The 129,054-nt window shown below is 49.1% G+C and overlaps 3 protein-coding genes, 1 long non-coding RNA gene and 1 pseudogene across 5 annotated transcripts; 3 read left to right on the top strand and 2 right to left on the bottom strand.

Annotated features, from left to right (window-relative positions):
• Positions 1–10,313: 10,313 nt before the first annotated feature.
• Positions 10,314–54,175, bottom strand: LOC308526757 (SCO-spondin-like; annotated as a pseudogene). The gene is made up of 31 exons: positions 54,126–54,175; positions 53,761–53,919; positions 53,275–53,357; positions 52,977–53,156; positions 52,502–52,745; positions 52,307–52,406; positions 51,582–51,697; positions 51,415–51,494; positions 50,778–50,930; positions 50,338–50,508; positions 49,435–49,566; positions 46,822–46,949; positions 45,057–45,246; positions 44,847–44,941; positions 44,366–44,619; positions 43,907–44,041; positions 43,106–43,312; positions 42,884–43,007; positions 42,677–42,792; positions 42,293–42,445; positions 42,116–42,162; positions 42,029–42,075; positions 41,778–41,947; positions 41,344–41,577; positions 40,919–41,140; positions 39,386–39,477; positions 39,069–39,301; positions 38,787–38,946; positions 38,556–38,696; positions 38,284–38,470; positions 10,314–10,502 (listed from the first exon to the last, which is right to left on the bottom strand). The product of its transcript is annotated as an SCO-spondin-like (transcript).
• A 2,506-nt stretch (positions 54,176–56,681) lies between these two features.
• On the top strand, positions 56,682–60,733 carry LOC308526842 (zinc finger protein 467-like). The gene is made up of 5 exons (XM_081102080.1): positions 56,682–56,864; positions 58,821–58,894; positions 59,379–59,501; positions 60,315–60,428; positions 60,566–60,733. The coding sequence occupies exons 2-5, from the start codon at positions 58,861–58,863 to the stop codon at positions 60,598–60,600; spliced, it is 306 nt and encodes a 101-aa protein (XP_080958206.1). The 5' UTR covers positions 56,682–56,864; positions 58,821–58,860; the 3' UTR covers positions 60,601–60,733.
• Positions 60,654–67,894, top strand: LOC308526840 (zinc finger protein 467-like). Its single transcript, XM_081102078.1, has 2 exons — positions 60,654–60,741; positions 63,322–67,894. Exon 2 carries the CDS (start codon positions 63,333–63,335, stop codon positions 64,803–64,805), a length of 1,473 nt encoding a protein of 490 aa, XP_080958204.1. The 5' UTR covers positions 60,654–60,741; positions 63,322–63,332; the 3' UTR covers positions 64,806–67,894.
• A 1,911-nt stretch (positions 67,895–69,805) lies between these two features.
• KRBA1 (KRAB-A domain containing 1) lies at positions 69,806–85,721 on the bottom strand (the record flags this gene model as incomplete). Its single annotated transcript, XM_081102079.1, has 17 exons — positions 69,806–72,025; positions 73,341–73,502; positions 74,006–74,107; positions 75,974–76,078; positions 76,159–76,383; positions 77,014–77,187; positions 77,902–78,054; positions 78,434–78,607; positions 79,042–79,218; positions 79,654–79,869; positions 80,734–80,889; positions 81,725–81,898; positions 82,111–82,242; positions 83,335–83,502; positions 84,149–84,286; positions 85,004–85,117; positions 85,553–85,721. 17 exons carry the CDS (start codon positions 85,719–85,721, stop codon positions 71,103–71,105), a joined length of 3,462 nt encoding a protein of 1,153 aa, XP_080958205.1. The 3' UTR covers positions 69,806–71,102.
• Positions 85,722–112,681: 26,960 nt separating this feature from the next.
• On the top strand, positions 112,682–120,729 carry LOC308527237. The gene is made up of 3 exons (XR_013996604.1): positions 112,682–112,786; positions 119,090–119,168; positions 120,520–120,729. It is a non-coding gene; the product is annotated as an uncharacterized lncRNA (long non-coding RNA).
• Positions 120,730–129,054: the final 8,325 nt, after the last annotated feature.

Below are 129,054 nucleotides of genomic sequence, written 5' to 3'. Positions count from 1 at the left end.
AATTTACATTTTCCAGTTTTATTGAGATGCATGTAACTGACACACAGATTGTATAAGTTTAAGGGGTACAGCATAATGATTTGACTTACATATAGTGTGAAATAATCACCACAGTAAATTTAGTTAATCCATTATCTTACATAGATCCAAAATAAAGCAAAAGTTTAGCTTTTTTTCTTGTGATTACAATTCTTAGGATTTACTCTCTTAAAAACTTTCATATATACCATACGACAATGATAACTGTAGTTATTATATGTTATATATCACATCCCTAGTACTTATTTACCTTAGTTTGTTACTTTGACCACCCTCCTCTAATTTCCCCTCCCCTCCTGCCACCACTGGTGACCCAAATCTGATCTCTTTTTCTATGAGTTTTACTTTTTCTTGTCTTTTTTGGATGGAACATTCGGCAAAGAAAGAAGTTATCATCATTGGATGGGATTCTGAATACCGTAAGGAAGGGTTGCTGCAGCACAATGTGGGAACACCGAATATATCTAGCACCATGAGTCCACTGGAGTATCTCTTGGTCTTTTCATGCCTACTGTTGAGTCTCATGGGCAATTGCAATAAACCCTAACTGTCAGCATTAAAGCAACTGAGAGCTCCACATGATCTCACTCATTTATGGATAATAAAGACCATTATAAACTGATGAACAAAAATAGATACAAAGGCAGAGCAGCACTGAACAGACTGTCACACTACAGTGGGAAGCCTGGGGAGGGTTGGGGGAGGGGGCGGGTTAGAGATCAACCGAAGGACTTGTATGCATGTATATAAGAATAATCAATGGACACAAGACACTGGGGGGTAGGGGAGGCCGGGGGAATGTCAAGGGCGGGGGAAAAGGAGGCATGTGTAATACTCTTTGTAATACTTTAAGAAATAAAACAAAATTAAATTTTAAAAAAAAAAAAAAGAGAAATTAACAACCTGTTGCCCAAACAGTGGAGTCCCGCCCCAGCCCGCATTGCCTATTTCCCCATGTAATCTTTGTCCTACCCAATGTAAGCAGCTGGTTTACGGGGGGTTGCAGAGCAGACTTTTGTGGATGAACTACTGCTCTCCCATACTGATAGCATTATTGGAATAAATGCTCCTATATGAATCAACCCTATCTCTACTTATTTGCTTCAAATAGTGACAAGCCACCCAGACCCCTTGGTAGTCCAGTTACACTTTGAGAACACTAGACTGACAAGACAGGGTGAAATTTTGGAGGAAATTGTGAGAAATAAGGCTTGCTAGTAATAAGAAGGCTGGGTTAGGGTGCAGATTGTCAGAGAAGTTTAAATTAGGTTTAGTATGAAATGGGAGGTATGAAGAGGATTTTTATGTTACCAAATAATATGAATTCGGCATCACTTGTTTAACTTGCTTGCTTATAAATACAATCACAGTTCTTATTTCCCAATTAGTTGTTTGAGTTTTCAAGGCTTTCAATTTCCCTTTTAAGATATTCTCTAGCCCCAGTGCCACACTAAATTGTCCCAGAACCAAGATGCTTACTCGGTACAAGGAAATAGCTCTACCTCCAAACACCAGGCAGAAAGAGAGGATGGTAAAGTCAGATTAACCCAGGTCCTCCACTGGTTTGGTCAGGACAATCAGAGAATGTTTGTCCCCCCCTGCCCTGGCTAGTCAGATACCTGCACAGGATGGAGTGGTGACTATCTTTCAGCTTCAAGGCTAGAGATCTTAGGTAAATATTTATTTTCTCAGACATTATGTCCTGAAATAGGACACTCTACCATAGTGGCTGGGTCTGAACTCGTCCTGACTCACAAGGAAGCAAGAGCACAGAGAAGTTCTTAGAGGGTAAACTCAAAATTCAACACCCTCTGCCTCCCAGAAGCTGATTATGGAGTAAACCTTGCTGCCCTGCTGCAAACTGCCTACAAGTTTAACGAAACCAAGTGCTCTTGAGGATGTGAATAAACTGCAAGGTTTGTAAAACGCTGTAGGAGTACAAATAGTTGTGTGGTAGGCAATTAGGCATGAGCAGAGTAAGGACCATAGACCAGGTAGGTCACCAGGGTGGAAAGCCTCGCGGTGCCTAGCAAGAGACCATTGTAAAGTGGGACCTTTCTCCTAGAGTGACCTTTCTTCCCCTGGAGGTCACCAGCCATGCAGTGGAGCCCCTTAGAAGAGGAACAAAGTGCCAGAGAATAGACTCATAAAACTCTCATACAAGCCCTTGCATAACCACTCCCTTAAGCATTAAGCCCAGAGATAACATCTAGGCCTCAGCAGTGTCTCAGCACAGGCAGGGGACTGTGGCCAAGCCCAGAAAAGCAGCAAAGCCCTGAGGGGTGATGCCGTGGCTGACATTAGAACCAGCTGTGTTGTCTAATGACCCGCTGCCCTGGCACTGACCAATCAGTGGAGACCATGACCCCAGAGAGACACAAGATTCCAAAAAAGGCCCAGCCAAGACCACCTTGCAGATATAAACCGATACTAGCTATCAGCAGGGGCCCATTTTCCCCTGTGGGCTCACTTTTCACTTTGCATCAGGTAAACTTGGGTCAGTTTTTCTTAGAATTCCAACCTCCTTGTTTTAAGGTAAGAGGCCCACTTTGGGCTGTTTTGTTTTTCTTTAAAAATTCTTAAGGTGGAGCTAAAGGTTAAGGGTTGAGAGAACCTAGGCTAAAGATTAGAGTCAAGATAACTAAGCACAGGATTAAAAATTGGCTGCTGCCTGGCTGGCATGGCTCAGTGGTTGAGCATCGACCTATGAACAGGTCACGGTTCCATTCACAGTCAAGGCACATGCCTGGGCTGTGGGCTCAGTCCCCACTAGGGGTATGCAGAAGGCAGCCAATCAATGATTCTCTCTCATCATTGATGTTTCTCTCTCTCCCTCTCTGAAACCAATAAAAATATATGTATTTTTAAAATGGGGCCCTAGCCGGTTTGGCTCAGTGGATAGAGTGCTGGCCTATGGACTGAAGGGTCCCAGGTTCGATTCAGACCAAGAGCACATGCCTGGGTTGTGGGCTCGATCCCCCCAATAGGGGGCATGCAGGCGGCAGCCAATCAGTGATTCTTATCATTGATGTTTCTATCTCTCTATTTCTCTCCCATCCTCTCTGAAATCAATAAAAAATATTTTAAAAAATAAAGTAAAATGGGTGCTGCCCTAGCTGGTTTGGCTCCGTGGTTAGAGCATTGGCCCATGGATGACCCAATTCCCCTTAAGGCTCCAATGCCATTCAGGGTGCATGTGGGAGGCAACCAACTGATGTGTCTCTTCCACATGGATGTTTCTCTCTGTCTCTCCCCTTCCTTTCCACTCTGTAAAAATCAATGGAAGAAATTTCCTCAGATGAGGATTAACAACAACATTTTTTTTTAAATGGGTGCTAACTGTTGCACATACCCTGAAAAATAATTTCAGGTCTAGCAAGTTAAAGATGTTAATATGCTTGTACTAAATAATTCCACTTCTTAACTATTTGCTCAAGATGAGCGTGTTCCTGACTGTATTGACAAAAGTGGAAATCATTGAAATGTCCAGCAATAGAAAAGGACTCCATAAATTATGATATGCAATGGATTCAATAGTAAAAATAAGTGAACAAGAACTACATATGTCAACATGGGTAAATCTTACAAACAATGCTCAACAACAAAAGCAAGAACATATAATTTGAGGCCATTAATCATTTCAAAAATATGATAAACTAAACAATGTAGAGCTGAAGGATATGTACATGTGTGATAAATTAACAAACACAAGGGAATGAGGAACACAAACTAAGATCCTGGTCAACTGAAGGGGAGGAGAGCTGTGATGAGAAACATGCTGATGAGGTGTCCCGGAGATATTGTTAACTTGATGCATTACAGAGAACACAAGTGTCTACTATTTTTCTTTAAGCCATCCATACACATTACATATTTTGTGCACACCCATCTATAAACACATACATAATTCATAAATAAAATTACTTTTAAAGAATCATTAAATGGGGTCTGTAGTTATATAAGTGTAAGTCCAGTCAGTAGATGTTCACGGCTCTCTCTTCACTTCCTGGCTTGCAAAACTCTAGGGAAGTGAAGAGTCATTTGCATAACAATCTCAGGGGACTTTAGAGAGTGAAAGGATTGAAATACCAGCTCCTCAGGCAAAACACTTCTTATGGATGAGGACAACCCATCTCTTCTTCCAGCAGTTTGACCTCCAATTCTCTCCTAGTCAGGTGACCATGGCTCCAAAGCACAGCTTCTGCTCTACCCATCTACTTTACGTTTGTTGAACATTCCACTCTTCCAACTTTTCTCCTCTCTTCCTTTCTTCAGCTACTTTTCTAATTTTTTTTAACCTTCATTCTTCACTTGCCAAATTCTTCTAGCTCAAAGTAATAGAGAACATATGGAATGGGATGAAGAGAAAAAGACAAGAAAGCACTTCTAAAAACTGTTTTAAATATACTTATTGTATCCCTGTAGGTAGTTGAGGAGGACAGATCCTTCCGTATTAAATAAGTATAGCAAATGTTGCAAAAAATGTTTTATTTATTTTATTCTTTATTGATTAAGGTATTAAGGTATTACATATGTCTTCTTCCCCTCCCTATTGGCCCCCCCTCCGGCCCCTCCCCCAGCACATGCCCTCATCCCCCGTGTGTCTGTGTCCATTGGTTAGGCTTAGATGCATACAAGGCCTTTGGTTGATCTTTGGCCCCTCCCCCCACCCTCCCCTGCCTTTCCTCTGAGGTTTGACGTTCTGATCAATGTTTCTCTGTCTTTGGATCTGTTTTTGTTCATCAGTTTGTGTTGTTCATTATATTCCACAAATGAGTGAGATCATGTGATATTTAAATTTCTCTGACTGGCTTATTTAGCATAGAACAGCAGTTCTCAACTTGTGGGTCGCAACCCCTTCGGGGGTCGAACGACCCTTTCACAGGGGTCCCCTAAGACCACTGGAAAACACATATATAATTACATATTGTTTTGTGATTAATCACTATGCTTTAATTATGTTCAATTTGTAACAATGAAATTGGGGGTCACCACAATATGAGGAACTGTATTAAAGGGTCGCGGCATTAGGAAGGTTGAGAACCACTGGCTTAGAATAATGCTCTCCAGGTCCATCCATGCTGTTTTATTTTTATTTTTTTGTAGAAAAGCAAGCAAGAATTTATTGACCCCAAAAAAACATACTAGGGCAGTGAAACACGGAAGGACATAGAAGAAGCAACAGGCGAGCCTAGGCTGGGCTGCTTTGGCTCACTGGGAAGTCAGAGAAAAGGGGGAAAAGGGGGACTTGGAGACAGGTTCAGGGGGTTAGCCCAGGACGAGAAGCTGCTGCCCATCGCTCCCTTGGTTGCAAGTCTCATGGGAGTAAGAAATTACAAAATAGTCACAGGGGTGTAAAATATAGCAGAAAGAAATGTAATCAATTATATATATATATATATATATATATATATATATATATATATATATTCTAAGTGACCATTACGACCAGACGACTGGACGACCGGCCGGTAGCTATGATGCGCACTGACCAACAGGGGGCAGACGCTCCAAGCAGGAGCTGCCCCCTGATGGTCAGTACGTTCCTACAGTGGCTGGCCAAACTCCTGCAGTTCTTCCCCCAAGCCGGCAGGGCCTGATTGGGACTGAGTGAGATAGCCCCAATTGGCTCTGATCATCGGACAGGCTGAGGGACCCCAGCCATGCTTGAATTCATGCATTGGGCCTCTAGTAATGTAATAATTATGTATGGTGCCAAGTGGGTACTAGAATGATCAATTTGTATATTATATGCCTAACCACTTCACTATACACTTAAAACAAACAAACAAACAAAAAAACTTGGGAGAAAGTTAGTCATGTCCAAAGTAAAATAGGCCTTATCAAGTTAGAAAGCTTCTATATTACTTTAAAATTATTTTACCTTCACCCTAGCTGGACAGAGCGTTGGCCTGCTGACTGAAGGGTCCCGGGTGCAATTCTGGTCAAGGGCACATGCTTAGATTGAGGTTTCAATCCCCTGGAGGGGGCATGCAGGAGGCAGCCAATCGGTGATTGTCTCTCATCATTGATGTTTCTATCTCTCTCTCCTTCTCCCTTCCTCTCTGAAATCAATAAAAATATATTAAAAAATGATTTTACCTTGGCTTTTTAATCCTCAGACAAGTTAAAGTTCTTTAAGTTACATTAAGTATTATTAATTTAAGTTAATAATACTTAACTCATGTGCAATAGTTAGAATAAGGAGTCCTAGTGCCATTAAAAGAGGGATAAAAATTAAAAATTCTAAATCTTGCCAGTGTCCTGAAGAAGGCTTAGCCTTTGCTTGTGGATTCAAGACCTGGTTAGTTGTCATGCTGGATGCACTTCGGTCCACTGTACTCTGTAGTTCATAGAAGCTGAAAGCATGGTTAGTCTAACCCAAAATGTTAATCCCAAATGGCAGTGAGAGCTATCCAGGAATTTGGGGCCTGATTCCTGATTCTCCAAGTCCCTGGGCCAGATGCAAGACCACAGGGGAGTAGTGACTCAAGAAGATGATGAAGAGTTTGGCAGTATCTCATGTAAGTCAGAAGGCGAACGGGTCCAGGTGGGTGTGCCTGACAGTGAGATGTGCAATGTGTTGAATACACCATGGAAGGGCTGTGTGTGCGTAAAGAGCCAAAGGGTGCCCAGGGACTCCGAGAAGCCAAGCTAGGTCAATTATGTATACAAGAAGAGGACAGTTAGGTCACTAGGAGAATTCAACTGCAGGCTGGAGCAGCTTGGCAATAATAAATAAAAATTTATAACAGACATGACAGCAGTATTTATCACACTTCCAGCATTTGGAAATGGCTTGTTATTAGCATGAATATTATAGCTCTGACCAGAAATTACTACTATTTGCATATGGTGCAGTAATTAAACTTGTGGTCTTCTTGTAATACTTCCCATTTTATTGTCCCCATACTTATTTATCACTTATTATGCACTAGAGGCCTGATGCATGAAATCTGTGCAAGGTAGGCCTTCCTTCCCTCTGGCACCTGGGACCCAGGCTTCCCTCACTGCCCCAGCTTCATCTGGAAGGTTGTCCGGAAGGATGTCCAGAAGGATGTCTGGTCTAATTAGTTTATTATGCTTTTATTATTATAGGTAGTAATATACTATGCACTATACTAAGTTCTATACTAAGTTCTAAAGAACTATACTAAGTTCTTTAAAACATTAACTTATTAAATCTTCCTAACAACCTACTAAGCAAGATTCCAGTAATATCTTCATTTTACAGATGAGGAAAGAGAGGAACAGAAAGGATAACTGATTTGCTCAATGTCACATAGCTAATAAGTCATTCTGATTCAAGATTCCATGCTCTAAATCTCAGTGTTGTAATACTTCTCAAAAGCTATGAAATATATGTTAATTCTAGAGAATTCTTCTTTCCTACTGACCTATGCCAGATCAGAAAAAAATATCTTTTAAAATGTTGTTATTGATTTCAAAGAAAGAAGGGAGAGAGAGAGAGATAGAAACATCAAAGATGAGAGAGAATCACCGATTGGCTGCCTCCTGCACTCCCTCCACTGGGGATCGAGCCCTCAACCCTGGCATGTGCCCTGACTGGGAATCAAACTATGACCTCCTGGTTCATGTGTCAATGCTCAATCACTGAGCCCACCGGCTGGGCCAGAAAAAATTCTTAAATGAGAGAGTGACACTCATACAAGCAAAGCTATATATCTGATTATACAAAGGATCCACCAAAAATCTGAAACTTGGCAAGGAAAGGAGGGGGAGACTCAGAGAGAGAGAAACATCGATATGAAAGAGACTCCTCAATTGTGTTGTCTCCCACATGTGTTCCCACCGGCACTGGGGATCAAGCCTGCAACCAAGGTATGTGCCCTTGACCGGAATGGAACCCGAGATCCTTCAGTCCACAGGACAACACTATCCGGCTGAACCAAACCGGCTATGGCCATAAGAAAACTTTGGCATTGAGGCCTTTAAATAATATAAAGTAGAAAGAGGGAAATTAATAAGTAAATGTGCTGTTGATCCCATAGGAATTCACTTCTGTTTTTCTTAAATAGAACATTGACTAGAAAGTTCTTAAATTGGAATATCTGCATTTTTTATAGTTGCGATATTAATAAATGTATAAATATAAGCAGTTCCTCTTGTGTTCCAGCTGGGTATAACTCATATTCCTAAATCTCAAATGTCCCAACTTTGAAAAAATATTTTAAACATTGTGCTGGTCACTTATTTACATGGGTTATTTCCTGCTGGTTTATATTAAATCTTAAACAAGCCATGTATCTGCTCTACTATTAAATTTCTTTTATGTTTATATCCTATCTCACTAATTACATAATCACTTCCTTGAAGGTTTCCTATAGTTCTGTCATTTCTCCCATAGCAAATAAGATAGTTCCAGACACATAGCAGGTATTTAATAAATATGCTTTGACAAACCGGTTTGGCTCAGTGGATAGAGCATCGGCCTGCGGACTGATGGGTTCCGGGTTCGATTCCGGTCAAGGGCATGTGCCTTGGTTGCGGGCACATCCCCAGTGGGAGGTGTGTGGGAGGCAGCTGGTCGATGTTTCTCTCTCATTGATGTTTCTAACTCTCTATCCCTCTCCCTTCCTCTCTGTAAAAAATCAATAAAATATATCTTAAAAAAAATAAAATAAATAAAATAAAATAAAATAAATATGCTTTGATTGAGTCCATTGGAGCTTTCTTTTGTTTAATGTTTGCAATGTTAATCACCATCTGTGGGCCCACTTAATTATTATAATTATATCAAAACCAAGCATGGTACCTATGGTAATGCTTTCCTCTAAGTTTGTACCTTCTTAAAATTCACCCAGACATGTAAGACACTCTTGCAAGCATACACTCATGCACACACACACACACACACACACACACACACACACATTTATTGGAGATTGAAAATGGAGAATAAAACTGATGTTTTCTGTAGGAGAAATACATTGCCCCTTCCATATCTGGTACCTCTCTACCCCAAGGTACTCCTCAGAGATATCATTTGTGCAAATGTTTATCTTTTCAATAAACTTTATTTTATAACTTCTATATTGTCTGTCTTCAGACACTCTCATAGGGGAAATAGGCAATTATACTCATTTGTGATAAATGACAAAGTAAAGTGAATAAAGGGTTTTGGGGAGCACATAGAAAGAATAGCTACCTTACACCTGGATGGGAGAAATGGGGAAGGATAGTACAGAAAATTCTTCTGTGGAAATAGTGGGCAAAAACCTAAAAGATAAACCAGAGCATCCAGTTTCCTAGTTGTCTGTCACTGTATATCAAATTATCTCTAATAGAGAGGGCATAAAACAGCAATTATTTATTATTATTATCCCTCCTGGTTCTAGTATGGACCAGGTAGGCATTCCAGATCATGATCCCTGTTATGGACTAAATGTTTATGTCCCCTCAAAATTTGTATGATGAAGCCCTACCTCTCATTGTGATGGTAGGTGAAGACGGGGCCTTTAGGAGGTAATTAGCATTAAATGAGGTTAAGAGGGTGGAACTCTCATATTGAGATTAGTGCCCCAACAGAAAGAGATACCAGAGAGTTGCTCTCTCTCCCCACCATGTGAGAACAGAGCAAGAAGGTAGCCAACCCTCTACAAACAAGGAAGAGAGCTCTCACCAGAACCTGACCATGCTAGCACCCTATTCTCAGACTTCCAGCCTCTAGACTGTGGGAAAAGGCATTTCCGTTGTTTAAACCACTCAGTCTGTGCTATTGTGCTATGGTAATCTGTGCTGATTAATATTAACATGAGATTATTTTTTTAATTTAGTACATTAATTTCATATTAATATCAATATGTTAAAAGGTCTCTATTGTAGTTATAGTCAGATGGCATTTGAGGCTGGAGTCATCTCAAAGGCTCCCTCCTTGGAGTGGATTAAGAAAACTCAAACAGCTGGAATCAGAAAGTATTGGGGCTCCACAGGCATTCCTCAAGTTCTATGCATTTTCTCCATCGGGTCTTGCCAGCAGCATGGTTTCAGCATAGTCAGCCTTATTACTTGGTGGCCAAAGGGACATGTCTCAATAGAGAGTCAAAGCCAGGCAGAAGCTTCATTGCCTCTTATGACTCATCCTCAGCCTCCTGGCAGCATCCCTTCGCAAGTCATTAAAGCCAACACATGATCAAGGGGAGACGAACTTGACCCTACCTCCTGACTGAAGAAGTATCGAAGCATGTGTGCAAATGCTTTAAAGCCACCACACCCAGTGAAGAAATAGCCCCGTGCACGTGATGTGTGGATTTTTATGTTTGTGTGCTGGTCAGGAGAGAAGGCAGAACAGGAGGCTGGCTTGGTGAGAAGCAGCACAGCGCCAGAGTGCTCATGGGCTTCTGCGGAATTATACCCAATGCGTTCTCACAGAGTTCTTCATGCCGCCATATCCAGTAGACGGCTTTTAGTCCTTCATGTCTTCGATAGTCCTCGCTGTTCCCCTACGCCCCAGGAAGAGTTCGTTCTTTGTCTCTCATTATGTCCTATCTCTCCTGCCTGTTTTGTTTGCTTCTTCTCCAGCTTCCTTCTCCTTTATTATGCCATATCCTGTAACTCACTTATCCCGATATTCTGTCTCCTACGTGATGCTCCAATCTATCCATCCCTCTCCACCCTGACTACCAGCAGCCTTGGTCCCTATCACTGTGGTCATTTCTCTCATTCATCATATATTTCCTGAGCCAGAATGAAGGAGCGAGGGGCACAATGCACATTTAACTAAATTGATTAAGGAAGACCGCATGAGAAAATGATTTCTTTTTGGGTTTTTTTCTCTTTTTTTAATTAAATCTTTATTGTTCAGGTTATTATAGTCGTTCCTCTTTTTTCCCCCCATAACTCCCTCCACCCGGTTTCCACCCCACCCTCCGCCCTCACCCCCCCCCCCCCACTGTCCTCATCCATAGGTGCACGATTTTTTTTAATATATTTTATTGATTTTTTTTACCGAGAGGAAGGGAGAGGGATAGAAAGTTAGAAACATCGATCAGCTGCCTCCTGCACACCCCCTACTGGGGATGTTCCCACAACCAACGTACATGCTCTTGACCGGAATCGAACCTGGGACCCTTGAGTCCGCAGGTTGACACTCTATCCACTGAGCCAAACCAGTTAGGGCGGGGTGCACGATTTTTGTCCAGACTCTTCCCATATCCCCCACACCCCTTTCCCCCACAAGAATACTCAGTCCACTTCCTTTCTATGCCGCTGATTCTATTATAATCACCAGTTTATTCTGTTCATCAGGTTATTTATTCACTTGATTTTTAGATTCACTTGTTGATAGATGTGTATTTGTTGTTCATAATTTGTATTTTTACCTTTTTCTTCTTCCTCTTCTTAAAGGATACCTTTCAGCATTTCATATAATACTGGTTTGGTGGTGATGAACTCCTTTAGCTTTTCCTTATCTGTGAAGTTCTTTATCTGACCTTCAATTCTGAATGATAGCTTTGCTGGATAAAGTAATCTTGGTTGTAGGTTCTTGGCATTCATCACTTTGAATATTTCTTGCCACTCCCTTCTGGCCTGCAAAGTTTCTTTTGAGAAATCAGCTGACAGTCGTATGGGTACTCCCTTGTAGGTAACTGACTGTCTTTTTCTTGCTGCTTTTAGGATTCTCTCTTTGTCTTTTGCTCTTGTCATTTTAATTATGATGTGTCTTGGTGTGGTCCTCTTTGGATTCCTTTTGTTTGGTGTTCTCTGCGCTTCCTGGACTTGTAAGTCTATTTCTTTCACGAGGCAGGGGAAGTTTTCTGTCATTATTTCTTCCAATAGGTTTTCAATATCTTGCTCTCTCTCTTCTTCTGGCACCCCTATAATTGCGATGTTGGTACGCTTGAAGCTGTCCCAGAGGCTCCTTACACTATCTTCATATTTTTGGATTCTTTTTTCATTTTGCTTTTCCGGTTGGGTGTTTTTTGCTTCTTGATATTTCAAATCTTTGACTTGATTCTTGCGATCCTCTAGTCTGCTGTTGGAACTCTTCATAATATCCTTTATTTCAGTCAGTGTATGCTTAATTTCTAGTTGGCCCTTTTTCATAACCTCAAGGGTCTCACTAGATTTCTTGAGGGTCGCACTACATTTATCAGCGGTCTCACCAGTCTTTTTGAGGGTGTTACTAAATTTATCAGCGGTTTCTAGAAAGTTCTTGAAAAACCGTAAAAGTGTGGTTTTGAACTCTATATCCAGTCATTTGCTTTCCTCCATTTCTGTCATTTGTGACCTGTTTCTTTGTCTCCTCATTTTTTATGCTTCCCTGTGTTGGTAGAGTGGCTTTGTGTGCTAGGTGTCCTATAGGGCCCAGTGGCTCAGCCTCCCAATTACCTGAGGTGGACACTCTTGGTGCACCCCTTTGTGGGCTTTGTGCACAGTCTTGTTGTAGTTAAGCCTTGATTGTTGTAGGTATCACTGGGAGGAATTGACATCCAGGCCAATTGGCTGTGAGAGTCAGCTGTGTCTATGGTGGGAAGACACCCTTATGAGGCAAGACTTGCTTCAGTGGGGCTTTGGTGCTCACTGAGTCTGCCCCCTGAGTGTGTCCCTTATGAATCTGAGGAGCTGTAATTGGATGGTCCCACTCTGACCACTGGGTACACTGGCTCTTGGATCTAAGGAGGAGCTAATTTAGCTTCTGCCTGAGGCTACCCAGCAGGAGCTACGAGGAGATCTGCAGATTCCCCTTCCTTGTTTGGGGTTTGGAGGTGTCCAAATGATGCCCAGCTGTGAAGCAATGCAAGCTGCTGTGGGGCCTTGGGCCTTCTCTTGGAAGTATTGGGTCTGTCTGGCCCAGCTGCAGTTTGTTAGGTAATTTTCAGATTGCAAAGGGCCAGGACATTCATATGCAAAAGCCTCTGCCACAGCTTGGATGGGGCGGGGTCTCAGGGAATCAACAGGGCAGAGCAAGCAGCTATGGCTGATCCTCAGCCCTGCCCTAAGGGGCCCCGGGTCTCAGTGTCCCAGTAATTGCTGCAAGCACCTCTGAGAGAAAGTCACCCTCGAGTTCCGCCCGATGCCAGACAGTCCATTTTCTCCCCATATGAGTCTGGGTCCCCAGAGACTCGCCCGGAACTGGAGTTCAGAGCAGTCGGGAGCTTGAGACTCCCTCCCGATTGAAAAAGACAACCGGGTCCTCAGTTGCCAGCCCTTTCCACATGCGCCTCCGTACCTCTGCACTTTACTTCCGCACCTCCTCTGAGTCTCAGTGTGCTTTTCTCTTTCCTTCTAGTTGTAGAATTTCCACTCAGCCAGCCTTCCTGTGGTTCTGGATGATGTCCATTTTGTCTTTTAGTTGTATTTTTTTTTCTGTTCATCAGATTATTTATTCACTTGATTTTTAGATTCACTTGTTGATAGATGCATATTTGTTGTTCATAATTTGTATCTTTACCTCTTTCTTCCTCTTCCTCTTCTTAAAGGATACCTTTCAGCATTTCATATAATCCTGGTTTGGTGGTGATGAACTCCTTTAGCTTTTCCTTATCTGTGAAGTTCTTTATCTGACCTTCAATTCTGAATGATAGCTTTGCTGGATAAAGTAATCTTGGTTGTAGGTTCTTGGTATTCATCACTTTGAATATTTCTTGCCACTCCCTTCTGGCCTGCAAAGTTTCTGTTGAGAAATCAGCTGACAGTCGTATGGGTATTCCCTTGTAGGTAACTGAGTTTCTTTCTCTTGCTGTTTTTAAGATTCTCTCTTTATCTTTTGCTCTTGGCATTTTAATTATGACGTGTCTTGGTGTGGTCCTCTTTGGATTCCTTTTGTTTGGGGTTCTCCGCGCTTCTTGGACCTGTAAGTCCATTTCTTTCACCAACTGGGGGAAGTTTTCTGTCATTATTTCTTCCAATAGGTTTTCAATATCTTGCTCTCTCTCATCTTCTGGCACCCCTATAATTCTGATGTTGGTACGCTTGAAGCTGTCCCAGAGGCTCCTTACACTATCCTCGCGTTTTTGGATTCTTTTTTCATTTTGCTTTTCTGGTTGGGTGTTTTTTGCTTCCTCGCATTTCAAATCATTGACTTGATTCTTGTGCTCCTCTGGTCTGCTGTCGGGAGTCTGTATAATATTCGTTATTTCAGTCCGTGTATGCTTAATTTCTAGTTGGTTCCCCAATATAAGATCGAGGGTCTCATTAGTTTTCTTGTAGATCTCATTAAGTTTATCGGCGGCTTCTAAACAGTTCTTGAGAGACCTTAAAAGTGTGGTTCTGAACTCTATATCGTCCATTGACAATTTTGTCCTGTTTCTTTGTCTCCGCATTTTGTTATGCTTCCTTGGTGCACCCCCTAGTGGTCTTTGTGCGCAGTCTTGTAGTTAAGCCTTGATTGTTGTAGCTAATGCCAGGGAGGGTTTGACCTCCAGGCCAAGTGGCTATGAGAATCAGCTGTGTCAGCAGTGAGAGAACTTCTGTCGTCTAGGGAGGTGCTAATCTAGCCTTTGCCTGAGGCTATCCAGCAAATGGCTCTGTGCAGGGCTTGGGCGGGGCGGGTCGCACAGGATCAACAGGGTGGGCCGGAGAGAGCAGTTATGGCTGGCGGCTCTCAGTCCTGTCCCCAGGGGCTCTGCCTCTCTGAGTCCCAGCACCCGCTGCAAAGCTCAGAGAGAAAGCTGCACTCGCTCTGACCGAAGCCAGGCAGTCCCGCTTCTCCCGTTTGAGTCTGGGTCCCTAAAGACTCGCCTGTATCTGGAGCTCAGAGTCTGCGACTCCCTCCCGATTGAAAACGCCAACCGCGCCCTCCGCCGCCAGCCCGCTCCGCACACTCCGCACCTCAGAATTTGACTTCAGCACTGCGCCTCCTCTGAATGTCCGTATGGGTTTCTCTTTCCTCCTAGTTGTAGGACTTCCACTCAGCCAGCGTTCCTGTGGTTCTGGGTGATATCCCTTCCGTTTTTTGGTTTCACTTTTGAAGTAGTTGTTCAAAGCAGCAAACTCCAGCGTTAACCTATGCCGCCATCTTGGTTCTCCTAGTTGTATTTTTGAATTTGTTGTGGGAGGCAGCAATTTCCAGTGTTTACCTATGCCGCCATCTTGGTTTCTCTTACGAGAAAATGATTTTTAAGCACAAAATGTTGAATGGGTGAGGGAAAAGCCTGTGAACATTTGGGAACATAGATACCCCCCTCAGTTAAGGGAGCAGCCAATACAAAGACCATGTTGTAGAAGTGTGCGTGGCATATACAGAGATGGACAAGCTGATCAGTGAGTCTAGAACTGAGTGATGTAGGGAGAGAGTAATAGCAGTTAAGGTCACAGTTAAAAGTGGATGGTGGACAGATTACCTGAGATCTTGAAGAAAGTTTCATGAACTTTGCCTTATACTCTGAGTGAGAGTTTTACACCAATGAGTGACATGAATCAGCACTTTAATAGGAATACTGAATACTGGGTTGAGACTACAATGGGGGTAGGAGGTGAGGAGAGTGGCAGGAATGGAAGCCTCCTTTCCTGTGATTAAAGTCAATGGTGGCTTTGACCACTTGCTTAGAATATTGCAATAGCAAAGGGATTGTTATTTGTTTTCATTTACAGATTGGAAATGTTTTAGCATACGTATATACTCAAGTGGAAGAGACAGCTTCTGTGCTGGTATGGAAATAAGAGATTTACATGGAAGTCCATGAAAATAATCATGTTGGTGGGTAAAAAGCAATCTGAAAAACTTCTGACACAGTGGCCTGTTTTCTCTGTGCATGAGCGGGTGAAGTCATGGGCTGTCTAAGCAAGACATGATAGGATGATAGTGGCCCTCACTCTCCATCCAATTCCTTTAAGGGATGTGATCCTAATATATCAAAAGTTATGCCACACTGCTTTAGACTCTGCTATAGGCACTCACTACTATGCCAGAAGTGTTTTTCCGTACTTGAGCCTAAGATTAGCATTGTAATACACAAGGTGATTAATATGTATTTACTACCTTTCCTCCTTCATGTTGCTCAGTCTGTGTAAATAATTCCACTCCTTCTGGAGTTACTCATGTGAAAAGCTGTTTAATAACATATTAATGCCTGTATTTTGGATAATCTGTTCTTGCCACTTACAACTTAGTGGTTTTCAATTTAACAGCACTATGTGTTTTCTTTATATGTAACTAGAGGCCCAGTGCATGAATTCATGCACTGGTGGAGTCTGGCAGGCCCAGCCCTAATCGGGGCGGATCAGGGCTGAGCCTGTCGGGAGGAGGAGATGGCAGGAAATTGGCCAGCCAGCCCTACTCCCTATTGGGGTAGGGGAGGCGATCATGGGTGGGGCTGGCCAGGGGGAGGGGCTGCAGGCCTATTGGGATGGTGGTGGCCCATCAGGGGCAGGGCCAGCCTGGGGGAGGAGCTGCAGGAAGTTGGCAGGCCGGCCCCACCCCCTATTGGGGTAGGGTGGATAATCAGGGGTGGGGCCAGACAGGGGGAGGGGCTGCAGGCCGATTGGGGTGGTAGGGGCTCATTGGGGGTGAGGCTGGCTGGGGGGAGGGGCTGCAGGAGGTTGGCCAGCTGGCCCTGCCTCTTATTGTGGTATAGGGGACGATCAAGGGTGGGGCCGGCCAGGGGGAGGGGCTTTGAGCTGATGGCATGGGAAAGGCCAATCAGAGGCAGGGCAACTGGGGGAAGTGGCTGTGAGAGGTTGGCTGCTGGCCCCACCCCCAGATCTGGTCGGTTTGCTGGCCACAGTGGGCGTCATAGCGACTGGTCGTTCTGGTTGTCACAGCGTTCTGGTCACTGGCTTTTTATATATATAGATGTCCTCATTTGTGTGGGATTCTGTGTTCAGTTGGAAGTCACATGAGCCTGTATTTGTACCCACTTTCCTCTGCTCTGGAGGCTGCCCACTTACATCTTTGAGATGTGCCTCTGAGGTAGGCTAAAGTCTGTTTTACATGTAGTCCATGTCAAGTCAAATTCCAAACAAAATCTTTCAATTTGTTGCAATTCTATCACTTGTCTCTATCTGAAAACAAAGAACAGAAATTGGTGTATTTATATAGACCACTAAAATATGCTAGGAGACCACAGGGGCGCTTTTTGGGGGGCCCTGGAAACTGCTTGAAATCTCAACCAGTCATTCTGCTTTCTTTGAAAGGTGAACAGCTTTGGAAGGAGTATGTAATTCATTCTGAACTTATCAGGTATCTATCATTCAGTGTAAATGCAAGTCTGGGAAGATTTGATGGGGAGGGAAAAGAAGAAAGCTTGAATGTAGGGCACTGCTGGAAACTGAGAGTGGTGCGTTAACAGAGGGAAAGTTCACCTCCTTCACCAATGAGGACAAGCATATCTTGATAATAACTTTAACAGCTGAGGAGTTTTAGTGTGAAAAATTACTAACAAAAAGGACAGAGGAAAAGTTTTTATGATAGAAAACACCTGCCTGAAAGGAGCTGTTAAATGTTTCGTTATTTTGAATTTAGAGTTTATTACTTAGACTATTCACAGAGTGTTCAAAGACTTCCACTATATCTTCATGGGATAGCTAGACACTCTCTGATAAATGCACTTGGGCCACATTCTCCCCTAGTAAGACTTGGCCACAACCTTTGCTGGGGAATATTTTACAACCTATTGCGCTATCCAGCTCCAGATCTGACAAGTCATATTCTATTCCCTTCTCACAGATGGACCAGCACGAGTGTTTTCACAGGCTGCTGCTATAGAGTTTGAGTCATATTGCATGTAACCTCAGACTGTAGTGATTCATTTGAATCTTTAACTAAGCTTTATTGTTGGGATGTGGTCTGCAAATGTGACTCTATACCCTTCTTGGGAATATAGAGGGAGTTGGGGCTATTACTGAGTCTGAATTAGTGGGAGTTTAGACCAAAGGGGAAGCAAAACCTCTACAGAAAGGATGCTAGGAGGGTGGAGGGAAGTGTGAGGGGCCAAGTATGACACTATCTGGCTTCTGTCCTCTAGATTAGAAAATGAAGTGACTCCAGCAATGTGACTCTAAGGAAGTTCCCTGTTTTCCTCTCGTGAGAGCCAAGTGAGGGCTTTAACTCACAGAGGGAGCAAACGTCCTGTGAGACACAGTATTAGAACCAATGGAATGTTTTACCTGGAGTAGAGAAACTTGCAAGTGTCCAAAGGAGTCTGCGAGCCAAACACAGACACCAGCCAGAATCAATGAAAACTGATGCTTCCCGGAGCTAGAGGGCGCTGAGGGTGCTTCCCAGAGTAGGAGACAGACTGCCTGACTTGAGGTCCTCAGCCCCACATCTCAGTCAAAAAAGGAAAGACTGAAGTAATATTAGTGAATCAGCACTGGGTAGTGAGTGCTTCAGAGTTTACTATTTGTTAGCCACAGTTTATGGATAAGAATTTATTGATAAGAATCTTATGAATATGAATCTCTTATTCTTAGATAACTCATTCTACATAATTCCTCTATTTGGTGTCAAAACTATGACTAGGACCCAATTCTCTTTTTATGTTCTTTCCACTATACCAAAATACACAGCCATGCCATTGGTACAATGTGAAGCAAGCTAATGTATAGGAAGTGTTTCATATGAAGTACATCTCTGCATATTAGTGATAGCAGTTCCATTAATAAACTGATTAACATGTCAAAGTCAGAGGTACAGAGAACCAAGACGGCAGTGTAAGGTACAGACCTGTGCATGCTGTCTCCCACAACAACATCGAGACTACCAACTATAAGACAAACAGCTATCATTCAGAACTATGAGAAAGCTGGCCCAGTGGAAGCTCTACAACTGGAAGGAAAGAAAGAAGAGCATTGAGACCGAGTAGGTTGTGCAGAGGCTCCAAGAACAGAGGTACGGAGTCTCGCACCAGGCAGGCTGCCACTGGAGGCACGGTTTTTTTCAATCGGAAGGGGCTGCAGACTCTCGAGTCCACTGAGCTTGTTTGGGGCAGGATTCTGAGGTCCCAGACCCCTACGGGGAGAGGCGGGACAGCCTTGCAACGGGTCGGAGAGCAAGGGTGTCTTGCTGGCGGAGCTGACTGCCAGCGCTCGGGGACGCAGGGACGTGGAGTCGTGAAGAGGTGAGGAGTCGCGGAGACGCCATTGCCCTTTGCCCCACCCTGGTGATTCACCAAGAACAGAGGTGCGGAGCAGCGCGCCAGGCGGGCTGCAACTGGATGCGCGGTTTTTTTCAGTCGGAAAGGGATGCAGACTCTGGTCCCCTGGTGGTTCCCGGGGACCCCACCCTACTCAATTTACATCCCCACCCAAGCTGTGCCAGTGGCACAAAGGGAACCACCCGTGCTTTTGCAGCCCAGCCCAGCAGACTGCAGATTTCAACTCCTCGCATACATAAGGGACACACTCAAGAAGTGGAGTCAGATTCGGAGGAAGCTGGACCCGGCTGGGCCGGTGACATGGAACCGCTGTACCAGCAAACGCACAGGCAGGTCCACCAGATCCAGTCTCACATGGGACGCTGGGAGATGGCAGATGGGCAGTCTGTGCACTTGGTAGAAAACGAAATCCAAGCAAGCATACCAGATATTCAGCCACCAGGAATGCCTGGAGATTTTGTCCAGCGAGGAGCCACCCAACAAAGGACAGAATGCCAAACTTTGTGTTGCTGAGACGGCCCCCGTGAAGCCGAGATGACCTCTGTGAGGCCAAGACAACCCCTGTGAGGCAGAGACGGCCCCGGTGAGGCTGAGACGGCCCCTGTGAGTCTGGGACTGCCCCTGTGAGGCTGAGATGGCCCCTGGGAAGCTGAGAAAAATACCACATGGTCTCACTCATTTATGGATAATAAGGACCATTATAGACTGACAAACAAAAATGGATACAGAGGCAGAGCAGCATTGAGCAGACTGTCAAACTACAGTGGGAAGCTTGGGGAGAGTTGGGGGGGAGGAGTAGGAGATCAACCGAAGGACTTGTATGCATATAAGAATAACCAATGGACACAAGACACTGGGGGGTGGGGGAGGCCGGGGGAATGTCAAGGGGGGGGGGGGAGGAGACATGTGTAATACTCTTTGTAATACTTTAAGAAATAAAACAAAAATTTTTTAAAAAGTCAGAGGTCCAGTTTTTCAATAAAGAAATAGTCACTGCCCTGACCAGTTTGGCTCAGTGGCTAGAGCGTCAGCCTGTGGACTGAGGAGTCCCAGGTTCGATTCTGGTCGGGGGCATGTACCTTGGTTGTGGGCACATCCCCAGTGGGGGGGGGGGGGGGGTGCAGAAGACAGCTGATGGATGTTTCTCCCTCATGGATGTTTCTAACTCTCTATCCCTTTCCCTTCCTCTCTGTAAAAAATCAATAAAATACATTTAAAAGAAAGAAAGAAATAGTCACTTATGTGGGGGTGGAGGGACAAAGAGACCAAAGAACTTACATACTTGCATGCATAGCCCATGGACATGGACAATAGGGTGGTGAAGACCTGGGGCATGGTGGGCAAAGGAGGGGGGGGAGGACGGGAAAAATCTGTAATACTGTCAACAATAAATGTGTATATATATATATATATATATATATATATATATATATATATATTAAAAAGAAATAGTCACAAACATTTTTCTCCCTTCACAGCCACTGTATTTAACATTGGATTTATTCTGCCATCTGGTGGAATATTGACAAACTACAAGTAAAACCTAAGAAATTCCCTGGAGTGGGTAATTCAATCTTTTTTTAAAATTATGCCTCTGAACTGGGTCCTCAGTTAGGTGAGTCTGAGTGTGAAGCCCTTTGAAAGCTGTTTCTCAGTTTGCTATAGTCTTGTAGGTCATATGGACATGAGACCCACTGGCTTTTTTTTAATATATATATATTAGAGGCCCGGTGCACAAAAATTTGTGCACTCGGGGGGGTGGGGTCCCTCAGCCCGGCCTGTGCCCTCTCACAGTCTGGGACCCCTCAGGGGATGACCACTTGCTGGCTTAGGCCTGCTCCCCAGGGGATTGGGCCTAAGATGACAATCAGACATCCCTCTGGCAGCCCGGCAGCCCTCAGGGGATGTCCATTTGCTAGCAGGGAGCAGACCTAAGCTGCAGTCAGACATCCTTAGCGCTGCTGAGGAGGTGGGAGAGGTGGTGGTCCCACCACCACCGCTGTACTGGCAGCCATCAGCCAGGCTTGTGACTGAGCAGAGCTGCCCCCTGTGAGAGCGCACTGACCACCAGAGGGCAGCTCCTGCATTGAGCGTCTGCTCCCTGGTGGTCAGTGTGTGTCATAGTGACCAGTCATTCCCAGTCTTTCTGCTGTTAGGGTCAGTTTGCATATTACCCTTTTACTATATAGGATAGAGGCCTGGTGCACGGGTAGGGGCCGGCTGGTTTGCCCTGAAGGGTGGGGGTCCCGCTTGGGTGCCTAGCCAACCTGGATGACAAGCTGATGGCTGCTTGCAGCTGGTCACACGCCCTTCAGGGTGGGGGTCCCCACTGGGGTGCCTGGCCAGCCTGGATGAGGGGCTGAGGGCTATTTTCAGGCTGGTGGGCGACTGAAGCTCCCAGCCTCTTTTTTTTTTCTTTTTTTTTTATTCTGGGATTTATTTACCTTCTATAGCTGTCACTGGAGCTGAGAGCCCGCTCTAGCTCTGAGGCCATTGCCAGCTGAAAGCAGGTATCTGGGTTTGTTTAGCTTCTATAATTGAAACTCTGTTGCCATCACTGGCCGCTCTAAGCTCTGAGGCCCTGCTGGCTGAAAGCAGGTACTTGGGGATTGGTTAGCTTCTATAATTGCAACATTGTTGCATCCAGAGCTCTGAGCTCAGAGCTGAGCGCGGCAGGTGGGGAACCTTGGCTTCCTCCATCACTGGAGCAAGCAAGCCTCCTGCTCGCTTCAGCTGCCTGGCTGCCGGCCTCCATCTTGGTTGGCAGTTAATTTGCATATCCTGCTGATTAGCCAATGAGAAGGGTAGCGAAGTTACAGTTAATTACCATGTTTCTCTATTATTAGATATGTCTCCTTCCCTCCCCCCCCCCCGCCCCCCCCATTGCCAGGGGAAGGAGACCCACTGGTTTTTAAAGCTAGATGTTTCAGAAGCGCATCTTTCAGGTACATGTCTTAAAAGTTGTGGTGTCTGATATAGGGTTCAAACCTTTCATTCCCCAGGGAGAAGCTCAGGTTTTGAGTCACCTCATGAATGTGTGTTGCCATGCCACGGGTGGGATTTATGGCAAGATTAGGTAACAGCCTCTCCTACCCTCGTCAATGTGCTTTTTGTTTGTTTGCCCAATGAGTAGGAGTTGGTAAGCTAGTTTTTAGTTAGTCTTTGTTTATTTTGGAGAAAGTTGTTCCATATATAGTTATAGATCTAGTGTGTCTGTGGTAGAAGGTGAGTTCAGGGTGCTACCATTTAAAACCAGAACCAGAGCTGAATATCCTATATAATAAAGAGCTAACATGCTAATTAGACCGAACATTGAAATGACTTTCCAGAATGATCAGTGGGCGGGGGGCAGGACCTCAGGGCCTTGAGGCAGCCGGGGCCGTGAGGGCCAAGCCCCTTGCATGAGTTCCATGCATCGGGCCTCCAGTTTCTAAATAACATAGCAAACATAAATAACGCAGCAAAACACATTCAGCAAAAAAATATTTGCAGGAAAAAGTTTAGAATCAAGTAATCCAACTGTCCATTTAGTTGGGTACTCTACTCTGATCCCTGTTTCTACTTGCACGTCTATGAAAACTGCTACATGTGAGCTGGTGGCAGGGATGGGTTGGCATGGGAAAGGGGGGCGGGGGAAGGGAAATGACTACAGTAGTAGCCAATAGAGATAGAGACTTCACAAACTTATAGGACCGTTATTTTTAAATGATTAGTCATAAGTCTCTGGGGGATCCTGTTACACTGCAGATTCTAATTCAGTGGGCATGCATGTGTAACAAGGCTGCAGGTGATGCTGAGGCTGTTGGCTCAGCTGTAGCACAAGTAACGAACTATTGTAAAATCTAAGTTTTTCCTAGCTTTGTCACAGTTTCCCTTCATAAGTGTGTAGAATGGAGCATTTCTGAAATGTGTAGACATAAGCTTACTAGCGTCTGAGAACAGTTGGCAAAGGGAAATAGGAGTAATACGTAAATAGTCCATGAATAGACAATAACAGCTGCTTATAGTAGCAATATTAAACACCATTTCTATAATCAAAAGTTAAAAAGAAAAAGCAAAATTATTTTTCTAATAACAAAAGTATTTACAGGCACACCTCAGAGATATTGGGAGTTCAGTTCCAGACCACTGCAATAAAGCGATAAAGCGAGTGCTACAATGAAAGAGAGTTGTAATCATTTTTTCTGGCAGAGGGGTCTTGCCTTCAATTTATTTTAAAAAAAAATGCAACATCTGTGAAGCTCAATAAAACAAGGTATTTCACAAATACTTAAAAATTCACCTACCTTTGAGCCACAAAAGAAAAAAGCGGTGTTCATGTATGTATTTGATACAAATACAAAACACTCATTTTTAGTTTATTAGCTCAGATCACTCCAAATAACTCAGAAAAACCCATCATCAGTAATTTTGTTGTCATATGCAGAAAAACATAATGAATAGTGTTTTTTTAGGTAGAGTTCAAAATCCACTTAACATGGTAGATAAGCCAGAAGAGGTGGGCATAATGAAAGCAGCCACAGTGTTGCAAACATATTAGACTTTAACTACAAAAAAACTGGATTGTCAGCTCAAACACACCAAAAATGAACTCCAGCTAAAAAGATATTGTGGAGCTCTGACCATTGACAGTATGTTAAAAGATTGACAGACTATTGCATGCATATAAATCCAAACACAAATCTCCTGAATATTCAGAGTAAATTTTCAGAAAAAAAAACCAAACATTTCTTTTCCTGATATGATACTCACTCTACCTCTTTTTTTTCCCTGAACATTAAAAACTATATAGATTGTTCTCTTTCTTCATGCACTTGTCAGCAACAATAAGCATTAATCCATTTTCACAAGCTATAGATCAGTGGTTCTCAACCTTCTGGCCCTTTAAATACAGTTCCTCATGTTGTGACCCAACTATAAAATTATTTTCGTTGCTACTTCATAACTGTAATGTTGCTACTGTTATGAATCATAATGTAAATATCTGATAGGCAGGATGGTCTTAGGCAACCCTTGTGAAAGGATCGTTCGACTGCCAAAGGGGTCGCGACCCAAAGTTGAGAACCGCTGCTATAGATTTTCAAGCTTAAGTTATGAACAGCAATTATAATTTTTGTGATAGTTAAACATAGTTTGAAATGAAAATGTGCCTCTCTACCAAATGGTAGAGTTTTCTATGGGATAAAACATACAAACTCATCCATGTACAGTTATAAGTATTCAAACATCTACCTTCCCTGAACACCATACTATTTCTTTTCTTTTTTTTTTAAATATATTTTATTGATTTTTTACAGAGAGGAAGGGAGAGGGATAGAGAGTTAGAAACATCGATGAGAGAGAAACATCGACCAGCTGCCTCCTGCACACCTCCTACTGGGGATGTGCCCGCAACCAAGGTACATGCCCTTGACTGGAATCGAACCTGGGACCTTTCAGTCCGCAGGCCAACGTTCTATCCACTGAGCCAAACCGGTTTGGCTTTTTTTTTTTTTTTTAATGTATTTTATTGATTTTTTACAGAGAGGAAGGGAGAGAGATAGAGAGTTAGAAATATCGATGGGAGAGAAATATCGATCAGCTGCCTCCTGCACACTCCCCACTGGGGATGTGCCCGCAACCCAGGTACATGCCCTTGACCGGAATCGAACCCGGGACCCTTCAGTCCGCAGGCCGACGCTCAATCCACTAAGCCAAACCGGTTTCGGCACCATACTATTTCTTTAGAGCAAAACAAGAGGTGACATATTTAATACATTCCCTAACGTACTCCACTCTTACCTCAGTGCCTGTGCGTCCCATTCTTTAAGGAGTTGTTTTTCCTACTGGATATTTTTAATATAATCCACTTATATTAGTGTATGGATTGTCTCTCCTCATATTTTATACAACTTAGAGAAAAGATGGTGAGGAAAGATAAACACAAGAATTTACAGGTATTTAGTTAAGTAATATTAAAGATACATCAGTCAAAACTTTTTCCCTCATTACTATGTACTGAGATGCATTTCTGTATGAACATTATAAAATCTGAGTCATTGACTGGATATACAGACCTTACTTGAGGTGGCTATGTATTTCCTCATCCAATTCTTTTTTTAACATATATTTTTATTGATTTCAGAGAGGAAGGGAGAGGAAGAGAGAGATAGAAACATCAATGATGAGAGAGAATCATTGGTCCACTGCCTCCTGCATGCCCCCTACTGGGAAATGAGCAGGAATCGAACCATGACCTCCTCATAGGTCTATGCTCAACCACTGAGCTACGCTGGCTAGGGTCCTCCTCCAATTCTTTAGCACAGTGCCTACTTTACATAATTTAGATCATCTCTGTTCAAGAATTAAAGAAATTTCCTTTATACTTCTCTTAGATCAACATGTCCACAAATATCCTAATGCAAAGAGAGTAAAGTTTTCTCTTAATCCTCAGAAGAGGATTTCTAGAATCTCATCTTAAACTTCATTATCTTAGGGGGATATATTTTCCCCTCCTGGTTACTGTAAATGGAAAGATACTAAGTCAGTATGTTTTGAGTACCTTCAGATTTTTGAAGGATCCCTCTGAACTGGTGGTGTCTTATTTGGGGTATTCATTATTTACCCTGGAAGCTAAAATTAAGACCAAGTAATTCGTAATTTTATTATCCAAACAAACCTGTTTCTATGGTCTGGATTGAACAACTGAGAGAGATCATGGGAGATGGCATAGATGTAGTGTATTTAATTTTATAAACTCATTAAATCATGAGTTTATTTTTGAAAACGTTGAGTTTATTTGTCTATGTTTCAAGAGGCAGTTAAGATCTACACTAATAAAAGAGAAAAATGGTAATTGGCGTACGGCGATACCTTTTTCATTGGCTAATCAGGGCTATATGCAAATTAACTGCCAACTAAGATTGGCAGTTAACTGCCAACAAGATGGCGGCTAATTTACATATGTAGGCACAATGCAGGGAGGCGAAAGGGAAAGCAGGAAGAAGCCCCCTGCCACTGACAGTGATCAGAAACCCAGGGGGGAGCTAAGAGCTGGGGGGCAGGGCAAAGGCGGCCCTGGGGCCGCCTTTGCCCTGCCCCCCAGCCATGATCGGAGAATCAGGCGCCTTTGCCGCCCTGACCAGTGATAGCAGGAAGTAGGGGTGGAGCCAGCGATGGGAGCTGGGCACGGTCGAAGCTGGCAGTCCCAGGAGCTAGGGGTCCCTTGCCTGGGCCTAAAGCGAAGCCCACGATCACGGCGCCCCCCGCTGCCACTGCAGGTCCCTGCTGCCCGGGCCGGACGCCTAGGCCAGAGGTGTCAGGCCTGGGCAGGGGCAGAGCCTGCAACCGCGGGGAGCTGGGGGTCCCCTGCCCAGGCCTGACACCTCTGCCGGAGGCCTCAGGCCTGGTCAAGGGGCCAATCAGGCGATCGGAGGGTGATGGGGGTCAACGCCTGAGGGCTCCCAGTATGTGAGAGGGGGCAGGCTGGGCTGAGGGACACTCTCCCCACCCCCCACCCCCACACTCAGTGCACGAATTTCGTGCACCGGGCCCCTAGTTACATATATAATTGGAGATTAGGAGAATGATCTTGCCTGGGGGGGTGGGGGAGGAGGAAACCATGAAAGTACTTAAGATTTCTGATAGAGAATAGGTAGAGTAATAAGAGAAGATGATCTATAGGAGTATTTTTAGTACAACTAACATTTATGAAATAATCAGAGGAGTTTGGTGAGAAGAAGCCAGAGAGAAAGAAGAAAAATCAGGGAAATATGGCATTATAGAAGCCAAGAAAAAAGAAACTTTCTAGAAGGAATTGGTAAACAATCATTGGTTCATTTGTTCATTAATTCACAAATGTTCATTAGTTTCCTACTTGGCATTAAGTACAACTGTGGAAAGCCCACATATGGACTCTGCACTAAGGGAGCTTACAATAAAGTAAAAAAATAAATGTAAATCAAACAATAACACATGAAAACTTTTTGTAAATTTTAAGTTGGAAAGAGTAGAATTGTTATAGTGAGCTCTAATAGTAGGAAGCAGGTGAACTTCTGTTCTGTGAATTCTGGGACCTCTGTCTCAAGAACTGACTCAGACTTAAGGTTCGAAGAATAAGGAACTCTTAAGGCATGCATTGCAGAGGGCAGTTCTGGCAATGAAACACCACACCAAGGACCTGCTATCTGAGGGACAGGGCCACGTGCCCTGAGCACTAGGAATTATCCTGAAACTTTATTTTAGCAGGAGAATGATCTCAGCTTCCAGAAGTTTTTTAAAAAGTAAAATTAGCCCTGACCAGTTTGGCTCAGTGGCTAGAGCGTCGGCCTGTGGACTGAAGAGTCCCAGGTTCAATTCCGGTCAAGGGCATGTACCTTGGTTGCGGGCACATCCCCAGGAGGGGGTGTGCAGGAGGCAGCTGATGGATGTTTCTCTCTCATGGATGTTTCTAACTCTCTATCCCTCTACCTTCCTCTCTGTAAAAAATCAATTAAAAAAAAAGTAAAATTAAATAATTACTTTTACTTTTAAGCTGCCAACCGTGCAGAGACGGTGGTCCTAGAGAGAGATGGGTATTTGAATCTGGAATATTTGTTTTAGGCTGAGAATAATTATGAGGACTATGCATTGTTTATTAATTTATGAAATATTTATTAATTCTTTTACATATGTGAGATACAAGGGAGAATGAGTGTCAAATTATTCCTTTAAAAATTATCTTTAGTGTTATTATAATGATGATTTAAGAGGCAATTTATACATTCATTTATTTATTTAAATGTTTGGTAAGTTTGCCAAGTTGTCACCAATTTTATTATTCTTTGATAAAATTTTTATACATTAACCAATGAATTATCCCTCCCTTGGATGGCAAGGGATGATCTATGCTCCAGGGTGAACAATGAGTTGTTGTCCTTGCAAAGCCTGTAGGAGGGGCAGTGTTAAATTCTAGATGCTTCTTCCTAGGAACAAATCACACTTAGTAACCCTCAATTTGAAACTGAAAAAAAAAGAAAATCACAATTTTTTAAAAATATATATTTTTATTGATTTTTTACAGAGAGGAAGGGAGAGGGATAGAGTTAGAAACATCCATGAGAGAAAAACATCCATCAGCTGCCTCCTGCACACCCGCTACTGGGGATGTGCCCGCAACCAAGGTACATGCCCTTGACCGGAATCGAACCTGGGACCCTTTAGTCCACAGGCCGATGCTCTAGCCACTGAGCCATACTGGTCAGGGAAGGAAATCACAATGTTTAAACAATGTCACATATTAATGAAAAATCATTTTCCATATATTTTCTCTTCCTGTGTTGTTTTTCTTTTAGTAACTCCTTTAGGGCACACTTAACTCTGGTATCAGTTTTCAAAAGAAACTGCTTACTCAGAAGCTCAGTCTGTGTGGGTCTGGGGCTGAGCTTCTGAGTAAGCAGTGATTGTTCAATCCCTATGTAAGAAAAATAGTCACTGGGGAAAAAAATGAATTGTTCAATGTCCCACGGTGGACCTGTTGATGAGACAAACTTATGTTCACAGGCACAGCCCAAGATTCTCTACAGCGACCAGGTCCCCTGTTCTGGGAACGTAGTTCAGAAAAACATTTTGCCACAGATTCACGGTAAATCACCTGATGAGTAATATGCCGTTGGAATCTGTGAGTTTAGTGAAGTCTTCTCTTCATGGTGGGTTGGAATACAAGTGTCCAGATACTTACACTAATGTCTTATAGCAAAACAGTGTGGCTACTGCTTAGCAGTATTTGATATTTACAAAAGAACGGAATTAAAAGAAAGGAATAAGCATGTCTTTGTGGCTTATATGTTTTTATAATAAAATTCTCTACTCTTTGTTTCAAAAATCAGAGATGATTATGCTGCCCTGCTATGGGTATTGTTGGGGAGCACACTATATATGTGAATAAAAATGTGAAATGATTGTTTCTTGAATATAATAGAAACCGATTAAACATTTGTGGACTCACTATAATGAATAATCTAACTCCAAGGGAAATACAAATGTTTCTTTTGCTGATAAGTTATATATAACTGTGCTATTATAAGTGTATGCTTGTAATCAATATTTTGTGTGTTAAAATAGTCAAATTATCATAGGATAATTGCAGCATATATCAGGCTTTTTTCTTTGGCATTTTGCATTGGGTCCTTTTTATTCTAAACTTCCTGATGTTAACTTTAAGTACAGTCATTTTCTCCAGTGTAAGGCTTTTACTATGATAAGATGGAAACAATCTCCATTGGTTTCAATATTATCATGGCATTGGACCATTTTTTCATTTTCAGAAAAGAAAACTCACAGCAATATACATTGAAAAACAATTTTCAATCATTCAGAATGTGCTAAGTTTTGTTTCAATCTGACCAATTTAGAAAATATGACTGTCTTTTAAATAAAATAATCTCTTTGCTTTGCTTCTGTGTCTCATATATTAGTTTTCATCTGAAAGGTGTAGTAATAAGAGGGCCATCACTGTCCCTGTGAAGTAAATTGAGATTTTTTTTATTTCCTTTTTTGGTCATGTGACTGTATTTCTTAACTAGTGTGACCAATGTGGTTTAAAATAAAAATTATGCTATTACTAATGAAAAGTGTGTTGGCAGCTATGGGCTGGTAATAGCCAAATGTCACAGAGCACTCATTTTCCTCTTGATTTGGTGATTGTGAAAAAGTTTTAATAAAGAAAATAATGGAATGGTTAATGTTACAACAAAGTAAAATTTTACTTTGATTTACTGAAAAGATACACAATAATAAGCAGCCAATTCATTATTAGTCACAAAACATAGCAGTTAGGCATCAAATAATTTTTCTTCTACCTTTGGAAGCTAATCGAGATTTCAGGCACAATACAGGTTACTGGGGGAAAAAAAACACCCACATTTTACAAAATTAATGGTAAATTAGATTTAAGCAACAGTTTCAAAATGGAAAAAAGAAAAAGAGTTTGAGAAGAGATGAGATATCATCATAACACTAAACAAACTGGAAGATGTTTCAATAGCTTTGTTATTCACAAATTTGACTAAAATAGTGCATATTATGATTATCAAGAGATTATCATTTACTACTGAACTAGAAGCACAACATAAACTATGGTTCTTAATAGGGTTTTAATTATATGTTTCATTAAAGTTACTGGTAATCCAAGTTTATTACATCTGCAACATTTGAGGAGAAAAATACATGATGTAAGTGTGCCCCCCTGTGGCTACAGACTAGTTTGTAAGACTGTCAGAAAAGACCTCCATGGAAAGAGAGCCTTAACTGGGTCTATTCTCTAGTAAGCACTTCCTCCATCCCAGGCAGAAGGCTATCTCTCCTGTTTTTAAAGTTAATCAAAAGTAGAAGATTCATAATTTCTCTTACAGCTCCTACAAATATTTTATTTTTAGTAGCCATATATGCTAATCAACATATCCAGCTCTGATCCTGAGGTGGTGTAACATAGTAAAAACACATAAATCAACACAAAGCACTTTTCCTCATATACATATTGTTAGATTAAAAGTCAAGCCTAAGTGATTCTCTGCAAGTACCTTCAAATACATTTTGTGATTAAATAGGATAATGGGTCAAGGAAAACATTGTAGTAGACAGATCCATGGCCTGGAAAAGTAGTTTGTCCATTTGTGTCATGTATGTAAAAATTGATATCTACACTAATAAAAGAAAAGGTGCTAATTGACCGTACCTTCGCCATGCCCAAGCCACGCCCACCAGCCAATCAGAGCGAATGTATGCAAATTAACTCAACCAAGATGGCGGCCAGCAGCCACAGAGCTGGAGCAAGCAGGAGGCTTGGTTGCCCGGGCAATAGAGGAAGCCAAGCTTCCTGCCTGCCCTGAGCCGGCTGTGGCCTCTGCTCATGACAACAAAGCTTCAATTATAGAAGACAAATAAATCCCAGATATCTGCTTCCAGCCAGCCTCCACTGGGAGCTTGGGTGGCTGGGGGCCATGGCCAGCCTGCAAACAGCCATCAGCCCCTCACCCAGGATGGCCACACCCTCATAGGGTGAGGGTCCCCGCTGGGGGGGTTGGCCAGCCTGCAAACAGCCATGCTTTGAGAATTGACTGTTAGTGCATCACAGCTGCCAGTTCCTTGGAAAACTGCCCTCCAACCAAGATTGAGTGCCATAGGGTACAAACTGCTCCCCCTTTGCTTCAAGTATGGACAAACCAGTACAATTTGTGCTCCCGAGAGTCCCCCTGCAGTTTCAAGAAAGTAACACTCCAGTTGAGATCCCATCCTTGCTCAGCCTTTTCCCTTTGTCCTTTTCTGTTTTTCTCACTCCTGTAGCCCAAAGATCACTTTGCAAATAAATCACGTTCACTAAATCCCCATCCCAAGTTCTGTTTCCAAGAACTTTCACTTAAGATACATAGGTATCATTAAAACGTCAAACTGGCTGTTAAATAAAATTGAAGATATGGTATGAAGAAAGAGTGGGAAAATAATTGTATTAGTAAGATTTTTAAATGAAGCTGCAACATTGGGCATAACCTACAACTTCAATTTGCCATTTATTTTCTATGCATTTGAGAATTGTTTATTTTTAAAATGGAGACTATAATTTCACAATCCAGTGCACAGTTGCAATGTTTTATTTATATACTAGAGGCCCGGTGCACAAAAATTTGTGCACTCGGGGGGAAGGGGGGACCCCTCAACCTGGCCTGTGCCCTCTCGCAGTCTGGGACCCCTCGGGAGATAATGCCCTGCTGGCTTAGGCCTGCTCCCGGGTGGCAGAGGGCAGGCCCAATCCTTAGGTGCAGCCCCTGGTCGGGCTCAGAGCAGGGCTGATTGGGGAGTTGGGGCGCCGCCCCCTGTCATGCACAGAGCAGGGCGAATTGGGAGGTTGCGATGCCACCCCCAGTCACGCTCACGGTAGGGCCGATGGGGGGTTGGGGTACCGCCCCCTGTCACACTCAAGGCAGGGTCGATGGGGAGGTTGCGGCGCCATACCCTGTCACGCACAGAGCAGGGCCAATCCGGGGGTTGGGGCACTGCCCCCTGTCACGCACAGAGCAGGGCCCATCAGGGGGTTGAGGAGCTCCCCCCTGTCACTCAGAGAGTAGGGCCGATAGGGGAGTTGGGGTACCGACCCCTGTCACACACAGAGCAGGGCGGATCAGGGGGTTGGGGCGCAGCCCTCTATCATCCACAGAGCAGGGCCGATCAGGGGGTTGGGGCGCCGCTACTCTCACACTCAGGGCAGGGCTGATGGGGAGGTTATGGCTCTACCCTGTCACACACAGAGCAGGGCCCGTGGGGGGGTGGGGGGTTGGGGCTGTCACACACAGAGTCACAGGGCAATCAGGGAGTTTGGGCGCTGTCCCCTGTCACGCTGATCCCGGTGCCGGGAGGCATATTACCCTTTTACTATATAGGATAGAGGCATGGTGCATGGGTGGGGCTGGCTGGTTTGCCCTGAAGGGTGTTCTGGATCAGGGTGGGGGTCCCCACTGGGGTGCCTGGCCAGCCTGGGTGAGGGGCTGAGGGCTGTTTGCAGCTGGTCACACACCCTTCAGGGTTGGGGTCCCCACTGGGGTGCCTGGCCAGCCTGGGTGAGGGGTTGAGGGCTGTTTGCAGCTGGTCACACACCCTTCAGGGTGGGGGTTCGCACTGGGGTGCCTGGCCAGTCTGGGTGAGGGGCTGAGGGCTGTTTTCAGGCTGGCAGGTGACGGAAGCTCCCAACCGCTCCTTTTTTTCTTTTTTTCTTTTTTTAATTCTGGGCCAGCTTTATCTCTGAGGCTCCAGCTCTTAGGCCTCCGCTGCTGAAAGTAGGTAATCGAAACAATGTATAACTCCAGCTCTGACTCCAGCTCTGAGATCCCAGCTCGCTGAAAGCTGGTTTCTGGGGTTTTTTTTAAGCTTCTATATGTTACAATGTTTCTTAAACTGCAGGCTCAGAGGCCGGCAAGGTGGGCGGGGAACGTTGGTTTCCTCCATCACTGAAGCAAGCAAGCCTCATGTTAGTTTCAAGCTGCCTGGCTGCCGGCCGCCATCTTGGCTGACAGTTAATTTGCATATCTCCCTGATTAGCCAATGGGAAGGGTAGCAGTCGTACGCCAATTACCATGTTTCTCTTTTATTAGATTAGATTGGAAAAGTTGGGGGGAGGGAAGGTTATTTCCTAACCCTGTCTTTAACTCTTGAGTTTTTTAACATAAATAAATAAATAAATAAATAAATAAATAAATAAGTAAGTAAGTAAATAAGAAAAAGAAGAAAAAAAAAACATGTTATAAAACAAGTCTATAAATCTGTTGAGTTTTTTCCTTCCATTTTCTTTTTCTTTTTCCTTCCCAGCACTGAAGTCTAGAATGAATTCCTATTTTTAAATGTAAATGAGTCTCAAAAATAATACTCAAAACACTATTTTTGGAGAGCAGGGGCATTCCATGATTGTTTGTATTTAGATCCTCACCAGGGATATGTTTATTGATTTTTTAGAGAGAGAAAAGAAGGGAGAGAGAGAGAGAGAAAGAGAGAGAGAGAGAAACATCCGATCTGTTGCCTCCTGCACGAGCCCTGATCGAGTATCAAACCCGCAACCTTTTGGCACACGGGACAATGCTCCAACCAGTGGAGCCACCTGGCCAGGGCCCTCGGTGCCTTTCTTTATTGGGATCCTGGCCCGTCTGCCTTGAAGGACCCAATGAGCAGAGGAGGGTGCTGGGAACTGCATGGGGCCACAGCAGGAGGAGCAGCAGGGGACTCCCTGGAGGGGTGGAGGTGCCCAGCGGGCTCCGGAGCCCCGCCCTGACGAGGGCCACCAGGCCAAGCAGCAGGTGTGGCCAGACCTTGGTGAAGACTCGCCCCGGCTCTGGTCAGCTGTCTCCCCATGAGATCGACCATGTCCCTTGTGTCCCCTGGGCTTTGCTGGGTTCTGTGCTTGGGGTGAACATGCTCCATCTCAAGAGACTTGCGAACACTGGTTTAAACGCTTTAAAAGTGATGATTTCTATGTTGGTCTTCAAACCTTTTCAGTTGACCTGGACATTCTCTGTCTTTCACAGAGAAATCGTCACCGTAAGCTTCCCGAAGTATACGATAACTTTCAACCGCACTTTTCTTCAAAATAAAGTAATGAATTAAAACTTCCTGCAAATGCTCCTTTTTTGGAATGAAATTTGACATATTTAAGCGTAAAAATACCTATGATGTTAACACCTTCAGAAAATTTGACATATGAAGTTTTGAAGCTTGTTATCAATACAACAAAATAGCATACATATCAAATCGCATATATATCAACATATGTGTAACTCCATCTATTGAATAAAAAATCCTTACTATTGACCGGTACACCCAGTAGGTGTTCAATAAATAACACAAGAGAACAGAGCATTCAATCAGACATGAATCCTAAAGACCTTCTAGGCCTACGACCATTTCACAAATGGAAAAACGTGACTGCCCAGGGAGGCATGAACATGACTGGCCCAAGCCACCTGCTGGTTGCTGGCAAAGCTGGGCCACCACCCCTGAGTTCAGCGCTCCGTCCTCAGTCAGCTGTACCGAAGACCCCCTCAGGGTCTCCCTGTCTCTAGCCCCATACCCTTGGCTCTGTCTCTGCCCAGGCCCCACCTGTCTCCCAGTCCCCAAGGAGCTCTGCACAGGAGGCAGGGCCCTGGGCACAGTCCAGCCACTGCTTGTCGCTGGAACACACACCAGGCATTGGGCCTGAGGACACAGAGATTGACAGCCCAGCCCAGACTCACTCAACTCTCCCCTGGGCTCCCAACCTGGGAGAGGTACTAGTTCCCGGTACAGCCGGGGAGGTCACAGGGCTGCACAGGAGCTCAGGGAGAGGGGTCCCTGGGGTGACAGGGAGGGGTTGACAGGGCCCTGGGTCAGGTGGGGATGAGAACTGAGGGCATGGGTGCAATGGAGAAGTGAGTCCCCAGGGCCCTCACCTGCACAGGGCTGCAGGCCACAGGTGGAGAAGTCTACAGGGCTGTTCGGGCCACTGCCTCACGTGCGGTTCCGGAAGCCACCACCACAGGGCACGGAGCACGGAGACCAGGGGCCCCACTCCCCACTGGGACCTGGAGTCGCCCTTGGTCACTGTGGGCCCTGCCCTCTGACACCCAGCCCACCTTCTCCTCCCACCTACACACCTGGGCACTTTCTCCCCTGGATCCCAGACACCCTAGATCACCCCCTCCCTTCCCTCATCCATCCCTAGGGGACCTCACACCTTCTCTGGAAGCTCTTGGATTTGGCCTGGAGCAAGGCTGGCCTCCAGGGAGGTCCCCTCTCAGGGCTCCCTGGGGACATCTTTGTGACATCTCTTAGGGAGAGCCCTTGGACCTCTCTTGGGGTGCACAGGGAGTGGGGGGATTTGACTGGAAGTGTTCTCATCTCCTCTCTGGAGGGTTCCTGGACCTCAGTCCCAGCACTTACCTTGACATGGCCGCAGGCTACAGAATTCAGCCTCCATATTGGGGCCCTGGCATGCAGCACCCCCAAAGGCTGCCGGGGGCGCAGTGCCTGCCCAGAAACGCCGCCGGATCCCTACGTTGCAGCTGTGGCTGCAGAGACTCTACAGGGTCCAGGGGCTCCAGCCACAGGCCACTGCCAGGGTTGGAGTGGGGGGAGGGGCACAGTAGGTGTGAAAGCAGATCAAGCCATCCCTGGACCCCCAATTCCCTGGGGAATCACTGAGGACCCCCAGAGTTGATCAGCATCCCCTCTGGTCCCTGAGGACCCTGTGGGTACCTGGGCAGGGCTTGGAGGTGCATGCCATCTCGCCAGAGACACAGGTACTGCAGAGAGAGGGCCCATCATGGCCATAGTCAGTCCCTGCCCCTGGAGCTCTGGGTACCTGCCCCAGGGGAGGCAGCTGGGCTACCATGTCCACCGCAGAGGACAGAACTGGGGGGTCTGGGCAGTAGAGCGAGTTGCCCAAGTCCTACATGAATTTCACATGTGACCCAGGATTGTCACTAGGAGCAGCAGCCCACCTTCTGTGAGCTCCCAGACGCCCTGGCACCAGGCAGCCCTTGATCTCGTGTTTTTATCAAGGAGTTACCTTTTCATACTTTATATCCCATTTGTATTTATTAAACAGTGTTTAGAAATAACTTTGAGTGACTATCCAAGGACAGGTAGGAGCAATTTAGAGAGAGTAGGTCCTAACTTGAATCTCCTGGGGAGGAAAATGGTGTACTTTTCTCCAATAAATGTTTTAAAGCCCACTTGTCAAAGAAAAACAGTCTGAGAGAAAAAATCAAAAGGGAAAGGGGCAGGGGGAGGAATGATGAAGGAGAAAATTGAGGGATGAGCCGGATGATAAAAAAAATAAAAAGGAAAATGAAGAAAATGAAATGACATTGAAAGAAAGGAAAATGAGAAAAGAGGGAATGGGGTTAGCTTGCCCTCTGGTGGCAGGGCCTGGTATAAGCTTTGAATACTGGGGGTTTCTAGGTTTTGGATTGGATATCAGTGGAAATTCAGGAAAGAGAAGCAAAAGTAATGGATGAATAGAAGCCCCTACCCAGGCTCTAGTCCAGTGATGGCGAGCTTATGACACGCGTGTCAGAGGTGACACGCGAACTCATTGTTTTAGTTGATTTTTCTTTGTTAAATGAATATATAAAATATATAAAATAAATACCAAAAATATAAATCTTTGTTTTACTATGGTTGCAAATATCAAAAAATTTCTACATGTGACACGGCACCAGAGTTAAGTTAGGGTTTTTCAAAATGCTGACACGCCGAGCTCAAAAGGTTCGCCATCACTGCTCTAGTCCCATCATACATCGCTTCACTTATCTGAGCCTCAATCTTCCCATAAGTCAAATGGGCATGACAATTCCTTACAGACTCTCATTCACTCCGGCACCATGGAGGCATGCTGAACACACTCTCCCCGCCCCATCTCCAGAGCATGTGAATCCACACCTGCTCATCTCTGGAGCCTCCAAGCCCCTGTCCCTCCTCCGCCACCTTTTGCCCTGACTCTGGGGGCTTTTACCAGTTGTTACAGGAGTTGAGGTGAGCCACTGCTCCCAGTTCGTAGACATGCCCGTGCATCTGGCAGGGGCACCGAGTGCGGGGTAGACAGCTGGCGTTGTGCAGGAAGAGGCCACGGGGGCAGGTGCAGCCAAGGGCACAGAAGCAGGTACATTCCACCCCTGGGCCTTGCGCCAGGCACAGCCGAGAGCACGAACCCCCCTCTTGGCGACATTGCTCAGCTGAGCGGAACACCATGTCCCCTGGGCACTGGGCTGGATGGGAAGACAGAGCTGGTCTCAGCAGGAGTGAAGGCAAGGGCTGGGGAGGGAAGGACAGAGGGGACCCTGCATGCAGGTGACTGGTGACGGCCTGTTGACAGGATGGAGAAGCCAGAAGAGGCCCCCTCCCTCGGGCCACAGCTGGTACCTGGTCTCCAGTGGGTAGGAGCTGGAGGAGACACAGGAAATCCAGCAAAGTCTCTCTTAGCTCAAGAGAGGTGTGCGAAGGCGGGGCTAAGTAAGGTCAAATCCCCAGGGACTTGCGGGGAGGGGACTTGGCACCCGTGCGCGGCTGCGTGTTGCAGTCCCTGGTCTGGCTGTGGGGTCCCTGGCACTCGGCGTCCCCAGCAGCCGAGCCAGCTGCCCAGCCAGAGCAGCTGTGCCCATGTATCAGGAGGAGGCAAGTCCACATCAGGACAGGACAGAGACGTGCAGGGGATGAAGCACGGGAGGGGCTGGAGCCGTGTGGTATGCAGGGTCTTTACCAAAGCTCCAGCCCCACAAACACCCACACCTCCAAGGCTGCCCCGAACTCTGTTTCAGGCCAGGCCCACCCTGTTCATCTCACGTGGGGCTTCCTGGGGGGAGGCTGGGGTGGGGGTGGAGCTTTGGGACTGTCCCCTCCCAGGTTTGCTTACACCCTGCCCACAGGGTCATTCTTCTCCTTCCCTCCTCACCCACCCTGACACCCAGGCCACCCCGGGGACAGGACATACCTAGGCACACAGGCCTGGGCACACAGGGCCGGAGAGGTGGGGGCTGCTGGGGCTCCGGAAGGACCACTGAATGCTGTGGCCCCTGCAGGGCCCCAAGCATTCAGCCCAGGGGGACCAGGGGGACCAGCCACAGTTCACTGAGAAAGGACCAAGAGTCAGGGGCCAGAGCAGGGGTGGGTGCCTGGCTGGGTGGGACCCCTCGGTCAGGGCCAAGGGTGAGACCTCATGGGCACAGTCGGGGTTGGGCTGGCAGCTCCGGGGCTGCCCGTCTTGGCAGATGCAGAGCTGGCAGTCGGCCTTGGTGTGCTGCCCAGGCCAGTAGCGGGCACCACCACCAGGCAGGGGCACTGCCAGGCCCACACACACTGCCCCTCACTGCCCAGCACTTGTCCTTTGGGGCACCAGCAGCCTACGAAAGGCCCAGCGTGAGGCACCCCTGCAGAGAGCTAAGCTCTGGGCATGCCCACCGCGCCCAGAGCCTAGAGGCCCCTCACCTGGGCTGCTGCAGAGCCGGTCAACAGGGCACACCGTCTGATCAGAAATGTCATCACAGGTCAGAGGGCAGGGGGCACAGGGCCAGAATACTAGCTCCCCAGAGCAGGTGGCATTGGGGCAGCCATCCTGAGGGCAGGGCCCTGAGAAAAACAAAAACCGGAGGTCAGGGCGGGTGAGTGCTGGCAGCCCCTCCACGTTCCCCGCACCATTCCCTCCGCCCTTCCACTCACGGGTCTGGTTCCACTGGTGGGTGCTGTGAGGGCCCCCAGGCAGCATGACGCAGGCCTGGCCCCCATTCTGGGGTAGGTGGCACTGTCGCTGCCGGGTCATGGTGCCCTGCATGGCTCAGACACAGGGACCAGGGAGACCAAGAGGTCCATTCACCCTCCACTGTGAGGAGGGACCCACAGGCAGGGCACCGTGAGGTCTGGGTAGGAGCTCAGTGGCCTTCCTCACCCAGTCTCTCTGGGCCCCACCAACTGCACTGCCCTTCCAGGTGCCCAGCTCTTCACCTGGGCAGGCAGCGGTGAAGCAGGCCTGAGTCTGGTGCTCGGGGGCCAGGGCAGAGCTGCAGCACCGGGAGCCTGGGCGGGGAACAGTGGGGTCTCCGGCCCTGCACCCCAGGCCCACGCGTGTGGCTGCAGGACCCCCACGGACTCCAGGGTCCCCAGGCCCCACAACCCTGCTCTTCTGGGGAGAGCTCTGCCTCTCCTGCCATTTCACAATCAGGCTTCCCATCGCACACCTGGGGAAGGAACGGGTCAGGGCCCCTTTCTCCTTGGGTGGCACAATGGCTCTGCCCCCTGCATCACTGCTCCCCACCCCTCACCAGCTGGAAACTGATGCAGAGGCTGTCGGGGCAGGAGTGTTCCGGGCAGGGAACTCCTGTCCTGTTGGGGCCTCCCGGGAAGGACAGCCCCTCTGAAGGGAAGAGGAGATAAAACAGTCAGGTAGGGAGAGAGAGCCACCTTCTGCCCCCACACCCACCAGCCTTGGCCTCCATCAGGGAAACCAAGTTCTATGCCACAGGCCAGCTCATCCTGGCCCTGGGGACAGTCAGAGCTGCTCAAGATGCAGGCACAGCTGGGGAGCAGGTCCCTGCATGGGGGCAGCTGGGTGGAGCCTGTGGGCACAGAAAGGGTACTGCTGTGTGCCTACCCCTCCCGTCCTCTCCCTGCAGAGGGGCTGTAGGGGGAGAGGGGTTGGAAAGAGGCAGAGCCAACCTGGGCCCCGCACCTGGCTCAGAGATGCTTTGGGGTGGGGTCCAGAAGGGGCAGCCAGGCCCAGGTGTGAACAGTAGCCTCTCCTACCCAGGGAAGACGCTGGACGTGAAGGGCTGACTTGCAGGGGCACAAAGGGAACCAATAAGTCTGGGGTGGAACTGGGGGTAGCCCTCAAACAGGCCCACTCCCCATGCCCAGAAAACACCCCACCCCCACCCCCTTTTATCATTTCTTGCCCAAATGTAGGCAAAGACAAAAGCCCTTTTCTTCTCTCCCTTGGGCCTGGGCGGAAGGGCAAGAGTTCTCAGAGTTTCATGAAAAAGAATAAAGGAGACTGCTGCCCCAGACCTAAGTCACTCTAGCTGGCAGCCCCCCCAGCCGCAGGGTTCGAGGGTCCACTGGGGTTGGGGTGGGGGTGGACGAGATGGCGGGAGGGGCTGCGCCGGAGGACAGGGGCTCACTCATCGCAGGCGTCTGGGCCCTCGTCCGAGCCCTCGGGGCAGAGGGGCACGCCTTCGCACAGCTGCGCGGGGGCCACGCAGTGTGGGCCGCGGGCACAGGCCACGTGGTGGCGCGCACAGGCCCACCGCAGCCGCGCTCGTAGCTCCTGTTCTCTCGGTCCTCCTCGCGGCCCCGGGGTGCACTCGCCGCTGCCGCACGGGAATTCCACGGGGCCGCCAGGGGGCGCTGCAGCGGGCACCGCGCTAGACCCGGCGGATAGACAGCGCTCCCCAGCCCGCCTGGCCCTTCCTTCTCCACCACCCGCTCCGCTCCAGCTACAGGCCCGCCCGGTCCCTGACCTGAGCCCGGCCCTTGCCCCACTTCCGAAACCTCCCCGAGTCCATTCGCTTCCCCATTTTGCTGCCCTATTGGTTTTCCAAAAGCTGTCCCCCCTCCTCCAGGAATTTCCATTACCCTCCCCTCAGCCCAAAGGGGCCTTGAACGTCAGGAAATAAGGTTTGGACTCTTTCAGCTCCCTCAAACACGTTCACTTCTTCCATTCTGGTGTCTTCAGGAGGCTGGGTCAGTGCTCTGTTCCTTCCAGTCCAGCAGGTGCCCCAAATCCTCCCTCTGAGATGCCCTCCTGTCCCCCCACCCCCAGGCCTCCACACTCCAGCTTTCTCCCCGAGGAGACTCACCAGGGCTGGTGCTGGCCAGCGGAGCTGGTGCCGTCTCCCAGGAGCCAGCGGAGGGACTGGGCAAGGTGCCAGCAGGGGGCATGGGCAGAGAGGGGAGGGGGCAGTGCCTAGGCCCCTCATCTGCTCCATCTGGGCAGTCCCAGATTCTGTCACACAGCTGGACGGCCCCCACGCAGGTGCCATCGATGCAGGACACCTCCCCAGGGGTGCAGTTCACCTGCCCTGCAGCCAGGGAAAGGAGGAGCCGGCCCCAGGGCACTGCCCCTTGTTGTCACTGTGTGCGCCCACTCACACACCCACAGGTGCCAACTTCCCAATGGGACCCTGGATTGGGGAAGGAGGAGAGGCAGGCAGTTTGGGGCTCACAAGATAGGCCTTGTGGGAAGGGTGCCTGGTGGGCTGGAGACTGAGCCAGGACCACCCACCCAGACAGGACTCCTCATCAGCAGCATCTGGACAGTCAGGGTGTCCATCACAGAGCAGGGCTCGGGGCAGGCAGCGCCCGTCAGCACAGGCCAGAGAGTCCTGAGGGCATGGGCAGCCCTGCTCATCTGTCCCGTCTCCACAGTCGTCCTGTCCATCACAGAGCAGGGCCAGGGGCAGGCAGTGGCCGGAGCTGCAAGATACCTGCCCTTCCCTGCAGCTTGCAGTGGCACAGCCTGGTGTGGGGCAGGTAAGCAGGCTCAGGATGCCAACATAGCGTCCCAGAGAAGTCCCTCACCCCAGAAAGACCAGAACACATCTGTCTACGAGTCACCGCTGCTGGTAATGGGAGCAGCAGCTTGGGAAGTTGTCCTAGGATACATACGAGGATCAACCTGTCATTCAGCCACTGCCACACACAGGCGAAGACACTCACCCTCCTCATCTCAGCCATCGCCACAGTCGTCCTGGTTGTCACAAAGCCACTCGTGGGGTACACAGTGCCCACTCTCCTGGCACAAGGCCTCTCCCTCTGCACAGCCAGGCACAGGCTCCTCGCAGCGGGTACTGCCACCCCCACAAAGCCACCGACTTCCCTGGCACTTGCTGAGCACATGATGTCCTGGGATCAGACGCAGCTCTGGGACAGCCCAGGGGTTACGGGGCTCCCCCAAGCCCCCCACTCACCAGTTCCCACAGGCCTTCTGCAGCACCGTTCCTGGTGGGAAGAAGCTGCCCCCCTACCCTCACCCCCACCCCCACCCCACCCCCCACCCCCCGCCACTCACAGGGACAGAAAGCCAGCTCCACGCAGACGCCTCCTCAGGTCACAGAGGGCAGGGCTTGGAGCACAGGGCACAGCAGCCCTCACGCCAGCCCTGTCACCTGTGGCCTTGTGGCCCCTTCCCTGTCCCAGTGACGCCTCCCCTCTCCCATTCTGACCCTACCCACCAGGCAGCAGGGTCCCCTCAGGGCAGAAGCAGCCCTCCCTCCACACAGGCGACAGCCTGGCAATGCCACCAGCTTCAGGACCATGGTCATGGCAGGTGGGGGGCCACGTGGGGCCACAGGCCTCATACTCCTGGCCGCCGTCACATTGCAGAGCTGGGTGGAGAGGAGCGAGGCTTGGTCAGCACGGTGCCAGGCCATCAGGATGCAAAAGCAGCAGGCGAGCCGGCCCAGGGTGACGGCCCTAAAGGGCACGGGGCCATGGCGTAGACTCCTGCTGAGACCCGCCCAAGGCTGTTTACAACACGCGGGTTCTACAGAGCAGCAAACACAGCATGTTCGGCTGGGTGCGGTGGGACTGGGCACCAGGGACTGAGCGCAGGGCACACTCGCGGCAGAGCTCCTGGCTGCGCCAGCGCACGTGGAGCCCGTGTCGGGAGCATTCGTCTGCGTAGATGGCAATGGCCGAGCACAGACACTCACAGTCGCCTCCTGAATCACAGCTGTGGGAGGGGTCGGTCAGCCTCAGCAGCTGCTCTCCACGGCCACACAGCCCTCCCACCCGGTCCCCGGGCCTGCCGCTCTCGCTCTCACCCGCAGGCATCGTAAACACACCACTCAGAGTGCTGCTGTGGGGGTATCTCCGCGTGGCCCCGGGCAAAGAGTGGCTGCAGCAGCACCCCGCAGCGGGAGCGAGCCCAGGGGGCCGGGTGGGCACCTGCAGGTACAGCGCTGTGGACCAGATCCCTCCGCAGCGCCCAGTCTCCATTCCCCTAGGTTTCTGCAGCTGCACCCACTCCCTTTCCCATCTCCCGCCCTTGCTCACGGTGCAGGGGGGTGGCAGGTCCCCTGGCTCAGGGCACAGAGGACTGAGGCGCCAGGAGTGGGCGGCCAGCTCAGCAGTGGGCTCCAGGGCTCCCTGGCGGCTCCGCAGGGCGTTACTGGCATCGCCATCAAAGTCTCCACACAGCCCAGCCACACGGCCGCGGAACTGCGGGGACAGCTGCACCAGGACCCGGGTGCCTGAAGAAAGGCAGCAGGGGGCCGACTGTGCAAAGAAATGACCCGCTGCCTTCGTGGGTGCCCAGAGCAGGGATAAGACCAAGGACGCTACTGTTGGGGCCTCCTGACCACCTGCATGAGTACCGCCACCCAATAGGAGGCGCTGCTTCACTCTTTTTTTTTTTTTTTTTTTTTTTTGGAGGGGGGAGCCTACTCCCCTAACTACACCCAGGTTGGGGGACAGGAAAATTCTCCAAATGGGCAGATTCCAGCCAGGCTCCAGGTCAGACTGTGACACCCACCAGCCCCAGGGGACTCCGTGGCTGGAGGCTCAGATGTCAAGCCCGCTGTGCTGACCACCAGACTCCTTCCCACATGCGGGGTTATTCTGGTTTCCGGTTTCTCAGTAACAGTCATCTCTAAAACACCAACCACTGTTTTGGGTGGTGGGTTGTTAGGAAATTTGGTATTTTCTAAATGTTCCTTTGGTGAGGAGGTACTGATTTCATAAGTAACAGGAACACAACTCTGACCACTTGTAGGGAGGAGGAGTCTGGGGGAGTTAGACCCCTGGGTGAGGCAGGGGAGGGCCAGAGGTGAGGGATGGGGCCTGGCCTCCATCCCAGGGCAGGGAGAGGCCCAGGCGGGTGGTGAGCAGCAGGAGGAGGCCAGCCTCGCCAAGGCTCAGCCCAGGGCCTGTGTAGACCTTGGGGGGTGTTACACTCACCCCATTCACTGTCACTGCCCGGCCTGTGGAGGAAGAGGGAGCCATCAGGCTCGGCCTTGGAGCATGGGGCCTCCCAGATCCCCATGGGGTCCTTTCCAGCCTCCCCTCCAACCTTCCTTTTACTTCTCTAGCTACGGGACCTTGGGCAGGCCATGAGCCCTCTCTGGGCCTTAATTTCTTAGAGCCTTCCAGAATGATGACTCCCAGCCAAGAGAGGGGGTGCCAGCTGCACGGCACTGACACAAGCCGGGGAGACATGGAGAGCCCGGGCCTCAGCCATCCCTAGAGCTGTGAGGCCATCCAGCGTGCCCCTCCCTGGCAATGCCACCCTTCAATGTCGCAGTCACCTCTGAGCATGTGGACAACGGTGCTCTGCAGCCGCACTCAGTGCCTTGGTGCCAGTGAGGCCGCTGGCCCCGCAGGGCACGTTCTGGGCCGAGACTGTGAACTGGCCACTGGCCTCTCGCACCAGCAGGTACTCGCAGGCCCCAGGGAAGGTGAGGGCTAGCCCATCGAAGGTCACATAATGGGGGGCACCCGATGCCTGGCACCGTCCACCGCACCGCTGGCCCATGCAGTGCCACTGCCTGCCTGACACACGCTGTGGGCAAGGGGAAGGAGGAAACAGAGTCATGAGGGCAGGGATCGGCAGCTGTATCCAAGGGAGAAAACTGGTCAGATGCCAAGCAACTCCAGAGAGACCCTCAGCTTGGGGATCCTGGAGGGTCCCATTGTCCAGGCAGTCTGGTCCTCCCACCCCACCCATTGCTCCAGCCCCAAGCCAGGGGTCCCAGGGTCAAAGGTTACAGGTCACAGGGCTGGGCATACCAAATGTTGCAGTCCTCATGGATGATGGCATTGGGTGGATACCACCTGCCGCCATGGCGGCAGGGACAGAGCTCAGGAGGCACACCGCGCTCGTCCTGGGCAGAGGCCAGGGACAAAGGGGCACCTTAGAGGACAACCCAATGCCCCGCCCACTCTTTTAGACAGCCAGGGGGGCAGGGCAGTGCCCTATGCAGCTCCCCCCAGACTTATCAGCAAGACGGTGCCTGGGGGACAGACACAGTCCCCTGTGCTGCCTGGGGGGCAGGAGTGGTTGGCACTGGGGCTGTCACAGGTGAGGAGGCAGGCACCAGGGGCATAGACAAGCTCATGGGGACAGAATGCCCGCTGGGGGGTGCAGCGACAATCACTGCAGTTCCAGAGGCCCCTGTCCTGACACACACTGCAGACACAGAAGGAAGGTGAGAGGCAGTCCAAGGCTGGCCTCATCTCCAGGGGCCTGGTCTGACCTGGGAGAGGCTCAGGAACTCAGCAGTCCCAAGCCCCTAACGTCTACTCCAGAGATCTGAGTGTCCTCCCCCAACACCCCAGTTGTTACACGCACAAGGATTGAGGCTGTTCCCAGTGCCCAGCCATACCTGGGCTAGATATGATCACCCCAGTTCCAATGGGGGCCATTCTCTGGGCTCTGGGGAGGGGCAAAGATAGTGAATTACCCACTCCCAGCCCAAGTAGGAGGGGAATTTCACTGAAGTCTCACATTCACCCACCAAGCCCTGGCCCCTGGCCCCTCCTCCATAGCTGTGTAACTTGCTTTTACTTCTCCCTAGCCCTTGGAAGAGCTTCTGGACCACACTCAACTGGAATCCAGAGGTCTGGGTTCTAGACCTTCATGAGCAAGCTGTATGACTCTGCAAGCCATTAAACCTATCTGAGCCTCAGTTTCCTCGCCTGCAAAATGGGAACAATTCTTCTACTTCCTACTTCCCTAGGTTATTGTAGGAATTAAAGACAATTGAATAAGATCATGTACATTAAAGTGCTCCACTGAGTAACAGTTATCAGTGCTATATCATCCCCACGTGCATGCCATGCTGAAACCCACCTAGCTGCAAGCCCTTTTCTCTAAGTTCCATCTCCTCACCCCCCACAAAGGTTGCTGTCCTCACCAGCAGTTGCAGTCCTTCATGGTGGCACTGCCAGGGGCATAACGATGGGCTTCAAGCTGGCAGGGCACAAGCTGGGGCGCACACACTGGCCCTCAGGGTCCCACAGCAGCCCACATTTCTGACCGCACACTGCAGCACACTCCTGGTACTCCTGGCCCCCAGGACACAAGACAGCTGGACACAGAGACACAAGAAGGTCAGGGGCATAGCCATTGCTGCTCTGCCCACCCCGGGGGACCCCACCACCACCTCCTATGCCTCTGCAAAAAGGTAAGCCAGCAATCTGCCAAGGTCAGAGGTCCTCCTGAGGTCCCACCCCCAACTCCTTTCAAAGTTCTTGGATCCCTTCTAGCTGGGAGGAGGAGACTGGAAATTGGGGGCTGGCTGAGCTGACTCACAGCAGAGGGTCTGGTTCCTCCAGGGAGATGGGGCATCCTCCTGGGCACAGCGGCGAGCATAGGCGGCAAGCACTGGGCACAGGCAGTCCCTGCCAGGGGCACAGCCACACATGGCTGCCAAGCAGCGCAGGTGGAAGGGCTCCTCATCCACCCGCCTGTGGCACTCCTCAGGGGAAGAAGAGGAAATGGATCAGCTTCTCCCCACAGATTCCCGTTCCCTCTTGTCCCCACTGTCACCTCCCTGCGCTCAGAAGCCCTGTCACAGGAGGGCCTTCCCAATAGCCCAGGAGGAGGGCAGGGCGGGTATTGACCCCATCTTACAGGTGTGAACAGGAGGAGAGCCCCAACCAGCTACCTGGAAGACGGGGCCATGCAGGATGGCTCTGCGAAAACGTTGTGCTCAGTGTGGGTGCTGCAGGGGGAAAGAGGGGTGCTGTCCTCTGAGAGCACCTTCCCTTGCCTGCCAGCTGGAACTTGCTAGCAAAGGCAGCAATGCTGGCCTCCACGTCACCGTCACCGGCAGGTGTCAGGAAGTCGTCCTGCTGGTTCCAGGTGAAGGTGCCGCATAGCCCCTGCACCTAGGTCACCTGAATAGGCAGAAATGGTCAAACTCGGCCCACTGTGGCCTCCCCTAGCCACTCACCTGCCCCCTGGCACACCTGCTGGGCATGGTGGGGGTCCAGGGTCATGTAGGCTGCAGGGTCAGACACCCCCCAGAGGACCTGGGCTCCAGGCCAGCGCAGCAGCAGGAAGGTGGAGGAGGCTCGGGAGACACTGAGGCCCTCAGGGCTACTCCAGGGCAGGCCCATGTCCTGCCCATTGGCCAGGACAGCTCCTGGAACAGGGGGCCTGTGAGGGGGCTGCCACGCAGGGCTGGGCTGGGCTGGGCTGGGCTGGGCTGATGAGGTTAAGGGGACAACATATGGCAGGATGGGGCTGTAAAAAGGGAAAGGACTGGGCGGGAGGTGGGAGGGCTGCCCACACTGAGTGAGGGGAGCCCTGGGCGATCACCCATTCCCCCTGACCACCCCTACGTGCACTGAGGACCACCCTCAGCACCTACTTTGCCTTTGAAGTCAGTTCATACATAGGCGGAGCAAATGCAGGGAAAGAGATGGAGGGACTGTGGGCTCAGCATCCGAACAGGAAGGGACCTATCTGGTCTGGTGTCCGACTTCTCAGAACTTGCACTCTGCCCCGCCCCCCAAGGATGGAGCAGAAGATGCTTTGGAAGTTTCCCAAAGGACTGTGTCTGCTTCGGAGATGGGGAGCTTAGGGGAAATGGAAGCAACGGGTTTGGTTTGGGGAATCTGAGGGGAGGCTTGCGATTCAGAAACCACAGGGCAGTGTGGACAGAAAGTGCTGGAATGAGCCAGAGTCTGCAGGGAGAGGAGCAGTAACAGGAGGCTGCTAGGGCCTGAGCCACAGTTCTGAGGGCTGTCGGGAGGGAAGGCCTAGTACAGTGATGGCGAACCTTTTGAGCTCGGCGTGTCAGCATTTTGAAAAACCCTAACTTAACTCTGGTGCCGTGTCACATATAGAAATTTTTTGATATTTGCAACCATAGTAAAACAAAGACTTATATTTTTGATATTTATTTTATATATTTAAATGCCATTTAACAAAGAAAAATCAACCAAAAAAATGAGTTCGCGTGCTCACCTCTGACACGTGTGTCATAGGTTCGCCATCACTGGCCTAGTAGGTAGGTGCCCTGTGAGCCAAGGCTACCTGAGTCCCTGAGCTGGATGTGGGCATTCCCCTGGGAGACAGAGATGGCATGGAGGCAGCCCCAGAGTCGCAGGCTCCATGCGCCAGCACGATCAACAGCTGCCCCTTGGCCAAATCCTGGGGCAGACGGTGAGGAATGGGGGGAGGGGTGCACCTGAGAACAGGTGTCCTACAGACCACCTCCAGTAAACACGTGGAGGTAGATCCCACTAATGTGTGCTGACCACTTTCCAGCCAACCAGACTCATGTGTGCATTGGCACATGTGAATGTGTGTGTGTACACCCATATGTGTGTCTACATATGTCTGCGTGCTAGGATGAGAGGGCCCCCGTCTTTACTCCCCCTGGGTATGTATGCTCATGTCTGTGTGTGTCTATGTGTATGCACATGCTAAATCAATCTATATGCATATGCAGGAGCATATGTCATCTGTGCACACCTGTTTGTGCTTGTGTGTGTAAGAACACGCCTAGGCCTAAACCTGAGATGTCACTCAATTTTACTAGGGGACCAAGAAAGTCCCTTATTGGCCCTGGGACTATTTTGCACAAAGTAGCTTGTGACAAACCCACCCTGTCCAACTTGTGAGACAGGACTGCAAGCATGGATTTTGCTTGGTGCCCCTGGATGTGGTGGTGATGACAGCAGTACTTTCACAGGAACCTAAACAGGAGGTGAGAACCCAAAGGGGAGACTACATGGTGTCTGCTGCAGCCATCCTCCCTCCAAAATCGGTTCCCCCTCAGTGTCTCCCTGGACAACTGTGTGTATTTTGTTCACTTATTTAGTGGTTTCTTGCAGGGGTAGGGAACCTTTTTTCTGCCCAGGGCCATTTGGGTATTTACATCATTCTGGAGCCATACAAAATTATCATCTTAAAAATTAGCCTGCTGTCCTAGCCGGTTTTGCCCAGTGGATAGAGCGCCAGCCTACAACTCAAGGGTCCCAGGTTCGATTCTGGTCAAGGGCATGTGCCCGGATTGCAGACTTGATCCCCAATAGGGAGTGTGCAAGAGGCAGCCAATCAATGATTCTCTCTCATCATTGATGCTTCTATCTCTCTCTCTCCCTCTCCTAAAAATATTTTTTAAAAAAAAAAAAATTAGCCTGCTATATTTGTTCAAACATTTAATTAACTCACCTCTAATGCCTTGGCAGGGCCAGACCAAATGATTTAGCGGGCCCTACACGGCCACAGCCCCACCCTTGCATGGTCATTTCTCCCTCACAGCAGCCCTACGAAGGGGCCTGCTCTAGTGAGATTCGCCTACTCCCCTCCCCCGCGCGCAGTTAGTCCTCCCCACCCCCCACCCCCACCTCCCCACCTCACCTGCACCTGCACCTGCACCAGGATGGAAGAGAAGCTCCGCCCATCAAAGGTGTGGTCGTGCCGGTCGCCGCCCACCGCGCACTCTGAAGGGCAGGGGCCCGCGCGCAGAGCCACCGGCTGTCCTGGCACAAGCTGTGAGCACAAGGGGTGAGAGAGCGCCTTCTGGATCAGCCGGGGGGGGGGGGGGGGGGGGAGGGTTATGCTGAGCTGGAGACGACCTCGGGTCCCCAACACCAGGTGTCTCCCGCCCCTGGCACCTCCTCCTCCCCTTAGGCTTAGAGTCAGCTGGTGGAGGTCACCTGCTAGGTCTTTAAGCAGGGCCACCACTTATGCCCTGACAGGGCGCAGGCCACTTCTGAGAGGTCCCCAGATGGAGAAGCAGGTTGAGGAGATAGCATCTGGGAGGGATCGAGTGGATCGGGCGGTCTCCAAGCCCAGCGAAAGGGCCAGCAACACCTGCGGACCCAGCACGGGTTGCACAGCTGGCGCACGGTGTCGCCAGGGGCGTAGCGCTGGCGTCGGTAATGGCAGGGACACTGGGAGGCAGGCCCACAGAGGGCGCCGTCCCAGGAGAGGCCGGGCGGGCACTCGCAGCCGCTCAGGCATTCTCGGCAAGACCCTTCCCCGCCCTCGCCCACCGTGGGGCAGCTGGGTGGGCAGGCCCAGGCGCAGTCAGAGTCCAGTTGGTCTCCAGGGCACAGGCGCTCTGCAGGCACAGGAGTGGGCTGTGAGGCCCAGGAGCCCCCCTCCTCCCGCCAGACACCGCTGGGCTGAGGAGCCTGGAGGCCACACTGGGTGCCCAGCGGGTGCCAGAGCACTCAGAAGTAGGGGTCACACGATGGCCCTCCCTCAGTTCCCAATCCTGCAGGGCAGGAGGCCTGGAGGCACAGGCAGGAACCCTACCACAGAAGCCGGGCTTCCTCCAGGCACGCGGATGTGATGCTTGGCACAGTCCTGGGCATAGTTGGCCAAGGTGGCACACACAGCCTCCCGGCGGCCCTCTCCCCCACTGCCTGCTGGGGCCCCAGCACAGTAGGCAAAGAGGCAGGCCTCGTGGTACTCAGCAGGGGAAACCTTCCAAGAAAGGACAGCCCCTCATCCAACCAGCTGCCCCCTCCTCTTGCTTCTATCTCGCCCACCTGGTTTAGAGCCAACAGATGAGGGCTGTAAAGAACCACACAGCACGTACATACGAGCAATCTCATTCCCCAGAGGTAAAACCCAGGACAGAGAGTAGGAGGGCTTCACCAATGGCAGGACCAGATTCCCCATTTGGCACCTCCCCAGCACCTTCTCTTTTCAGCCCCTCTGATGCCAGACACTATCTCCACCCCCACCTATACCTGGACATGGCATTCTCTGAATGGACTATCCAGCAGCTGGTGGCATACATCTTGGGCTTCAGCCCGCAACTGGCCAGCCTCCGTGCCCACCTCGGTGCCCCTCAGAGGCTCCTCGCAGCCCTGGGCTGCCTCCACCGCATCCAGACACCCAGCCTGGGACAATCGGAGTCAGGACAGGGAGCAGAGATGAGGCACATTCACAAGGACACCAGGAAAATAGCCACTGCTTTCACAGCTGCTTCAAAGCTCCACTGTCATGACATGCAACCCACACACCATCCCCGTTATGACGGGGAGGGGCAGCAAAGTGGCAAGCCAGGGGTCAGGGCAGGGGAGCTGGCATCACTGTCAACCCACAGGCAGGAGGTTTGATGACTAGCTGATTAACCAAAACTGGTTGGTAACCAGGTCAGTGAGTGTGTCCCCTGGGTGTAGGGAGCCAGGGCTGTGGACAGCACCTTACACTGAGCTCCTGTGGGACCCCGAGCCTGCCTTTTCTTCCCTGAGGATCTGGGCGAGGCCCAGGAACTGTCTCTTGCAGGAGACAGAAGAGAGGCTTGAAGGTGTCAGAGAAGCTAGGCGTGGGTGGGCAGGTGGGGAGCAAGGGAGCCCAGGCTCCCTGAGGGCTGCATCTCACCTCTGAGTCAGGCAGCTTCCAGGAATTCCCAAAGGTGGCAGCTAATGCAGCCAGCCCCCCTCCTGGCTCCAAGAAGTCATCTGGGGGAGGGAGAAAGCAGAGGTGCTGTCTGAGGCCTCAGGTCTTCTCTTCCCTCCTACACCAGCCACAACACCACACCCACTTACCTTCACACCGGCCATTGTAGAGCCCACAGAGGCCTTGAGTCTGTCCCGGAGCTCGTGGTCCACAGAAACGGAGATCGAACTGGACCTATCCAGCCGCACAACGACCCCCAGGCCCCCTGACTGCTAGCACTGCAAGCTCAGCCCTGGGCAGGGAAAGTGGGGGTCACACTACCCACCCCTCCCACCATCGCACTAGGGCTCAGACTGCCCAGGGAAGGGGAAATGAGGGATTCTCACCATTCTGGAGAGTTCTGCACTTTATATTCTTTAAAGAAGCCCCACTGGTTTCCCATCACAGCCCTCCTTGAGAAGTTCATGAATGCTGGCTTTGGTGCTAGTAGATGGGACAGTTTCTTACCAGAATTTTTGTCCTGGTTGTGGTCCATGGAGTGAGATGGGAGTGAGGTTGTGTGTGTGTGTGTCCCATCTCCTAGCACCAAAGCCTTCCTCACAACACTGTGGGAGGCAGGTGGGGGAAACTGAGGCTCAGAGAGGTTAAGTGGTTAAGTAGAAGGACTCGCCCCAGGTCACCTTGTGAGGGAGCTGGTGGGGGTTGGTTGCAGGTGTGGGGCCGGGGACTAGGTCCATAACACCTGGCTCTTCGGCTGGCTCCCTCATTCCCAAATGCCTCCCAACAGCGGTGGGGGTCGGGGAGGCAGCAGCAAGCTCAGTCCCCAGCTGCCCCCTCTGAGCCCCACCCTGGGTGTGGGCAGACTGTCCCTCACCGGAGAGCAGCTGAGACTCCCCATCAGGTACCAGCTGCCCATTCACAGAGACATTTCCACCCTGAATCAGCACTTCCTCTGGTCCCATCATCACCCGGACCTGGGAGGAGGCTGGTCATGGGTGAGATGGTCAGTGTCTCTCCTCCTCCCACACCCAGCTCCCTCCCTGTCTCCATCCCCAGCTCCCTCCCTCACCGGCTGACAGTGTCCAGGCGGGGGACAATGGCCCCTGGGCCTGATGTGGACAGCCCAAGTGGAGTAGCAGCACCTGCCAGCAGGTAAGTGCAGTGGCCCAGGAAGTGGTAGTGGCGCTTGTCAAAGGTGCGGTAGTGGAAGCCGGACCAGGTGGCACAGGTGGCCGAAGAACGCTGGCTCTGGCTCCAGAGTTGGGCCGCGGCCCCTGCCAGGGGCTGCAGCAGGGCTGGAGACTGGGTGCTGCCTGGGGGATAGGCACCACCGTGAGCCTCTAAATGTGGGGGCGGAGGGTGGAGGAAGCAGGTGGACAGTCACGGTCACTCTGGTGGGCAGGGGATGGGAGGTGACTCATCTGAGAGGACAGGGGAATGGACTTGGGCCCTGTGGAAAGGCCCAGAGCTCAAGAACTCCACGTGGGAGTGCCTAGGGAGCAGGTGACAGCTGGGACTGTGCTGCAGACAGGCTTGGGACCCACCTGGAAGCCATTGGCTGGAGCAGCTGAGGCAGGCCTGGGAGCGTTCATCCCACCAGCTGGGTCCCCAAGGCTGGGCACAGCATTCCTCCAGGCTTCCTGCAGATGCATTAGCTGAGCCTGCCCAAGGCTGGCACTGCCATGTGGCAAAGCAGTAGCCCTTGGGGCTGGCTTCTGCAAGGGCTGTGGTGGATACAGGGAGAGAACGGGGTGGACCCAGTCAGTCTGGACCCAGCTTCCCTCCCCAAGCAGCCTGCCACCTCCATGACAATACAGATCCAGGCTAATCTCAGGCACTTACCCAGGGTGCGGTGGGTGCCTCCCCAGCCTGAGCAGCAGGCCCTCACTGTCCTGTTCCATGCAACAGGTCATGTTTCCTGGGGCCTGGCTCCATGGAGCAGGCAGAAGGGAGGAGATGTTAGTGTCCAGCCCCTCCCCCTCCCTGGGAATGGCCTGGATAGTCATTCAATCTAGTCACCTACTCTCTGAGTGAACTTACCTTGTGATTTCCCTTCTTGGTCTTCATTTCCCCATGAGATGACCTTGGAGAGGCCGCCTGGCGGGTAGACACAGGCAGGAGGCATCAAACATCTCCATGGGCTGCTCTTAGTGGTGTCCACTCATCCACTATCCCCATCCCTCATGCTCTGCCCTTTGAGAGCCCACCCAGACCTACTTCCCAAATACTTCCTTCTCCAGATCACCACCAGTCCTCCCCCAGTTTCCAGATGTGGCCCCTTTGCTCTCTCCTGCTGGGCAGCCAGCCCAGACTCCAACCCTCACTCACTTGTAGATGGGACAGAGCCCTGCACGTCCACTCTAGGACAGGTCCAGCCGCCAGCCCAGGCGCCAGTGATGATAGAGGCTGGTGCAAGGCACCAGGTCCTCCTGACGTGGGGTCACTTCCTCCTCCACCAGAATGGTCTCCATGTGCTCACACCATCGCCTGCCCAAGGATGGGGAGTAAGAGAGCAGTTGCCACTGTCCCTTGCCACCAAGAAGCCCATTCCTGAAAGAGCCAACTCCCAGGGAAGTTAGTGAACTGAGGAGGAGGCTGAGGTTGGGAGGAGGTCTGGTTGCTCCAAAGGGTCCCAGTCATGGGGCAGGAGGAAAAGGACCTTAGTGGGAGGGTCCCTGGGGTGGGCGGCTTACCCGTTAGTAAGTGCCCATGCCATCCCAAAGAGGAGGGCAGAGAGGAGCATGGTGCCTCCACAGGTCAACTTTGGGGGGACTTCGAGGCTTGGGCTTATGGGAGGCAGTGTGCAGCAGGTGAGCAGAGGGGCCAGAACTGGCCTCCCCCACCACAGGGCAGTCTACTGCAGCCCAGCCTCAGTGTGTCCAGCCAGCTTCAGGCCACTGTGAGCTGGGAGGCTTTATCTCATCTCCATGTCCCCAGGCACCAGCTGCTTGGAACTGGATTGGACCTGCCTGCACATCTCACAATCCCCTCAGAGGCTCACTCTCCCTGGAAACCGTCCCCTTCCTGCCCCTGTCTAGTGTGTGTGTGTGTGTGTGTGTGTGTGTGTGTGTGTGTGTGTAAGTAAGTAAGTAAGTAATTGGGGGGAGGGGGATGCATGTGTCCCAGGCCACAGTCAAACACTCTGAGCCTCTGATATTTCCACACTCTGAGGCCCTACCACAAATTAACATGAACTCTGGGCAAGCCACCCTTCCTCTCTAGGCCCTCAGGGGCTGCATGAATGGTATGAAATTGTGTGTGTGCACATTTTTCTGAGGACAGTTCCATAACTTTTATTAGATTCCGGGGGGGGGGGGGAGGTCATGGCCCCACAAAATTTTTACAGCACCAAATGATGGGTATGGTTTTCCAGCCCTAACATTCTGACTGCATGATTGTCTCCTGTTCCCTTTCCTGCCTCCTCCAGCCCCTCTCTCACCAGGAACTATGGAAGTGAGGGTCAGGAAGCAGGCAGAGCTGGAGCCGTTTCCAGGGAGGTTGGATGCTGTGGGGGCAGAGAAAGACCTGTGCCCTCCCCTCTGTGGTCCCACTTCTTACTGGGGGTGCTTATGTATGGCTGCTTGGATCCACTCTGGTTTCCTTCTGAGTCTCCTAGGGTTCCTGAGGTCCAGAACCAGGAAGCCCTGGCCAGGGAATGAGAGCCTCAGGGAGAAGTTGGAGGGGGCGGGGGGGGGGGGGAGGCAAGAGACAGTGGGGGCAAGGCAGCCTGATGGAATAATCCCAGCTTCCATCTGGTTGGGAGGGGCAGCAGCAGGTGTTCCAGGGGAATCCTGGTTGCATCCTGGTTACCAGCTCGGAGGACACCCAGGCTGGAATGTGGCCTCCACTCGCTAAACCTGATGTCCCTCACGCATCCCACATGGTCCCCCCAGCTGGGGAGCCAGAGCCCCACTAGGCATTTCTTCTGGGCCCACCGCGGGTCCTGGGACCTACAGAGGGTGCTGTGAGTTCCTCAGGGAGCTCCCCAAAGGGGTCCTCGGAAAGGGCATGGACACTCTCCCAGTCCCAGTGCCACATACACACCCGGACACTCTCCCGCACTCCTCACACTTCCACTGCAGGTCTCACAAGGTGAGGTGCAGGTCCCACCCCAGCACACAGTGCCACGTTCTGCTCCCAGGACCACGAGAAGCCCATCCAGGAGGCAGAAATGGGAGAAACTGGAGTCACAGGCGCCCTTTCCCCTAAAGGGGGCAGGAGGAGGGAAGCTGGAACCCAGCGGAGATTGGAGGAAGAGACCAGGGAGAGGGGCCTGGAATAACCAGCCCACGTTTCAGCTCAGGACAGGCTGTGGGGAGCTCCCAGGTGACCAGGTGGTAAAGCGGCAGAGAAACATCATAACCCCGGACAGGGACAGGGAGAAGCCGGACTGGAGGGCTGAGAGCGTCCAGCCTGGAGAGCTTCCCGGGGAGGACCCGAGAGCTTCCCGGGGAGGACCCGCCCCTCCCCCGGCCCAGGGCACTCCTCCCCGCAGCCCCTCACCTGGACCCCGCCCTCAATCTCCGCCCAGCTCCCTCCCCTCCAGCCCTGCCTGCTTTCTAGTGACTGGACTCAAAGCCCCCACCCGATTTCTACTTCGAAGGGCCCATTCTTCGCAGACACAGGGGCCCGGTCCTGGCTCCTTCGGCCTCGCCCCACGGCCCCAAGGGACCCGGCTCCAGAAGCAGGTCTCAGGGCGCCGACCGCGGGCCGCAGGGCGTGGGTCGGGGTCGATCCCGGTGGGATCAAGGTTGAGAGCGGGGCGGGCTTGGCGTTTCCAATACCGGCCCCACCGACCCCGGTGGAGGCTGGGTCCCGCCGCGGGAACGTGGGGTAGACACACTCCCGCGGGCACTCGCCATCAGAGACAGCAGCGCCCACCCTGACACCCCTCCCCGTCCCCCGACTCCTCACCCACCCACCCCCCGCCCCGAGCTCCACCTTTCCCGGCTCCTCCCACGGCGCCCGCCAGCACCCTCCCCGGCAGCCCGAGTGCCCGTCCTCCCGGCCTCCTCTCCCTCCTCCCTCTCCCTCCCCTCCTCCCTCCTCTCCCCCCTCGCCCCTTCCCCGCTCCTAAGCTCCCAGTTCCCAGCACCTACTCCAGCCCACGTCCCTCCAACCTTCACCTGCCCGCCTGCGCCTGCTTCGCGCCGCCCGCGACCTCCCTCCCGGACACCCTGCCCGGCCTCCCCCCCGCCCCCACCCCGTACCCCTCCCCGCTCCCCCCAGCGGCCTCGCTCCCCTTCCCCTGCCGGGCGCGGTTCCTCCTCCCGCCCCCCCCCCCCCGCCCCGCGTCTTTTCCTCTCCCCTCCCCGCGAAGTTTCGGGGCTGTCAGTCTGTCCGAGCTGCGGGCAGCGGACGCCATAGAGAGCAGAGCCGTCCAGGACCGGGGTCTCGGCAGCAGCGGAGAGACCCGACCGGCCAGCCGCCAGGTACGGGCCCTGGAGGCGCCCCACAGCCGGCGGCTCCGCCCGCCCCCCCCCCCACCCCGCCCCAAACCGGCTCGGTCACAGCGCGCTCCCCGCAGGTGACAGCCCCCGGGGTGGGGGCGCGCGGGGGGAGGTGGGGAGGGGGAGGGGAAGGAAAGAGCAGGGGAGGGGCCGGGGCGGGCGGGGGGGGGCCTTGGGGAGGGAGGACTTGTCGGGAGAGTCAGGGTTGTGGAGAGAAGTGACCCGATCCTAGCGGGAAGGGCCGGGGCCGGAGAGGGGCGGGGCGGAGGGAGGACTCAGGTGGGAAGGGGTGCAAGGCTCGGAGGGGAGGGAGTGGGGAGGATCCGGAGAGGGAGAGGGAGAGGGAGGGAGGGGGCGGGGGAGCAGGAGGTGCTGACAGGTGAGCCGGGAGCGGGGAGAAGCAGGGACCTCGGGGAGCGAAGGGAGCGGGGAGGTGGGACGGGAGGGACCTGGTCAGGAGGCAAACTTGAGAGGGGGTGAGAAGTCCTGGGGTGCAGAAATGGGGAGGGGAGCCACTGGTGGGAGGGGAGGGGAGACGGAGGTGTGTTGGAGGCAGCGGTGGCAGGGCAGGGCAGGGCAGGGCCGAGCAGAAGGTCCGGAGCGAGTGGCCAGGGGGACGGGGTGGGGGGGGGGGCGGGGGACACGGGATAAGCTTGGGGACTGGACCGGGAGGGGGAGGGGAGCAGCGGGTCTGGGGACTGGGGACCGGGAGGGAGGGGAAGCGAGAGCTGCTGGGGAGGCGGAGGGGGAAGGGAGCCGGGGGCCTCGGAAAGGAAGGAGAGCTGCGGGAGGGAGGGAGGGAGGGAGGGGAGGAGGGAGGAGCGGGTGTGGGGAGGGGGAAGGGGGCTGGGGAGGCAGGAGGAGGGAGGGAACTGAGGTGAAGAGAGGAAAGGAGAAGGAAGGGAGACCAGAGTGGGGGAGGAGAGGGAGGAGGAGGGGAGAGCGGAGTGGGGGAGAGCCGCGGGGAGGAAGGAAAGAGGAGGGGTAGAGGAAGGGAGAGGGTGTGCACCGGGGAGGGGATGGAGTCGGGGAGAACCGGAGGGAGGGGAAGGCGGCCTGGGGAGGGGGAGGGGACCGCTGCGGAGCGGAGTCGAGGGTCGTGGGGCGGAGGAGGGGCGGGGAGGGGTTGGCCCGCGGGCTGTGTGCAGGGGGAGGAGCCGGAGGGGCGAGGCAGGGGGCGGAGCTGGGGAGCCAGCCAGATTCAGTGGGGAGAGAGGGCGGGAGGCGGAGGGAACCAGAGAAGGGAGGGGAGAGGGATGGCTGCCAGAAAGATTTCGGGGAGGGCAGTCTGCTGGGAGGGGGCAGGGCGCCCGCTGGGCTGGCGGAGGAGCGGGGCTGGGGGCACTAGGGCGGGGTGGCCCTACTGAGGGGGGGGACCCCGAGGGGGAGGGGCGATGGTTTGAGGTAGGGTTTTGGGAGAGGAAGCAAGAGCCGTTTCCTGCCTTCAGCGAGGACCCTCCTCGAGGGCCTCCCCCACCAGTTGTCCAATTGGGACGCTCACCTCGGCCCCTCCGCTGGCTCCCGCAGTGACAGCTGGAGGGCTAGGGGCTGTGTTCTTGCTCCCCAGTCTGGTGTCCCACCCTCCACCCCCCACTCTCTCCCCAGAGAATCGACTTGCCCCTGCCACCCCTCCTCCCCCGACAGGATCACTGAGGGGCTGGGGCTGGCTCTGAGAGACCCGCCAGGTGAGGGGGTGCTGCTGACTTCTGGAGCTGACCAGAGCTTGCAGAAATGGCTTCAGATCTTCTCCTTGGGCCACCTGTAAAGATCTCTTTACCCTCTGAAATCCACCTCCCCTCTTTTCCCTCACCTGTACCTGGCGGCGACATCACTTTTGCAGCTCCTGGGGGGAGGTGATGGGGAGAGGTTGGGCAGGGCCAGGGCCCAGGTAGAAGCTGCCATGAGAAGAAGTTGAGCAAGGATGTATTTTCTCCTTAGGGTGTGTGGCCGATCCCAGAAGGAGCTGCCTGGGGTTGCCATGAGAGAGACCTTGGAGGCCCTCAGCTCCCTGGGTGAGCCAGCAGAACCCGGGAGGAACCTGGGGTGGGGGTGGGGATTCCGAAGCCTGTTGGGCTTGTTGCTTCTCTACAATAAAGAAAGGAGAGCCCTCCTCAGAGACCGCCACCCCAAGACTCCTGAGACCCCTGGAACCTTTAGAGCAGTATCCTTTTGGGTTTCTTCAGGGTGTTTGTGAACACCTGCCCACACTGGAGGTTGTGCTAGACTATACGTGCGCATGCGTACTCATAGAGCATCAGGATATTGAATCCACTTACTTCACCTGTGCTTGACTCAACACAAAGGGGCTCAGGTTGACACCTGGCCAGACTGCTGGGAGCCTGGCTGTTCCTTGTCCATGCTGACTAGGGACCCTCCCTACCTGAGCAGGTTGAGAAAAGTCCCTTGGGTGGGCTGGGGGGAAGGGGAAGAGCCCCTGCCTTTGGTCACCTCTCTCTACTGGATGCTTACTGGGACCCATCCTTCTACCTGCAACAGGATTCTCTGTGGGACAGCCAGAGATGGCCCCCCAAAGTGAGCCTGGGGAAGGCTCCCATAATGCCCAGGAGCAGATGTGCCCTCCCAGGGAAGAGAGAGCTCTGGGCTCCTCTTCCTGTTCGGGTAAGTACGTGGGGACCCTGGATGGAGGCTCAGGGGGGAACCGTCCTTCATCATCCTTTCTTCAGCAAATACGTATTGAGCACCTGCTTAATGCCAAGTGCCATTCTGAATATTTGGCATACCTCAGTGACCAAGTAGACAAAGACGCCTACCTTCCAGGAGCTTAATCCTAGTGCGGGCAGGGAGTCCACCCAATGTAAAAACAAGTACATGTATAAACCCTGTTAGAAGAGGATGTGTGCTAGGAGGGGATAAAGCAGAGTGAGAACTGAGACTGCTGTAAGTGGGTGGAGCAGAATAAGCCTAAATAGGGTGGTGAGAATAGCTTCCCTACTTGGGAAGCTAAAATTTGAGCAAGATTTGAAACAGGGAAGTTTCAAAGCTACACAGATACCAAGAGAAGATACCCAAGGAAGGGATGTGCCTGGCTTTTTGACATCACTATCTTCTCCCATGATTTGCCATGGAACAGCGTCCATCTGGTGGCAAGGAGGTCCCCAGCCCTCCTCCGAAGAGCCTCATGTAAGCTGAAGGGCAGGGCCTCTACTTGCACACATACACATATTCCAGAAACTCCTCACTGTTGTGGCTTTAGCAGCCATGCAGTGCCTAAGCAGCTGCCCTGCCTGAAGGAGCCTGAAGCTGCTCCAGGCCACTGAGAACTCAGCCCCTGAAGGTATGAGATGGGCTGGGTGCAGTCCTTGCCTATAGGGCTGGAACTGGGGTTCAAACTCCCCTGCTTCCTAGCATCAGAGGGGCTCTCTGTCCATCTGTGATGTCTGCAGTGGCCTGAGGTAGCTTGTTCTCTGCCAGGGCACAAAGCCCCCAGACTGGAGGAAGATGCCCACCCTGAACAGGCTGAGGCTCCTTGCAGAGGAAGCCAGGCACACACACCACGGAAGGCTGAGCCTGTGGGCTCCTGCCCAGGTGAGTCTTCCATCAGCAGGGGACAAGGTGGAGGGAACAGGGGCCCTGTAAGCTCCAGAGCTGCTATCTGATGTGGCAGCCACTCCAGGCCCTTCCAATACAAGATGAATCAGGCCCTGGCACCTTTCTGCTTGTAGAGCTTCAGCACCCAGAGGGAATTCTGCATCCCTAGACAACAGGAATCAGCGAGGCCGATCCAAGAGAAACACACCATCGTGTCAACGTACTCTAGAAGTCCTAACTTCCCCCATCTCTGCCCCCGTCTAAGTACAGACTTGTAGATGGCCTGAATTATAATTTCCATGAAAACATGGTGCGTTGATTAACTTTTTCATTGTCTCTGCCCAGACATGCTTTCTTCCCCACATCTCCACTGATCTCAGTGGTACCCAAATGCTCCAAATCTGTTGTGTTTGACTCATCTCCTCCATACCCAGAGCGATGGAACAGTTGATTCTCTCTCTACAATCCTGCCCATCACTTCCTTCCACTAGCACCAACCTTATCATCATTTGCCTGAGAGATGTCATTTATTCCACAAGGATTTATTTAATGTCTACTAGGTCTAGGCCCGTGGTCGGCAAACTGCGTCTCGCAAGCCACATGCGGCTCTTTGGCCCCTTGAGTGTGGCTCTTCCACAAAATACCACATGCGGGCGCACACGTATAGTGCAATTGAAACTTCGTGGCCTATGCGCAGAAGTCGGTATTTTGTGGAAGAGCCACACTCAAGGAGCTAAAGAGCCACATGTGGCTCACGAGCCACGGTTTGCTGACCAAACTCTAGGATCCGGCCCGTTTGAAATGAATAAAACTTAACAAAACTTAAAAAAAAAAAAGACCTACCCTTTTATGTAATGAGGTTTACTTTGAATTTATATTAGTTCACACAAACACTCCATTCCATGCTTTTGTTCCGGCCCTCCGATCCAGTTTAAGAACCCATTGTGGCCCTCAAGTCAAAAAGTTTGCCCACCCCTGCTCTAGGCTGTTAGGTAGAGTGGAAAGAGACAGGCTCTAAAGCGATGCAGACCTGTTTGAATCCTTGTTCCACATCCCCTAGCTGAGTAATCTTGGATTGGCTATCTCACCTCCAGGAGCCTCAGTTTGTTCATCTGTAAACAGGGTAATTTCATGTTTGTTGTGAAGGTTTGTGATAATGTATACACAGTACATCTATAATTGGCATTCAATAAATGGTGGCCATTTTCATTTTTATTAGACACATACACATTTTTATTAGATACATAGGAAATAGGACACAAGATGTCGGCCCTCCAGAAGCTTAAACCAAGTTGACACTAATATGAGCTAGAATAAAGAATTAACATAACAATAAAGCCTTGTCACAATGAGTACTAACAGTAAGTGCTACAGGCACTGGATTTGTGGAAGATTTTGATTTGTGCTGCATTTTGAGAAAGGTGTAACCTTCAGCTCTCATGAGGGTGGGTGGAGGATGGGAAAACATTCTAGACTAAGGAAAGACTGCGAGGCAGGAAAGTTGACACGTGACTGGGCTTAGAGCAGACCAGCCTGGCTAAAGTAAAGGGCTTATGCCTGGGATAAAAAGAAAGTTGCACCTCAGATGCAGCTAGAACTTACTGTATCCTGTTAATAGGGAGCTCCTGCTGGTTCTTGAGTAGAAGAGTGGCACAATAAAAAAGAAAGCAATATCACAACAGGATAAATAGTTGTTTGGAATTGATAGGTCAATAAAAGAGACTGGCAATAAATGCAGTTGTGATAGTTCACGTGTAATGTAGCCAAGGCTCGGGCTATTACAGACTTTTAGAGCCAGACAGGAACCCAGATAACCTGGCTCAATGGTTCTCAAACAAGAATCACTTTGGGAGCTTTAAAGAGAACAGACTCATGTGCTCTGCTCCCATAGATGCATGCTGTAAAAGCTCCCCCAAGAGATTACGATGTGGCACCAGGTTTAGGAACTATGAACTAGTCCAACCCTTATCCCTAAGCAAACTAACAAACTTAGCTCAAAGAGGTAAGTTAACCAAGGTTACATTGCTGGTTAATGGCAGAGGAGAACCCAAGTGGACACTGAATCTTGGGCCTTCAGCTCCTTCCTGTTGGCTGGGCCATTCCATTTCCCACGAGGGGCCAAGCTCCAGGGAAACCCACATCAAATCTGCTTCTGAAGAGGCCCTCCCTGCTTCTCCACGGTCAGCACCATTCAGTGGTTCCCTGTACACACAATCCTCTGTCTAAAGTGGGACTTCCCACCTGGCTGTAGAAGCAAGAAGGAAGGGAGTTGGCGGGAAGGGGGCTGGAGAGACAGCAGGATGGAATACAAAGCCCACTGTGGAAAGTTTGAGAGCAGGGGAAGCTCAAAGGTGAGAGTCAAGGTCTCAAGGTTCTGAGCCTAGCATCTGGAAGAAGGAAGCTGCAGTTCTCATTAAAGTAAGCAGATAGGTCTGGAAAGAGGAGCTGTTTGGAGCTACAGCCAATTTTCAGGACTCCGTAGGGGAACTGCTCAACCGAAGTTGAGAGACTGTGGTTCCAGAAAGGAGCCTGCTAGACAGGAAGATCTGAGACGGCTGCCATGGGCATATGAACCCAGAGTGACACCTGAGGCCTGAACCTTGAACAACATTCATGTTCAGAGGCAAGGAAAGCGCTCTGATCAGCGCTCCTATCAACATGGGCAAGCCTGGGAGAAAGTCCCCTGCAGGAGGGTGGGGGTGTGTGGGGGGGGGGAGGTCACCAGGCGTCCTGTCTGCAGAGAGGGGAAGATATTCGGATTTGGTCATTCCCCAGTGGACAGAACAGAAGCCAGAATGCGGGGCTCCAGGAAGGGGTGGTCTACTGGCAAATTGAACGTTGCATAAATAAACGTGGGGCTTAATAGACTTGTCTTGTTTTGGCTTTTCAGGAGAGGAGTGGATGATTCGGAAGGTGAAGGTGGAGGAAGAGGATCAGGAGGCAGAAGACAGAGTCGAATGGCCCCAGCATCTGTCATTACTGCCCGGCCCCTTTCCCACACCTGACCTGGGGCCTCTGGCCGCCGCCTATAAGCTGGAGCCGGGGATCCCAGGGGCCCTGGGTGGGCTCTCGCTGGCCGGGTGGACTCCTGCCTCAGAGAAGCCCTATGGCTGCGCCGAGTGCGAGCGGCGGTTCAGGGACCAGCTGACGTTGCGGCTGCATCAGAGGCTGCACCGCGGCGAGGGCCCGTCCGCTTGTCCCGACTGCGGCCGCAGCTTCACGCAGCGCGCGCACATGCTGCTGCACCAGCGCAGCCACCGGGGCGAGCGGCCGTTCCCGTGCTCCGAGTGCGACAAGCGCTTCAGCAAGAAGGCCCACCTGACCCGCCACCTGCGCACGCACACGGGCGAGCGGCCCTACCCGTGCACCGAGTGCGGCAAGTGCTTCAGCCAGAAGATACACCTGGGCTCGCACCAGAAGACGCACACGGGCGAGCGGCCCTTCCCCTGCACCGAGTGCGAGAAGCGCTTTCGCAAAAAGACGCACTTGATCCGCCACCAGCGCATCCACACGGGCGAGAGGCCCTACCAGTGCGCGCAGTGCTCACGCAGCTTCACGCACAAGCAGCACTTGGCGCGGCACCAAAGGGTGCACGAGGCGGCCTGCCGCGCCCCGCTGTCTTCCGATGTGCCCGCCCCTCCGGGTTCTCCTGCCCAGACCCTGACCCCATCCCCTCCGGGACCTAAGCCTTTCGTCTGCTCTGATTGCGGACTGAGCTTCGGCTGGAAGAAGAACCTCGCCACGCACCAGCGTCTGCACGGCAGCGAGGGGCGCCCCTTTGGATGTGACGAGTGCGCACTGGGCGGTGCCACCGAACCCCTGGCCTGCGGGGATCGCTGCACACAGGCGCCCCAGGGCGCTCCCGCCAGCGAGCGGTCCTTTTCCTGCCCAGACTGTGGACGCGGCTTTGCCCACGGGCAGCACCTAGCGCGGCATCGGAGGGTGCACACGGGCGAACGACCCTTCGCCTGCGCGCAGTGTGGCCGTCGCTTCGGCTCGCGGCCAAATCTGGTCGCCCATTCTAGGGCCCATAGCGGCGCCAGGCCTTTCGCCTGTGCGCAGTGCGGCCGCCGCTTCAGCCGCAAGTCCCACTTGGGCCGCCACCAAGCGGTGCACACGGGCAGTCGGCCCCACGCCTGTACCGTCTGCGCCCGTAGCTTCAGCTCCAAAACCAACCTGGTCCGCCATCAAGCCATCCACACGGGCTCTCGCCCCTTCTCCTGCCCGCACTGCGGCAAGAGCTTCAGCCGCAAGACGCACCTAGTGCGGCACCAGCGCATCCACGGCGACGCGGCCCACCTGGCCTCCGCCGCTCACCTCCCGGCCCCAGCCTGGCCCACTCCCACGGAGGTGGCGGCGCCCCCGCTCTTCTGAGCCTCCTCCTTGTCCAGGCCCTTCCTTTGCCTTCTGTTGCTTCCTGGTTGGAGAGACCCAAGTCCAAGCGGGTGAGCACTGTGGCTGGAGGGCCTAGGCCCTGACGGCTGTTTTTCTTTCCTCTCCATCTTGCTGGGGAGACATCCGGAAAGGATAGCCAGCTTTAACATTCTGTAACAAAGTGCTGAGTGAACCCTTGCTAGGAATAATTCCTGCCTGAGTCCTTGGAAGACCCCCAGCAAGAGAAGCCCTGGAAAGCTGAAGTTCCCTGGACCACCCCTGGCCAAGTCAGGAACCGCTACAGGGGGAGGGAAAGAATGGTTATCTGAGTACTTACAGTGCCATTAAAATTTAAATCTGAAGTTTCTAGAGCTTTAAATGAGCTGGGGGAGGGGACCCCTGACTAATCCACACCCAGAGGACCTGGCTTTACCTACCCTGGGTGAGTTCCACTTATCCAGCTGCTGGTAATAGCTCTACCAAATCAACATATAATACAGTTAATTTCCAAACCACTCCCCTGCTCCCTGCCTCTAGCTCAGAAATTTCAGGAGGAAGAAACATTAGTCTACATTTCCCATGCCAGATGTTGAAGGCTGGAACATGGGGAATACCCAGAGAGGAAACAGGTGCCCTTTGGCTGGACTGTTCCCATGGAGACACGAGGCAACCCTGGCTTCTAGAGCTCTAGAACTTCTGCTATCTGCAGCTCTCCCAAGGGGCTCTCAGAAAAGCAGCCCCAGCTTCCACCCTGCCTGGCACCATGAGGAAGGACATTAGTGGTGTATGGAATTTCTTTCCCATCATACGTTTACGTTGTCGTTAGGATGGATGCTTGAGCCAGACGTCTCTGTAGCTGTGCCTCCCCAGCGGAGGCAGCTGGGAGAGCTAGCTGCCTGTCAGTAAAGGGAAGGGGTGGGGTGATGGGGAACAAGTTGAACCTGGAGTGAGGAGTCCTGGGTTTGACCCCTCCTGTGCCTCTTGTAGACTTGGAGCAGCACATTCATTTTCCTGGGCCTCTGCTTTCTCATTACAATAAGATTATTGATGTTGATGAGGGGCAAGAGAGAAGGAAGGGGGGTTTGAATGCAGTGAGTGTTAAGTTTCCTGGCCATGAGCAGGTGGTCACAGTAAATATGACAGTGTGGCTATAAATAGGGGCCATTGCGTTGCCCCAGCAGCATGTAAATACTTGGATATTTCACATAAAAATCTGGACTTCCAGCTTCTCTCATGAAAAGTCAGAAGATCTGGCAGCTCGTGACTGGGGCTGAGCAGAAATTGGCCTCATTCAACCAAGGGACACTGAACCCCAACTGGAGGGGGCTTGCACCCCTTATCCGCCACTCCCTCCCCTGAGGTCCCCACCTCCCTTTCTTTAGGGGTCTGTGGTCCCTCTCCCTGTTCCACTCGTTACAGTGAACTTCTGATATCTGATGAAGTGCATGGGCCCACCTGGGGCTCCCGGCACAGCGATGGCACTCTGTATATCAATTTGGAATTAAATAAATACCTGAGATGCTGCCAGTTGTGGGCCGATGCAGAAGCTCTCTTTGGTAAGTAGTGAGAAAGGTTGAAGGGAAACAGTGGGAAAGGCCCAAAGATAAACTTTGTTCTACAGTTTTGCCAACAAGAATGGTTCTCAACACATTAGAATCTCCTGGAAACGTGAAAATATACCAATAGACGTGCACTTTTCTGTATGTTTGTTATATTTCAACAAAGAGTTTATATATGTCCAGATTGGTAGATATAAAGATGGATGGATGGATGGATATAGACAGACAGGCAGATGACAGACATCAATGCTCTCTCCACTCGAGACCAATTGAATTAGAATCTGCATAAATGGGGCCCGAACCTGATTTTCAAAACTTTCCCCAAGTGATCCCAGTGTGCACCCAGGGATGAGGACCACGGCTCTAGGGTCTTGTCTTTCATCACCTTAAAGTCCAGGTTCAGGTTACCACCAAGCCAGAAACATTTAAACATTTAAAATGGAAAGGATGGCCCTGACCGGTTTGGCTCGGTGGATGGAGCGTCGGCCTGTGGACTCAGGGGTCCCAGGTTCGATTCCGGTCAGGGGCGTGTGCCTTGGTTGCGGGCACATCCCTGGTGGGGGGTGTGCAGGAGGCAGCTGATTGATGTTTCTAACTCTCTGTCCCTCTCCCTTCCTCTCTGTAAAAAATCAATAAAATATATCTTTAAAAAAATAAAAATTAAAAAATAAAATGGAAAGGATGGAGTCTGAGGACATGCTGGGCAGACACAGATGCTCCAGAATAAGAAAGAACACTTTTCTAACTTCCTTCCTGTAATGATGTCTGAGTAGCCTATTAGCCCCAGAGAAACAGGCACAGTGCTGAGCCCCAGATGTCAATGTGCACAGTTTCAATGAGAATCCAAGGGCTCTATGAACACTCGGGAAATTTCAGTAAATTTATTCAAACAGCCTCACTCACTCTCTGGTGTCTCAAATCCAAATAAATGCACCATTCATTCAGATATTCAGTTCCTGTTTATTGAACGCCCCTCTGTCCCGCACCCAGTGTTTGGTGCACAGATACAATACGTATCTGCCCTCACTCAGAGCTTACAAGTGGTTGCAGGTAAGTAAATTTAAAAATAATCTACTTTTTTTCTGCCTCAGACTGCACACACCTACTTTGAGGGTGCAGCTTTCAGTGTCCTCTTGCTCTGCATGTTTAAGGGCCTCACTTTGCTCTGCAGCCAATTACCCCAGAAGTGCAGTTCAACCCCCCTACTGGCTGTGTGACCTGGAGCAAGCTTATTTTCCTCTCTGTGCTTCGCTTTCCTCGTTTGTAAAATAGGAATGATAATAGTAGTATTAACATCTGCCTTAACTGTTATGAGAAGTAAGGAGTGAAGGAAACGATTAAAAAGTGCTCAATAGTTTTCTCTATACAAATATTTTCTGGTTTATTCCTAGATTCTTGAATATTTTTTGCCATAAATGAAAAATTTTAATTAAAAAAAATTAATTGTAATAGATTATAGATTCCTTTCAGTTGTCTATGTGTATGGTCATATCACTTGTAATGACTCTTTTCCTCCTTCTTTTGGATTTTCATGCCTTCTCTTCCCTTGCCTTACTGTCCTAGCTAGAACATCCACGCTAATGCTGAATAATAGAGTGTATTTCCTCTCCTTGTTCTGTTCTGAAGAAACATTCATATGTCACCATTAAGTATCACGTTTACGTGAAGTTATTTTTTGGGTAATCTCTATCAAATTAAGAAATTTCCTTTCATCCTAGCCAGTTTGGCTCAGTAGATAGAGTGTTGGCCTGTGGACTGAAGGGTACTGGGTTCGATTCCGGTCAAAGGCATGTACCTCAGTTGCAGACTCAGTCCCAGCCCTGGTGTGTTGGGGCGCATGCAGGAGGCAACCAATCAATGTGTCTCTCACATTGATGTTTCTCTCCTTCTTTCCCCCTCCCTTCCAGTCTAAAAAAACTATGGAAAAGATATCCTCAGGTGAGGATTAACAAAAAAAGGAAAAAAGAAATTCCCTTTCTAACTCTAGAGTATTTATGGATGTTGGCTCTTATCAAGCCATCTTTCTGTTGCTATTGAGATGATCAGATGACTTTTCTCCTTCATTATGGTGGTAGGTGACTACTAGTGATGTTCAGATGTTAAAACCAGCCTTGAATCTCTGAGATAAACCCAACTTGGTCATGCTGTTTTATTTCTCTTTATAAATTGCCAGATTGTTTGAAAATACTTATTTAGGATTTTTGCTTCTTTGCACATTTTTGGAGGTTGGCCTCTGGTTGTCTTCTTGTACTGTCCTCAACTTTTGGTTTCACACTTATATTAGTCTCATAAAATGAGTCAGGGTATTCAATATTTTTCTGTCCTCTGGAATAGTTTGTGTATTACCGAAATGATCTCCTTAAATACAAGGTAGAACTTATCAGTGAAGCTCTCTGGATCTGCAGTTTTCTTTATGGGAAGATATTCCATTCTATGCAATTTTTATACTTCTTCTTGAATCTGTTTTAAGTTGTATTCTTCTGAGAGTTGTATAGTTCAATCAAATTTTTGGCAGTTGCTTGAAATATCTTTTCATTTTTATATGGTCTGTAGCAGCATCTACAATGATGTCACTTTCTTCATTCCCAAGATTGGTTATTTGTGACTTTTTACTCTTGATCTTAGGCAAAAGGTGTGCCTACTTTTTTTTATTGATGAATTATACCACAAGCTGGTCAATTTCATTTTTTGTTAAAGAAACACTTTCTGGCTTTCTTGATTATATAATGCCATTTCACTCATTTTTGTTCTTATCTTTACATGCCCTCAGCTTTTATCTGGATTTCCTTTGCTGTCCTGTTTTTACCTCCCTGTAGATCCTCAGCCTTTTCTTTTTCACATACTCATTTATATCCACACATTTCTCAGTACTGATTTAGCTTTATCCTCAAAGTTTGATATATGGTACTTTCTTATAGCTCAGTTCAAAATATTCCTTCTTTCTTCATTGACACGTGGGTTACTAGAAACATAATTCTTTTCCCAATATATAAGAATTTCTCATTTTTTATTGGCTTCAAGAGAACATATTCAGTATAATACTGTCAAATTTGCTTAATCTTGCTCCAGGACTTACTATATGGTCAATTTTTGTGGCTGTCCTGCATATACTTGAGAATATATATTCTGTAGCTTGTGGTCCAGTGTTCTATATATTCATCAACTGGGACATTAATTGGCTTGTTCAAATTTTCTGTATCCTTCCTAATTTGTTCTATCAACTTCTAGAAAAGGCATGCCAAAATCTCCCAAATATGACCGTAAATTTGGATGTTTTCCTTTTAGTTCTTTAAACATTGAGGCCAGCAGAGGGAAAATGGAATGTATAAAAACAAACAAAACCCACAATGTTGTCAATGCAACAGAAGGCAGAAAAAAAAGGAGGGGGGATCTCCAGAACAAGTGGGACAAACCTAAGGAGAAAATAATGGTACACTCAAATTCAAATGTTAGAGATTTTATTACATGTAAATGGATTCAGGGCTCCAATGAAGGAACAAAAAATTTTGTCAAGCTGGATTAAAAAATAAAATCCAACTATAGGCTGTTTACAGAAGCCACAGCTAAAACACAAAGTTGAATCAAGTCTGGTCTGCCAATGAACCAAGCTCCTTCTGGAGGAGCAATGACATACAGTGTCACAGGCAGAAGATGGTGGCACCCCCCCACCCCCACCCCATTGCAGCTTCTCTTCCACTGGACCCCTCTGGGCTAGCCTGGAGCCTTTGGGGATCCCACTCCGACTCTGACAGGTTGAAGTAGGACCTTCCCCTGCCTGCCTTACAGTGGCCTCAAGCTGGCAAATGGCTGGTGGAGCAAAGATGGAGGGAAGCTCAAGCCCAGGTCAGCCAGGAGCCATCCTCCAGGCTACTTGCCAGGATGGTGACAGGCCAAGCTAGAGCCTTCTGTGCCCCCCACCTCCAGACCTCTGGAATTCCTGAGTTAAAAAAGGCCCCTCAGTTTTTCCCATCAAAGTGACATTTCCCCATAAAGTAGGTGAAAGTGTTGAACACACTCCCAAAATCCTGAACTGCACACAGATTTTTCACCAAAGTAGATTCTAGAAGGCTTTCAGTGAACTGAAAGTTTCTGGTGTGGCAGTGGACCTGTGGGACAAATCTAATTGCAGATGATGAAGCATCTTACCATACATTTTATTACTTATTTCCACACTAGAAAAAAAAAAAGATTTGAACTTCCTGTAGGTTCTGATTGGACCTGGACCACCTAGACTGGCCTGGGTGCAAGTATTCTTGTCTGCTAAGCTCACTTGTCCCAGTACTGATACAAACCAGTCAGCCACGCTCTGGTGTGGACCCACCTAGGCCCTTTCTGTAGGCACCAAGGGCTTTCCCTTAGCAATTAACTTTGTAATTTTAGAATCAAACTTACACCCAAGGAGTGGCATTCTCCCCAAATGAAATCTCTGCCTGTATTTAGCAGGAAAGTGCAGCGCTGAGAGCAGGAAGGGCAGGTGTTAGGGAGAAGGGCTCTCCTTGCCCCTCTGCAGCCACTTGGAACGCCCCAGGCACACGTGCTGTGCACAGGTGTGTACGCCACCATCTGCCTATGAGTTGTGGCAGTTATGATGGCAACGACAGGAGGGAGCAACATCGGAATGAACCTGAGCCGAGGACAGAGGCGTGGCTGAGGAATGCATCCCAAGCAGTGCCCCCCCCCCCCGAGCAAGCACATGCTGGAGTCTGGGGCAGTCAGGCCGAGAGAGATGCCTAGCTCTTCACAGCCCAGAGATGGGGAAAGTTTGGTTGGAAAGATGTGCAGGGGCTGACTGGCCCCTAGGAGAGGCAGCCAGGGGCAGGGCATCCTCAGGGCGGAGCTGATGAAGGTGGTTAGAGGCCTCCCATCTCGGGTCCCTATGTTCTCTACCATCCCAGAGTTCCTCCTCAAAGCCTCTCTGGACTCCCACCAATAGGCTGTTTGGGTCCTTGGGCCAGTTTCGGGGCCCAGTTGGAGCAGCTGCTGCAGCTGGTGGCTCTGCATCTGCACTGGTGGCTGGAGAGGCTATCTGCGGGGGGAAGGCAGCAGGCACTGAAGGGGCAGGGGGAGTCTGGAGGCCCCCAATGTGTCCAAGCAGGGGATGCACAGTGAGCACAGCACAGCTGCATGCTGAGGGTGGTGGGTGCTGGGAAGGGCTGGAGCTGGTTCCAGAAGGTTCTGCCTGGGGGGTGCCTGGAGGTGGCTGAGGCACCAGGTGGCATGTCCCAAGGGAGAGGCCTGAGGCCTCGCCAGCCCTGCAGCCTTCCACCTGGCCATGCAGGATCTTTGGTTTTGGCCTGGTAGGGCCCTTCTGTCTCCAGTAGGGCAGGTGTCTGCGAGCAGGGCCATGAGCCCAGTGAGGTCCCCGGGGGAGGGCCCATGGCCAGGAAGCCTGGCCCTTTGGCCCAGGGCCCCTAGGGCACCTCCCTAGCCGATGCACTTGGGTCCTCATGGTGGCCACTTCCTGAGACAGGCCTGCCAGGGCCGAGGCGAGCTGATCCAGCTTCTCTGAGAGGGTGGCGCTGAGGCTGTGGAGCTCCTGCTGCAGAGAACTTCCACAGGGACACGGTGGCCGTGGGGAGGCAGGTGGCAAAGCAGGAGGGACGGTGGCCATGGGGGGCGGTTCAGGCAGGCCTCTGGTAAGTGGCTTCCCTTCTGTCTTGGCTAAAACCAGAGCAGGAATGCAGGGTGAGTTCTCAGGCTATCAGGACCTCTCTCTCCCATGAGGCATCCCCTAGATTAGTGTATTCAGCATCCTACCCCACTACTGCCTGGCTTTAGATGGGAAGGAAGTGACTCAGGCTTGAGAACATCGATGACAATGTTCATGACATTAACAGTGGCCACATATCCAGGCTGATTCCCAAATCATGAACCGGAGAAACCACAGATTGGGTCTCCATGGTAACTAAGATTTCTTAGGACACGGGGCTTTCTAGAAAAAGGATCAGTAGGCTCTTGTGCCATCTTTGGGACCAAATGGCCCCTGAGGGCACCTAACCATGCCCTAGGGAGTCAGTGGGCAGGGCCTGGAGAAGCCTCAGCAGACAGCATGAGGCCAAGGCCACAGGCAGCATCTGGAAGAGGGCCCAGGAGGGCCAGTCCAACCCGGGACCTGGTGCTTCTAGAGGGGTGACCAAGGGTCCGCATCAGTACCCAGTGTGAATAGTCATAAGCAAACCACCAGGGATCCCCCAATCCCAACTTTTGTCTTTCATATTCAGAAGTTTTTGGGGTTTTTTTCACCCTAAGTTCTCTTAGAACTGGTCTCCACCTCAGGCAAACCTCACGAGAAGGCCCTGTTAACTGCTGTTCTCCAGACCCCTGAGCCCTAGCCTGGCCCCTTCCTCTTAACAGCACCTCCAGGGCTTCAATCAGAGGAAAGAGTGAGGCTAGAGTGTCTGCAGGACCCCATCACCCCAGCAATGGAACCACCGGGTCACACTTCCAGTCTGGTGTGAGGATCCCCGTGCAAATCCTAGAAATCAGGAAACCCAGCCCATGTCTTAACGTGGTTAGGGAGGCACTTCCTCTGGGCCAGGTGTGATGTGGAACCACATCTGCTATCTTCAGGATGCCCATGGCCAGGTCACACAATGTGACTAGGCCTGTTTCCTCATCTATTCTCTAAAGTCCACTCAAACTCTGAACTTTGATTCTGGGCGTGTCCATTCTGGTACATCTTGATTTCTGTTTTGCCTCCGAAAGGTATCTATGCTTTTATGAAAAAGCCAGCTATTTCTATAAGAAAACACTAAAATGAAATAAGCAACTTGAAGTGAGTTCAAGGTGAGACTCTTCCTACCTGTGACCCAAACAATTCTGGAAGAGTGTTAAAAAAAACTTTATCCCCTGTGACCCTGCAAGAAGGAGCTGAGCAGCGGGAAGGGGTTGGGTGGCTGTACAGATGCTGACCCATGCCCACCCCTCTGCCCAGGGCTCCTGACAACTTGAGGGGATGGGGAGGCCACCACTTCACCTGCAACACTTGGTCCTCTGTGTCCAGGCACTGGATCCCTGGATTCTTCACTAACCCTGAGCTTCCAGGACAGGAGCCGAGCGGGTGACCCAGGAGGCTGGCAGGGCCCTGGCCTGGGCCTTTTCTCTGGCTGAGGGGCAGGGCAGATACTCCCAGCTGCCCCTGCAGAAAGAGCACAAAACACTTGGGGTGTGCACATGTATCATTTTGACAAAGCCATTCTAACAAGGGAATATTTGGGCACGACCTAAAAAAAAATATCAAGCTTTCAACTCTCAAATACTGATTAAATGAGATGCAAGACGGGCAACTTGGCCCACCAGGGAGCCCAACTCTGGTCTAATGGCTTGCTGGGGCCCGTGTGACTAGGGTTGGGAACCGGACTGTCTGTGGTCCTCTGCTGCTTGGGCATGACACCTCTGGCTCCACCAGGGGGTGGGGGCCGGGGAGAGCAGGTGGAGACGACCATGACCCGCAGGTCCCACCACCAGTGAGACTCTACCAGGGACATGCTGGGGTCACTCTGTGCTCTTTCCCACCAGCCCCACTGGGCAGTGAGGAATGTGGGGACAGCCTGGGCTGCAGAAAGGCCAAAGATTTCCTGGGGCCATCAGCCTGAACTGGAAGGATTCAGCCCCCTCCCCAACCAATCACTCCACCCGTACCTCCTTGGGTGCTGCCCAGGAGGCTAGGCCGGCCTGGGGTCTCCAAGCACACTTCTGTCCGGGGAGCCTGGGACCTGCCTCCCGTCTTCTCCTCTGCTTTTCCTGCTGGTCAAACACTAGGTCAGGCCTGGACTGAGAAGCGTGGTGGCCTGGGGTAGCAGGCAGTGTTTCCAGCTTTCTTGGCAGGACAACTCCACCTCGAAGTTCTCCCAGGTGGAGTCTCACTTTTGACACTTTTACGTTTATTGTCAAATTTTAAAAAGGTTTATTATTTACATGCAGTGTAAGACCCTGGCATTAAGCTCTGGGATTGCTGAGGCATCCATTTCAGAAGCTGTCCATCTCACATAAACATACTGCAAGGCGTATGACAGCTCCTGGCCAGCAACCAGGGAAGCAGCCAGGCTTCCCCACCCCCGGGAAGGTCCCTCTTTCCGAAAGCCTGGGTGACCTAGATCAGTGGTCGGCAAACTGCGGCTCACGAGCCACGTGCGGCTCTTTGGCCCCTTGAATGTGGCCACGAAGTTTCAATCGCACTGTACGTGCGAGCCCGCACGTGGTATTTTGTGGAAGAGCCACACTCAAGGGGCCACAGTTTGCCAACCACTGACCTAGATAACTGACCATCTGAGAGACCCTGCTTCTCCCTTCTTGCGTCCTGATTCCCACTCTCATGTTTCAAATTAGCCAATAAAGAGGGAACCCACCAAACCCTAGACGCCCACCACGACGGTGACCAAGACAGAGCACCAGGCCCTCGTGCTTTCCTCTCTCTTGTGACCTGTGAGTATAAATCCTGCTCCTTAAAGTTCTCTGATGGTTTTGCTGAAATGCGTCCCATGATCTTAAGCAACACAGGGTGGTCCAGCCAGAACACTGCCCAGGTGGAGGAATTGGTGGGGTTTATACTGAGAAATAAGGCTGGGTGAGCGCCTCAGGCATTCCTAGTGAGAGTATCACTATCCACAGGCTGGGCCCACACAACAGCGTGTGTGTGTGTGTGTGTGTGTGTGTGTGTGTGTACACATTAAGTGTATATAATGCATACATATTATATATATAACACTAGAGGGGCCCGGTGCACAAATTCGTGCACAGGGGTGGGGAGGAGGGACCGCAGGAGGTTGGCAGCAGGCTCCAAGGAGGGAGCCAGCCCTCAGCCCCCCTGAGAAAGGGGCTGCCACCCACCCCCCAGTTCCTCATCCCAGCCCAGGGCCCAAAGATCCCGGCAGGGTCGGGAGAGGAGGCAATAGATGCTGGATGCCGACGCCTACCCTGCCCCGCCACCGGACGGTTCCGGCCTCCTGCCTCCCCTCTCCTCCTTCCCTGGCTGCCACCACTGTGGGTGAATGGCCCCCAGGGAAGGGAGAGGACAGATGGGAGCAAGACAAATCCTTGTGTCAAGGGCCGACTTTCAATAGATCACAGCAATGGATCTGCTCTGCTACGTACAAAACCCCAACCCAGAAGCAGGTGGTCCGGATGGTTTAGCACCAGGGGCCAATGCTGATGGGGGCCAGCCAGAGGTGGGAGAGGGGGGAGGGGCCATGGGCTACTGGCCTGCCACAGGAGGTTGGCTGTGGGAGTGCACTGACCACCAGGGGGCAGCTCCTGCATTGAGCGTCTGCCCCCTGGTGGTCAGTGTGCATCACGGCGACTGGTGGACCAGCTGTTCCGGTCATAATGGTTGCTTAGGCTTTTATATATAGAGAGAGATTATAACATATATATTAAGTTCATGGCTGTTTTCTAATCAAACACACTCGTTTAACCCTCCTGGAACCCTGAGTGCCTCAATAGCCCCACCTTCTCTCGGATACAGCTCATCTTACAGGGAACTCAAGCATGACAAAAGCAGAGAATTTTCTGGCAAGAGTCAGACAAAGTGACAGGTGGGACTCAGAGAACCCAGCCTCTGGACTGTGGTCCTCCTGGGGACGTGCCCCACTCAGGAGACCCCAGGCTCACCTGTCCTGAGACCGAAGTGGTCCCTGGGCTCTGTTCTCCTTGGACCTTCACCAGGGCTTGGGGTCGGAGGGCCAGGTCTCTTGCTGCTGGGAAGAGGGTCCCTCTCTGCATCACAAAGCTGGTATCAGGGTAGGGGCCTCAGCCTGGGGCATAGCTTCCAGTCTCCCTCTCCCCCACAAGCTTACCCTGCAGCAGTGGCTGCCAGAGCTCAGGCTCCAGCCTTGGGTCTTCCCCTTCTGAGCTGCTGAGGCTGGAGCTGGAGCTGGAGCCAGTGACGGTGCCAGGGCCAGGGCTGGGGCTCGGGCTGGGGCCGGGAAGGGCCAAGCATGTGAAGCGCAGGGGCCTCCCAGGCAAGATCCCCTTCAGAGAGTTCTCCAGGCAGTGAAGCGGGGAGGGCGTAGTGGCTGTCCCTGGGCAAATGACAGAAGAACCTTCTGTCCATCAGCTTGATAGGTAGGAGGGCCCTCTGCCTGAATGAACAGGCACACAGCCCAGTCACCGGCCCCAGACGAGCTCCGGTGGACCTGAACATCCTCTCTGCCATGACGGTGGAGAGAAGTGAAGCCAGAGCCTGGCTAGGCCCCCAAACCCTGTGGAAATCCAGTTGGGGAACTTTCTGGAAGACTCAAGTTACTGAAAGCCACTAGTAGTCGGTTCCAGCCAGGCCCTGGGTCCTCCTACTCCGCTCCCTCAGGACCAGTGTCCAACAGCAAAGACTCAGTTAAGCCCACAGGAAGCCCCCAAAACCAGCTCTTGCCTGGTGGGAGTGCTAGAAACACCATATTTACTCAAACAAGTCAGAGCCTACCAGCACTTCGGCAGGTCAAGGACAGAATTCTGCTGCAAGTTAAACTCAGTGGCCACAGCAGCAGAGGGAGCCCCTGCACTCACTCGCGTGCTCAGCTGGCAGCCTGGGGAATGAACGGGTGTGGACAGGGAAGGAAGAGGAACAGAGAGGGAAGGGAAATCTACTCCCTCCTCAAAGACTCTGTTTGGAGCGAAAACATCCCAGGAAGTGCTGAGGGCAGATGTCAGCTCACCGTCCTGGAGCCACCTCCATGGTCCTGGCCTGGTGGCCACGTGGTCTTTGAGCCCTCGCTGGCAGCAGGCGGGGACACTGCTAGAGGTGAGTGCCTGTGGGCTGGCTGGCTGCAGGCTCCTGGTGGGCACGTCCCCCCTGAGATGGACTGGTTCACACACCTCTCTCCTCAGTCCTGTTTTAATGAGAGGCCCAAAGGCCTGTCAGCCCCAGGGCTCTGTGTTGGCACCAAGGAAAAAAGTTAGTGGACAGAAAACTCTGTCATCGTTGTATTCTCGGCCACACGTGTTCCAGGTGTGGAACTCACACCAGCCCTGCAGATGTTCCCAGGGGCGCCTAAATCCTCTGGGATCTCTTCAGACCCAGCTACCTGCACTCCTGGGAGCCCCACAGCCCAGTAACTATGCCAGACCCAAGCACATGGGGCCAGGACAGCCACAGTCGAAAGACGCTCCTCCACGGCCAAGGCCAGGCTCAGGCCTGAACTCAGCAGCAGAGAGCCCTGCCCCGACTGCACCCGCCATGCAGAGGCCGGCAGTGCTCTCTGGCTTTCTGGCCTCACACTAGCCTCTGCCCAGGTCTTTTCCAGAGAGTCTTTTCTTTTTTAAAAAATATTTTTATTGACTTCAGAAAGGAAGGGAGAGGGATAGAGAGATGGAAACATCAATGATGAGACTCATTGATTGTCTGCCTCCTGCATGCCCCTTGCTGGAGATCAAGCCTGCAACCTAGGTATGTGCCCTTGACCGAGATCAAACCCAGGACCCTTCAGTCCGTAGGCTGTTGCTTTATCCACTGAGCCAAACTGGCTAGGGCCAGAGTGTCTTTTCATCTCAGGGGTGGATGTGGCCCTTTTCCTACTCCTAGACCCCCGGCAACCATGCTTTACCTTCCTTGTCTGCCATCCAGTTCTTGGGCTCCACTCTCTGTGGTTCTCTGTCCCCTGCCGAGGACCAGGACCAGGTAGGCTGTGACCTGGGCACAGATATCTCTCTGAGACAATTCTCCAGGCCCTGGAGTGGGGCACTACGGACTGGAATTCCTATGAAAACCCAACATTTATAGTGTCAGACAGTCAGAGCTCAGTCTCTGCAAACCCCAGGGACCTTGCCTGCACCGTGTCCAGGGCAGCTGGGCCCAGGGGAGGAGGCACAGAGCACTGGACCTGTCATGGCAGTGCAAGGTACCTGAACTCGAGACCTGGCCCCAAGCATGTGTCAGTCCAGGCTCTGAGTGGCCCTGCTCAAGCTGGACCAACATGTCTTGGCCGTCTATTTAGAAGTCAGGTCAGTGGGCTGTGATAAGGGCACCCCAGGTCTGCTGCCAGCACGGGGACCTAAGATATGCTGCACACCACAGTGGGCTGGGACGCCTCCCACCCTTTCCCAGGGCTGATCCGAGCCTTAGGCTGGCCAGCTCACCTTTTTCAGGCCTACGTCCCTGGCTGCCCTCAGAGATCTGGAAATCCAGGTCCCCATCAGTACTGCTGGATGAGGAGAAGCTGGTGGGGGTGCTGTGGGGACCTGGGGCGAGGGCAGGGCCATCTCTGACAAAGCCTTGCAGACCCAGAGCCGGAAGAGGCCCCACAGTCAGTCCTGCAGGAAACAACACAGCTGGCATCATGGCTAAACCACTAACGAAGAGGTCCCTGGGCCCCGAGCTGTGGGAAGATGCCCAGGAGCCCTGCCCCAAGGATCTTCCACTGGGGTCTCTCTTTGGTTAGAGAGCTCACAGCACTGATTAAAATACCACAGCATGTTAACCCACATGACCCCAGCCATTGGTCTCAGGGGGCTAGAGTCAGAGCTCTTAGAGAAGGCAGTGGGCAGGAAGTTTAACTGACTTCCACCCAATTCAGGAGCTGTTTGAGGGCAGGCATGAAAGAGACTGGGGGTGGGAGGGAGGGGAGAAGGGCTTGCACTTTACGAGACCCAGAGAGGAGGACATAACAGTGTCCTCAGCAACCCCCCCACCCCACCCCTGTGCTATGCAGGGACAAACGCCATCCCCAGGGCATGGCCAAGTCTACCTTGACTGTGTGATCCTCGGGGGTTCAGCTCAGGCCTCTGAGACCCGCGGTCTCCTGGATGGGAGCTCTGGAACCAAGAGGTGGCCGCCGGCGGCTGGGGAGGTAACGACCCACTCAGGGGAATGCCCTTCAGACAGGCCTCCAGGGCTTCCAGAGGTGAGCTCGAGGCACTGCTGGCTGGGACAGGGGAGATGGCCCTATCACCATCTCTGGCAGGTCCCCTGGCCTGGCCCCAGGCTGGCTGCCCCATCCACCTTCTGCTGGGGTGAGAAGTCCTGCACCAGGTATGGGAGCCTGCCAGGCAGGACACCCTCCTATGGGGGACTTAGATCTGCTCTGTTCATATGGGGGATGACACAGACTGTCCCCTAGGCTCTGGGGCAGGTGGTAGACCCACATGTATGAGTAGCCAGCTCCCTGACAGTCGGGAAATCTCTGCAAGTGAAGGTCCTTATAAGGGAGGGCTCCTGGGCAAGGCTGGATTACGGAGGGAGTGGATTAAAAGAGGGCATTAGTTGCTTGAGGACAGTGGGCTCTTCCCCTGTGGACGGGCATGACTTTATTGGGGGCTGAGAACCCCATCAGGACGCAAGCAAATGACCCAGGCCTCACCTTGCGCTGTGGGGCCCCATCTGAGCACTTGGTCCCCACTGGTGTCTCCGTCACCCCCGGGGCTGCTGGTGGCAGAGGGTCTGTGGGTCCGCTTGCGGAGCTGACAGGATGCAGGCACTGGGGGGCTCTGGGCCCAGCAATCCTCCATCTTCACAGAGAGCACCCGGCCAGCGCCAGCGCCAGAGCAGGAAGGACGGGTCTGGAGGGATCCGGGCCCTGTGGGAAGCCCTCCATGAGGCCCTCATGGGCTAGGACAGGGCTTCCGAGTCTCCCCTCGGAGGCAGTCACACTCAGTCACCAGCACATGGACCAACTCACACTTCCTGTCCTGCCACCAGCCTCCCCTCACCCCCCCGGGCCCCTCAGAGGGGCACCTCCAGAGGTTTCCAGAGGAGCCAGGTCAGTCCTCCCAGGAAGCACCTATCAGGTCTTTCCTCCAAGGCCAGCACACCTGTCTCAATTAGACTTTCTCAACGTCCTGAGCAGCTGCGGAGCACAGGAGAGCTGAGAGTGTGGAAATACTATCCCAGCCTAGTAGGACATGATGAGAACCCCCACATCCAAATTATGCCCCAAATGTCTACTGGGCTGAGCTCTGTTCTCAGTTCTCCTTCCCCTACACCAGTGGTCGGCAAACTCATTAGTCAACAGAGCCAAATATCAACAGTACAACAATTGAAATTTCTTTTGAGAACCAAATTTTTTAAACTTAAACTATATAGGGAGGTACATTGCTATTAACTTAATTAGGGTACTCCTAAGGCTTAGGAAGAGCCACACTCAAGGGGCCAAAGAGCCGCATGTGGCTCACGAGCCGCAGTTGGCCGACCACTGCCCTACACCATCCCTTCCTTCCTTCTGGAATTCCTGACTCCTACTCTAAGAGCTGATCTGGACTGATGAAGCACCTCCTGCGTGACCAGCTCCATTCACGGTGACAATCCCCAACATCTGGCCACTCCAACCAACACACAGAAATGTGGCCTGAGTGTCTCACTGTGACGGTCACCACGGCCCTGCCTAGAGCAGAGGAAGGAATGGATGACGTCCAGGCCCTCGCAGTGCGGCCAGTGCCTTTACCTCCAGAATTCCTTCTCCAGGCCCCCGGGTCCTCCTGCAGCCGGGCTTCCCCCGCTCCTGAAGGGCTGGGGTGCGTGTCCTGGGCCACTGGGATCTCCTTCAGACAGTTCAGCAGCCCCTGGAGGGGACAATCCCCAGACACTGCCTCTGTCTTCACTACAGGAAAAAGCAACACATTTCCACCCTGAGCCCAGTGTCCTCAGTCTTTGTGCAAACAACAGGTGGACAATCCAGGTAGGCAGGTAAAAGAGCTCAGGGCCAGAAATCTGGAGGTGAGGGTCATCTGTAACTCATTCAGTTTTGCACAGGCCACTGTCGTCTTGGTGGCAGGTTTAAAATCTCTGTCTCCATACCTCCCAGAACTGGACAGAGAAGAGAAGGGACGATAAAGGCAGAGCACACGGTGTGACTCTGAACACAAATGAAGGAATGGGCTGATGGGTCGCTGCTTGTAGACAGTTCTCCTGGCCCTGAACAGGACTTATATTGAGGAGGCCAAGCCTTTTACACGCACGCACGCACACGCACATTACTGTACTTAAGCCTCACACAGCCCTCTTAGGTGGAAACAATGACCCTCTTTAACATGGCGAAACTGAGGCTCAAGGCTTCAGGAGTCTTGAGTCTGCACAGTTAACAGATGTCAGACTCCAGGACAGGCATTCCAGCCCCATCATACTGCCCTGATCGCCCAATTCCACGGTAAGTGTCGAACTCACTCAGCACCTCCTCCTCTGACATCCCACAAACGGGCGCGTAAAGAACACAAAAGGATCCAGGGTCTGCTTTGAGTTTCCTTCTACCAGCTGCCTACATGCTATTCTAAGAAAGCCACCTGGCTCCAGAAATATGACCCTGATGATATGCAGCAGCCAAGTCGAGAATGATCCTTCAGGAAGACACTCGATTTAAAGGGAAATAGCTCTAGAAAGCCAATTCGAGTTTTAGGGACTTCAGAAATCTTGGCCTGAGACAGGTCCATAGGACTCACCTCCCCAGGGTGGGCTCCCAGGTCCCAGCTCCACCCGGGTTAGCCGTGACATGCCCAGGCCTGGGACAGGAGGCGGTAAGCTCGAGGACGCCTCAGGGTGCTGGGGCCCAGGCACAAGGATTTCCTTCAGGCAGTTGATGAGACCTTGCAAGGGGCTGCTGCCAGGAGAGGTTCCTGTGGGACCTGAAAGATCGGCCAAGGTCAGTGCAGCCCTGATGGTGGCAGCTGTGAGATGACAGGGCATCTGAGATCTCCCACCTGTAAGAATGGGAGGGCCCCTGCTCTGTTGGGTTGTCTAGAGGCTGAGATGGGAGAGAACATGCCTCCATTTTCCTATCCCACTCAGCTCCAGGAAAGACCCACTCTCAGGAAAGCCAGCCTCTCACCTGCTCCTGAAGTCCCTCTCTGCTGTTTTCTGTGGCTCTTCCTTCTGCCGGGGCTACAGGTGAGAGGACTGCACTTCCCGTCTGGGGCTCCAGGGCCTTCCTTCTCCGTAGGCTCCTGTGTGTCTGCAGTTTCTGTAGCAAGAGAGACAGGAAGGCCATTCCAGCCCTGGCTCCTGACCCCAGGGAATTGCCCAGATCTGGTGCCCACAGAGGGAGAGGCCTCTCCAGCCCCCAAATTCCCAGGAGACAACCTGAACTACTCGTAGAGCCAGCTCCTGCAAGGCTTGCTTCCTCCTGGTATAATTGTAAATACCAAGACTGTTCACTCCAAATGCCTGGGACCCTCCCCCAACTCCAGCCTCTGACTTTGGCTCAGCAAGTGACACCAGCAATCTCAACATACAGGCCCTCATCTGCACTCATGTTTGTCAAATGTGGAGTCTTGGAAACCCCAGAGCAAATCTACCAGGCGACACTTGAAGCCACAGGCCCAATGGGGTATGTTTTCCAGGAGTGCCAATTTTATTCCATATTAATTTAAAATATTTTTAATAAAACAGATATTCAGACAAATGCAAAAATTTAAAAAAATAAAGTGAGATCCCCCAGAGAAATTCTGATAACTACCCTTGCCCTCTTCTGCTTTTAGGGTTGCCTTAATGAGGTCTGAGAATCAGATCAGGTGTGCACAGGTATGTTACCTGCTGATAGGCTTGTATGTCAGCAGCGGCCCCCACTTATGTGCATGAGCAGCGTGAGCACACAGTACTCCGTGAGCAGGGCTGGGTGACAGGCCACCCGGGCACTGAGCACCACACCTCCTCTTTGGTTCACAGACAGAGGCTGAGCACTTGTCCTGCTCTCCAGGGAGCTTGTCCCCATTTAGCAACAAGGGAAACCAAGTCTTAGAGAAATGAATAGGCCAGTGATGGTGAACCTTTTGAGCTCTGTGTGTCAGCATTTTGAAAAACCCTAACTTAACTCTGGTGCTGTGTCACATATAGAAATTTTTTGATATTTGCAACCATAGTAAAACAAAGACATATTTTTGATATTTATTTTATATATTTAAATGCCATTTAACAAAGAAAAATCAACCAAAAAAATGAGTTCACGTGTCACCTCTGACACACGTGTCATAGGTTTGCCATCACTGGAATAGGGCATGGGGTCCGGTTCTCCCAAATCCAGAGTTGGAACCTGCCCCCACTGGGTCACACTCACTGATGGGGAGGGGGCTTCCCTGCCTCCTGGCTCCGGGTGAACTGCTGGACGATGAGCTACCGCTGGGCTGGTGGACGGGCGTGTCTGGAAGGCAGTTGAGCAGGCCTTCGAGAGGGCAAGTTGCCACCGTCACAGCTGCTGTCGGGAGGAGAGAGAGGACCCTGGAAGCTGAGATTTATGCCCAGCAGGTAAAGTGCTCCATTCCAGCCCTTCCTTGCCATATCCCACTAACAGGACATCAGTAAGCTCCGCCTTGTCACTCCTGAGCTCTAAATGTCGACTCACAGTCACAGAGTTGTTCTGATTAGATCCCTCCCACCCCCACTTTCTATTTCCGTTACTATCAACAGAGCAGACTCAAAGGAACCCTATAGGCTGGGGCTGATGGGGAAAGACCCCCTGAGGAGGTGAGGCCTGAGCTGAGAAGGGCCAGTGAGAAGGAGAGGCTGATGAGGTGGGAAGAGCACAGGCTGGGAGGGGGATCTTTGTCCCCACTGGTCATTCAAACAAGGCACAGCTTAGCCTTCCTCACCTTAGAACAGGGACTGGCTTCACCTGCCACGCAGGGCACAACGTGACGTAGCCACAGGATGTGGATGAAGCCATGTAGAAACCACTGTGAGAAAACTCAGAGGCTGCTGTTTCATCAGCTATCCGTGTCTGAGGCAGGCACGCTGCCAGGGCATTCATGAAATGGAAAGACTCCACCTAGGGTCTGGCAGCAGCTAGGCAGGCACACAGCACACACATGGCACTGCTCACAGCTTAAACTTCACCTTGTGGAGTGCAAAGGCTGCCCCGCTTTCCGACTTACCTTCGGGGTTCGCCTGTTCCCCATCCAGGCCGGCTCTCCCGCTCTCAGGGCCGATTTCCCCAAACAGGAACCCCGGAATCTCCTTCACCAGCTGCACCAGGGCGGTGAGGTGCAGGCTGTGCTGGGGTGCTCCTCCTGCTGGAGAGGCCACAGTGAATCCCCACTCCCTACGTCAGCTCAGCACTCACACTTCTGTATGCGTTTCATGTGGTCCCGCAACCACATAAGGAGCGGCAACGGAGAGATCAATGGCTATGAGATAAAGAGGACCAGGGCTCAGGCCTGGTGACCTGCCCACGGGCACAGCCAGGACTGGGAGCTGGGACCCCGGGTAACTGGCCTCTTCTATATGCCGTCTTCATTACCTATTACTCCTCTGAGGGGAACACCAAAGCTTGCATCCCCATTCCCTCTCACCATTGGAGCCCTCTGCCTTTCCTGGCACTGCCCCCCGCCCTAAATCTCCCGGCCTTGCCCAGGTTGAGCTCTGGGTGCCAGCCCTGTGGCAGCACCTTCGGGAACTTTAGGTGGGCTCTGCATGGGTGGTGGCAGGAAGGGAGCCCACAGAGGTGATGCACTCCAAGGGTGACCCCAGGTTTTCTCTGAGCAGGTCATTCACTGGGCAAGTGTACCAAGCTCCCAGCCCAAAGGGATGAGGGGTGAAAGGTCAAGGTGGGGTTAGGGTCAGGAGCTTGGTGGGGTGGAGAGGACTGATGTCACAGTGTCCCATGTGAAGTGGAGCTGGGAGCTAAGGACCACATGGTGGGAGGGAAAAGAGTGAGTCCACTCGGGTCCAGGCTTCCCAGGGGGACCAGGATACCCAAAGGGGCCTTGCCATCTACCAAGGTTACTCACCTACTGCACCTCCCTTAGGAGGCTCCTGTTCCTCGCCAGCTTTGCTCCTGCTCATGGCTCCTCCAGGCTCCGCAGGAGACAGGAAGGCAGAGAGGGGGAGCAGGTCAGCTGTCCCTGAGAAAGAAGAGGGACAGTTCTCCTGGAATGGAAGCTTGCCTCCACCCCCTAAGCCCAAGCATGCAGGCGGCCCTGATGCCCGTACATCCATGCATCTGTTGACCCATGTGTTCATGTGACCACCAAACCCCAAGAACCAAAGAGTGTTAGGACCCATGAAACCACCTTGCTCAGTGTTTTGCCAGCTTTTTAGCACCCCCATCAAAGCAGACCCGAACCCTAGTGCAGTCCACAGAAGCAACAATGGTGTAAAACATCAGTGAGGCCCCCCCAGCTCAGCTGAGGCTCTCAGAACACCACCTCCAGCAGTGTTTCTTTTGTAAAGCAAGATTAAGGCCTCGGCCTGGGGTGCTGGATCTAGCCCCCCTTCCACTTTCAGCTCAGGCTCTTGCTACACCTCCCCAGAAAGGCCCCAGGGCACGGCCGGCTTACCCAGGGAGACCAGCGCCTGGTAGTTCTCCTGCATCACATCCCTGTAGAGTTCCCTCTGCCTCTCCCCGAGGAGCTGCCACTCCTCCTCAGAGAACCGCACGGCCAGGTCCTGGAAGGCGATGGGCACCTGCGGGCACAATCTCGGGGGAGTGGGCTGGTTCCATCCCATCAAGGTCAGATGCACACAAAAGAGTGGGGAGCAGCAAGCGTGTGGTGGGCCTCTGACACACGGGAGCAGGCAAAGGAGCAACAGCAATCAGATGGGAGTCGACTGTGTCCCCAAAATGCTATGCTGTGAATGTGGCCTTATTTGGGAAAAGGGTCATTACGGATGTAATTAGTTAAAATAAGGTCATAATGGAGTAAGTTAGGACCTAAACCCAGTATGACTGGCGTCCTTATAAGAAGAGAGATACAAGAGAAGGCCATGTGACGACAGAGGCAGAGATTGGATTGATGCAACCACAAGCCAAGGAACTCTTGGGGCTACCAGAAGCTGGGCAACTGAACCCTAAAAAGCAAACCACGGATTAGGGGAAACTACTATATATTAATGCGGACCAGTAGTTTTATTGCTAGTTTTACCCAGTGGCCAAAGAAGTTTCTATTGAATGAGTACAAAAAACGTTTTACATAAATGTTAAAGGCACGCTTTAAAATTAAATATCCATTGCAGTTTGAAGTTATTTATTTTTTTTTTTAAATATATTTTATTGATTTTTTACAGAGAGGAAGGGAGAGAGATAGAGTTAGAAACATCAATGAGAGAGAAACATCGATCAGCTGCCTCCTGCACACCTCCTACTGGGGATGTGCCCGCAACCCAGGTACATGCCCTTGACCGGAATCGAACCCGGGACCTTTCAGTCCGCAGGCCGACGCTCTATCCACTGAGCCAAACCGGTTTCGGCCAGTTTGAAGTTATTTATTACATGTTCTTAAAAGCTAATATCTGCCCTAACCGGTTTGGCTCAGTGGATAGAGCGTCGGCCTGCGGACTGAAGGGTCCCAGGTTTGATTCCGGTCAAGGGCATGTACCTTGGTTGCAGGCACATCCCCATTAGGGGGTGTGCAGGAGGCAGCTGATCGATGATTACTCTCATCGATGTTTCTAACTCTCTATCCCTCTCCCTTCCTCTCTGTAAAAAATCAATAAAATATATTTTAAAAAAAAGCTAATATCTTTTTAAAGTATGATACTTTGCAAAACACTGTGTAATATGAAGTGAGAATTCTCCTGATTCGTCCGCAATGTGTTGAGGAACTGGCCTAGTCTAATTTATCTATCTGTCCTCTGTGAGTTTGGTTAGTAAAAGTCAATTCCCTGAGAACCATAACCTAGGGGTGTAATGATCAACATCAGGCTCTGCCCCTGCAAAACAAGAGTTCCACCCAGACACACCGTCCAGAGGCCAGTAAGAAGAATCAAATCAGGATGGCCTTGGATGTTCATTTCTTCTCCAACTTCTGGTAGCTCAACACAGAGCTGACTCGGCAGGTCCGAGTTAGATCCGGGGAAGAACATGCTGATAGTATGGACATACCAAGTTATGGAGGGTCCACCTTTCTAACAAGGCCACTCCCGGGACCAGGGATATTGGCTGACCCCTGCCCGGGTTCCTCTCTAGGTAACTCATGCCATGCTGTGAACAGCGGCAGCCTGGACACCTCCTATCTGATGACAAGAGCTTGGGATTGTGGGCATGTACGCCTCCCCCACACCCAATTCCATGTACCAGGTGCTCCAGCCACCCAGCCAGCCTCTCTACTCCATCGGCCTCTCTCCTCTGCCCTCTCTAACTTTAACACCCACACACTAAAGGCACCTGCTGGCTGCTGAGTGACACATGTCACACAGAGGCTCTGCTCTCGAGGGGCTCACAGATCAGCGGAGGCATGATCCTTACATGTTTCGGAGCATTTCAGATCTCCTGCTTGATACAAAACAGCCCTATGCTGGTGACACACTTATCCTGTGTGAGGGGCAGAGGTTCCAAAGTGAGGAGGAGTGAAGCAGCATGCAGAGTGGATAGACAGCCTCAGGCCTAGGGCTCAGGCCTTTGGACTGAAATTTTGGTGTCCCTTCCCTGTGCTTGACTGTGACTACATCCTATATAGTAAAAGCGTAGCATGCAAATTGTCCCCTCGACCAGGAGTTCAACCAGGGGGTGGGGCTGGCCGGGGAAAGGGAGGGAGGCCCCAGGCAGCAGCGGCAGGAGGCCCTGGCCGGCAGCGGTGGTAGTGGTGGTGGTGGTGGTGGTGGTGGTGTGGCTGGCAGCCCCTAGGGCAGTGATGGCAAACCTTTTGAGTACGGCGTGTCAGCATTTTGAAAAACCCCAACTTAACTCTGGTGCCGTGTCACATATAGAAATTTTTTGATATTTGCAACCATAGTAAAACAAAGACTTATATTTTTGATATTTATTTTAAATATTTAAATGCCATTTAACAAAGAAAAATCAACCAAAAAAATGAGTTTGCATGTCGCCTCTGACACGCGTGTCATAGGTTCGCCATCACTGCCCTAGGGACCTTTCAGTGCATGAAGTTCATGCACTGGGCCTCTAGTCCAATAATAATAAGATCCATAAACCTTAAGAAACTAAGCATCCAGAATCCAATTTTTTAAATTACTATTACCCAGTAAAGTCTGTAATGCTAGACATGGGGGTATCTGTATCAGACAGTCCCATTCCCAGTAACCTCGTAATAAAAGCTGAACATTGAAACAGATTTGTTCAAGTCAATGATGGGGAAAGGGTACAAGCCCTGACTACAACAAATGCTCCTGTGCCACTGCTAAATGGGATGGCCCAGCTGGCGCGGGAAACGGGGCATAAGGCCCCAGCAGAGCCAAACGGTAGTTCTGCCAGAGAGCTAGTTCAAGCCAGCAGACAGCATCTGTTTAGTAAACCAGGAGGAAAATACTCTGTATCCTCAGCTTCTCCCATCAGAAGCTCTTACAACATAACAACTGACCAAACAAAAGGGCTTTGAGGTTCAAAGGATGTGCTTCACAGCTTCCTTTTAATCGGGGCTGATTTCCCAACTCATCCTAGGTCTACTAAATCATGATTTGGTGCTTTCAGGGTTCAGACATCAACATTTTCAAATTTCCCAGGGGATTCTGACATGCAGTCCAGCCACAGACTGGAGACTGGATGGAACCTGCCTGGTCCCCAGAATATGAAACTCTCCTGGTAAACAGGCCCCTCGGCCTCTCCCTTCTACCCAGGCACCAGCTGTCCAAGGTAGCACGTTTGTGAACTAGAAATCACAGACAACTGCTGTGGACCTTTAAGGAGCAGTGAACATTTCATGCCAATTTCCACCCAAAACTGGGTGGCTCATCAATTTCTACTTCAGTGCCTTCAGTAACGGGTGTCTATCACACTCCCAACAGCTGGTCCTACTGCTGGCCTCATCTGGCAGTTAAGAAGTTCTAGATATAAACAGGGTAGAGCATGGGGGTTAGGGCTTGACCTCAGGAACCCGGCTGCTGGCATTCCAATCCCTGCTTTGCTTCATATTAACTATGCCACCTCGCCAAGTTCATCTATGAGACTGGGATCATAACGACCTACGTTGTAGGCATGCTGTGAAGACTAAATAGATTGATACAGGAAAAGTGCCCAGAACAAATGCTGGAACGTTCAAGTGCTATGAGTAGTGTTACTGCAGCCAAATCTGCCTGCATAACACCCACCTGCAGGTCACAACCTGCCATCTCCAGCTACACAGAATGAACGGACTCTTCCACACACTCCAATGCCTGTTTATCTCCCGGCTGATATGCCCAGCTCTTCTAGACACCTGGAGGATACGGTTCCCAGGCCTTTCACCACCCAGCCTCAAAACAAACTCTTCTATGACTAAGTTCTTACAAAATAGGAATGAAACTGACTGTGGCCAGGGTAGGCAGTCCCATCAGTGGCTTCCCCCTGCCCAAAAAAGCAGAGGAAGAGTGAGGAGTGTGTGTGTGTGTGTGTGTGTGTGTGTGTGTGTAGGGAGTGAGCAAGAATGAGTGTGAAAATGTGCAGGCCACAAATACTCACCTTCAGGAGAGGGAAACCCACCTCTGGCTTACAATCTGGACCCACCACCCTCCTCGGGTCCTACATCATCCCTTTTGTGGCTCTCAGACCTCCACCCTCCCTCAGCCAATGGGAGAAAAGCTTTCCTGGCTAACCCAGGGTTGCTGTAACTAAGCAGCCTACTGGCTCACTGCTGCCATGCTGGTCCTCCTGAAACACTCCCTCCATGGTGTTACTAGCCCAGCATGAAAACGCAGGGTTAATACCCATCGGACTCATCCATGTTTCACTGTCCTTCTCAACCTGACCCATTCTCCCAGCATGCCTCAGGCTTGGGCTCCCAGATCTGACCCTGCACCCTGCTGCCCCTCACCTGTAGGCTGGGCTCACAGGTTGGGGATTGGCACTGGACAGGAAGACAGAAGGCCCACCTGTTCCTCCCCAAGGCCACTTCTGGCCGCCATCTCCATAAAGCTACACAGTGTAAGCACACACACATCCCAGAACATCAGGTCTGAAAGAGCAGTGGTCCAACCCCTCATTTTATAGAAGAGGGAAACTCTCGAATGAGGAGGCCCGAGAATGGGGCCAGGGGGCATATCTGAGCAAGAGTGCTATTAACCAGACAGCCAGAACTGGCAAGAGAGGCTGCCCCTGCTCCCACACCTCCAACAGGCCTGGCTGATCCTTCCTACCAAGAGCCAGTGGGGCATCGATGACACCGAGGTCCTGGCACAGTGACTGCTCTGCCTGGACACAGCCTGCTCCAGACCCAATCCCCACCCCACGCCAACAATGGAGTCTGCAGTTGCTTGAGACTGGCCCAGGCTCATGAGCCATCCCAATTACAGACCTGGCGCCCAGAGGCCCCTAAGAACGTGTGGCGACTCCCCATCGGGATCACGTTTTCCAAGTTCCTGCACACACTGTCCGAACTGTACCTGGGCTCTCTCCCGGATCGGCGCTCCGCACCTTACCGAGAGGATAAACCCTGGGAGTGGTGGGCAGGGACCTAGTTTCAGGTCTCCCCGCCCCACCCCAGGGCAGATGGGGGGGTGGGAGAGGTGTGTGTCCAACATCCTACCAAGAATAAAAGTATCAGATGTATTCATTCCCCTGAGGCCTTCATGCCTACCGCTCCCGGGATAACGTAATTCATTAAAACTAGCCAAGCGAGGGAGAGCGATGGTGAACGCAAAGGGCCGACTTTGCAAAAGGGGAGAGAAGCCCTGTATACTGAAGGCGGGCGCGGGTTGGGGTGGCCCGAGGAGGGATACGGCGCACGCAACCTGCGCACCTGGCCCGCGCGGCCCGCACAGCCCGATCCCCAAGTTGGAGGGTCCCGGGGTCTCCCCCCGCCCCCGGGCCCGCCCTGCCCCGCCAGCCAACCCGCTCAGGCGTGCGTCAGTCCGTCCGTCCGTCCGTCCGTCCTCCCCGCGGGGTCCCCGCGCGCCTTACCTGGTGCGCCATCCCGGCCGCAGCCTCCGCTCCAGCTTCCGGCCGCGGTCTCCGGCGCCCGCTCCCCCGCCCGCAGGTTGCGGCGCGACTCTCTGCGACACCGGCGGCCGCGGTCCAGGGGTCGGCGCGGGAGAAGGCGGGACCGGGGGCGCAGACCCGAAGGAGGGGCGCGAGAGGGCGCGCCCGGCCGGCCCCAAGCCTCGCTTCCTGGGAGGGGTGGTCCCGCTTCCGCCCGGAGACCCCGGCCTCGGCGCTTGCGGGGCGCAGGCGCGAACTACACTTCCCAGAGGGCGCCGCGGCCCGGGCGGCCTGGTTGAACCCCTCGCCGCCGCAACCCGGACCCCGCGAAGCTGCCAGGAGGGGCTGGACGCTGGGACCCGCCTGGTGGCCAGTTTATGGTGGGCTTGCCCGCGTGTACGCATCCGTCCGTCCATCCACCCGTCCGTCCATCCATCCATCCATCCATCCATTCTTGCATCCAACATTTACTGAGCGCATCCTCTGTGCCAGGTGAGGACGCTCGGATGAAACGTGACCCGCCTCTGCCAGAGGGCCCGTCTCTTACACCGACCTTGGCCGAGGCCCCCCGGGGCGGGGAGGGGGGAGAGCGCGTCCTTCAGGGGTGGAGAGGGGCCGCAGGCTGCGGTCGTAAGTGGGCCGGAGTGGCTGCCAGACTTTGGCGCATCCTCACCCGTCGCCCGGCTCCCTCGCTCATCACAGCTTTGGCCGCGCGTCATTGCGCCTTGGGTGACTGTTTTCTGCACAGGACTGAGTGAGGGAGATGGATTGGAGACAGTGGTATCCTTGAGCTGGCTTGCACCGGAGAGTCACTTGGGCGCATATCTTCCCAACTCCATGTTCAGTGACTTCATGGTTTGTAGCTTAAAATTGGCCGTGGTGGGATTATTTACACCGTGAAATTGGGAAACATTAAGCATCAGCAATGCCCGTTCCCCAAGAGCTGGTTGTTAAACATTTACCAGCACACTACTGATTTGGGGCAATGAAAACATGTAGAAATGGAGATAAAATAGCAATTTCACAAACAGTTTTTAAAACAACAACAACTTCATTTTAACCTTGGGGGGGAAAAATATAGAAAAAGTGAACCTGCCCTGGCCGGTTTGGCTCAGTGGATAGAGCGCAGCCTACAGACCGAAGAGTCCGGTTCTATTCCAGTCAAGGGCATGTACCTCGGTTGCAGGCTCCTCCCCAGCCCCAGCCCTGGTCAGGGCTCCTGCAGGACAACCAATCCACATTGATATTTCTCTTTGTCTTTCCCTCTTTCTTCCACACTTTAAAAAATCAATGGAAAAATATCCTCGGGTGAGGATTAAAAACAAAAAAGAAGAAAAAGTGAACCTAAACTAGTCTATGAAGAACAAGAACTGTGATAAGTGAAATAAAAAGTCAGAGTTGGAGCAGCCTATCATTTTTGGGCTGTGGTGTTCAGTGACAGGGTTTTAAGTCACCCCTGACTTTTTTCCAGATTTGAGAGGGCTCAGTATCCTAAGCCTGGACTTAGGGAAAGACGTTAAATCTTCAACATCAGCTCTAGTGAGCAAGAGTGAGAGCTAGGAGGAGGGTATCTGAATCTGAACCAGGGACCTCTTGGTCTGCAGTCAAATACTCTACACTTGAGCTACAGACATACACCTAAGTAATACCTTTTGCCTATGTAGTCATGCCCAATATTCCTATAAAATGTTGCCACCACTGTTCATTCAGGGTTGGGCCTCCTGAAAGCTACCAAGCCTGCCTCACTGCAATTTATCTTCCTGATGCAAAGCAAGCACCAGGTTCCCTTTGCTATAGCCACCCGCCTGCCCTTTCTGGAAAAGCACTGACAATTATAGCTGGAAGGGGCCTGTCTCAGATTTCCTGCACTCAGGAATCATATTGGGAACTTGTCAAACATGATCTGGCGTTAGGAACAAGCTCCTTATGGAGGGCCAGGAAACCCCACTTTGAGAAACACCTGTCATGGATCTACATCTGCTTCCTTTTTCGCCACCTGCTGGAAGACTCCGGTACTGAAATACCCAAGAAGGGGATAGGCTGAGAATTCTAGCACCAGTCTCAGGACTAGCCAGAGCTGGTGGGGAGAGCCAGGATTGAAACCAAGGACCACAGTCAACTGCTCATACTCTGAACTCCGCTGTAGACGAGTGGTCCTTAATTTTATGTGCATCAGAACCCTAACATTCATCTGGAGGGCTTACTAAAACAGAGATGACAGTCCCACCCTAAAAGTTTCTGATGAACAAGTTTTCAGGTCATGCTGATGCTGCTGGTCCGGGGCCATACTTTGAGAGCCACTGCTCTAGACCGTCACCCACCTGGGACCAGACACTCTCACACTGCAGCCACACCGAGGGTGCCTGCTCACCAGTGTTTCTTCTGCATGCCCCACATTCCCAAAGGTTTCCATGGCTTTACCCATCCACACTCCAGATCTCCTCCCTCTACCATCCTTTCTTTCTTAAAGAAAAGCCCTTCCATTCTCACTCCCGCCCCACTCAGGGTGGTCATCAGATCTCCTTCAAGCTCTCTCTGTCTGCAGTCTCTCCCTCTCCATAGAGACCTGCTAAGGCAGATCCATCTCACTGGATGATGAATTCTGGGAGAATTTATTGACGTGCAGCTTGCAAATCAGCCCTTGGCATATGTGTGCACAGATCTTTATGCTGTTCATCACTGACAAGTTCTGCCAAGGGAGAAGACACATTCCATTTCATTAACTCTTACTTCGTGAGCCGTGTAGATGTGAGAAAGGAATGTCGGGGTTGGCTCAGCCTCCTCCAGCTGTATGCAGCAAGGATGGGCAGTGCCTCACAGCAGAGCCTGCTCCTGCTGAACGCTAATCCACATGCTGCTTCAGTTGGAGGAGAAATATGTTTCTTAATCACTGTGGAAGGAAATAGCAAAAATTGTCATTGATAAATGGCAGCCAATAAATATACATTACTTTAGTATCCTGGCCAAAGAAATGGGGAGCAAATACATAATTCTGCATTTCCACACTGACGTGTATTGGCTGTTAGGAGTGCTTGCATGAGTTCTGGAAATGAAAGAGAAGATAAAGCATATTTTCCATGACACTGAGAGACAGGGCTCAAGTGAAATATCTCAGGTGTACACGTCTCTCACTATTGAGAGACAGCTGTTACCACAGTTAAAATAACATATCTTACTTTTTATTCCGATGGAGACAAGACAATCTAAATGTTGTTTGTGCCTCTTGTGTTAAGAAATCCTTCCCTTCCCTGAGAGTATAAAGATTCACATTTTTAATTCAAATAGTTTTAAAGTTTTCGTATTAAGGTCTTTAATTCACCTGGAATCCACCATTCTGTTTGGCAAGGGTTCAAAAATGTTTTTCAATATGGAAACCAGTTATTTCCGTACCATATGTTGAATAATTTGGTACTTTCCCCACTAGTTTGTGACTCCATTTTCAATATATATAGGGGGATCATATATTTATCATCCAGGAAACTTTTGAGGGTGAAAGGAAATACTATTTCTATTTATGCTGGGACCACAAGCATAAACTGAGCACTTAATGTCCCACGGCAGGAGAAAATGGATATGTCCCAGCTCAACAGAGAGCAGATTCACCCTTCCTCAGCCTCTGTTCTTCTGGGCCCCTCAACAGACCAGATGACGCCCACCCACATTGGTGAAGTCCATCTTCTTTATGCTAATCTCTTCCGGAAACACCCTCACAGACACACTTGGAAGTTATGTTTTACCAGCTCTCTGGGCATCCCTTCTTCCATTCAAGTCGACACATAAAATTAATCATCACAGTTTCCCTTTTCATATACCAAGTTCCCACATGTGCATGGGCCACATGTCCTGTTCCGTTCATTTGTCTATCTATTCCTACACTCACTAGTTTGATTACATTCACTTTGTAAGTCTTGCCACGTGGCAGAACATGTCCGACCTTGTTTTCATACCTTAAATTGTCACTGCTGGTCTTAAACCTCTGTTTTTTCAAGTTCTAATGGAGTCCTTTTCAATCTTTGCTGAAATTACAATAAACCACATGGTTGAATTGAAGAGGATTGGCATCTTATAATATTGAGTTCCCCATCCATGACTATGGAATCATCTCAGATTTCCTTTATAGCCTTCAGCAAAATTATTTTATAATTTTGTCAATAAACTTATGTTACTTTATTTCTAGCTAACTTATGATTTTTGTTTTTGTTATTAAGAGGATTTTTACCCTAATTCATTATCTAGCTGGTTACTGCTGGTTTATGAGGAATGATACTCATTTTTATATTTTGATTTTGCATTGAGCAATCTAGCTGAACTATCTTGGTTCTAATGATTTTTCTCTACTTTTAGTGTTGGCAATCATAGTATCTACTAATAAGGACAGTTTGTCTCTTTTCAATCCTTCCTTTCTTTTCTTATAGAGGCTAGGACCCTCCGTACAATATTGAATAGTAAGGGTGATGATAGGCCTCCATGTTTATGAATCTAACAGGACTGCTTCTCGTGTATTGTATTTGCTGGAGGTTAATGGGGGGTTCTACTCATCAAGTTAAGGAAATTTATTTCTATTCTTAACTTGCTATGAGATTGTTTTTTTAAAAAAATCATGATTCGTTATTGAACTTTATCAACTTTCTCTTTACCTATTGAGTTGACGTGCTTAGTCTCCTGTCATATACGGGGGGGGGGGGGGGGAGTAGGTTTACAGTTGTGAATATTTGAAACAGTTTGTTCTTGTATTATTATTTATTAATTACTGTATTGTTTTCCATACAAACTATTGCATCCCCTAATAACAAGGTGTTATTTTATAGGCTGGACAAGCAGCCAGTAACATGGTAGCAGGTTGATTATGTTGGAAACATGATGGAGAGAGCAACGATTGGTTCTCACTGGAATAAGTACTTATTTAGAATTTAGATTATAGTTTTAGAGTGAAATATGTTCCCTGCATAACAAAGTAATGAGATAAGTAAACTGAACAGGAATGAGAAAAGGCCTCCCCTTTTGCCTTGGTCTTCCATTGCGTAGCTCAGTGCCCTCTGTGGTCTCCCTAATGTGAATATCACTGGTCTTGGATGCCATGTAACATGCTCCTGAGATTACTGTCCTTCCTCTAAATCCTTGGTGTCTTTAGGGCCTGGTGCCTTTCAGGAAGGACTGGTGTGTGTCCTCACCATGTGAATGAAGGTCTGCGGAGAGAAATGGGCACGTGGACTCCCCTGCTGTGGGGCGGGGGGAAAGAGGGACCTCTGCCCACAGACCATGGGCTGGCGGTAGGGGGCTGTGGGCCTCACCCTAGTTCCTGGTTTGTTTTCCCAGGATTCAGGGGTTTCTGCTACTCTAGTGCTGTCTCCCCTGGGTTCAGCCAAGACCCTAGGAGATGGCCCCGGCAGGGACTAGGCCAGGGAGAGGAGGCAGGAGTGCAGAGTGAAAGATGTGAAGAAGCCAGAAGGGAGGAGAAGGAAGAGATGAAGCAAGGAGGGGTGGGGTGGGGAGTGGGGGGTGGGGGGGGAGTGGCAGTGAGGCTGGGAGGATGGGGCAGAGCTGAGGGAGGAGGGAAGGAAGGCGGGATCTGGGGACTCAGGTTCTCAAACCTGGTGCTGCCCCACAGGAGCTCGAGTGAAAACATGTCTATGAGAAAAGGGAAGGGTCTCTGGGGAATGGAAAGGTGAGCTAATGGCCAGAGAGGGATTTCCAGTCAGTCTGTGATGGGTCCGCCAGTTTCATCAGCCAACCAGGAATGAATAGAACTTACTGTACACTGTGGAATGTTTGGGTTACACAGGTGAAGTAAGGTAAGGAGGAGTTTTTACTATGCAAGGGGGTGTAGCTCAGGGGTAGAGCATTTGACTGCAGATCAACAGGTCCCCGTTTCAAATCCGGGTGACCCCTGGTGGCAACTTGCTTTATTGCCAAATACAGATAAATGACCTTGATACCACATTCTACTAAATAGCAATGTCTTTAGTGGGTTTTGTGTGCTCTGCACCCCTTTGCTCTGGGCTGGGCCATATGTATCAGTCTGGGGCAATCAGGAGACAGAAACCATATTTAAACTGGGGAAGTTTAATATAAATAATTATTGTGCTATAAAAGGAGAGTAATTACAAAGGTTCAAAGAAAACTCTAAAGATACCTCTGAAGTGAGGGCCCCAAGCAAGAACAAACTTAGAAGGTTGACCCTTCCCCAAAGCTAGGATTCAGACCTCATCAGGGAAGGTGCGGTTGCAGCTCACCCGCCAGTTGCCCCAGCCAGACCTGTTCGCAATTGCCAGGCAAGAGGAAGCAGCCTTCAGGGACACAAGTGAGCTACTTGGAAGTGTGAGGACTGGAGTGTGCAGTGTCCACACCTGGAGGGCATGGGAGCCAGATGTTGGCCGAGGCAAGCCCAGGCTGCCACGTGGGTGCATAGAGGGAGTTGGGGTGGGGAGCATGGAGGTGGTCAGCAGTCCAGTGGGGCTGCCAGGCCACAAAGGGGCTTCCTTCTCTGGGTGTGTGTCTGGGGCAGGGCACCACCATGTGTCCTCACACGCCTGCACCACTGACCAAGCACACAGCCGGAGCCAGGGGGATGGCAAGAACGTGCAGCTAGAACTGGGAGAGAAGCCCCCTCTTTTGTGCAACATCTCTCCAGCGTCCTCTACTGACAACTGTTAACATTGTGCTCTCTTAAAGGAGAAATACTGAAAGAATCAGTCTATTAGAGCCAAAATGGAAGGGTGAGCTTAGAAAAGAGAGTCAATACATTGATAACTGGCACACCGTGTGACTTGTTTTGGCCAATAGGATGTTAGCAGATGTGATACTTGCAGAGTTGGGTTTGCTCTGCATACTTCCACGATTACTATGAGATGTGCTTACCCTGTATGCTGCTCTCCTTCAGCCGGGGCCTCAGCGTGGAACATGGCTCAACCCTGAGCCCAGCTCCCCAAGAGGAACCAAGGCCAGTTAGACCTGCAGCTTGTAGCTGACCCACCCAGGCAAGCCCAGCCTAGATCAGCTGATGCCCATTCAACCTGCAAACCCACGGGCATGAGAATAAATGCTTATTGTTGTGTGTCATCACTTTTGGGGGTGGCTTATTATGCAATGTTATTGTGAATAAGACTAACAAATACTGAAATTGATAGGTAGAAGGGGCTCCTGAAGTGACAAAATATAAAAATACATGTAATGGCTTCATGATGAAGCAGTGGGTGGCAAGGAAGCTGTTAGTCTGCAGGGAAAATAGCAAGGACAGGAACAACAACAGCCTCAAGATAACCTAGAAAGCAGCAAAGATATTATAGAGTTGGGAATAAGCTATTTCAAGGCAAAATGTTGAATACACGAGCTATTTGTCACAGGCTGTTTTTGACAAGGTGCTACAAAAAAATCTGAGTTCAGAAGAGAACTTAGTGGTTTGTAATTAGAATTTAGAAGCAATATACATAGCTCAGAAATGGAGTAGTTGGAAAAATGAAACCATTCTCTTCAAAAACAAAGGTGAGGCCATTGTTATATCACTTTAGGAAAAAGCCAAAATCCAGAGCCTTCCCGTAAGACACAGTCTAAGACCAACTCAAGCTTTAATGCACTCATAGGTTTAATGCATTTTATTAAGAGCACAGAAGCATTAAGGTGGTGCCAAGTATATCCTCTCAGTTGGACAAAAGTGTTCCTAGAAAGATTAGGGCTGTGGTCTTACAGAACTGTGATGTGTCCAAATAATTATGCATGAGCTGGAGGGAGAGCATATGTCAAAAAGAATTGTGATCATGGCTTTTGATACATGGAGTAAAATACATAAGAAACCCACACATTTCTTGAGAAAGCTTTATTGACAAAACATCAACATTTCGGGGCTAAAAGATACTGAGGCTGGGAAGTAAAAAGAACTCTGGCCAGGTGGGAAACAAGTTGAGAAGACTGCTCAGTCAACAAAAAGGACGTATTTTCCAATAATCTCTTCAGAAATTACGAAGGAAGATGATGGAAAAGTAAGACCCCTGAGAGGATGGAGCCAAGAATCACGTGGAACAATGGGCTGGGAGCCACGGCCTTAGCGAGGAGCATTCCCTTCTCCTGGAATGCTTGCTGTGTACCACTGACGGTTGGGGTGGTTTTTTATGTAACGTTCTTGTGAAAGGCTGTTGAATACTGAAAATTGGCATCTAGAAGGAGGCTCAGGCTGTAGCCAAAGGGAAAGAAGGCATGGCAGTTTCATTCGCATACCCAATTTCTATAACTGAATGTGCTTCCCCTTTTGTCCAATGTAAATGTTGATCGCAGTAAGCCTGCTCCTGTACCCCCTTTCCCCAATTGTGTAAGCTTTGGTGATGGCTCTGCTGGCAGCCGCAGAAGCCAAAATGGAAGGTTATTTTCTTCCTCTATCCCACTGGCACTTCTGGCCAAACAGGTGCCCCCGACTCAGACTACACGCAGAGACGGGTTGGCAGCGCTGTGGGGTTGTGGTGTCCCTAGCCAGTGTACGTTGTCCAAGAGCCTGGTGGGCTGGGTTCCTTTGGATCGGTCACCCCTGCTTTGCGACCCGCATTTCCAACCTTTCCTTCAGTGCCATGAGCTCCCTGACCCGCAGACGACTGTCTCATCTTTTTCCGTAGACAGAACCACTTCCTGTGTCTGCGACAATGTACCTGGGCTTCTGCAACTGGAGTGGGTTGCAGGCAAAAGACCTGAAAGGAGAGGGAGTGGGCGTGGGGTTGGTTTTCTGTCCTATTTGAAACGGAAGAAAGTGGAAACCCAGCTGATTCTTCAGGGCTGAGAATCTGGGAACTCAAGGCGCTCAGTCATAAAATGGCTGAGTCCTCAATCACATGGATGGCACTGCCCACGTGGGTTGGAGGCAGTTTATTCATCTCATAGGCCCTTAATGGATGCTTTCGGCTAGCCTCCATTCTGACTGGTGAATATCTGTGCTGTAGCAGTCATTAAATATTTTGAGCATCACTCCTTCTTAGCATAAAGTTCCCACTGAAAGATAACTTTCCAGGGCCAGCTGCTGTTACAGAACAGGACGAAAGGCTGAGCCCCGTCTGACAGCATTGGGAAGCTCAAAGACATACAATGGAAAGCTCAAGTGTCTACACACTCTTCTGACACAAATGGAAATGGGCAGACTTCCCTATGACTACTGAGTGGCGGATTGCCGGAAAACAAAGGCAGAACTGTCAAATGGCGATCCTGGTTGGGTTCACAGTCCCCCATCTCTTGTATGGATTGCCACTCCAGTGACAGCCACTCCAGTAAGTTTCAGAGGATGTCAGGACACCTCCTCAAACTTCAAAGACAAGTTGCTACATCTTGCCCTCACCTTAATCTTTACTGGAGGTTTTTCCTGTTACCCAGGTAATGGTGTGAGGGATGATAAAATACTTAGATGCAAAATGTCTCTCTAAACCCTAGCTGGTTTGGCTCAGTGGATAGAGCATGAGCCTGCAGACTGAAGGGTCTCGCCTTCCAGTCAAGGGCACATGCCTGGGTTACGGCTTGATCCCCAGTAGGGGGCATGCAGGCACCCAAACAATCATCCTCCTTCATCATTGATGTTTCTATCTCTCTCCCTCTCCCTTCCTCTCTGAAATAAATAAAAATATATTTTAAAAAAATACAGGAAAAAAAAAGTCTCCCTGAGTAGTCAGGTAGAAGATGGGGGTGGTTTCTAGTTGCCAAGTTCTACCTATATGTTTATATGTTTTTATATTTGTAGTAATCCCCAAAGCTCTTTTGTAATGTTTAGCTCATTAAACATTGCACACTTAGACATCTCTCACTTAAATGTCTGTGATGGCCTACCCTTTCTGCTTTTTATCCAATAACTTGAGATTTATATTAAGAAAAACATCCTTGATACTGAGTTCAAAGGGATATTGGGCAGATGCAAAGGATAAAGAACAGGAAAACGCTGAGATCCTGAAGTCCCCATTCTCTCAGACATCCAGGTGTGATAATAGCTATTTCTATATTGTAAACACAGCAACCATTCCTATACATTTCTTGATGCAAGTGTCTCAGTAATAACCGATGTTGTACATATGGGAGGGTTTGGGGTTTTTGTTTTTTTTTGGTTTGGCTTCTCAATATCCATATCCCCCTCACAATAACATCCCAGTTTTCTCTGGCTACCATCTGTTAGGACCGGAACCTAAGACCTTTTGTAGCTATGAGGTGGGCCCGCCCAGACACTAGTGGCTCGTGCAGATGTTCTCTTCTTGGAGTTTAAGCCACGAACAAGAGACAGCACCAGAACGGCTAGTGCTGACCGTGCAGATGCAGCTCCTGGCCACGCTGGCCTCACGGTGACACTGCTGTGGCAGTCTCTGAGGCCGACTTCAGAATCTCTGAGGCTTACTTGGTCCCGTCTTTCCCAAGCCGTGTGCTCTGCTGCCTAGCAATTCTGTGATATGTTTTCAATCGATTCTTTTCTTAAATCAAGCAGAGTATTTTTCAGCACTTTGCAAAAATCCCCACCCACTGATACAGCCGTCTTCACCCTCTTTCTAGTAATTGGACGACCAACATGATGACGCACTTGGGATGTCCAGTGGAGTAGGGACAGAAGCTTTGTAAGCAAATCTATCTGGTTCTGTGGAAATGCGAAGACTTCCCCAAACAATGAAACCAGTGGAGTCACCAAAATGAGGTCAGAGACCCTGAATCAGTATGTCCTTGCCTATGAGACCACCAGCCTGGATTCAGGGTTCTCCCTGCAAAGCATTGGGAAGAAAGCAGGTGCGATGCCGGCAGTCGAGACCTGTCTCCACTGACCCATTTCAATTCTTGTTGGAATTAGTTTATTTTCAGACAAAAGCACCTCTTGTGTAAGTGGCATAGGCAATTTGAATTGTTTCTTTTTTTCTTTTTTTCTTTTAGCAAAACTAAATTGTCTGGAGAAAAGCAAATAGGTCATTTCAGAGGTAATATATGTTTACAAAATGCATATAATATTCTTACAAAAATGAAAGGATTCTTCCTGTTGTATTATGTCTTTAACATTAAAAAGCCTTGATTACTTTTTTATGCAAGTGAAAATAAACTTTTAGGACACCTTTCCTAGGGGCTACGTAGTATTCACCCGTACAGCTGTTACTACAATTTATTTAGCCAACCCTCCTTTTTTGGACATCTATGCAGTTTTTAATTTCCACCCTTGCAGACAACTTGCAAAGGGTCTTGTTAAAGATGCATCTCTGTTTTTCATCTGGTTTTGCTTTTAGCATAAGTTCCTGGTCATGGAATTTTTACACATACATATTTTAAGCCTTTATTTGCCAAATGTCTCTCCAGAGAAGATACATGGATGTGCATTCCACCAGCAATGTCTGAAATTTATATATATAATTTAGTACTTTTGAATAAATACTTATAGATACCCACAAATGGATCATCAGCTCAAAAATAGAACCCCCCCACCCCCAGGATCCCTTTGTGTCCCCCTTAGTTTAAAAAAGTCTTTTTAGCCAGTTTGGCTTGGTGGATAGAGTGTCAGCCTGTGGACCGAAGGGTCCCAGGTTTGATTCTGGTCAAGGGCACATGCCTGGGTTGTGGGCTTGGTCCAATGTGCAGGAGGCAGCCAATCAATGATTCCCTGTCATCATTGATGTTTCTATCTCTCTCTTCCTCTCCCTTCCTCTCTGAAGTAAATAAAAATATATATTTAAAATAATTTTTTAATCCTCAACCAAGTAGTGAGAATATTTTTTCCATTGAATTTTAGAGAGAGTGGAAGGGAGAGGGGAGGGAAGAGAGTGAGAGAGAGGGAGAGAAACATCGATGTGAGAGAAATACATCTGAGAGAGACACACCCATGTGAGAGACGCACATCGATTGGTTGCCTCCTGCTCATTCCCTAACGGGAGAGCAGGGGCCGAACCTGCAACCCAAGTACATGCCCCTGACCAGGAATCAAACCTGTGACCCTCCGGTGCACAGGCTTGTGCTCTAACCACTTAGCTACCAGCCAGTTGGTGCCCCCTTTATTATTACATCTTTTCCCTCTTGCTTGTAGCCTGGTTTTTGTGAAAATAACATATACATATATATAAAATCAATTAGGTCATGTTTGCTGGTTCTGTTATTCAGATTCTCCACATTCTTACTGATATTTTATTTGCCTGTTTTATTAGCTATTGAAAAAGTTGTGTTAAAACCTCCCACTATGGTTGAGAATTTGTCTATTTCTTCTTTTAGCTCTGTTCATTTTTGTTTTATGTATTTGACACTATGTTATTGGGTGCATTTAGATTTAGAATTGCAATATATTCCTGATGGATTGATTTATCATTTTAAAATATTCCTTTTATCTATAGGAATGCTTACTGACTTAAATCTATTTTTCATATTAATATTGCTACCCCAGCCTTTTTGTTTAGTATCTGCATAATATATCTTTATTTATACTTCCACTCTCCACTTTTCTGTGTCCCCATATTTAAGGTGACATTCACATATGTAGCTAATAGTTTTTTCTCATTCAGTTTGAAAATCTTATATTTTAATTGGAGATTTTTTGTTTGTTCTTTTTTTAAATATGTCTTTATTGACTTCAGAGAGGAAGGGAGAGGAAGAGAGAGACAGAAACATCAATGATGACAGAGAATCACTGATTGGCTGCCCCCCTGCACGTCTCCCACTGGGGATCGAGCCCACAACCCAGGCATGTGCCCCTGACCAGAATCGAACCTGTGACCCTTCAGTCCACATGCCGATGCTCTATCCACTGAGCCAGACCAGCCAGGGCTTAATTGGAGTTTTTAATAAATTTGTATTTAAAGTAATTGCTGCTGTAAACAATTCTAGTTGGGCTATTATTTTCCTTTTAGCACTATAAAAATACTTTTCCATTGTGACCTGGATACCATCACTTCTATTGATAAATCAGCTGTCAATTGTAGAATTCAATTTTTTTCACATGTTGCTTTTTAGATTTCTCTCTCTCTTTAAAGCAAGATCAGTTAGTCAGTCAGTTCCCATTAGTTTACTAGAAATTAAGAGAAATTACAATACACATTGGATCCTTGGGTGGGACAACACAGGTGAAATGGTTCTAATCAGGAAAGTAAACAGATAGGAGATATCTGTGGATGGGGTGGAGTATTTGACTGCATATCCAGTAGTCCCTGATTCAAGTGTCACCTGTTGGCACTCCCTTTTGTTCTGACCACATGTTGACTCTGTCCTGTGTCTATGCTGCAGTGACCATAAATCCCTCTCATTGTCACTTCATCACTTTTCCATGCATGGCATACTTCCATCTGGCATATGGAAGGACTCCGCAAGTGCATAATAAGGGGGAAGAAGAGGAGAAATCAAGAGGGTCTCAGTGTGTTTAGCACAAAAAGGCACTTGAGAATAAACATTGTTGTGACTTTGTCATTAACCAGGTATGTTTTGTTTGGGGATGATTTTAATTTCTGACTTTTTTTTCAGATCTATACAAGTAAGAGCACAAATTAAATCAATAGCTCCAAAACTGTACGTGAGTCAGAATCATTGGGAGCTTGTTAGAAGCACACATTGTCCCATGTCCCAAGCACCCTCACCCACCTGGATGTCCATCATGTTGCTCCTGGGCTCGAATTTGGACTGGAATTTCTCAGGCTGCATCATGACCAACTTCTCTGGGGTGACTTTCAAGAACTTTGCAATTTCGGTGCTGAAAGTGTGGTGGAATTTGTAATCTTCTCTCGGGTTGTTAGCTGAAAAATGAACAGAATGATAAATACACAATTTATTAAATTGCTTTAAGTGATTTAACTCATGACCCACATCAACCAAAGCAAATGCCCAGAAAATAGTGTAATGACCACCGTGAGTTCTGTGTGGCTAGCACCTTGAGCTTAAACGTTGGATTTTTAAACTTGGTACAGGCCCAATACCTTAAAACCTGTATCTCAGAATTTGTATGTTCACAGAAAAACTTAGAGCTATTGTTTCAGGCACTGCAGCAGACTGCCGTCTCCAATGCTGGGAAGCACATTGATTCCAGACAGACAGCTTGTTATGAGGTGACAGTGAGCATCGCAGTGCTGTATGCACATGGTGAGTTTGCACACACAGCACCTTCTGGGGGTTCAGCCTTCCCTTGAGGTGGTGGGAGGCCTGTTAGTAGGCTGGAGCCCTAAATGTGGTTCTTTTATTATATAAATCTTGTCAAGCTCCCAAGATCAAACCCCAGTTTGCAGAGGATATGATGACATAGTACTAGCAAGAACACATCTCAAGGTGGTGACAGTCAGGGTGTGGCTTTATAGGTTTAGAGTACTTATTAGGCTTAGGTAAGCAGGTGGGGGTATAGCTCAGTGGTAGAGCATTTGACTGCAGATCAAGAGGTCCCCGGTTCAAGTCCGGGTGCCCCCTGACCAAGTTTAGTTTTACCTCCTGAACACAATGTTCTCCTTTCAGCTTTTCCCGCCACACTGATTCAGCCTGCAAGGAGAGAAGAAGGTTAGTTAGTTAGTACTTTATCAGAAAGCCTCCCCTGACAAACCCAGTTTCTCCCTACGTAAATCAAGTTTATCCAAGGTTGAGTCTGTTCTGCTAGTTTTGTGATGAGCATATTATTCTTTTTTCTTTGCCCAGCATCTGAACCCTCTGAACTCCAATTCAGGAATTTACAATTGCCTCAGCCTTGGTGGAAGACAAGAGTCCTGTCTCTGGCTGAGGAAAACTAAAATGCCAGGTAATTCCTCCCTTGAATGTTAGGAAAATCAATCTCTCTCTCTCGCTCTCTCTCTCTCTCTCTCTCTCTCTCTCTGTAATCTGGCTTTATTGGACCCGAAAAAAAATGAAAATGTACGTAGCTTGAAGGATGCTAATCTAGGAGCCCATATCATACAGTAGAAAAACTTGAGTGAATTTTTGCCGAAAGTTCTCTAGGGATCAATTGAGTTCCCATGAAATCCTAGAAGTGGTTACAGAGCTGGATGGCTGATCCAAGCAGTTTAAAGAAAGCAACGAATTAATAGCTCAAGTGTCACTCTATATGGCCAGGGAACCCAGGACTTTCTCTGACTGGACCGAGATAATATCTTATCTCCTGTCACAGAACAGCTGAAATAGCTGACATTAAAAGTGAAGGCTGACCCGAGGGTTGCCAAACTAATGTCAGTGGAGCCTACAGCTTTCACCAGTCTCCTTGCTGAAATAGGTCTGTGATTGAGAAAGAGTGGGACTTCACAAATTGTAATGTGGATTTATGAGAGCATTTGGGAAACTCAAATTATCCCTACACCAAAACTCAAAATAACCTACACCAGCCTCTTCTTCCTGTCTGAAAGCTGAGTGGCTCAGATTGAGGGGTTTCCATTGCAAGAGCTCAGTTGCCCCACTCCTCATTGTCTCTCCATCTAGAGCAGTGGTTCTCAACCTTCTGGCCCTTTAAATACAGTTCCTCATGTTGTGACCCAACCATAAAATTATTTTTGTTGCTACTTCATAACTGTAATGTTGCTACTGTTATGAATCGTAATGTAAATATCTGATATGCAGGATGGTCTTAGGCGACCCCTGTGAAAGGGTCATTCGACCGCCAAAGGAGTCGCGACCCACAGGTTGAGAACTGCTGGTCTAGAGCAACAGAAAGATCTCAGCTGATCCTGGGTGCCAGTTGCTGAGAGGTGAAGACTCACACACCCAAATAATTTCAAACTGGCTAATTTATATCAAGGAAATCTTGAACACATGTTGATGTGGATTCTTGAAGTATTTTATGAAGTAGGAAGAGTATAATTTTAAGTCTGAATTTATTTTTATGAGTGTACCCAATTAACATTCTAATTAAAATACCACATCTACAGCAACTGGGATAAACCTGTTTGCTCAGTTGTGGACTTGAACCAGGATTCACAGCTGGCCAATTCTAAATGCATTTTACATAACAATACCAAGGAATTGTTAGCGCTACTTGGTAGAGAGAATCCATAGCCCCAGCTGGAGAGGATTTATCAAGTGTGACTTACCCATCCACTCAACAATGACTCCCTTCACTAAGGTTTTGAAAAATGCATGAGTGTGTGGAGCTTCTACATCTTTGAAAAGCATTTTAGTAGCTGTTCTCCATAGACAGGAATGCTAGCCCGAGCCATTATAGCATAAAGGATTCCCTGATTTCAGTGGGGACAGGAAAATCCTAGGATGTCAGAGTTCAAATTGCAAGTCTGGAGATTGCTTTATGTGGTCAGTGCCACATAGATCTTCGCTGTGGTTGATTGTCCATGAGGTCCTTGGGACTGAGAATGGCAAGGCCACCCCTGTCGTAACTGATTTGCAGATCTGAGCTAACACAATAGATAGCACAATAGAGATTCCTGACCTCTTATCCAGTTCCCAGATCTGAATCAGTTCAGAGGCCCCGCATCCCTTGAAAGGGAAGTCTAAGTAAGCTTCAGAAAAGGACCTACCAAAATGTCAACCATGGCTGTGGATCTTCCCCCTAGGTTTCCCCAAAGGGTCTTTCAGCCATTTACCTAGAAACTCTGGGGAAAGGCAAATGCCCACATATTTTAAGGCACATCGGTGATTGACTGCCTCTGTTAAAACTTTTAGAGGGCCGAAACCGGTTTGGCTCAGTGGATAGAGCGTCGGCCTGTGGACTGAAGGGTCCCGGGTTCGATTCCGGTCAAGGGCATGTACCTGGGTTGTGGGCACATCTCCAGTGGGAGATGTGCAGGAGGCGGCTGATCGATGTTTCTCTCTCATCGATGTTTCTAGCTCTCTATCTCTCTCACTTCCTCTCTGTAAAAAATCAATAAAATTGCCGAAACCGGTTTGGCTCAGTGGATAGAGCGTCGGCCTGCGGACTGAAGGGTCCCGGGTTCGATTCCGGCCAAGGGCATGTGCCTGGGTTGCGGGCATATCCCCAGTAGGAGATGTGCAGGAGGCAGCTGATCTATGTTTCTCTCTCATCGATGTTTCTGACTCTCTATCTCTCTCCCTTCTTCTCTGTAAAAAATCAATAAAATATAAAAAAAAAAAAATCAATAAAATATATTTAAAAAAAAACAAAAAAAAACAAACAAAAAAAAAACTTTTAGAGGGCCAGTATTTTGGGGAACAACAGAATATCCCAGAAAAAAACTACATCTTGCACCTTGCCCTCTTTAACCACTCCCACCATCAGAGCTGACAGCCTCCCTACTATCAGCCTAACTCCTGGAGAATCCAATCAAAACCAAGGGCCAGGCCTTGAGCAGAGGGAGGAAGAGCAGACAGATGAGAGGGGAAGCCTAGCTCCATCTAGTGGAGCCCAGGAGGAGGCTGTGGGGGAAGACAGGGTCCTGGAGAGGATTAGAGTAGATGCAACCGGGAAGGAGGGAGCTTTCATGCCAGCTACAAGCCATGGTTTAATGAGCTGGTGCCTTTAGCCAGGAATTTGAAGAAGCAGAAAGATAGTAGGGAGAAAGGCTTTGGGGTGCCCCAAGGAGGAGTCTCTGGACAAAGAGAGGTGACTTCTTGGTCAAAAGAGGGTCATTTAGCAGTGAAATCAGTCAGCCTGATCTCTGGAGATGAAACCAGGCAGTGTTTCTCAAACCTGATTAGGCATTCAAATTATTTAAGAAGTTGTTAAATGTTCAGATTCCCCAGGGATCTTGATATAACGTCCGATAGGCCCAGCCTTCTTTTAATTCTTCCTAACTTACAAAGGTTGTGACAGCCAAAATTTATGGGCACCACAATTCAGAATGATTCTAAAGGCACTTCCAGTTCTGTTAAACCATTGCTAGCTTTGAAATAATTTGTGGTGAGAGTATTTACACCATGGAAATTGGCAAACACTATAAATCGATCTACTGATTGTTTACTCTGTCCCCTAGAGATCCAATTTACCATTGTTTCACTCAGTAAGTCAATAGGCATAGATGACTGCCAGGGTGTAGAGGCGGGACCTGAGGAAAAATGGAGCAGGGTAGTAGGAGAGGTAATTTACAGTGGCACCATCTGTCAAGAAGCATACCAAACAAGAAACACTTCTTAGTATTGAAGTTGTGGATTTTGTTCAGGAAGCAAAAAGTGCTCATTAGACTAGATTCCTTTTTCTTACTTGGGAAAGCAGGTCACACCATCCCAGGTTCAGATCCACGTTCTGAGTGTTGGGACTCGAGCTTCCTCTCCCATGCTGAGTTCCTTGATAATGAGCCTGTGCACAGTTCAGATCTATAGGAAGGCTTCTTTGCTCCCCTGCAGTCCTGTTCAAGTAGACTGTGGGGGACATTTGTGTTTTCTTTTTCTTTTTCTGACTGCCTGAACCTTATTTATATGTTTTGGCAATCTGCAATTACATGAACATAATTTATTAAAAGTCATACCCTCATCTCTTACTACATAAACCAAAATACCAGATAGTTCATCTCCCATTGTTTGGCAGTGAGGGCTTGGACACCTGCCCTTAGCTTAGCCAGTTGGAGTTTGTACATCAAGAGAGAGAAATCCAGAAGCAGGAGTTAGACTCCCTTCTGGCACTGGCTCCAGTGGAAGACACTTCCTCACAGACTGGGGCTCTGTGTGACCTTGGCTGAACTCTGGCTGCTTAGTTCCCCTTGGATCTGGCCCTATTTCTAAGCTTCTTTCTCCAGCCTTCTCTTCAGTAGTAGGTTTGCCTTACCTGTTTCAGGTAGCCAAAGTTAGTTCCTGTTTTAAACCCAAATTTCCTAACTGGTACATAAATTGGTATTAGAAGTGGGTTTCAGGCAACAGGATACGCATGAAAATGGTATTGATGGTATTGATTATCCAGACTAGTTAAGGCTAGAGTTAGAGGAAATCTCTAACTAGTTCTTTAGGTCTGGGCATCTGGCACAATAGCTAAGTAAATTATTGCTGATTGTCATCTGCAATGCAGTGCCTACGAGGCAGGGCTTCTAGATACCCATTTGCTTGTTGTCATTGCATTGGAAGTGTCATGGAATCTGTGCACATTTCTATACCCTTTCTCAGAAGCAGACAGTAGTGCTGACTGGTGCCTAAGGTAGCAGAGAGCCTAGGGACACCGTGCAAAGCTCAGTGAGAAGAACTAAAACCTCCAGCAGCCATATGACTTAGCAGACAACCAAGGGCAGTGTTTTATTCTGCAAGACTGTTGAATTAGAAAGTCAATTTAATTCACAGCTTCCTTGTGTGAAAATTTAGGGTTCTGATGCAGAAAGAGTGAGTCCCCTAAGACTCGTCATGGGCATTCACAAGATTTGTAGAACCCAACCTATACCTAAGCACAAAATCTTTGGGACCTCCTTTTGTCCACTAATAAAGCCCCTCCTCCCCTCGCCCCACCCCTCTTTTTATTTTGATCTGTAACTTCAGGAAATCCCACCATGCCCTGGGGAGCCAATTACAAAGTCACACCTTGCAAGGAAGGCTCATACACAAAAATAACCTGGAAGACAACAGCACAAATTGGGGGATTGTGTGTGGAAATGAATTCTTGACCAGGGAAAGAAAGATACAGTGTTAAACTTGGCTGAATTCTGACCCACTGTCTGTTAGGCCTGATCAAATAATGGAATTGATACCCCTCTCCTGGGAACTGGCTTTTCAGGTCATCTCACTATGGACATTCCCTTTGCTGAGACCACATTTCACTTGTGGTGACCACATTCCATTATCTCCCCTCTGGGAATACACAAAGAAGTCTCAGCTCAGAAAAAAGCCCGCCAAAAGTCCTTTAAAAGCCGCTGATTCCCATCACTGGGTGCTGGGGCCATCAAGTCTCAGCCACCTGGTGTGAAGATGATCGAATAAATTCGTAATCCCTCACCATTTTGGCCTCGTGCCTTCCTCCTTTGGCGACCTAACACTGTCCTACCTGGAATATCTGGGGATTACTTTGATTGTTTGCTCAACTTGTTGATTAAAAGTAGAAATTAAACTTGTTCAAAGGTAGATAAAATTGAGATGCCACAAAGTCTTGGAAACTAAATCTAAAGACTGAGAGATTGGAAGGATGGAATGTACTTATTATGTGTGTCATGCCCCCCCTCCCCCCACGTTCTCACTCCATATATTCAACAAACATGGTTAGAAGACAACCCAATCAATACAACTGTAACTGGAAAACCAAGGGGTCTGTGCTGCCTGTCACTACTTGAGCCAATTAAGCAGAGACAGGGTTGAACATAAATGAGCATTTATTCCAATAATGTCAGCAGTATGGGAGAGCAGCAGGTCATCCACAAAAATCTGCTTTGCATCCCAGCATAAGCCAGCTGCTGCTTATATTGGGTAGAAGGACAAAGATTACTTGGGGAAGTAGGCAAAAGGGATACGAATGGGTATGCAAAATGAGCAGTTTACAGGTAAATACAGGCTGGAGGTTTGCAAAAGCCAGGGGTATACAAAGGGCCTTTGGTTTCTGCAACAAGGTTGTTAAGCTTTCCATGATAACAGGCAGCTCCCGGATGTAGAAGATGGGCCGCATTTCCAGGTGAGCTCCCAGGTCTCACGTGCAACTCCCAATCAGGTTTGAATGTGTCTTCTTTAATCAAAACAAAACAATCACAATTAACAGAGCATGTTAATATTTCTTATAATTATAGCTGATCCCTAATATTCTATTTCTGCCCTAACACAACCTTTAGAAATACATTATTTACTGAAGCTCGAGCATCTTTGAAAACCATTTCAATCCTATCTATGTCTTTGTAGACTGGAAATGTTGAAAGATGCTGTCATGGATATGTGTTTTCTAATTTGAATTGAAGACAGAAGATTCTTAGTGGAAGAGGCTAAAGGTTTCCCTTGATCACCTCATGCTAGGCGGAAGTGACTGCAGATCCAGAGTGCTGATCCCAGGTTCTGTCCCTACGGAGTTCTAGTGCCTACGTAGAATGCACTGCAGAGTATTGTTCCATTTTTACACATCACTTTGCAATGACCAGCCATGTACATACATCTTTGCACATCCATAAAAACAAAGCCAAGACAGCCCCTGCTGGTTTGGCTCAGTGGATAGAATGTTGGCTCTCAGACTGAAGAGTTCCAGGTTCCATTCTAGTCAAGGGCACGTACCTCAGGCTAGATCCCCAGCCGGGCGTGCGTAGAAGGCAACCAATCAATGTCTCTCTCCACATCAATGTCTCTCCCTTCCACTCTCTCTAAAAATCAATGAAAAAATATTCTCCAGTGAGGATTAACAACAAGACAAATACACATTTATGTACAGTGGAACCTCGTTTCTCGAACTTAATTCGTTCCAGAAGGCTGTTTGAAAACGGAATCATTTTTCCCATTAGAAATAATGTAAATTGAATTAATCTATACCAGACCCCCCAAATGATTCCCTGTTTCAACCTTTCTTATATACAGCACATATCTACTGTACTGTTTAATCTATAAACAAACGCTTTTCGTAAATTTATGGAACCATCCCCTTTCACGGCCTCCAAAATGCTATCACAGGCTAACTGCTTTCCCTACAGCCATTCAACAACAGTTTTTCTACTTATCCAATTGCCTGTGATTGCTGTTTTGTGAGCATTTGAACACCCTTCGCAATATTAGCATTCTTAATGGCCTCTTTATGTTTTAAAATTGTTCTAATCACCATCAACAAAAGCATTCTCTCTTTCTTTTGTAGCCTGCAAGATGCTTTTTGTCATGCTGAGGCTGAAGTATCAGCATGAAAGTGCGGTTAGGTCAAAAACTGAAGTTTTGGTCCACAACCAAGAAATTTTCCTCTGTGAACAACTTGATCGAGAACCTAATTGTTCGAGATGGAAGACGTTCGAGAAACAAGGTTTGACTGTATTTTGATTACCTAGTAGCTGGACACCCATAGCAGCAAGAAGTTAGATCCCAGCCGAGGGCTGTATATTTTTAAGTTTGGAAAAATAACATCCAAACTGTTAACAGCAGTGATTTACTGGTGAGATTAATTTTTATTTTCTTCCTGGTGCTTATTTGTATTTTTAAATTTTCCTATACATTTTCAGTCAACAAGTATTTGTCGAAAATCTATAATGCACTCAACAGCAGGCAAGACACTGATGTGAGTTTTTTTAAAGCAATATTTTCTTTCATCCTCCTTTTTACCTCACTGAGCTTATCTGTGTAATAAGAATAATTGAATCCCAATCCTAACAGGTCTTTGCCCTGGTCCTCCATGCCCACTGAGTGGCTGTGATTGTGAGGTGGGGTGCAGAGAGAGTACTGGGAGGTTTTAGAACAAATGGGCAAGAAGCAGTGGGGCTGTCCCAGTGAGGTGTCTTTCTCCCTAGTGCAGGGGTGGGGAACCTTTTTTCTGCCAAGGGCCATTTGGATATTTATAACATCATTCTCAGGCCATACAACATTATCAACTTAAAAATTAGCCTGCTATATTTCATCAAACATTTAATTAACTCACTCCTAATGCCGTGGCAGGGCCAGACCAAATGAGTTCTCGGGCCTTATATGGCCCGGGACTGGACGTTTCCCACCCCTGGTGCATCAGCTAGCGACAGAGGAGGGGAATGTGCTGGGCAGGGCAGAGGAGACTGGGCACTCAGATGAGGGGTCAGTGGAGAAGGGGGAGGAAGCTTATGGCCAGGAGAGGTTGAGTCAGCCAGGACATGGGGCTGACCCACTGGGTTACTGGGAAATCCCTCCCAGGGGCGGCCACAGTCGTGAAATGGTGTCAATTAGGAAACAGTTGGAAGTGGACTTGTGGCTCAGGGGAAGAACATCTGACTGCAGGTGGGGAGGCCTGTGTGTCAGATTCCCACGCCCAGTGAACTTATTTAATAGTGATACAGGATTTTTGGACTGGAACACCCAATGTTCCCTGGGCAGGATGGCTTTTCCTGGGCTCTTTGTCCGTCGGAGTCGAAGAATGAAACCAGGGATGAAAGATGGTTTAGTAAAGGTAGAAATTTATTGAAGAACAAGTACAGACTCCCACATTGGGAGAGGGAAGAATCTCACAGCACAGACTCTCATGTGGGGAGGGAGAAAGAGTCCCCTCAAGTCCCTTTTTCATGGTTCTCCACAGGCTGCAGATCTGTGTGCCTTGATATCCCCTCTGATTGGTCACTATCCCCTCTGATTGGTCACTATCCCCTTCTGATTTGGTCACTATAGCAACTCCTGAGCTGAAAGGTTTAACCTCACATGGGACATGTGAGGCTCTCCTCCCCTCCTTCCTTATTGTTTCCCTATTCCCTCTGGGCTTTCATCCTCCTTCCCTTTATTCTGTAAATGTGTACCTTTTGCTACTCCCAGCTCCCTTGTCTTATGGAAATATAACTTCCACCACTCCCTTGTCTTATGGAAATGTGCCCTTTTACAACTCCATAGCCCTGTGTTTTTTCCATGGACCCCTTAATTTTTAAAATTTCCTAAACTTGCCTATTTCACCCCCCCCCCAAAATTCCTATTTTACCAAAAAAAAACTCCTTTTAGTAGCCCATGTGGAATGGAAGCCTTTGGGGTCATTTCCTGGGAAGGTCTATCTCCTCTGGCCGAGCGAGGGTGTAGCTGTGGGAACGGGAGGCAGCCTAAGGCAAAGGGCCAGGTCATGCCTGCTGGAGGGTGCGGCAGGAGGGAGGTTAGTGGAAAGAGCCCAAGAGCAGTCCTATGGGTTCTGGCCCCAACCCTATCCTTAATCAGGTGTGTGTGCTTAGGCATGTCTCTCACTATGGCCTCTTTTCAAGCCTGTAAGGTGGGACACCACACTAATTGGCAATTCCCAACCTGACTCTCCACTGCAATCCTCCGAAGAGCTTGTTAACAATAGAGTCCACAGGCCCCACTCCCTCCTGTCTGATTCAGGAGGCTGACCAGGGCTGACCAGGGCTGTGATGGGCAGCCCAGTTGGGTTCATCCAGAGGCCTTCCATGGATACAGCTTTTACACTGATGTCCTTGGCCATGGTTGGCTGGCTGCAGAGGATTGTGCAGAAGCGGGGTTGGCAAGCACCTTCGTCCTGGGTGGAGCCAGCCTCATGCACTAACCAGACAGAAGGGAGCAGTTAAGTTCTGGATATAGTTACAGAGTCAGAGTCCTTATGAGAAAACAATCAGAGGAGCTTTTAAGGACAGATACTCCTTACCTGTTCTTGAGGACCAGGACCTACAAGGGGCAACATAGAGGAAAACGAGCAGGAAGAGGGAGAAGACACTCCCTGGAGGGAGATTGAAGGGATGGGGCATCTTCTGGAAACGTTGGGCAACGGGCGTAAAAGGGGAGTTAAGAGGAAAGGTGAAGGAGAAAAGGACAGTCCCTCCGTGAAGGGGTTTGACAGCCTCAGGGTTGGCAGGATTGGGTTGCAGGACCTGAAGTAACACAAGAGGTCATTTTCGCCCTAGCCGGTGCTCAATGGTTAGAGCGTTGGCTCTTGGACTGAAGGGTCTGGGGTTCGATTCCCATCAAGGGCATGTACCTTGGTCGCTGGCTTGATCCCCAGCCCCAGTTGGGGTGCCTTGTTGGAGGCAGCCAATCGATGTGTCTCTCTTACATCGATCTTTCTCTCTCTGTGTCTCTCCCTGTCTCTCCCTTCTACTGTCTCTAAAAATCAATGGAAAAAATATCCTCAGGTGAGAATTAACAATAACAAAAAAGGTCATTTTCAATATCAGAAGGTGTCAATTGGGGAAGGGGAGATGGGGATAGGAAAGGGGCAAGCCGCCAGGTTCTAATCCAAAGTTCCAAGTGTTCATGAAACTGGAATTACAAATCAGCCTCTTAGAGGAAAAAAGTACAACCCAAGTGCCCATCAGTAGATGAGTGGATAGAAAAGCTGGAATACATTTACACAATGGAATGCTATGCAGCTGTAAAAAAGAAGCATCTCTTACCCTTTGAGACAACATGGAGGGACCTGAGAGTATTATGCTAAGCAAAATAAGCTAGTCAGAGAAAGACAAGTATCACATGATCTCATACATATGTAGAATCTAATTGACAAAATAAATTGATGAACAAAATAGATCCACAGACATGGAAACATTGAACAGACTGACGAATCCCAGAGGGAAGAGGGGAGGGGTGGGTGGGAAGAAATTAACCAAAGAACTTATATACAAATATGCATAACCCAGGGACACAGATAATAGTGTGAGGGGAGGTAGGTGAGGAGTAGATGGTGTTAAAGTGTGTGGGGGAGAGACATCTATAATATGTTTTTTTCAGGCACTTATGCCATATGCTGATAAAAGAACTTAGAGCATACAGAATATTTACAATCCAGGGGTTAGACAAATATTTATTTGCAGATTTGTCGGGCATGTACCTCCAGGAAGACTACACTTGCCTGTGCTCTGACTTAAACAGCTATTTCTCTGCTGTGCTTTCCTGACATTCAATATAAAAAAATGTAATACTTACTTGCTGTCAAAAATTTTATTATATATATATATATATATATATATATATATATATATATAAAATTTTAAATATAAAAAAAGCCTAATATGCAAAATTGTCATGTCTGGAGTTCTACCGGGAGACCGGGAGTTCAATTGCTTGCTATGATGTGCGCTGACCACCAGGGGGAGACACGTAATGAAGGAAGGCCCCAGGCGGCAGCTGGAAGGCCCAAATTGGGCCTGATCGCTGGCCAGGCCTAGAGACCCTACCCATGCATGAATTTCGTGCACCAGGCCTTTAGTCTAAAATATAAACCTGTGTGTGTGTGTGTTTTTCTATAAACCTGAAGGATCATGCAATGTACTTTAGGTAGTTGTGAGAGAGGTCATAAAAGATTACTATAAAGGATGCTATGAACTGTACTTCTGAATTACATGCTCTCTCTCTGAACCCACAGCTGATTCTGAGGCTATCTACCACATACTCAGCTGTTTGTTCCTCACACCATAGAAAGCCGACACTTTCTTCAGTTTTGAGATGGTTGATAAAATTCACTGGTTCCTTCTGCAGAAGTTTGCTTTTAAAGCTCGAATAAGACATAATGTTGTCTTTAATAGTTACATAACCTAAAGTTACACAGGTTGATATTTCATCTTCTGCAAACTCTCTCAGCCCCACAAGGGCTTTCTCCCTGAGCCACAGATCCTGGCGGTTTGGGTGGGAAATGGACCAATTCCTGTCTATCTCAGGGAGAATGCCTGGACTGAGGAGGGGAAAATTAAGAAAACTTAGACATGTTGAAATGGCAACTGTTTGTGGAAGATGCTTTTAAGGTCAAGTTACAAATGATGTGCACATAGGATGAATGAGAAGAGATCCAGAACACAAATGCTGGGCAGACAGAGTGGGAAGAGGTAACATGGGTCTGAGAAGGCTTCCAGGAAGCTCTAACACTGGTTCTCAACTTAGCTATAGACCAGGAGCCCTGGGGAGCATTTACCGTCCCTGGGCTCCACCCCAGACATTCAGAACTAATTGGTCTGGGGTGGGGTCTGGGAAATGGCGCTTTTATGAACTCTCTGGTGATTCTAATTTATATTTGGAGTTCAGAAACACCGACTATCACATTAAGTCTCCTCATTTGCTGGTTCCAGAAGAAAAAAAATCTTTACACTGATGTCTTGTAAGGAAGATGAAATTGAAATACAGCACTATTTCAAAGATCAAAATTAGGAATAAATAGGGGGCACCCAGATTTGAACTGGGGACCTCTTGATCTGCAGTCAAATGCTCTACCCCTGAGCTATACCCCCTTCTGCTATAGTATGACTTAATTAATACCTTTATTCTCTATAGCCACACCCAGATTACCTCTAAATTTATGAGTTGCCACTGTAGGATGAACCTCTCTTGGGAGCTTTCAGACCTGCTTCAGTGAAAACTCATCAACCTGCTGTACAAGATTCAGGCACTCTCCTCAAAAGGCCTGCAGCCTGTGTCCTGGGCTACAGTCCCTGGGTGTGAGCAGCAACCTGGGGAAGCACTGACATTGGCTGTTAGAATAGCCTTCAAGTCAAACGCCTGTTTGCTTGGTGGGTACCTGAAAAACAGAAACTCCACCTGACTGAGGTGTCTGTCCAAAACCATTTAATGAGGCTGACATTCCATTCCGGTTACTTTCTACTGAACTACACTTCCACTTCTTCCGTTAATATAGAGAATGATCCACTCCAAGAAATACAAAGTATGTGGTTGAATAGATTTAGGAATCCCTAAAAGTGTTAACAGTCCTATGTTAAGATAGTTATTTGATTTACTGATACTTTTGTTTATGGTTTAAAAATCTATGTTAAGCCCAGCTGGTGTGGCTCAGTGGTTGAGGGTTGACCTATGAATGAGGAGACCACAATTTGATTCCAGGTCAGGGCACATGCCCAGGTTGCAAGCTCCATCCCCAGTAGGGGGCATGCAGGAAGGAGTTGATAAATGATTCTCTCTCATCATTGATGTTTCTATCTCTCTCTCCCTCTCCCTTCCTCTCTGAAATCAATAAAAAAAATACTTTTTAAAAAAATCTATGTTAATAAGTGAGATTGGACTATTGTTTTCTCTTTTACTGTCTTTGTTATTTTTTATATATCAAATTTAACTAATCTCATGAGTTGGGAAAGGTACCACTTGTTTCTTATTCTCCAGAAGTGTTCACATAAGATATAAAAATAATAATTTACATTATTTCTTAAGTGTTTGTTGTAACATATGTTGAAATGATCTGTGCCTGGAATAGTGTTTCTTTTTAATGGTAAAATTTTTCATTATGAATTCATTTTCTTCAGTTGTTAAAGGATAATTCATGATTTTGATTTCTTCTTGTATCAATTTTGGTAAATCTAAGCCAGAGGATGGGGACATCTCAATTAGTGTAAGTGTAAAGTCAGATTTATTAGAGAGAAATTATAAGCAACACATTAGGATGTCTATAATTACCCAAATTTTCTCTATCCCAAGAAAACATGTTCTTGGGCTGGAGACAATTGGATACACCCTCCTGAGTATTCCAGAAGACATTCTTCCTCTAGCACAGCATATATTTACGGGGAAGTTTGGAGGAACTACATAACAGTGGAAGCTTTTTGGTAAAGGAAATGACTTCACTGGAAAACAGGAGAGTGTGGAGCTTTGCCATTAATTGCATAGGAAATTGGCATACTAGGACCAGTAACAACTATGATCTTGTATTTTTCCCTTGAACCAGTTTAGTCCTGCTAAAACAACTAGAGGAGGAAGAGAGAACCAGGAACCATCTAGCAGACAAAGAATTCCTCTCTATTCAGGTAAGTTACATTTTTCTAGGAAATTTTCAATGCCATCTCAATATTACATTAAATTGGCACAAAGTCTCTCATAACATTGTCTTATGATCTTTTTAACAGCTTTGGAAATTGTAATAATATGTCCTTTTCAATTCCTTATATTAGTTATTAGTGTTTTTTCTCTTCACTTTGTCAGTCTTGTCTGGGTTATTGTCATTATTTGTTTCAAAGAACAATTTTTGCTTTATTGGCCCTATCTAATATATTTGTTTTCGATTTCACCAATTTATGCTTTCATTCATTAATCTTTATTATTTGCTTCCTTATTTCTTTGGGTTTATTTTACTGTCCAGTTCATGCCTTTTGGGGATAGATGCTTAGTTAGTTAATTTTTACCTTTTCTCTTCATAATATTGTAAATACAGTAAGGCTATAAATTGCCCTCTGGGTACTGCTGTCATTGCAACTGAACAGTTTCAATATCTAGTGTTTTCATCATTATTTAAATAAAAATATTTTATAATTCCTATTTTAATTGCAATTACTGCTTTGCTCCATCCATTATTTAGAAGTATAATTTTTAATTTCCACACATGTGGGGGTTTTCTAGTTATTTGTTGGATTTTGTAATTTTTTAATGTTATTTATTTATAGCTTAATGTTATTTTAGTCAGAAAGCATAGTCTTTGTGACTTAAACACTTTGGAATTTGTTAAGACTTGCTTTATGTTCAGTATGCAGTCAATTCTGTCAGTGTACCATGTGTACTTAGGAAAAAAAGGCAAGTCCTGCAATTGCTGAGTGTAAGGGTCTTTACACATTAATTAGGTCAAATTTGTTAATATATTCTATATTCTTCTGATATTATGTATGCTTGTTCTATCAATTCACAGGAGAGGGATTTTAAAATATCTCACATGATTGTGGGTATACCCACTTCTCTTTTTTAATCCTGTTCATTTATATTTAATATGTTTTGAGTGTATCAAATTTAGAATTGCTATACCTTCATGGTGAATTGAAATTTTTATCACTATACAATGACTTTCTTAAAATCCCTTTTCACCTCAAATCTATTTTGTCTGGTACTAATATAGCCACACTATGTATTATTGTCTTTAGTGTATTTTTTCTGGCCTTTTATTTTTAATATCTCTATCCTTATATTTTATATGTGTCTCCTGTGAACAACATGTAGTTGAATTGATGTTTTTTAATCCATGACATTCTTTGTCTTTTCACTGTGGCATTTTTTATACATTTATACTTAATATTAATACTGATAGTATTTTGATTTAAACTTCCTACCTTCTTTGTCCTGCAAGTTCTGGTTTCTTTTTCTTTCCTTTATTGTCTCCTTTGAGGACTCTAGGAAAAGACCCTCAGAACTGAGGCCTGAGCTCCCTGCACCCTGGCTACAACTGGTAAAACCCACAAGTATATACTGAGCTAATGGATTCCTCTGCAGAGGGGATTACCCAAAAGATGGTTAGTGTGTGGCTGACAGAAAGTGGAACCAGGACGTACACAAGGGAACCAGTAACCTTGTCTACTCCTGAGAGAAACCTGGACTCTTTGGGTTGGGCTTTGCATAGAATAAAAAAATAAGGAGCTAAAAACATTAGCACATTTCCTGTGTTGACCTGGGTGGGGACAAGTGTATCTGGGGGAGAGCAATGTTCTCAGTGCCCACAAAAGGTAGACTTCGGAGAGGTGCAGAACCAGATCACAGCTCCAGTCAAACTACACTCCTCTCCATCACAGACCATCCGATCCCTGTGTCTGGATTGCAGCCTCATCAATGACTTCCTCACCCACTTCTGTCCCCTCACAAGACATTACCTCTGCTTAACAGAGAATGGAAGCAGCTAGACTTCAGCTCCTTGACACCTGTCTTCAGCTGTCCTTACCCTTTTTGCTTCCATCTCAGAGAAAAAACATTCCCCTCCCACTTCCAAAGTGAGCCACTCAGTCTATACTCCTGACCCATAACTGAATTCAGTTATTTCTCAATCCTGCTCCTTCCGCAGCCAAAAGCACACTTAAGTCTCTATCCTAAATTATAATAGGTTTCCCACTTTCCCCTTAGCCACTGCTGTATTTAACTTTGGACAAAAGTAATCATTATCTAACTCTACTTTCTCACATTATTCCTCATCCGATCCATCTTTATCAGCTACCAAGTCTTATCATTTTATCCTAAAATTTTCTCTGGAATTCCTTTTCTCCTCTGCATTGGGTTCCTTACTCTGTGTGCATCATTGGGCAAATTCTTTAACTCTATAAGCTCCCTTTTCTTTATTTTAAGTAGGGACAAGTTTCTTGTGACAAATATGACAACTTAAGATAAATTGCCCAGCACAGTACTAGCCCATAGTAAGTGCTTAAAAATATAATGCTAGTTCCTTATCCTTGTCTTTTGGCAAATTCCATTCTCTGTAATGTCTCCTAAGTGATGTTCCCAAATCAAGGAACTGACCTTGTTGCTTCTTTGCAGTGTGCAGGGCTCCTGTTGACCACAGAACAAAGTCGGAATTCTAGCACATTCCTCACAGACTCTCTCTAATCTAATCATGTGCCTCCAACATTACGTCACAGGCACATTCCTGCTATGGGTGGGAGACAGGCTCTTCCATGGGAATTCGAGAAAAGCATTTCAAGGATCCACACACGGGAGATGGTGATACGGCAAGGTGGTTTATTGGTGATGGCTGCCCCTGAGCTTCCCACGTCCCATTTCCCTCTGTCCCGCCCTGGGAAAAGTCCAACCATGTCTTCAGCATGGCTGAAATAAAAATCAGCGAACAGGATTTCTGCTTTATAGTCCTCAGAAGCCTATGTGGTCTGTGGGCCCTGGTGGCCGTTAGACCTGCATGGTGCAGGTCCTGAGAAAGAGAGAGATTCATCTAAAATTATGTAGTCTCAGGCTTGGGATGAACCAGAAGCGTTTAAAAATAGCCAATCAGCTTCCCAATCTTTTGCAGGCTTCTGATGGTGTTCACACCCTGGTGAATGATCCCTTTCCCAGGTTATGCAGAAACTGAGGCACAACGAGATTGAGCAATTTATCCAAGGTGACGCACTAACACCCCAGCGGGCATCGGGGCATCGCTAACACTTAGAATCAAAACCTGGTGTTCCTGGGAACTCTGCAGTGCTCCAATTGCTGCTGGGGTATGCAGGGAACCACTTTTCTTAACATCTAGTGAGTCCATCAGTATGACTGGACTGTAGCTCTCCTGAAGTCCCCAGCCTCCTTCAAGACTTCACCTCCAAGTTGTGCTTGTCTAGGAACGAAGGATGGAAGGTGAGCTGCGAAGGAAGCTGGAAAGACTATTTAAAAATTACACATAAGGGGGCACCTGGATTTGAACCAGGGACCTCTTGATCTGCAGTCAAATGCTCTACCCCTGAGCTATACCCCCTCAGATATTAATGTAGCCTAATTGATGCCTTTCATCTGAGTGGTAACACTGGGCTCTGCAAAATTAAGTACTGCTCCCTTCCAGGACTGACTTTATGAAGCTGCCAGACCAGCTCATAATAAGACACCTTCCCTCAGTTCTGCAGCTTCTAAGCCTCAGTTCCTGGGTGGGGTCATCAGAGAGGAAAAAATGAGAGAAGCTGCCTGTAGAAACCCCAAAACATTTCCCATTGCTTTTTTTTGTTTTGTTTTAGCCCAAGAGCAGCCCAACCATCTCCAAAACTACCCACCTATCTGGACTCCCAGTCCTTCACCTTTCTTCCTCCAGGGAAGACAGAAATGGGCTCGAATTCAGACAGTGTCACGGAGCTCCAACACTTGGTTGTGGAGGAGCAACACTGCAAATCTAGGTTTCCCTTGTTGGAGTAGCTAAGCCAGCCTTTTGGTCATTGAGGCTGAAGCAAGTGTGTGAGTGAGTTCTGGTGTGGAGAAACCAGCTCCCCAGAGGGAAATGTCAACCCTGTGAGAAGAACCTGGATGCTATGATTTGTCTCCATAGGTCTGACCACCACTCCACTGTGCCAAGCTGTTTCGGTGGGAAGGTGAGATAACAATTTAGATTGCCCATTTACTGTTTGTTCCTACAAAAGCTGCTGTATCTGCAGCTCTCTTCTGCTGCCCTGGAAAAGCCCAGCAAAATTCTGTAGGAGAGTCGCTGCCTTCTCTTTGAGGACCCAAAAGAGTTGGATAAATGAGATATATAAAGAGGGGGAAACACCAGATATCAGAAAGCAGTTGTGCAAGGGCTAATTTCAGGAAGGATCTAATTGGAAGAATTCTAATTTCAGGAAGGATCATAATTGGCATGGCTGAAAGGAAACGGGAATATGGGCAACAGCTATGAATAGGAAAACCAAAGGAGTAGGGGGCACCCGGATTTGAACCGGGGACCTCTTGATCTGCAGTCAAATGCTCTACCCCTGAGCTATACCCCCTTACCTGTTATGCATCTGTAATTAAATACCTTTTCACCTGTGTTGCAACACCCACATCTATGCAGTGACATTTCTATTAATTCTTGGAAAGTTCTGGAGATGTGAAAAATTTGCCTTACAGCAAAATTAGCCAGTACCTTTTAGCCCCCAGAAAACTTCTCTGCTTACAATCTTTCAATCTCATCTTTCTTAGTACCACTTTAAAGGCACCTGTTTGGAAATTCGTTGCTAAGAGATGAACCATCCTTCCTTCCGCTCTTGGTAAATTCGGTCTACTTTAAACTTGCCTGCAGCACTCTCTCCCTGCCCCTCTCGCCTCCCCTACACCACAGTTTGGATTGGGAGTTTTGTGGCCCATCTCCTTCTTTGCTCTTTTTTCTTCTCACTACATCTACTTCTTGGCTTTTGACAGTGTCTTCAATGAATCTAGGAAGCCCTGGCAAATTATTATTATTTTTATTATTATTTGATCCTTACCCAAGGATATGTTTTATTAATTTTAGAGGGAGAGAAATATCGATGTGAGAAAGAAACATCCATCAGTTGCCTCCTGCACATGGCCCAACCAGGATTGAACCTGCAACCTAGGTATGTGCCCTGACAGGGAACTGACCCCACAACCTTTCTGGTATATGGGGACGACACTACAACCAACTGAGCCATCCGGTCAGGGCCCAGACAAATTATTTGAGTAATTTGGCCTAAGAGGCCACAACCCCCATCCTGGAGCCCAGGAAGCTACCCAGCTGTCCCAAGAGACCTCATACCAGAAGGTCAGCACTGCTGAAGCAGCAGGGGCTGTGGAGGATCCAAGACCAGAGATGTCTCTGCTAGACGAACGCTGCTCTGAGGCGCAGCAGTGCAGACCTAGAAAGTGAACAAGCCCTTGCCAACTGGCAGGAACATGGGAGGCATCAGTTGAAATAAAAAGGCCACATAGACCCCAAAGGGTAGAGAAAAGATACCCGCCCAAAGGGGCACAGGAGGCCTACGTCCTACCAACCCTGTCCCTCAGTGGTTCCAGTGCAGCCACCAGGTACTTGGCTGAGGACCTACGGAAGTGGTAGCTAAGCAGAGTGGTAGTATTCTATCAGCTTTTCCACCAGCCCCTTCATGGTCCCACACCAGTGCTGAGATGGAGATTCCCCGATTCCCCTGTGTCTCTGACTTAACCACCTTGCCATGCTTGGGGAAGACTCCTCAGTGACTGTTCTCTGGACTCTTACTTCTCCCAGCTCATCCCACAATTGTGCAAGGTCTTATTTCTGTTAATAATTCCCTTTATTCAGTAACACTTGGTGATAGGCTGCTCTGACTGACACATCTCACTGGGTCCATTTAATTTTTCATTCGTGTATGAAATATTCAAAAATTTACAATCATAAGTGTTCAGCCTTGTGAACACCTGTATAACCCCACATCCAGATCAAGAAATGGAACATTACTCAGAGGTGGATGGGAAATGAGATAAGCGATGGAGTTGGGAATGTCTCTTCTCTGTGCGTACACATTTCTATATCCTGAACCTTTGAATCATTTTAATGTTTTACGTTTCCAAAAATAAAGCAACAAGTAGGAGGAGGTAAACATAAAAATAAATACAAACAAAAACCCTAACATTGATAATATGACCACAAAGAAGAAAACAGTGATGTACATTCTAAGGGGAAAAAGAGAGATTGTGTTACAATGAGAGATAGAACGTGAGTTAATAAGTAGTTTTGGTGTAACTTACAAAAACTATTTTTGTGCAAATGAGTACATATATTGATATTTTGGGGAACCAGGATTCTGACTGAGTCCGGAAATGTAAATAAGGGATGGAGAAAGGCAAGGGAAAACTGGAGTTAGACTGGAATTGTAAGTAGCTGTATGAATACACACACACACACACACACACACACACACACACTTCCTAATTCTGTCCTCTGAAAGGGGCTAGAAGTAACAACTCAGTTGCAGTGAGCACTCCTAATGTCTGTATTGTGGTTACTAAATGCCATTAAAAGGAACCAGGAACTCTTAGAGAAATGGCTGATTCCAGGGCTGGGCAAGAAACCTAAAAGATTAACAATGAAACATCCTGTGCCAGAAAGTTAAAAAGTGCTCAAGATCTGGTGGGGACATGCCAACTGAACACTGGGCCAGCCTGAAGATGCTCACCACTAGCTAACTTTGGGACAATTTGAGCATCAAAACAAATAAAGATAAGACTGGGTTATGTAGCTCATTAAATTAAAAAATGCATGAATCCATATTAAGTATTATTTTTTAGGTGGAGAAAGGGAAGTTCTTCTTTACAAGTAAACTAACAAATGTAAAAGGAATGGTAAAAGTTTAAAATCACCATTTTATAACCATTGTAAAAATTTATTTAGGGAAGAATCATTCATGGATGCTAAATTTGTTCAGTGAAAATTGGTGGGGAACAAGGTATAGAAAAATCTGTCAAACACACTTTATTATTTTTTAAACACACTTTAATTGAATAATCAAATTCAACTTCAGTAGTAGAACAAATTGACATCATTGCCTCTTGATGGAATGCACTGAGAAGGACATAATATCACCTATGTAGTCATTTTGCTAGAATATTGAATTTTAACAAGAAAATAGGCAAACTGTTTTCTCCAAAAGTAACCACTGTCGGAACTTTTAACACATTTGTTGACCTATTTTGGATTCTCCCAATGTTATGTTTGTGAGATCCAGTCACAGCCATGCTGTCCTATGTATGTTGACTGCACGCACATTCTGCAAAACAACTAGCTCTGACCTTTCAAGAATGTCAATTTCATGAAAGAAACCAGAGGACTAGAGAACTATTCTAGACTAAAGTGACCTAAAAACACATGACTACCACATACAATACATGAGCCTTGATTGGGTCTTGTATTGGAAATAAAAGACAATTATCAATGATATTGGGACAATGAAGACATACAGGATGGGGGAAAAGTAGGTGTACAGTTGTATGTGAAACAATTTATTCTTTTATTATTTGTGAATTGTATTATTTTCCATACAAACAGCTGTAAACTTACTTTTCCCCACTTTATTTTATTTTTTTTAATATATTTTATTGATTTTTTACAGAGAGGAAGGGAGAGAGACAGAGAGTTAGAAATATCGATGAGAGAGAAACATCGATCAGCTGCCCCCTGCACATCTCCTACTGGGGATATGCCCGCAACCCAGGTACATGCCCTTGACCGGAATCGAACCCGGGACCCTTCAGTCCGCAGGCCGACGCTCCATCCACTGAGCCAAACCGGCTTCTGCTTTTCCCCACTTTATATAAAATATAAGTTGCATAATTGGCGATTTTCAACTAGTCTACCACTAGAATTTTTAAAACATTAGGTACCTGACTGATTTAATCAGGAGAACTGACCTCTTGTCCCTTAGATCAGCGGTTCTCAACCTGTGGGTCGCGACCCCTTTGGAGGTCGAATGACCCTTTCACAGGGGTTGCCTAAGACCATCAGAAAACACATATATAATTATATATTGTTTTTGTGATTAATCACTATGCTTTAATTATGTTCAATTTATAACAATGAAAATACATCCTGCATGTCAGATATTTACATTACGATTCATAACAGTAGCAAAATTACAATTGTGAAGTACCAACAAAAATAATTTTATGGTTGGGGGTCACCACAACATGAGGAACTGTATTAAAGGGTCGCGGCATTAGGAAGGTTGAGAACCACTGCCTTAGATCATCAAATAAAAAAAAAATGACAACAGCCAACACAATAGCAGTCCTATAAATACATAGGTCATATAATAGAGTTGTATCTTATTGGTCATGTCACATAATAAAGTTGCATCTGGTTCGTTAATCCTTGATACTGGGCATCTTTATATACAAGCATAGGCACCTGATTTTTTTAAAAAGTCACTTTGGCCCAGCCAGTGTTTCTCAATGGCTGAGCATCGACCCATGAACCAGGAGCTCACAGTTCGATTCCTAGTCAGGACACCTGCTCAGGGTTTCAGGCTCGATTCCCAGTGTCGGGTATACAGGAGGCAGCCAATCAATGATTCTCTCTCAGCATAGATGTTTCTATTTCTTCCCTCTCCCTCTCTCTGAAATCAATAAAAAAAATTATAAAAATATTTTAATAGGTATCATTTTGATTGATTTACAATAATAATAATCATAATCATAGTAATTGCCTACCCTTTTTGCTCCAAAGTGAGCCACACTAGCCAGGCAAAACAACTATTAACCTATTTTTTTAATCAGATCGTTAAAAAATATATTTTGTGTGTGCTGAAGAATTTTAATAGTTTATGTGTGCCATGAAATGAAAAAACTTGGAAAATTTTGGTGCACCCCTCTGTGAGTTTTGTGCACAGTCTTGTTGTAGTTAAGCCTTGATTGTTGTAGGTATCACTTGGAGGAATTGACCTCAAGGCCAATTGGCTGTGAGAATCAGCTGTGTCTACAGTGGGAGAACTTCTGTGCTGAAGACACCCCTCTGGGGCAAGACTTGCTTCAGTGGGGCTTAGGTGCTCACTGAGTCTGCCCCCTGAGTGTGTCCCTTATGGATCTGAGGAGTTGTAATCTGGATGATCCCACTCTGACCACTGGGTACACTGGCTCTTGGATCTAAGGAGGTGCTAATTTAGCCTCTGCCTGAGGCTACCCAGCAGGAGCTACGAAGAGATCTGCAGATTCACCTTCCCTGTTTGGGGTTTGGAGGTGCCCAAATGAGGCCCAGCTGTGAAGCAATTCAAGCTGCTGGCGGGCCTTGGGCCTTCTCTTGGAAGTTCTGGGTCTGTCTGGCCCAGCTGCAGTTTGTTAGGTAATTTTCAGATTGCAAAGGGCCAGGGCATTCATATGCAAAAGCCTCTGTGCACAGCTTGGGTGGGGCGGGGTCTCAGGGGATCAACAGGGCAGAGCAAGCAGCTATAGCTGATCCTCAGTCCTACCCTAAGAGGCCCTGCATCTCAGTGTCCCGGTAATCGCTGCAAGCACCTCTGAGAGAAAGCTGCCCTCGAGTTCCGAGTTCTGCCTGCTGCCAGACCATCCAGTCTCTCCACGCACGAGTCTGGGTCCCCAGAGACTTCCTGGAACCAGAGTTCAGAGCAGTTGGGGGCTGTGACTCCCTCCCGATTCAAAAAGACAGCCACGTCCTCAGGTGCCAGCCCTTGCTGTGTACACCTCGGTATCTCTGCACTCCACCTCCACAGCTCCTCTGAGTCTCAGTGTGCTTTTCTCTTTCCTTCTAGTTGTAGAATTTCCACTCAGCCAGCCTTCCTGTAGTTCTGGATGATGTCCGTTTTGTCTTTTAGTTGTATTTTTGAATTTGTGTGGGAGGCAGCAATTTCCGGTGTTTACCTATGCTGCCATCTTGGTTTCTCCTCTCCCACCATTTTTATTTTTTTTAAAATATATTTTATTGATTTTTTACAGAGAGGAAGGGAGAGAGATAGAGAGTCAGAAACATCAATGATAGAGAAACATCGATCA

This window comes from Myotis nattereri (genome assembly GCF_964212035.1).
Source record: "Myotis nattereri genome assembly, chromosome: 11".
NCBI classification, from domain to species: Eukaryota; Metazoa; Chordata; class Mammalia; order Chiroptera; family Vespertilionidae; genus Myotis; species Myotis nattereri.
The sequence above is the reverse complement of the archived record's forward strand: the minus strand, read 5'-3'. Positions and strand labels throughout refer to the sequence as shown.

What these genes read in the sequence shown, in the direction of transcription:
- LOC308526840 (XM_081102078.1), top strand. Translation starts at nt 63,333, where the DNA reads ATGATTCGGAAGGTGAAGGTGGAGGAAGAGGATCAGGAGGCAGAAGAC.
- LOC308526842 (XM_081102080.1), top strand. Translation starts at nt 58,861, where the DNA reads ATGAGAGAGACCTTGGAGGCCCTCAGCTCCCTGG. An exon ending in GGAGGCCCTCAGCTCCCTGG is followed by an intron (nt 58,895 to 59,378) that starts GTGAGCCAGCAG and finishes TACCTGCAACAG; the next exon opens with GATTCTCTGTGGGACAGCCA. An exon ending in GGGCTCCTCTTCCTGTTCGG is followed by an intron (nt 59,502 to 60,314) that starts GTAAGTACGTGG and finishes GTTCTCTGCCAG; the next exon opens with GGCACAAAGCCCCCAGACTG.